The sequence below is a fragment of the Lynx canadensis genome, chromosome A1 (assembly GCF_007474595.2).
Source record: "Lynx canadensis isolate LIC74 chromosome A1, mLynCan4.pri.v2, whole genome shotgun sequence".
NCBI lineage: Eukaryota > Metazoa > Chordata > Mammalia > Carnivora > Felidae > Lynx > Lynx canadensis.
In genome coordinates, this window is record NC_044303.2 from 176,045,766 (window position 1) to 176,189,944 (window position 144,179).

General features: G+C 42.1%; 2 protein-coding genes and 1 long non-coding RNA gene across 7 annotated transcripts; 1 reads left to right on the top strand and 2 right to left on the bottom strand.

The window, feature by feature from the left end:
• Window positions 1–4,900: 4,900 nt before the first annotated feature.
• CA1H5orf47 (chromosome A1 C5orf47 homolog) lies at window positions 4,901–19,829 on the bottom strand. Of its 3 annotated transcripts, XM_030327392.1 has the most exons (5): window positions 19,496–19,829; window positions 11,398–11,483; window positions 10,062–10,161; window positions 8,166–8,204; window positions 4,901–5,564 (listed from the first exon to the last, which is right to left on the bottom strand). In XM_030327392.1, the coding sequence occupies exons 1-4, from the start codon at window positions 19,770–19,772 to the stop codon at window positions 8,185–8,187; spliced, it is 483 nt and encodes a 160-aa protein (XP_030183252.1). In that variant the 5' UTR covers window positions 19,773–19,829; the 3' UTR covers window positions 4,901–5,564; window positions 8,166–8,184. The 3 variants fall into 3 exon arrangements, 1 of the variants encoding a protein (XP_030183252.1); XR_003971200.1 differs by lacking the exons at window positions 11,398–11,483; window positions 19,496–19,829 and having other exon boundaries at window positions 10,013–10,148; XR_003971201.1 differs by lacking the exons at window positions 8,166–8,204; window positions 11,398–11,483; window positions 19,496–19,829 and having other exon boundaries at window positions 10,013–10,148.
• LOC115521902 lies at window positions 19,770–28,691 on the top strand. Its single transcript, XR_004343943.1, has 4 exons — window positions 19,770–19,834; window positions 25,692–25,884; window positions 27,108–27,284; window positions 28,365–28,691. It is a non-coding gene; the product is annotated as an uncharacterized LOC115521902 (long non-coding RNA).
• Window positions 28,692–38,807: 10,116 nt separating this feature from the next.
• On the bottom strand, window positions 38,808–105,012 carry CPEB4 (cytoplasmic polyadenylation element binding protein 4). Of its 3 annotated transcripts, XM_030327418.2 has the most exons (10): window positions 102,455–105,012; window positions 83,424–83,505; window positions 64,815–64,865; window positions 54,935–54,958; window positions 53,041–53,214; window positions 49,805–49,894; window positions 49,314–49,432; window positions 47,294–47,408; window positions 45,759–45,940; window positions 38,808–43,261 (listed from the first exon to the last, which is right to left on the bottom strand). In XM_030327418.2, exons 1-10 carry the CDS (start codon window positions 103,577–103,579, stop codon window positions 43,034–43,036), a joined length of 2,190 nt encoding a protein of 729 aa, XP_030183278.1. In that variant the 5' UTR covers window positions 103,580–105,012; the 3' UTR covers window positions 38,808–43,033. The 3 variants fall into 3 exon arrangements, with proteins under 3 accessions (XP_030183278.1, XP_030183287.1, XP_030183296.1); XM_030327427.2 differs by lacking the exon at window positions 54,935–54,958; XM_030327436.1 differs by lacking the exons at window positions 54,935–54,958; window positions 64,815–64,865 and having other exon boundaries at window positions 102,455–105,011.
• Between the last annotated feature and the right edge of the window lie 39,167 nt (window positions 105,013–144,179).

The window sequence follows — 144,179 nt, forward strand, 5'->3', positions numbered from 1 at the left end:
AATAGTACTTGAAGGTAGACCAAATAATTTAAGATGTATACTGAAAACCCTAAAGAGACCACTAAATTTTTTTTAAGGAAGTAATAAAGTATAAGCTGTGGTAGGCAGACTTCTAAGATGGCCCCTAATGATATCTTCTTCTGATAATCACTTCTTCATGTAATCACTTCTCCTTGAATATGGGAGGAACCTAGAGACGTGCTTCAAACTAATTTGTCAAAATATAATTTGACAAAAGAGATGGAATATCACTTGTGTGACTAGGCTATAAAAGACCAGACTTCCACATTGTTACAGACTCTCACTGTTTTGGAGAGACCCAAATAGCAAGAAACTGAAGGTGGCCATAAGCCAAGGGCTAGCAAGAAACTTAAGGTTGCCAATAACGAATGAGTAAACTTGAAAGTATATCTTTCTCCAGTTGATACTTCAGATAAGAACAGAGACACTTAGCTGATACTTTGAAGCACTGGGAGAGACCATGAAGCAAAGGGTTCAGTTCAGCTGTGTCTATATTCCTGACCCCTAGAAACTGTGAGATAATAAATGTGTGTGGTTTTAAGCCACTAAGTTTTGGGCTAATTTGCTATGTAGCAATAGGTAACTAACGCTTAAACTAATAATTTAGATTCAATGGAGTAATAAAAAATACCCAACATAGAAGAAAACAGAAAAAGAGAACCAAAAGAGACAGAATCAATAGAAAATAGCTACCTGGGTGACAGACTTGAATCCAACCATATCAATAACTGTATTTACTGTAGTCTAAACACACCAATTAGAAGACAAAACTTACCAAATTGGATTTTAAAAACTATAGGCTTTCTACAAGAAATAGACCTTAAATATAAGCATAGACATGTTAGAAGTAATAGCATGGAGAAGGATATACCAGGCAAGTGCCTACCAAAAGAAGACTAGCATAGCTATGTTAATATCAAAGTAGACTTCAGAACAAGGATTATTACCAAGAATATAAAGAGACATTACCTAATGATAAAGTTGTCAATTTCTCCTTTACCATAGGTCAAACCATTCTAAATGTGTATACACCTAATCACATTGCATGAGAACAGCATTACCTTGATACTAAAACAAGACAAAAATTACAAAAAAAAAGGAAAACTATAAACCAATATCCTTCATGAATATAAAGGCAAAAATCTTCAACAGAATAATAACAAGTCAATTCCGATAATACATTAAAAATGTATATATTACATCACAACCAAGCAGGGTTTATTTCAGGAATGCAAGGCTTGCTCAGAGTTTTATAATCAACCAATGTAATTCACTTTATTAGAGCTTCATGCACTTCTCCCAAGCCCCACCTCCTCCTTAAATCCTGGAAACCACTGATCTGTTCTTATTTTCTATAATTTTCCCATTTCAAGGATGGTACATAAATGGAACAATACAGTATGTAACCTTTTGTGATTGGCCTTTTTTTTACTCAGCACAATTCTCTGGAGACTCATTCAGGTTGTTGTGCATATCAATAGTTTGCTTCTTTTCATTGCTGAGTAGTATTCCATGGTATGGAGACACCAGTTTGTTTAATTATTCATCCACTGAAGGGCATCTGAGTTGTTTTCAATTCTTGGCTCTTATAAATAAAGATGCTATAAGTATCATGTATTTTTATTTGATGAAATCAGACCAATCCAGTTTGAACCCTTTGCTTAATTCTGTGTCATTAAGACTTTCTCCTATGTTTTCTTCTAAACATTTTATGGTTTTACATTTTATATTTACATGTATGATCCATTTTGATTATTTTTTTACATAAGGTGTAAGGTTTGGGTACAGGTTCATATTTTTGCACATGAATATCCAATGGTTTCAGCACTATTTATTGAAAAGACTGCTTTTCTTCACTGAATTGCCTTTGTACTTTTTCTTTATAAAATATCGAGACTTATGCTTCTGGGAAAATAGATATACTTTTCCCTATTCCTGCCACTAAAACCTTGGATATTATATATATAACCTTGGATATTATATATATAACAAACATAAGAAGACTCTGAAAGGTGTGAAGAAGAAGACAGATCAGCTAAGAACCTGAGTACCCAAGAAGCCAACAACCTGGAAATGCCAATGGGCACAAACAAAAAATTCCCAATAAAAGCCTGCTCCACCTGAAAAAAAACAGCCTAGAAAGACAGAAAATTTTAATAACTTCTCTTCTCCAGCCAAACACCACAGAAAAAAAAAACTGGATCCCAAATAACACCCATGGCAGCAAAGGCTGAGTGGAGACTTCAGACTTCCACCTTTCCCCTGAATTGAAATGCCCCCTCATAACCCAATGGGGTTATGTCAGAAAAGGCCAAGTAGGGAGCCAGAATTTTTAACCCCACTGGCAAGTAATGAGGCTTCTCTTTCTTCCCACACTCCCTTACTCCCCCCTTTCCATTGTTGACACAGTGTCAATGGACATCACATGAGCAGCAGGAAGGCAGGAAAAAGAAAACAGAGAAAAGAAGAAACAGAAAACATAAAATAAAATAGAAGGGTTAAACCCTCATATATCAAGAACTACCTTAAATATAAATGGTATGCGGTGCCTGGATGGCTCAGTCGGTTGAGTATCCAACACATGATTTCTGCTCAGGTCATGATCCCAGGGTCGTGGAATCTGCACTGAGTGAGGAATCTGCTTAAGATTTTTTTTTTTCTCTCTCTCCCTCTGCCTCTCCCCTGCTGTCTCTCTCTCTCTCAAATTAAAAAAAAAAAATTAAAAAATATAAATGGTATAAATATATCAATTAAAAGACAGAGATTGGCTGAGTGGGTTAAAAAACATGACCCAACTATATGCTGTGTATAAACATTTCAAATATAATGAAGGATATAGGCAAGTTGAAAGTCAAAGGCTAGAAAAAGATGTATTAATTAAAACAAGGCAGAAGTAATTATATTAAGATCCTATAAAGTAGACTTAAGAGTAAAGAAAATTACCAGACACAGGGAGGAACATTAATTATATAATGATAAAGGGTCAATTCACAAAGAACACAGAGCAATACTAAATATGTTTGCACCAAGTAATATACAAAATATGTAAAGAAAAACTGATAGAACATAAAGCATAGACAAATACACAATTAAATAAAAAATGAAAATGCGACATACAAAACCCTGTGGGACATAGTTAAAGCCGTGCTGAGAGGAAAAATTATGACACTAAATGCATACATTAGAAAAGGGGAAATGTCTCAAATCAGTAATCTAAGCCCCCAATTTAAGAATCTACAAAAAATAAAAAATAAGCCCAAAGCAGGCATAGGAAAAAAATAATTGAAATTAAAGAAATTGATCAAGTTCCTGGGCAGCCAGTGATGACAGGTGGGGGACACCAACTGGTCATGATTCTGTCTACTTAGTTGGTCAGTGTCTCTTCAGCAGTGGATACTTTCTCATGAGCACTGGCAAGTGATACAAAAAATTCACACTTTGTGCCCCTTCCCGTATGTCCATCCATATGCCTCTGTATCAGATCTTTTTGTCTCCAATATTCCAGTCCTTCCTACCATGCCCCAGATCAGATGACCAGGTCATCGATAGATTCATATGGATTCTCGCCTTGAACCACCCCACCTATCACACAAAGTGGATAACCATTTGTGCAGCTCACAACTCTGCCCTTTTCCCTTTCCAGTATCTTTCAGGGCCACTCTGGAACATGGCTATAGTACTAACACCCACAATGGAAAAATCCATTCGTAAACCAAAGCTCAGACTTTTCCTCCTCTTTTATCTGGTTGTATGGGACCGCTTATATGGCCACAGGTGCAAGCAGAGGGAAGGGAACTAGTACAACTGATGTCGGTGACATGAGGATTGGACTATCTGCTCACACAGCCTGCTGCCTGTGCTGTCTGGCCCCACTTAGGAACTTTCTGCTGGGAAGTCTTCCTTCGCAGATGTGCTATTTCCATTTCGTGAGTCTGCTGCTGGTTTTTGTTTGTTTGTTTTTGTTTTTTGCCTCATGGCCAAGCGATTTGTTTCTACCAAAGCCTCAAACATGTTAAAGCTATCTCTCAAATGGCATTTAATTTTATGCTGTGGACAGTATGACCTTGATTTATAATTCCACTATGGGGCCCCTTGGGTTGGCTTTTCATAAGCTTCATACTACATCTTTTCCCACTAATGATATCTCCAACACCAAAGGGTCTTCCAAATCATATAATTCAAGGAGCAGGACTGCTTATTTCCGGGGCTGGACCTACTGCAAAGCCCTTTCCTGAACTGGGTCCCACTCAAAGTTGGCAACCTTCTGTGTCAGCTAATAGATGGGCCTGGTCAATATTTCTAGGTGAGGAACGTACTGCCTTTAGAACCAAAGAGGTCTACCACGCACGTGCTTCAATTTTTGTGGCAAGAAATTCAGGATGGATGTGGAATTTTTTTTTTTTATGTTTATTTATTTTTGAGAGAGAAAGAGGCAGAGAGACAGAGAGAGACACAGAGCACAGTGGGGGAGGGGCAGAGAGAGAGGGAGACAGAGAATCCGGAAGCAGCTTCCGGGCTCTGTCTGAGCTGTCAGCACAGAGGCCAACGCAGGGCTTGAAAGCACGAACTGCAAGGATCATGACCTGAGCCAAAGTCAGACCTTAACCAACTGAGTCATCCAGGAGCCCCATATGGGATTTTTTTGTCTTGTTTTGTTTTGTTTTGTTTGTTTTTATCACAGGCAAACTCTTTTTGTCTTTTCCTCCTAAGTTTTCAGTTCCACATAGGCCTTTAAAACAATGCAGGGAAAGAGACTGCATCAACAAAAAGCAGATAAAATGATCTACGTAACAGCTGATTACTACTTAATACTGAGTAGAAAATAATGGTTCTTCACGGAGAAACATTTCTGAATTATTTTCAGAATTCTAAATCTCTCACTTATTGACTGAAAAAAAATAATGAATGTATCTGTTAGTTAGGGGCCTGAAAAGGAGAAGAATGTTTCTTATCCTAAAATACTCCATATTACAATTTAGAATTTGCATAAATTTTCTAACTTTCCTTAGGATGAAAAGATGGCTTAAATAACCATTAGTTTTAACACCAAAAATAATTGTCACTATGTAAATTGTAGGTTTTTATCATAAGACAATTGGGAAATTTAGAAAAAGAAAGCCAGAAACAATTTAAATGAATCGAAGTTTAATTTAAAGCAGTTATATCATAATAAGGGATGAATAAAGTGGTGGTTTGCAGACACATTCATTAAAGGGAAACATTGGTAAATATAAATGCCTGCAATTGTATTGCTATGTCAATTTAAATTTTATGTATAAGATTAATTTAAAAGAATACAGAATAAGTACTAATTCACCCTTGAAAAACACTTGCATAACGCTTGTGTGCATACAACCATATTTAATTAATTTGTAAACAAATACTATTAATTTATAAAGAAGGTAGTTTTTCTATTCAAATATTAAAGTCCCAATACCAACAAAACACACCAAAATTAACATAAAATTATGATTCAATTTAAAGTTCCATCTTTAAACTCTTCACAATCTTCTTTGGTAAACGGATCCAAAGATAGGTTAATCCTAAATAAAAGATGACAAAAGTGATTCTTGTTACTATAAAACGGTTAATAGTCACTAAAATATTTTAACTTTTCTAACATTGCAAAGCAACAGTCAGCCATTCTCTGTATTCACTGTTTTGGTAACTTTTACTTCCAGATTTTTCTTCTCCATTCCAGCACCGGCCAATAATACTGACGACTTCAACAGCCCCATTTACAGAAACTGTGTCACAAAAACTGTGTCACAAAGGCCTTAATCTCCAGGCCACTTCAAGGCACTCACAAGCCAGGGTACTGCTTGGGCAATGTCATCATTTGGCACTTGTGCCTTACTTCTAGGAACTCTGACATTGTTCCTAGCTGACTTATTTCTACACTCCTACTTTTTGTACCCCTACATTCTCACTGAACAAGGCCATTGCCCTCCTTTGGACTGCCAAGCCCCTGGTCTCCTGCAAGCTTCATCCGTATCCCCCTCCACCCCACCATCACTTCTCATTACTCCTGATTAAGCACCCAGAATCACTCTTTGAAACTGAGAATTGCTCTTCATCCTAGACATCACCGACATTCTGTTCTCCTCCTCTCCTCTCCTCCCATCCTCACACTGAGGTTTTCATGCACATCCACTGCCAGAACTACCTACGACCTTCACGCACCATAGACTGCACACTAGCCTCAGTATGAAACTTCAAGCTGCTCGCTTGGAATTTCTACCTGAACACCTCACTATCACCTAAAATTCAACATGCCAAAATGAAACTCAGTAGCTTCACAAAATGGGTCCTTTCTCTTGACTTCCTTCTTTCTTATCTCCTCATTCTCAGAATTCAAGATGATCTCTCTTATCTCCTATGGCCAATCCTTTGTCTCCTCTCCACAAACTCTGCCACTCCCATTTAAGTGCATTTCACTCACTTGGACTGCTGTTAGAATCCTTGGATTTTCATTTCCTATCTTGCCTCCATTCCAAACCTTTCCACATTAGTAACATCAGATCTGAGGTAAATGCAGATCTGATCAATCCACTGCTCTAAAATGTTCTATACTGGTGATGTTTGAGGTATTTGCATAGTCTTTTATTAAGTTTCCACAAAATATTTATTAATTACAAAAGGAAACATAAATTTCCTGAATTTGATCATTGTTGGGTGGCTTTATGAAAGATATCTTTGTTCTTAGGATATACACACTAAAGTATTAAGGGGTAATATTTTATTTATTTTTTTTAATGTTTATTTTGAGAGAGAGAGAAAGAGCATGAGCAGGGGCGGGGCAGAGAGAGAGAGAGAGAGAGGCTGAGAGAGAATCCCTAGCAGGCTTCATGCTATCAGTGCAGAGCCCAACATGGGGCTCGATTCCACGAACCATGAGATCGCGACCTGAGCCAAAATCAACAGTCAGACACTTAACCAACTAAGCCAGGTACCCCAAGGGGTAATATTTTAAACACACATACATACACACAGACAAAGAGAGAAAGTGCCTAAGAATGAACCTGCAAATGTGACAAAATGTTAAAAATCAGTGAAGTTAGGTAAAGGTTATGCTGGAGTTCTTTGAATTTTTCTTGCAAACTTCCTGTACTTTTGAAATCATTTAGAATAAAGGGTTAAGAAAATGTTTCATGTTGCTTTACTGTCTACTTAACTGAGTACAAATCCTTGGTCCAGTGCTCACATAGGACCCTTTGAAATACAGTTTCAGTGGACTTTTATACCTTCCCTCACAAGGACTCCATAAACGAGCTTTGATCAAACTACATATTCCTGGACATTTTCTTGGACTCCATGAACTTGCTCACGTCCATGTCTAAAATATATTTCCCTCCCCCACCTTCCCATGTACAAAAGTCTGATTTCTTTTTTCCAACACCCATCTTACTTTTCTAGTACTTTCCAAACCCCATTAAACTGGTGTCATCTCTCCCTAGAAATTTAATGAGCCCAGGTAATTAGCAAACCAAGACACAACTGAAATAAATGGAGGAGAGATGATGCGTTCGATTTAAAACATGTAATATTTTAAAATAACTGTAGAATAGCCTGAAGAAATTCAGAGGTCAAAGGCAGAAGAGAGATTTAGGGGTCATACATCAAGAAAGAGTAACTGAAGCTATAAAATGGGTAAATTATTTCAGAATAAATATGTAAAGAGAGAGTCGACCCAACAACTACTCCTAGGGTAGCGTTGGATATCAAGTGGTAACAGAAGGGACAAATTAAAAAATACACAGAAAATACAGTCAGAAAGGCAGAAAGTGAACCATGTCATAGCTCCCAGGACACTAAAAAAGAAAGACTGAAAGTAGCAGTGAGATAATATTAAATGTGAAAAGTTCAAAGAGAAAATAGAACTAAGAGATATTAACAAACAGAAACACACAAAAAAAAACAAAAACCGTGGACCATGGAAAGAGTAGTTACAATAGCACTGTTAAGACAGGGCCAAATGAAGCTTGTTAAATTTCAACAAATATTTAATGAGGCCTTACTGGGTTTAAGGAAGGAAACAGGTTGGAAGTAGCAATGGGTATACACTAAAAGTTGGAGAAGTGAAGATACAAAAGGGGAGGAAACAAAGTCTATACTTTATAATTATCATATAAATGAATTCTTACCAGAAGATGATAAGAAGATTCATCTTGTGTAATCTGAGTCTACGAACAACATAAAATATATGGGGAAATTCAACTTGGCCTCTAGTCCTGGTTTTCCCATTAATAAATACATATTAGGAAATAAGAGTCATAATACATTTCTAAATGTATTTCTATTAGTTTTTGTAATCTGGTTTAAAATTATAATACAAAATAATGAACTACAAGGATACTTGTTTATAACAGGCTATTTCTGGAAAAGCATAGCATATTACTTTAAATTACTAAATAATTCTTACAAGATTACTTGATGTTTAGTAGAAGCCCTCTTACTGAGGCACAAGAGACTGACAAGATCAAGGTTATGGCCAGAGCAAAATTAGATGTAATCTAATATGTTTATTAAAGTAACTGGATCTGGATTAACACTTGGAACAATGTCCAGGTTTCTTGCACATTGTTCTGCCTATTCAAACATCTTTTTCTCCCAATAAATCACGGACTACTTTTTCTCCCTAATCCCCCCATCTGCCTCATTCTTCTCCTTAATTGAACAAATAAAACCGAGTATCACTAATCTGAACATTGTTTATATGCCACTATAGCAAACAACTTATGCTATTATTGACGCAATATTACACTAACAGTCATGAGTTTCCAGTGTAACATTGCTTACAAAATGGCATTCTGTCCTAATTATTATCTTATGAAAATATTCTTCACAAAATTAAATTCTGCAGATTTACTGACTGTCAAAATTGAAGTTGTCATCGAGTGACTGTAGTAAGAGCCTACAGAAGCATTCAGCATGGTAACATGTGTATTAGGACAAGCATGTGAAGGAAAGGAAACAACTATTATGATTTATCAATTGATGTGGCATTATCAGTTACATAAATTGTATCCAACTTAATTGTTTGAGAATCCAGAATTTCCAGTGACTTTAATAAATATACTAGATCACATCTAATTTTTCTCTGGCCACAATATCAACTCATTCTTTTTTTAATATGAAATTTATTGTCAAATTGGTTTCCATACAACACCAGCGCTCATCCCAACAGGTGCCCTCCTCAATGCCCGTCACCCACCCTCCTTTCCCTCCCACCCCCCATCAACCCTCAGTTTATTCTCAGTTTTTAAGAGTCTCTTATGGTTTGCCTCCTTGTTGATGGAGCTTTAGAACATAGTTTAATTTATGAGTTTTTTCCCAGGAATGAAATAATGACATCAAGGCCATAATTCAAGAGCAGTTTTGTCAAAAGCATTAAATTATACTGCAGCATCCATGGAAAGGAAGTGACTATAAGAAGTGACACAGGATGTGTAATTTTATATTGCAGTTAAAATGTTTGTCTTCGTCAATATGGATGAGTTTTGTAATCTCTATTAAAAAGCTGCCATTAGGGGCGCCTGGGTGGCTCAGTCGGTTAAGCCTCCGACTTCAGCTCAGGTCAGGATCTCACGGTCCGTGAGTTTGAGCCCCGCGTCGGGCTCTGGGCTGATGGCTCAGAGCCTGGAGCCTGCTTCCGATTCTGTGTCTCCCTCTCTCTCTGCCCCTCCCCCGTTCATGCTCTGTCTCTCTCTGTCTCAAAAATAAATAAACGTTAAAAAAAAAATTTTTTTTAAAGCTGCCATTAAATCACAAGCAAGTGTGGTCCTTTCGCTCAGTAAATTCTCATCAACATTTACCTTCTGCTCTTCTCTACTCACACCTACATCGGCGGTCTAGTCTATAACTCAGTGCTTTAACATTGTTTGTGCTTTTTAATTACGATGAATAGTTGTAGCCTCATTTCTACAGTTCTGCACACCACATGTGACAATTAGGAAAACTACTAGACTAATGTGACCCAAGGGTGACTAACCTGTTAGGAAAGCCAGTCTTCTTTCATACAATCAACTGTGTTAACTTGCTTTCACTGGATAGTTGTTGGTATTTCAGCCTGAGTCTGTATTTTTCATTTTCTTCAAGCATTCTAGAAATGACTTTGTATACTTTATTCCATATGCGAACCTTAAAAATATAAACACAGTTAAGGAACACCGAGCAGAAAGGTGGAAATACATTTTGACAGAGGCAACTGGCAGTGACTGAACCGTGTTGTACCTCAACTGAAACCACGCTAAGGCAATTCTAGCACTTACAGACCTAAAACTTAAATGTGACGGTTTTCCCATGATCAGTGATCTCTTCTGCTAATTTCCTAGCATTTCCTCTCTGTACTATTTAAATGAGCTACCCTGGATGAAGGCAATGCCTATAAGGTCCTATCTAAATGGTTCTAACACATTCAATTTTGTTTTCAACAGTTATGAAAATACTGAATTTCTATTCCACTGGGAAATTACTCGATTTTTAATGGGCAAGTGTTTTACATCTCATCTAGTAATAGCTTCATACACTGGATTATTAGGATTAATGAAAAATATACATAAAGCACGTACCCCAATGTCTGGCATATTGTAGTTACAAGTAAATATTGGCTATTGCTCTGTTCTCTTCACCCAAGAGGAACTGATTCTTGGAGGAAATATTTCTTAGTATAGTGGGAAGATCAGGTGCACACTCAAATGACATTTGGGGTTAGTCACCTTGAATGCTGTTTTACACTATACATGGATTATAACTCATATAAACTCAAAGCTCAGAAACAATACAATTTGACGTGTCATTATCAACTAACGATTTCTTTAAGCTGAAGTGCTTAAGATCCATGGTGGAAAACAAAGATTCGTAGAGCTACTGATCTCGAATATGTTGAAAACACTCAAGTTGCCATGACATTTGGACAACCAGAGGTGAAAATGGTTCAGCAGTAAAGGTTCATCCTCGTTAGCTTTTCTTCTAGGAAGTAAATGTATGTCCCTTGTCTTTAAAAGAGCAATATGTCATTAATACAGATACATTATTCTTTTCTGCGAAATCCATGATTTTCTCCTTATATTACACTACCTATCAGAGTTTGTTATATTCTGTGGAACATATATTTTTATGCTTTGAAAAATCTCCCATTATGTTTTGATTAAAATGTGTTCATATCTTCAAACACTGGAAGGACTGTTCTCTATAGTTAATAAATATTTCCAAACCCAGTTCTATTTCTGCTAAATTAATTCTATTTTCTCATTTCAGTAAATTAAATTTTCAAAAGATGGAACTGTTTTTACTGTTGAATATCTTCACACATTTGTATTTAGAGAAGTTAATCTAAAATTCAAATATTGCTCATTCTCCTTTATAATAATATACCTTTTTCTTTTTCATCATTACTTTCGAAGCTTCATTCAAAGGTATAGGGAAATCAAACTGTTTAGCTAAATTCTTCTGGGTTAAACCTAAGTTTAAAAAGAGAGAGTGAAAGGTAAAATATCAAGGCCAGTGCATATTTTAAAGGATTCACTATCCTGAGAACAAAGACAATTATAAATGTCTCCTGAGCTCTCTTTGGGGATTTTTACACTCATTGGTGTATTTCTGATCACAAGATGCTACCAGTTTACCAACTAGCTAATACTATGCTGGGGGAGAAAACCAAGAAAACTAGAGACAAACTCCCTTAGAAATGTCTAGAAATCCCTTAGAAATCTCCTTTCTTTTTTGATTTGAAAGGTGAGTCCCAAAAAAATCAGCAATAGAATAAACAAATACCAGAGGCCACATCTTAACCCAATGCATCTCCAAACTCTCCTTTCTTCTCCGTTCAACTCCAGACACACATTATGCTTTCAACTATTCAAAATGCCTGTGGTTCTTCAAATGTTTTGCTCTTATCCTTCCTAGCCTTTGCACATGCTGTTCTATCTGGCTAAAACACTCTGTGTGCATGCATGTGTACACACACACACACACACACACACACACCTGCCAGGCAAATTTCTACCTGCTCTTCAAGACTCAGCTCACACCGTCACCTCCTCTCTACAGTCCCCTGAACAGCACTGGCTCTAGGACTGCTTAGGTCAGAGCACTTAGCACACTTTTATTTTATTTTTTTTTAATGTTTTTATTTATTTTGGAGACAGAGAGAGACAGAGTATGAGCAGGGGAGGGGCAGAGAGAGAGGGAGACACAGAATCCGAAGCAGGCTCCAGGCTCTGAGCTGTCAGCACAGAGCCCAACTTGGGGCTCGAATCCACGGACCGTGAGATCATGACCTGAGCCGAAGTCGGACGCTTAACCGACTGAGCCATCCAGGTGCCCCTTTAGCACACTTTTATATCACATGTTTATAATGTGTTTCCTCCACTAGGCTGTGACCTCCCAGAGGGTAATAACTATGTGGGTCTTAGTCATCTTTCTAGCCACACTACCAGACACACAGTAGGTACTAATAAAGGTTTGTCAGGAATGAATAAGCTTCCTCTCTCTACTCACCAGACCATGCTGCCTTCCCAAATATTAACTGTGAGAAGAAAACCCAAGGACTTGTGTGTCCAAAGACAAAATCATAAAACACTAAGCATGTGTTCCCTGAAAGCCTTTATATTCCCCTACCCAAACACTTACCCACCTTATTCCTACCCTGCCATCACCACTCTATACCTGGCTTTCTTCCACTCATTCAATATTTAGCTTTCCAGGAACCTTCTCTGATTTCACAAAGCACCCTATATGCTCAGTAATCATAACGTTTACCATGTTGTTTTATTCTTTATTAGAGATCCAATATCTAATACCATACACATTAGAAATGCAGTAAGCATTCCATTTGTTAGCGAATTAGAGTATGTTCTAAAATGGCATTGCCCAATTTCTTAGAAGCACACCACGAATTCCGTGTGGGGCACACACACAGCACTAAAGAACATTGACTCACACAGTGAGAAACTCATTCTCTCCCATTCTTTTTCATTCTGATTACATCAAGGAGAAAGTTTGGAAGTAGTATGTCATTAAGACTTCCCTGAGACCTGCTCCTCTCTCTTTATGACCACAGACCACCTTTATTAGACAAGCTATTTGGCTAGAATTTAATAATATTGTTGTTCCTTTATTAGATTGCTTTTAATTAATTTCTATCTGTGGCAAATGGTACAGGCTTGCCGCTGAGGTAATGATGTAACGTGTTCTAAAATGAAAATTTAGTCGAGAGGGGAAAATGCACATATTAAGTAAATATATTAAGCAAATGATAGTACAGATGAAATGCAGATAGGGCATAGGAAAAGAACTCAAGTCTGGGAAATCTCTGTTCTTCATTTACCCATATGGACCCTTGTCCCTTAAATGCCTCAGCCTTTGGAATACTATACTTGCATCATTCCAAATGTTTTCCATTTGTAAGCCTTTCCTAACCTACACATTACTCCCCGGGGTCAGGATAGGAGCCATCAAGTCGACCTGTAATTATCGGGGATCTAAAACGTGTCAAGGAGTATAGGGGATGCGAAAAAGAGAAAGGACGAAATCATTCCTTCTGTTTTGCATACTTCACTGAAGGTAGCTCCAGTACATACCAAAGGCTTTGTCCCAACTCGTGTTTCCAAGCTTCCTCTAGCCTTCTTTCTGCACAGTTTCTATCCACTCAAAATATGCTTCTAGTTCTTCCCTCATCACTCTCCATCATGGATCCAATCCCAGGGTTATGCTCACACATTTTTCCCACATAGAATTCCTTCCTAGCTCAGCAACATGTGGGACTCTCGTGGAGTTTCTGCCACTGTGAAGTCTTCCCTAATTCTCTCATCCTCAAATTACTCACCACTCTGAAAGCATTTACTTGTACCTCCACAATAGTATTTGTCATCCCCTGTGATATATCAATTATGAATACATCTCCCAAGTTCTGTGAGAACCAACTTATCAGTCTTGCCTGAAATGTTAGAAGAGTTTCCTGATTTGCCTGTCCCTGGATTTCTAAACTCCACTGCATCTTACAAACAGCCGAAGATAAATTTGCTTATCTTCCAGAAGTGTAACTGTCTCTGATAGCTTCACTCCACCACTCAAAAATCTTCAGTGACTATAAAATGATTGTCTCCAAGGCATTCCACAATATGGTCCAAAACTTGCTTTTCATTCACTCTATAAATATTTAGTCCATTCTCACTATATACCACTCACTGGAATAACCACCCCCTTCCCTTCAAGCCATCTCTGTTCAGTAAGCCAACATTCACTGGTCATTTATTCCATATCAAACACTGGGCTGGGCCCTATGCATACATTACATACTGCATTTAGTCGTTATAGTGACTTATTAAGGTAGGAACTATTATCCCCATTTTACACATAAGGAAACTGAGGATCAGAGTGGTTAACTAACTTGGCCAATATCGCACTGCTAATAAATGACAGAGCCAAGATTATGTCTTTCTGACTTCAAAGCCAATACCCTTGATAATTTCTACCATCCCACTAGGAATTTCTCCATTCATGTCCCTTGATTTCCTGCCTTTATGCCTCTCCTTTCCCTAAACTATCAAAGCCTTTTGATGGGGTCCATCTTACAGCATTCATGTCTACTAGCTTATATTCACATTATTCATTTAGAAGTTCCTTACGAGCGGAATATTTGTCTGATCCATCTATGTCACGAGCACCTAATCTAGTGTCCACAGTGGGGGACACGTTCACGTTGTTGAACAAATAATTCAGCTGGTTCCCCAAGAAGAGCTAGGCATAAGCATTTAATAAATGTCCCTGTAATATTAATATTAAATCCACCCAAAACTGAGTAAAACTTAAGCACTTTCTGGCTTGGTTTAAATATAAATCTATGCCAGGACCTCTCTCCCTTAACTCTATTCCTGGTCGCCCAAGCACAGCAGGGGGGGCTCTGAAGTTAAGGGCTCCATCCTCTGCCCAGCTGCCTAGCACAGAAACTTCAGAGTTGGCATGAACCCTTCCTTCTCCATCTTTCCGTCAGTCATTGGTCCTGTGTGCCAGCTCCATTGCTCTGCCTTAGGTCAGGCCTTTCATCTCTGTACTGGACCACTGTGCCCCCTACCAGGGCTGTAGACTCCAGTGTCTCCCAGCCAACCCCATCGTAGTTCTCCTTCTTCCAGATCTGATCCTGTCACCCCTGCCACAAAGGAGCAGCAAAAATCCCAAAAGAGAAGCCAACTAGAGGAAAGACGGACACCTTAGGTCTGCACAGGGTAAAGTTACAACAGCGCAACTCTGCTTTCATAATCCTGCCTACCCAGTTACTTCTAACCGACATAGGTGGGGATCTCCAGCACGAATTCATGTATCCCCTCCCTTCTCCCCACCAGCTTCTTCACCTGCTTTCAGTGTTCTTCACTTCCAATCCACTACCTTGCTGAGGGACTATTATTTGTCCTCGCCATTTGTGGCCCTAAAGCAATACAGGCTTTCTATTGAATCCATTGTATTTGTCCTGGCTTCCTGCCAAAGCTGTAGAGCTCCCCACCACCACCACCACCATACTCTTTCCTCTTCTTAGAACAGGACTTTCATTTGTTTCTATTATTCAAAGAAGCTGGAAACCCAGGGCTAAAATGTTTTATACTACCCCTGGATTTTTTAATCCCCAGCAGAGGGGCCAGGAAAAAAACCACCCAAAAACAAAAACCTGAGTGCCTTTTAACACTGAGGCCATCAGACGGGCTTGAAGTCCAAAATAATGACCCTGCTTAGGTATCTCTGAAGGCTTCCCACCACAGCTCATTCTCAGGAGTCAAATTATACAGAGTACCATTTTATACATCTAAATTATCAAAGCAAATTTAATCTGGAAGGATACCACACAAATATAGATTATAGAATATAGATTACAGAATATACAGAATATAGATTATTCAACTTGGGCTTCAGTCTTGCCTACCTCCAATTCAATCTCCCTTATATAGATAGCAATGGCCTAAATTAATCCAACCTTATCACTTCTCTTGTTCAAAACCTTTCAGTTTAGGATTTCAGAGTCACTGAAGACAATGGGGAAGGCGTGGTAACTGACTTCCCAAAATTTCACCCCAAACGACTTCACCTTTTGAAAATTCTGCATAAAACCACGCCCTCAGCATTACTTGAAGACACAGAACACTGAAACTGCAAAATAACTGGAAGTAAAATAAGAAAAATCATTGAATCGCAGAGCTATGATCCCATGTGCTCCCCCCCACCCCCACCCCAAGCAGGGCTTTGCAGCCAACAGGGAAGCCAAAGGAAGGACACTAGAAAAAGTGCCTGCAGGAGAGCTGGAGCAACAGAAAGACTGAATCCACCCTAAATCTGAAAACACTAAGACAAAACCCTATGGATCATAGCACAAATTACAGGGAAGGGAGTTCAATGGTCAATTTAAAGGCCTAGACACCACATAAAGTACTAAACATGCCATTTAATGGGACTGACTCAATTTAAAAGGGCAAGCATGATTTAAAGGGACAGTCTTTCAATTGCATGGCTTCTGGGGGAGAAAAAGAACAAAAAGGAAGGATCATAAATTAGGTCACAAAGAAAACATCGGTAGTACCCATAAAGTTGGAGACCTTACACACACTCTGACTACAGTGCAATAAAACTAGAGTTTACTAATAGAAACAAAAAGAAAAGTCCTGAAAATTAAAATTTTTTTAAACTTTAACTCCACAGTGAGAAGGGTAATACAAACTGAAATTACAGAATGAAAAAAAAATAGTGACACTGAAAATACTACGTATTAGAATCTATGGGATATATAATAGTTATTAAAGGAAAATTCATTGCACTAAGTATTTTTATCAATAAAAAGAATAAAAATAAATGAATGAAATGTCCTGCTGAAAATAAGTATAAAAAGAACACAGTAAACCAAAAGAAAGCATGTTTCATCTTTATTATCTATCTTCATTTTTTAATGAGGAAGAGACCAGAAAAACAAGATGTCTCATTAATAAATCAAAATCCTGGTTTTTTTTTAATTAACAAAATAGACAAGACACTGGCTAACTTGCTCAAGAAAAAGGGAGAAAGCACGTACATACAGAAAAAAAAAATGACAATTTGGAAATAAGCACTGAAACACGAGAAATTTAAAAAAATTTTTTTTTAACATTTACTTATTTTTGAGACAGAGAGAGACAGAGCATGAACGGGGAAGGGTCAGAGAGAGAGAGACACACACAGAATCTGAAACAAGCTCCAGGCTCTGAGCTATCAGCACAGAGCCCAACGTGGGGCTTGAACTCATGAACCGCGAGATCATGACCTGAGCCGAAGTTGGACGCTTAACCAACTGAGCCACCCAGGTGCCCCAGGAAATTTTTTAAAAATCATAAAATACCACTTGCGCACCTCTATGCAAACAGATTTGGAAACGATGAAATAGATAATTTCCTAGGGAAATACAGATTACCATTAGACTTAGAAAGCTTGAAGAGAGCAATATCCATACAAGGTATAAAGAAAGTTAAGGAATTATCCCACAAAAAGCACTAGACCCAGATGGTTTCACAGAAGAACTCTACCAAACCTTCAAACACCAGGTAGTCCCACTGTTCTATAAATTATTCCAGAGCATAGAAAAGCAGGAAAAGTTTACTTTCATTCCTTTTATGAAGTAAGTATAACTCTGATACCTAAACCAGATGAAAACATACAAAGAAAGAAAAACCACAGATCCCTATCTGTCACAAATACCAATGCCAAAACCTAAACAAATTCTTAGCAGAGTCCAACACTACTTTAAGAGAATGACACATCATAACCAAGTAGGCTTTATTTCAGGAATGCAAGGTTGGTTCAATACTAGGAAATCCATTTATATCACATGCCATACTAATAAATCTAAGGATAAAATATATTTATCTCCATAGATCTGAGAAAGCCTTTGACAAAAATTCAACACCCATTTATGATAAAAACACTGAAAAAATAAAAGTTGAAGAATACTTTTTAATATTTTAAATATAAATGCCTTGGTCCTCAAGCCAGTACCTTATATAATGGGCAACACTAGAGACATTTCCCCTAAGGTCGGGAATAAGGCAAGGATACCCCACAATCTCCACTACTATTCAACATTGTACTCGAGGTATTAGCTGATGTATGCAGTATTATGCGTGCAGTAAGATAAAAACAGGCGATATTTTGATACATGGCAGGCATAAGAATGGGTAAAAAAGAAGTGAAATGATCTCACTTACAAATAATACCATAGTATACCTGAACAGTGACAAAACTTATTCTAATAATAAAAGAATGCAGTGAAGTGCTAGGACCTAAAATTAACACACCAACAGGCTAAGTGAAAGAAGACAATCAGGAAAGCTCATATACTGTATGACACAATTTACACGAGATGTCCAGAAAAAGCAAATCTATGCAGATAGAAAGTTTAGCACTTGCTTAGGGCTGGCGTTACGGGTAGGGGAGGCCAGTAAAAGGGAACAGTGAGTGTCAATGGATACAGGGTACGGTGCTAATAGGTACAGGGTTCTTTGGAGGGCAATAGAAATGTTCCAAAATTGAGTGTGGTGATGGTCGTACAACTCTGAAAAGCACTGAATTGTGCACTTTAAATAGGCGAGTCGAATGAACTGTGAATATCTCAATAAACTTTCCAAAAAAAAAAAAAAGCACATGTAGAGAGATGAGCCCTCAAAAGAGAGGCAGGACTTTTCCAGAAGGAACTGCTCTCTATCTTAACTGCGGTGGTGAGTTACTAAAGAATTTAACCTTGTCAACCGCCTCAAAATGTATATAAATCAATCCTAAATAAAGGTGATTTTTGAAAGATCAAGAAGTTTCCTATATACAAACAACAAGCATTTAGAGGACTTTACGGAAGAGGAACAGACGAGAAGGCCACACACCTAGAATAAATTTAAGAGGATATACGCAAAACCCATGGAAACGTTTCAAATGGAAAACATTCCCGAAGGACACCGAAGCAGATGGAAGAAATGTTTTCAGAGAGGAAGTGACTCAACAGGGTAAAGATGTCAGTTCTGCTCAAGCGAATTTGTAAATTCATTGAGCTCTAGGAAGCACCCCGACGCCCCCCTCATTCTGGGGGACCCCGGCGGCTCCCTCCGGTGCCCTTCCCTGTCGGTCGGGCTGACCTCACATGACCGACGTGTGCCCCTGGGCGCCCTCTCCGCCGCACGCGTGACGCCGGGCACGCGAGGGACCCGTCTTTCTGCCCCCCGTGCCGGCAGCCAGACTGACGGGAGGCGGAGCCTGGCCGCCGCCGGCCCCACTGCCCCACCCCGCACCAAGGCCGCGGGCCGCTGGCCGCGGCGGGGCGGGAGGGCTGACAGGACGCTGAGTGAAGGCCGAGGCCGGAGGCGCCCCACCGCCCTGAGACGGCGGCCCAGCGGACGCGGGGGCCGACTCCCAGACCGGCCCCCGACGGGCGGCGCGCCCCGCTCCCGCACGCCCGCCGCCCCCTAGGCGCCACCTGCTCGCGCCGCAGCCTGGGGACCGCTCCGCGCGCTCGACGCCGGCGCCGGTGGGGAGGCCGCGGGAGCCCGGGGGCCGGGGGCCAGCTCCGCGCCGGCCCGGGCCGCCGCCCGCGGCTCCTCGGGGCTGCAGCCAGCCCCGCGCCCGGTGCTCCCGCGGCCCCGAGCCCGGCGGCGGCCCAGCTGCAAGACGCCGCCGCACCGGTGCGAGCCGAAGCGCGTCACGTAGACGAAGCGCGCCAGGTCCCGCTCCTGCTCCCTGCCGGCCGCCGCCATGGCCGCCTTGGTCGCGCAACCGCCGTGGAGCTTCCTCAGCGACCGGCGGAGCTCGACGTCCAGTGAGCGGGCACGTCGGAGGACTAGGGCGGGGGGGGGGGGGGAAGGGGGGGGGGAGGGGGGCGGGCACCGGGGCGGGGCGGGGGCTGAGGGGCGAGCGCTGGAGCGGGATCGCGGGGCAGGCCGTGGGCAGGGGATGTGCGTGAGGAAGGAGGGACGCCCGCCCGGTGATCACTCGGGAGACCACCCTTTAGAGGGCGGGGGACCCGGAAGGGTTTCTTTGCGGGGATGGTGGACCACTCCGCTGGAGAGTGGTGTTGAGGTTTGGGGACCAGATCACTCGGGGGTGGGGAGCAGACCGTGGGGGCACAGCCCTCTGAAGAAATGAGCTGAACCAAGAAGAGGATGGGGGAAAGGAAGCAGGACACCGGGGCTCCCTTTCCCGTGGCTGAGGGTGAGAAAGGTTTCCGAGTGATGAGCTGACCCTGGACTTGACCGATCTGGAGTGTCAGTCAATGAAGTTGGGGGCCTGGGGGGAGGGGAGGGGAAACGGCACCCTTTACTGCCACAGGGTTCCGGTGAGACCTTGGCATGGCATATGTTGTGCTGGGCCAAGGGCCTGAGGTAGGCGGCTTACGCATGCCGACTTGAGGCCCATCGTGGTTCTGCTGCTCCCCAGCTGGATTACCTGGAGGCTACTTTCCCTCTAAAAACCTCGTTTCCCCAGATGTAAACTCCACATGACTGGGTTGTTAAATCAAAATAAGGCATTTTAAGCATCTGGCACATAGAGATAGTTCCCTTAGACTTAGACTTAACATTTCACATTTATTGAGTACATATCCTATGAAGTGCCCATGGTAATATCTTTACATTTATACTTTACAAATGGTTTTCCCATAGACCACCCTTTTAAATCCATGCAGCATTTTATAGCAGAGGAACTAAAGCTCCAAAATGAGTGACTTCCCCCAAAGTAATAGGCAGAGACATATTTTTCTTAAAATGAATCTTTTTAATTGAATTATAAATACGTGCAGAAAAGTGCACTGATCATCAGTATCCAGATGGATGAATTTTCACACACTAAATATATCCATGTAATAGCCACCCACGTTCAGAAATGGTGCAATGCAGAAGCACCTCATGTCCTCACCCAGACCCAATCCCTTTCCCTTCTTTCCCAATTCAAACCGCATCAATTAGGTTTGCCCATTGTGTTTGACTTCCTTCACTCAAGTTGTGTTTGTGAGATACAAGGTATGGCACGAGTTTGTACATCATTTGACTACACCGCCATTTATTCATCGGTTCCACTGTTGGTGAACATTTGGTTGTTTCCTGTTTGAGGCCATTATGAATAGTGCTGCAAGGAACATTAAAATATATCTTTTGTTGAACATATATCACAAGGGGTATACTTTATTGCTTAGGGTATTCATAGGTTCAGCTTTAGTAACTACTGACAAACAGGTATTTAAGTGGTTGTACAAATTTTCACTTCCACCAGCAAAGCATGAGAATTCCAGTTGCTCCACATGTTCACTTTGCATTGTCAGTGTTTTTCATTTTAGCCATTCTGATGGGTATGTGTATTAGGGCTTTCCAGAGAAAGAGAACCAATAATGATGTGAGTGTATATGTGTGTGGAGGGACAGAGAGAGAAAGGTTTTAAGGAATTGGGTTACATAAGAATGTAGGCTGGCAAATCCAAAATCTTCAGGAATGGCCAGCAGCCTGGAGACCCAGGGAAAAGTTGATGCTTGTAGTTCAGGGCTGAGGACCAACTGCTGGCAGAATTTTCCCTTCTTCAAGAGAGGTCATTAGTTTTCTATGAAGGCCTTCAACTGTTTGGATGAGATCCATCCACACTATGGAGGATAATCGGCTGTCCTCAAAGTCTACCCCTCTAAATGTTAATTTCATCAAAAAATACTTTTGCAGAAACACCTATGACAATGTTTGACCAAATATCGGGGTACTGTGGCCTAGCCAACAGGACATATGAAATTAACCAACACAGTGTGATATTGCTTTCTTGTAATTTGCACGTCCCTGATTACTTAGGAAGTTAAGCTCATTGGCTATTTGGATACCATCTTTTGTGTTTAAATCTCTTGTCTATTTCTATATGGGATTTTCATCTGGTTCTCAGTCGTTAAGAGGACTTTTTAAAAATATGTTCTGTATATTAGTTATTTGTTAGTCATATGTATTGTAATTTTTTTCTCACCTTGTGACTCACCTTTTTATGCTGTCTACGAACTCATAATAAATAAAAGTTTTTAACTTTAGTCCAATATATCCGTATTTTTCTTTAGAATTATACTTTTTGTGTTTGATTTAATAGATCTTTGTCTATCCCAAGAAGTTCTTGGCTATCTTTTAGAAGCTTTATTGTTTACACTTCACATTTAAATATTCAATCCACCTGGAATTGATTTTTAGGAATAGTATAATATAGAGATTTAAGAATCATTATTTGTTTATATGGATATCCAGTTCATTTTGGCTAAAACCTCCAGTATAAGGTGGATACAAATGATAGTGAACATCCTTGTCTTATTTCTGCCCTCAAGGTAAGTTTCAATGTTTTATTATTAGGTATAATAATAATTAAGTACTCTAGTCACTATAAATTTTTTTTTAATCATGGTATTTGTCAGATTAAGGAAGTTCCCTTCTATTTTCAGTTTAGTTTGGTGTTAAATTTTATCCAATACTTTGACTATAATCTATTGAGATGGTTATATAATTTTACTCCCTTTGTCTGTAAATGTGATGAATTGCATTGATTGAATTATAATGTTAAACCAACCCTCTATTCAGGGATAAATCCTACTTGCTTGTGGCATATTATCATTTTATATGATTGATACACTTCTAAATTTTATTTTTCAATGTTTTCTTTAGACTTTCCACTTCTGTGTTCATGACAGAGAATGACTTAAAACTTCTTTCTTACGTATTTGGTAGAATTCATTGATGAAGACACCTAGGCATGAAGTTTTCTTTGTAAGAAGGTCTTTAGTAGTTACAGAATTATTCAGATTTTCTGTTTCTTTTTGGGTCCATTTAGTAAACTGTGTTCTAGGATTTGTTCAGTCTGTATTTTAAAGCTTAATAGCAAAAAATGTTCAAATATTCTTTTATTATCTTCTTAATGTCTCTAGGAGCATTGCAAGATCCTCCTTTTCATTCCTAATATTGATAATTTTTGCACTATTTTTTCTGATTTGGTCTCAACAGTAGACCATCAGTTTTATTAATCTATTACAAGAATTAATTTTTGGCTTTGCCAATTCCCTCTGTTGTTCTTTAATTCTTTCTATAACATCCTGTGATGGATACTTAAATCGTTGATATTAAGCCTTTTTTTTTTTTTGTAATGCAGGCACATAAAGCGATACATTTTCCTCTGAGCATAGCTTTAGCTGCATGCCATAAGTTTTGTATTTCGTATTTCTGTTATTCCATTCAAAATATTTTAATTGTAGTTTCTTAGACATATGGGTTGCTTATAAGTATATTGTTTCATTTCCAAACATTTGAGAGCTTTTCAGTCTTTTTGTTATTTATTTTTAACTTAGTTCCATTGTAGTCAGTGACTATACTCTGAATGATTTCATTCCTTTGAAATTTTCTGAAACTTGTGTTAGAATGCAGCCTGTGGTCTACTTTTGGGAACTACCTTGTGCAGTTGAAAAGTATGTGTATTCTGTAGTTGTTGGGGCTAGTGTTCTGTATATGCAAATGCGATCAAATTTATGAAGTGTCTTATCTAGGTTTCTTTTTTTTAATATTTATTTACTTTAGAGAGAGAGAGTGCACACGGGCACACACACAAGCAGGGGAGGAGCAGGGAGAGAGGGAGACACAGAATCCGAAGCAGGCTCCAGGCTCCGAGCTGTCAGCACAGAGCCTGACATAGGGCTCAAACCCATAAACTGTGAGATCGTGACCTGAGTGGAAGTCAGATGTTTAACTGAGTGAGCCACCCAGGAGCCCCTTATCTAGGTTTCTTAATGTATCCTTGTTGATTTCTTTTTATGTGTTTTGTACTATCAGTTAAATAAGGTCAGACTGTTCTATAAGTTGCTGACAGAGGTGTGCTGAAAATCATCCTCTATAGCTCTGAATTTTTTCTTCTCTTAGTTTTGTCAGTATTTGCTTTGTAGGTCTTTAACTGCTGTTAGATGCCTACACATTTACAATTGTTATATCTTCTGGTAATTTGACCCTTTGATTTTTATGAAGTGTTAGCTCTAATGATGCTTCTTGGAATATATTCTGGTGGTTATTGTTTCATGGTATATCTCCATTATTTTACTTCCAACCTTTTTTCCTTATAATGTCTGTTGTAAACAGCATATAGATTTTTTTTTTTGGTAATTCTACAATGTATTTTAAACATCATGAGACATTAATATTATTATTGTTTTATACAGTCAGTATTCATTTTGACTTACCAAATTTTGATAAATCTACCTTCTCTGTTGTGTTTTCATTCATTCCCACATACCTGTTTTTCCAAATGGGATTATTTTCTCTCTACCTGAAGAACAACTTTAACATTTTACGTTAGTGTGGTTGTACTGGTGATGAATTCACTTAGTCCTTTTTGTAACTACTTTTAAAGAATGTTTTTGCTGAATATCAAATTCAAGCTCGCCTGCTATTCTTTCAGCACTTTGAAGAAATTCTATTGTCTTGTCATTGCTATTTCTTTTGAGAAGTCAACTGTCAGTCAGATTACTGCCCCTTTAAAAGTGATGCAATTTTTCAGGGCGCCTGGGTGGCTCAGTCAGTTAAGCAATCCGACTTCAGCTCAGGTCATGATCTCATGGTTCATGAGTTCGAGCCCTGTGTCAGGCTCTTTGGTGACAGCTCAGAGCCTGGAACCTGCTTCAGATTCTGTGTCTCCCTCTCTCTCTGTCCCTCCCCTGCTTGTGCTCTGTCTCTGTCTCTCAAAACTACACATTGAAAAAAAAAAAAAAAGTGATGCAATTTTCCCCTCTGCCTCTTTTTCAGATTCTCTTTTTGTCTTTGCTTTTCAGCACTTTTATCACGAAATAGTCGACTGAGTATGGTGTTCTTGTATCTATCCAGCTTGGACTTCATAGTGCTTCTTGAATGTGTGATTTGCTATCATTTATCCGCTTTGGTAGATTCTAAGCTATTATTTCTCCAGCTGTTGCTTCTGCTTCATTCTTTCCCTTTTTTTCTGAGACTCCGCTACACATATTAAGTCTTCTTATACCCTGTTCCGTATATTTCTTTTGCTCTTTCCGTCCTTGTTTCCGTCGTCGCTTCCATCTGGTTATTTTCTGTAGACCAGTCCACTAGTCCACTTTCCACGAATTCACTAACCTGCCATCAAGTTCTAAATTTCAGTTACGTTTTTCAGTTCTGGAATGAAATGGAAACTGAGTTTTCTGCCTCTGAATTTCTTCAGAATATTTTCTAGAACGTATTGATCAGAGTGGTTTCCCATCCCATTAGGATCCGTGCAACCACTTTTTTTCTTTCTTGTTTTTTGGTTACTTGATTTTTGAATCCTGGTGTTCTGGGGGATTTGTGCATGCCAGATAATGTATAATTAAAACTATAGATTATTTGAGAGTCTGGATAATATTTATCTTTATTTCTGGCAGACAGGTAGGGTAGGGGAGTTTGAATTGATTTATAGCTTCGCTTGAGTCTTTGTAAAGGTCGGTGTATATCTTGTTCAGTCTTGCTCCTTAGAATGTAGTTCCTCAGATGTCCCAATGTAAAGCCTGGGGCATTTACTAGGCCCTCCTTGGGTGACCTTGAACGCTAGGCTGCCACTCATAACCTGGGCAGCATCTGGGGAGGGGGGAGAATTATGGTGGAGAGTCCTCTTGGTGCTTCTCTAGTGTTTGATTGTCTTCTTGGCAGGAGAGACGCTGGACCTGACACCAGCTAGTGCCCCCACGGCCACCACAGGGGTGGGGCAGAGGCCGGGACCAGAGAAGACCAGCTTCCACGCCTCACCAGCGTATTCACTCTCACTGGGCCCACCCTGTGCTCCACTGGCAGTCGGTGGGGACGGCCTCTGACGGGACTACCAGCAGGATGTCAAGAGAGCCAGGTGGGTGAAAGCAGTTCCCAAAGCCAGAACCTTCTCAGGGTTCAGATCTCATCCCAAAGGACCCTCCTGAGAGTAGGCCCCCGGGGTCCCTCTCTCCAAAGCAGCCTCTGTGCCCAAGTCCCTTCCTCACCCAATGTCTTTCCCACGGGCTGCGAGGTTCTTTCTAATGGAGCGGCTTACCCCGCAAGCCACTTGTCACCCCACAGGCCCTCCAGTTGCTACATGAAAGCAAGGACCCTGACCCTTTTGTTCCCACAGCCTGTCCCCAGGCACTTAACGCAGTGCCTGACACACACGTTCCACACTCCCCTGTTGTATTTATGAAGAAATGACGAAATGAGTGCTAGACTGCATTAGAAAAGGCCAAAAAGAGAAAGAAGTTGCTCAGCTAACTTCGTCCACCAGGTGGCAGTCACAGCTCCCATATAAAAGAGGATCGCCCCTTTCAAGGAGAAACCACTCAGTTTTTATTTTTGCCAAGGAGTTAGGAGCCTGAATTCAAACCACGACTCTTTCCTTTGGCTTTTCGAAAGTAACACTTGGAGAAGGTGCGTTCCCAACCCATATGTCCTGTGGGGCGAGTGGTCCTGGCTGCCTGCGCAGGGGGCAGGCTGGGGTAGTGCTGCATAGAAAGACCAGGGGCAATTGGATAAGAAGGCATCTCAGCCCACAAAAGAGATATTTGCTCCTCCGTCGCCCCTCATCAGACAGCTGCAGGAGCTGAAAGAAAAACCAACGGATGCATATTCCTAGCCATGAATTTCATTTGGCCAGTCGTAGGCCTGGGGACATATGGTTCCCCCCCCCCCCCCAGGAGGCAGCCGCTGACGACTGTCGGATAAGGGCCTTCCCACCTCATCCGTGCTGAAGTGCTGTTCCTTCACCCTCCACTGGCTCTGACGAGTACTGCCCGCAGCTTCTGCCTCGTTCCTGGGAATGTACAGGGTGGGGGACCTGGACCGGTCCTTGCCGCTGAGCCCTAACTTCCAAAGAGCTAACCTCAGGGACTCCTTGAGAAAGAAAGCGGCCCAGGCCAATTCCATGTCAGGGGGTAGGAAGCAGGGGGGACGGTAGGTTTTTTAACAGGAAGAAATTGTGATATATTTTAAAATGCTTACATTAAACAAATAAAGCTTTCACCCTCAAAATACAACTTAGAATTATGTGTTTCCCAAGGAATTATAGGGGTCCCTCTTTAAGACTGGATCCTTTATGTGTTACAGGCAGAGGACGAGGTAATGGTACCGGAGTTTAAAGGCGTGTGACGGTTCAATTCTATTCTCATACCTGTCAGCAGATTTCTGCGGCCTTTGTTTCACCTGAGATAAGGTCTACCCGCTCCCTTTTTTTGGCCCTTTGTGAATGAGAGAACCACGGGATGGGACGCAGCTCAACACTGAGTAAGTTGGGATTGAATGGATGGGAGGACCCCGCCCTGTGGGGAATGCAGAGAAACTTCACTAAACCTGGTGGCAGGGAAATCAAGTATTCCCTCCCTCCGCTGCTGCCTACACCACCAAATCAACACCCATTTCACACATACACATGCACACACACATGCTTTGGCCCCTGGTTTTTAAGCCCCATCTCTAAGATTAATTAAATTGTCTGTGTCATTCATCTATCTCATCTTCTTTCCGGAAAACCCCTCCGCATTAAACTAATGCTTAATCCGAATTAGAGCCCATCCAAGGCATCTAAGCGCCGCTCGTTACTTGCTAAAGCAGGATCTCTCTTGCCCTTTCAAACAAGCAAAGGATTTCAATGAGACCTCCCAGGACAGGGAGGGGAACGGGGTAAGAATTTCCCTTTGTAAGCGATATGCTCCTTTTGAAGCTTCTGTGTGTCTAGGTAGGATTAGAACTGCCTCGTTTCCTCCTGGTTCCCCGAAGGTTTCGCTTTTGCAGAAGCGTGCCAAGGGAATGGGATTAGTACTGCTTGGTAAATTGTGTTTCCTCCAAAATTAGCACAGCATGGACCCGAGTCGTTCTCACGTATCCCTCACTCCAACCTCTAGCCCTCCCGTGCCCACCTCTCTCCATTCTGCCATCACTCTGGCCCATGCCGCTGTCATCTACCAACATCCACCGTCCTCACTCACAGACACCCCTGCCATCCCTTCCTAAATTGTTCTTCTGCTCCCACTCTAGCTCCCCTCTAGTCTCCACACCATCACCAGAGTAATCCCAACTCAGTTCCCACCCTTGCCCTGCAGCTCCTTTTCAGCAGCTCTGCGTCTGATTTAAAACAAAACCCAAAGCCTCTGCCCCGGCTAACAGAGCCCTGCTTTATCTGGCCCTTTGGCCTCTCTGAGCTCATGCCACGACCTCTTCTTCCCCTTGTTGCTGTGTCCAGCCACACTGCTCTTCCTTAAGTATGTCAAGCTTGGTCTTGCCTCAGGACTCTTGCATGTGCTGTTCCCTCTGCCCAGAATACCTTTCCCTTATATGTCACCTTGGCTTGTTTTTCTCCTTATTCAGGTCTCGGCTTAAATCTCGCCTAGAGATGCCTTCTCGAACCTCCCAGTTCAAGTAGCTCCACTTCTCGTCTCCACCAAGTTACCCGGTTTTATTTTCCTCGTGACTCTCAGAACATTTTCCTGTTAATATATGTGTTTGTTGATTATCTGATTTCTGCTTCTGAATGTAAATGCCTACAGGACAGAGACTTCGCCCCCACAATATCCCCAAGAGCCCAGAACAGTGCAAACACTTGGATGAATGATTGACTGAACAAGGAAACCCCTCAATATAATTCTCCTTTGCAGATTTCCACCTTTGGCTAATAGAGGGCAAGTTCAAAATTCAGATGAGTGGCTCTGTGCATAATAATGCTTTATCTTCGTAAGGCACTGTCTCCTGAGAATCTCCCAGCAACTCCCCATGTTGGGAACAGGCATCGCATCTTGCCAGGGCTCAGAAGTTGAAATGACTCACCCAGACCTCTCTCTCTTACACACACAGGTGAGGTCTCAAATCCAGGTCTTTGTTTACAGGACGTAAACGCCAAGAGGACAGAGACTTTGCCTGTCTCGTCCCCACAGTATCCTCAGGATACATAATATCCTCAGCAGGTATTTGCTGGAGAAATGAGGGATACATGAATGAGCAAACTCCTGGGTGGAAGTCTCTCTGTGAGACGGAGGCACAGTCTAAAACAAAGCCGATTCCGACCTTTCACCCCATCTGGCTGCACTGCTCTCCGTATCCAGAGGACGCCCCTCCCCTCTTGGCCCCTGGATCCTGGGTCTGAGAAGCTTCCAGCTCAGGAGGTGTGCGCACCACCCCTCCCAGCCACTATGCTCGCCCTGTCCTTGGGACCCCAAGGTTTAAAAATTCAAGGCTTGGGGGCGCCTGGGTAACTAAGTCGGTTAGGCATCTGACTTCAGCGCAGGTCATGATCACACAGTTTGTGAGTTCGAGCCCCGCACAGGGCTCTCTGCTGTCAGGGCGGAGCCCGCTTGGGATCCTCTGTCCTCTTCTCTCTCTGCCCCTCCCCCACTGGTTCTCTCCTCTCTCTCTCTCTCTCTCAAAATAAATAAACTTAAAAAATTTTTCAAGGTTTTCATGAGGCCAAAGTTCTTGCTTCTCCGCATGGCCTGCGATGCAGCAGTTCGGAGAAGCAGTTCTGAGAGCTTATTAGAAAGACAAGAGTTTCAGGCCCCCAGGAGTGCTGAATCAGAGCCTGCATTTGAACGATATCCCTAGCTGAACTTGGTGCCCATTAGCACTGCAGGGCTCGGAGCTACCTTTATCTGGCATTCCGATCTCTATTTTGCTTGTGAAATACCTGAGCCTTGGGGCCCCATCAGCTCTCAGGCCCTCCTTCTGAAGCACAGATCCTTTGGCGGCTGTTTTGAGAGCAGGTCTAGGAAAGAGAACTAATATCCAAATCCCGTGAGTCACTCATTCAGTAAACATTTATTAAGCACTTACGCTGTGTAAGGCACATGACTGCTCCTGAGGACACAAGCACGGGTAAGACAATATCTCCCCCGCCCCAGAAAACCGGGTAAACAAATGATGTATAATGCTAATTACACATTGTAAGAAATACTAGTCTGAAGGTGTGCTTCTGATAACAAAGTGTGATGGGTGGGGAGGCGGGACGGGGAGACTTGAGAAGGAGCGATTCAGGAAGTCCTCTTGGAGGTGATGTCTAAGTGAAGTCCTGCAGGGTGGAGGGGTTGCATTGAAGTCTGAGGTCGGGGAGAGCAACGGGGTAGGCAGATACTTTCTCACTGAGGAGGCAATTGGTAGGAAGACCCTGCCCCAGAAGAAGGGGCTTGCATCGGAGGAGGGCCGCAGTGTGGCTGGAGTGCACAGTGGAGAGAGGTGGGGGTGGGAGCTGGGGCCAGATCCCATAAGGCCTATGGGCTTGAGAAAACAAAAGCAGTTTTTTGTTTTTTTTAACATTTATTTGTTATTGAGAGACAGAGTGTGAGCAGGAGAGGGGCAGAGAGAGAAGGAGACACAGAATCCGAAGCAGGCTCCAGGCTCCGAGCTGTCAGCACAGAGCCCGACGCGGGGCTCGAACTCACAGACTGCGAGAACGTGACCTGAGCCGAAGTCGGACGCTTAACCGACTGAGCCAGCCAGGCGCCCCGAGAAAACACAAGCAGTTTTATCTCCAGGGCCGTGGGATGCTGTGGGAGGGTTTGGCAAGGCAAGGGCAGAGCCAGATTTCTGTTTGACCCCAGCTAACAGGGTGGGGTGGGTGTTGGGGGGAAGGAATTGTAGCAGGTGGAGGCAGTAGCAGGGAGGGTGACCGCAAGGAGGCAACGCTGAGGGGGGGCAGGGGACCGGGCGTTCCCCTGACTTGGTTCTCACCACAGCCCTGGAGACCGGTGTTCTTGTCCCCTCCGTACAGAGATAGCAAGTGTAGTGTCTCAGAGAGGGGAAGGGACTTCCCCAAGGTATTGGCAGGCCACCATGGCCAGATCTGGCACAATAATGGTGATGATAATGACAGTCTCCAAAGTTTATTGTTTAAATGCTGCTTTTTTTACGATTGCCTCATTGAAGACTTAACCTCCGCCCCGAAGATGGGGATTTCATTTTTTTACCCCTTCTGACTGGTGAGACAAACAATATTCAGAGCTGAACTAAAGTGGGCAAATTCACTCACCCAGAGGTGGCAAAGGGACAGAAATCCTGGGGTCTCACCCTAGAACTATGTCCCCTGTCTCTGGGGTATGAGCCTGACTTCTAAATCCAAGTCACCTCTAGTACCCAACACCACGCCTGGGGCCACCTTTGCCTACGTTTTGCCGTTTATAAGGGCAAAGGGGAAATAGCAGAGGAAGGAAAAATCGTATTTGCTGGAAGGCAGCATGACGGAGCTGTCAGCTGGCAGACTCCAGGCCTAATCTCCAGCTCCTCCCCTTCTTTTCCTGCTGATTTCCCTAAAGTGAAAGATTCTTGGCTCATCTAAAACTCTCCAGAACACCAGGGTTCCAGGGCACAGTCCCTGGGAGTTTGTGTTCAAATCGGTAGCAGAGTCCTGACCCTCTGTGCAGGGTATGGTTCCCCACCATGGGAGGAATCCCGTTCCCAACGTGGAAAAGAGACAGCAAGAACAGGGCTCAGCAGCGGCACTTGGCCTGGAGTCGCCACACTTTCCCCGTCACCATGGCAACCCTTGCCGGCTGGATGGGACAGAATGCTGAGAATACGCAGAAGGGAAATGATGTAGGACAGCGGCAGCAAGAGGGTTCCTGCCTGACACAGGCACAGCCACCCTGCCACCCTGTCCTGCCCCCAACCCAGCACAGGCACCAGCACTTTCTAAGTGCACAGAGAGTAATAATAAGAACAGCAGTCGTTCGGATGCTAATAATGATTAACACGTACTGAGGGCACTAACTGCCGGACGGAAACAGATCAAGGCGCCCAGAGACCCCACGTCTGAAGGTCGTGGAGCTGTGCTCTCCGTATTAACTCAAAGGGGGAAATGATATAAAATAAATACACCGAAATCCAGGAAAGATTCCAATTTTCTGCCATCGTGGGCAACTACTTGCCATCATTGCAAAATGTCCCCGACCCGGACGAGAGAGGAAATGGTGTGGACGGCTGTGGCCCCAGCTGTTTGCAGCGTGTGTGGAGGTAGGGGCTACTGACCTCTGACACAAAATTGTATTTCTTAACTGAATTCCACTGCCCGCCTCTTCCAATTCTTCCCACTCTCCCTACTATCCACCTTCACCCACCCTCGTTCCCCCCGCCCCGGACCCGCCCCGGGACACCCCTTGGGGAGGACTGCTGATTCTGACTTAAGTAGGACACTTTAGGGGACTAAATCTGAGTCCCCATTTGCATCCTTTCCAGTTTTAGAGTGTCGAGTTTGCTCTTTGTTAGGTTTGAATTCTTTGGGGGGCAAAGAAAAAGGAAGTTGCTGATGACTGTATTTGGCTGTGGCCTTAATGTCTCCCTCAGAAGGGTGTTGCTGCAAATCTATGTTCAAACATTCTAAGTTGGTTCTTCTAGGCTCTCTAGCATCACATCTGTTCAGAAACAGCTGTTCAGGCTGCAGCAATGATCAAAGCTGTGTATTCCAGAGCTCCAGTGCTCTAAAAATGGCAAACACTTCTCTTTCTCTTTATATACATATATACATATATATATACATATATGTACATGTACATATATAAATACGTACATATACGCATATACATATACATATATGTATATATGTATATAATACATATTATATATGTCATATTATATATGTCATATATATAATATATGGGTATATATAATATATATGATATATATGTATATATGTGTATATATATGTATATAATCAAGAATATATATTCTCTGCAGAAATCTATTTTAATGATTCTGACATCTCAGTCCAGAAGCAAAATATTCATGTGCCATTTTAAAATTCACCAGGAAAATTCGTCAGTAAGAAGGCCTCTCCCTGCTCTTTTGGATTTCAGAGCAATTTTTTTTTTTTAAGTTTTTATTTTGAGACAGAGAGAAAAAGAGAGGGGGGAGGGGCAGGGAGAGGGGAAAGAGAGAGTCCCAAGCAGGCTCCACACTGTCAGCGCAGAGTCCGATGCACGGGACTTGAACTCATAAACCGTGAGGTCATGACCTGAACGGAAATCGGATGCTTAACTGACTGAGCCACCCAGGTGCCCCAGGACCATTTTTTTTAAGTTTGTTTATTTGAGAGAGAGAGAGTTTCTGTGCACCCACGCGCAAGCGGGGGATGGACAGAGAGAACCCCACGCGGGCTCCGTGGTGGCCGTGCAGAGCCTGACACAGGACTCAAACTCACCGTGAGATCAGGCCCTTAGCCGAAATCAAGAAACACCTAACCAACTGAGCCTCCCAGGCGCCCTGGATTTCATGATTATTTGGAGGAGATTACAAAGACTTTGCAGTCTCAAGAATGAGATGCGTGAGGGGAGGCTTGATTTGTATGATCTCTATATAGAACATGTTCAATTATAGTTCTATAGGAAGAAATAAAACCCTTTCTCCTGGGTGAGAGTTTCTTTGAATCTAAAAAAATACATCAGATGTATAGAGGTATATAATATGTATGCAAATCTGTCAGTCTGTCTGCCTGCCTACCTGCTTATCCATTCACCCATTTGTCCATCCATACACCCACCCATCTGCCCATCCATCCGTCTAGCTAACTAGATGTCCTTTCTTGACACCCATGTGATTTGGTCGGTCGGGTTTCTCCTTGGCTTTCTCAATTTAGGAGATGACGTAACTACAACCAAAAATAGCTATCACAGCATTGTTAAAGACATCCTTGTCAGAGACAATCAAGGGCAATGATTTTGCAATGGATTTGTAAAATGGTATTCTTTCAGTATCATTTCTTTTTAATTTTTAATGTTTATTTTTTGAGAGAGAGCGAGCATGAGCGGGGGAGGGGCAGAGAGAGAGAGGGAGACACAGAATCTGAAGCAGGTTCCAGGCTCGAGCTGTCCGCACAGAGCCCGACGTGGGGCTCAAACTCACAGGCTGTGCGATCATGACCTGAGCCAAAGTTGGACGCTTAACCGATTGAGCCACCCAGGCGCCCCGCAGTATCACTTCTTGGTGAAATTTTAATGCAATTCCTCTTTGATTGGTTGGAAACTTAAAAGGGGGGTGAGGTCAAACAGGACCTGGGCGTCTGTGTGCCTGGGTTGGAATCCTGGCTTTGCAGACTGGTTAACCTTTCCGAACATTAGCCACACGAACAGTACCTACCTCGTGGCGTTGTGGGAGGTTGAAAAGAGGAAATGCCTATAGCAAGCGGGATGCCTGGCATCTGGTAGGCACACCATCCATGCTAGTTGATGGGGGAGCGTTAGGCAAGCTGAGGGGCCGCACCCCCCCCCCACTCCCACCCCCAACCAGGTGGGATGTGTGCTATTCCTTGGGCACTCCTGGCTGCCCAAGAATGAAGGAAAGGGGAAAAACAAATGGTTAACTGATAGAGATCATAGTCCCGCAGGACCTCAGTCTCCATCACCCCTCCACAGTGATGTGGGAAACGAAGGCAGAAGGAAATGGCGGATAGAACTAAATTTCCTTATAACTGGCCACCGCCCATTGACAAATACTTGAGGCTAGCAGAGTAAAACGTCCAGGAACTCCTTACTGTCTTAATGCTTTGCTGGAAAAGAAAAACAACCTTAGCCTGACAGTAGCCAGGCCTCCAGTATCCTGGGAGTCTTCTTTAATATATGAAAATCTCACTGGAAACTTCCCCTGGACTTTACCTCCCCCCAACCCCTTAGTATATACCCAGTCTCTCCTCGTGGTCCCTGGGGCAGCTCTTCCTGCCCACGGGTCCCGTCCCCGTGCTTCAGTAAAATCACCTTCTTTTGCACCAAAGACGTCTTCAAGAATTCTTCCTTGGTCTTTGGCTCCAGAACCCCACTTTCACTCCCAAAAAAAAAAAAAAAAAAAAACAAAAAAAAAACCTCATCACTAGCTGTTGTAATTGTTATTCTTACTCGAGAACTGTTCATGATTCTGGAACTGGGGGGTTCATGGTGCTGGAGGAAAGGGTCTTCCTTTGGTCTTTGTTTCCCGCCCCAAACTGATCGGTCTTTCACTGGTGGTTCAGTCAAAAAGAAAAGGTATGCATTAAGAAGTCTGTAGCTCCTCCAAGTGAATAGAAATGACACTTCAACTCCCTTGTCCTTACTCCTGGAGAAGTCTGCCAAGTCTGGTCACTGAACCAAAGACACACACTTAGGGAAGCCAGTAGATAGACAAGAATCGTAGAGATCGCCCAGACCCAATCAAAACTCCCATTCTCGCCTGCAACTTTTGTTTTGTCTCCCTGTCTCGATACTTTCAAACATGATACCTTGCGCCCAGATTAGTTTTAAGAACGTAGCTTCTGTTTTAAAAGCAAATACCAATTGGAAGAAAAAAAAAAAAAACCCGTCCATTACCATCCCCGTGGCAGTGAGGTTTACGGGGAAAGAACGTGGGATTTGGTAGATGGGGCTTGAATCCAGCCTTTACCTCATATGGGTTGTGTAACCTTGCAGGACACCCAACTTCTCCTGGAGATAGTTCTGTCTCCTGTTCAGTAGCTCCCAGGGCAGGGGTGGGGGGGGGCGGGGAAGGGAGGGTGCTGACTATGCTCATGTATGTAAGTGCCTAACATACCAAGGTAGTCAGCAATTACGGGTTGCCTCTTCCAGAATCAAACCATTCCCTCACTGCCGAGTCAGGCGAGCTGAGTCACCTGAGAGATGAGGCCATTCTACACCCCTACCCCCCAACCCTATAGCAGGTCTTTGGAATCAAATCTTCAATAGCCGGCTAAACACACAAGGGGCCGCTTCCCTTTTCCCTCAACTATGAGAGGTGAATTCTGCCTCCATGCATTCAGATAAGGCGGCTCAGGTCTGTACTGGACCCCGCCTAAGACCTTTTATGCAGTTTCACACGTTTATTACACCCAGTTCTCATCCTAACTCACTCCAGAACACGTTTTGAATGTCCTGCCGCCTGTGGCGGGTTCTGCAGCGGGGTGGGAGGGTCATTCCTGGGGATGTTTGGTCCTTTTCTCTCTCGTGGTGTTGGCGGGGGGGGGGGGGGGGGGTTGGGAGACGAGTGGAAAATAATCTCTTTAAATGGTGACATTTGCTTAATCATGTTGACATTTTTATGGTATCAAAGCCCTGCTTACTGAAATAGAACTCCAATGAAAAGGATAAAGAAAGCTCGGGCTTAGATTTGGACACCGCTGTTCATTTTTAACTTCCTTGAGACACACGGCTCTTTTCCAACTCTGGTCACCGCACTGAATCACAGTAAGACACTTTTTTTTTTTTTTCTCTCCTTTTCCAGCCAGTCAACAATGACACCCAATTTGACTAGGAAAAAAGATTCCAACTTAAAATATTCTGACAAGGTTCAGGCATGCCAAAAACACAATGTTCTTTAATAAGAGACTGAATTGGTACTGCAGAAGAGTTCATAGTAGGGCACGAATGTTCATTTTCTGAATTCTTAGAGTTTATTCAAAGCCTGCGGTCCCGGCTCTCAGAGCACTGGCAGGGGGTGCGGGGGACATTTGCGAGGGAAAATTTTCAAAGTTGGGAAATGACATGAATTATCAGGAAGACAGCATGTCACGAAGGGCAGATTCAAACCACAAGATGCTTGTCTGAAGCAGCACTTGCCGTGGCACGCATGAGCAGTAAGGGCCGCTCTGAGCCAGGGAGAGGCACGATCAACAATCGCTTCCTAAGGTGATGATCCATTCTGCAAAGAAACTTCTCTCTTCTGGAACTGGGAGTAGAGGGAGGGGAATTAAGAAGCTAAACCGGAAACGGTGCAGGGGTTAGAAGCTAGGCAATGACTTCAAAGCCCCGTAAAGTTAACGTGGACAATGGTTACCAGCCTTGGGAATAACTAAGGAGGGACAGGACCAAGAGACCTTCTAGAACAAAAAACGGTAAGGTTCTTTGACTTCCTGATACTAGTACACATACTAAAATGGAGAGCAACAGATCCCAAGTATGTCCCATGGGGCCCTGTGTTATCTGTAAACAGAGACCGTAGGCAAAGAAATTTGGTGGTGGGGGGAGGCACTTTTAAACAAAGTAAAATGGGTTTCTTCATTGTCCAACCTCTCAAAGCCTCAGCAAGCTAATTGCACGATTTGATTTTCCACGAAACAGGGTGCCTTATTTTCTATGTTTATTTAATGACCGAACTTCACATTTTTTTTTTGTCTGTTTCTTATAGAAAGGATTACCTTACTGTTTTGAAGATCCCGATTTGGGAAATAAATCTGGAGTTCCTTGTTTATTTTTCTGCCATTACATACTTCAGAAAAGAATTACTCTTTTGTATCATTGACATCTCCACAGTTCCTTAATTTCTAAAATCGGGAATTTACTTTCCCATGACTTTTGATCAGACTTTAAGGGAGTATTTATCCAACTTTAAGAAAGAAATCCATAAAAAAATCATTTTCCTTTTGAACTGGGTGTGGATACAAAGCCATTACCAAAAGAGGTTATGAAACAACTTGATTGTTAAGGATGGTGAAGAATGGGGTAGAGAACTTTCCTTTTTGGGTGAATTTGGGTGAACTACCAGTGAATAAGAAAATGCAGCCCAAATAGCCTCTCACACGCTACAGATTCACCGTTCTGTGACTTAAAACACCCACGTGTTGCGCCTACATATTATTTTCAGATTTAATTGTTATATCACTTACAGTTGATGTGCACTTGCCTAACATAAATATTTCTAAAAAAAAAAAAAACAAAACAAAAACAAAAATAAAACAAAAACCAAAAAAAACCCCGGAATCTACTTAGGTCTTTTTTTTTTTTTTTTTGCCCCTACTTTAAGTGCCTAAACCAACCCAGAACGCCCAGGGATGTTGTCAAGTGGCAACCAAACGCCACCCACATCTCCAATGTCCCCTGGGGCTTCCTGAGGGGCCCTTCACTGAACTGGGAACATAAGTTTTCCCGCTATTGTCAGCCAAAGCTTGAGTGACCCGGTATTCCCGGGGGATATCTAAGCGCTGCTCAGCCCTTCAGGCTAAGGCCCCTCAGGCTCCCCTACAGCTGGAAGAGCTACAGGTTGGAAAGACAAGTTAGATGCAAAAGACCTCTACAGTCCATTTGTCTCAGGACGAGAACGGCTTCTTCTCGTCTTAAGACTACTATCCTCGAGGTGAGAAAGAACAGAAATTAAATTTGACAAAACAGAACGGTCTCCGTGTTACGCTTCATGCCATAATAAGTCCTGAAGTTAAAAGTTTGAAGATGTGGTGTCAAATGTAAACACGAATACACTGTGGTGCTCGGTAGTCCACGTGATTAACGAATCGAGTCAGAGATCCTACTTTCAATTCACATGCTACAGAGATTATTATCCCAGAGGCCATATCCTGTGACGTTAGGATCCAGGGAAAAACTAGGGGTTTGAAAGTCCAGACTTATTAACCAAGATCCTCTTGTACAGTGGCCAAAAATCAAGGCTCTTCATTAACAAAGACCACAAATCAAACCCCCCACATATTGACCTTTCCTTACTTTTATTGGACATCAGCCTTCAGCAGGTGACCGAATGCTCGAATCCCGGCCGAGGCCTCCCATACACATGGGAGGCTATTTAAAAAAAAAAAAAAAAAAAAAGAAAGAAAGAAAAGAAAAGGAAAGGGAAAAAAAAAAAGGACTCTGCAGGGCAACGTGTTCACTAATAGTACAGATCAAAGACAACAACCCACAGATATTTACAAACTTACACAAGCGATGCATACTTGCGACTGGTCCCTATACGGCTGGACATCTTTTCATATCAGTATGTTCTGCCTTGGCCCGAGATATACACCTAACATTTTTTAAAGGTTTCATTCCTGATCATGGAAGCATAACCTACTCATGTTGCAAATAAATAAGTATATTAAAAAGAAAGCTGAGTTAAAAGTTTTATTCATTCAACATCTCACATTACAAATATTTAAAAATTATATGCATACTGGTATAAATAGTCATTTGCAAACTATTTAATAACATTAATTTTCCACTAGCACTTCAACAAATGAACTCTTTTAAAAAAGGAACTGTGTTATATAACTTAAGAGTAGAACATACAAAAATAGGAACTTAACGTGAAAATGACTTTAATAAAAAATGAATTACCCTTATTTAAAATGCTATAATAAATACTACAACCTCCCCATACACAGTAAAAACTATATGGAAATTCAGCCAAGTAGTACAATTAACTGACATACTTAAATAACTTTTCCTTCTGATAATATGAGCAATACACTGGAAAAAAAAAAAAAAACATTAGGGATTAGTAAAAACTAGACACCCACTTGCTAAAAGTTTCACTTCCAAAAAATATAACAAAAATCTGATGAAAATTATAAAAACTAATTATACTTTAAATTTTAAAAATATAAAAAATAAAACAGTTGAATACAATATTGTCCCAATTCTTACAATGCTATCAATCACAGTAGCTTTAAAATAAGATAATAAAATAAAGCAAATGACCAAAACCTCTTTTATTCCATTTTTAAAAATAATCTCAAATTTACATTAGTAGAAAGATTGATTTCTGATTCTTTTCTTTAGAAACACCAGCAAGAAAGAGGATTACTCTTAACAGTAGAAAATGACATTTTTAAATGTCTGCAATTAAAAACAAAGAATTACACTGCAAAGATCTTTCAAAAGTTTGAAATAAGTATTGCACATAACTTGAAGTTAACTTGCCACAATTCATCACATTCAAGTTTTAAATCACCTTTTAACAGAAGATTCAACTCTTCAAAACAAAAGGGGTGAATTATCAAGTCTTTCCAACAGCACTCTCATAAAATGCTAAATTCGTTCACTGCAAGTTTTATTTTGCATTCTGCAGAGGTCTGTGTATGGAGAAGTATATATATTATACCAAAGCGTGGGGACCAGAAGGGGAAGGGAGAGAGGGTTCCTTTACATAGAAAATAATCAGAAACACTTTATTTTACATTGCAAAAATAACCATGTAATTACTCTGTAACTACATTGTAAGTACATGGCTGGTGCCATGCTAGTGTGCTAGAACTACATGCTTGGTAAATTGAAGTGATACCCTAAAATCTGTAAACTAATTCCATGTTAATTATGTTTTGAGTTACATGGTAACTCCCAACTACAATCCCGTGTAATCTGAAGGACATGTAATCAATAACGTTCAGAGTAATAGATAATAATTGTTTATGCCCTGTAAATTGAAGTGTAACCAAATAATCTGTAAACACGCTTGTCACACAATCACAAGTAAATATTAGTAGAATAACAATTTCTTACATTAGTCATGCATACTAACATTACACACCTGTCCCACGGCAGGCTATTTTTTTTTTCTTTATATATAATTAAAAGAGCAGACATCTCTGAATCAAACACTTAACATCAATTTATTAATATTAAAAATGGCTAAACATTCACCAAGAATGTCTGCGTTGTGAATAATTTTAAAAACTTAGTAAGAAGCTGTAGACAATTTTGTTATTTTAAATTTCTACCCTATGCTTATGCGTTTAATTTTTTGTCTTTTTAGGAACTACCGTGTTATCTGTCATTTTCATGCGAATTTTTTTTCATTAATTTGTGACTTTACATAGACTATTTCTTAAATTATAGGTACACCAATAGCTGGTGCTGGGGAAGGATGTTTAAGCAACATGCTTTCTCTTCTCTGCAGACTCTAAAATAGCATTGCCAGTGCACAACATTCATAATTTAAAATGTATGCAGAGCACTGAAATGTATAAAAAGCAGAATATAAGAAAATAAAATTTATTAAAATTATTTATATTAAAAAATGAAGTATATGAAGATCTCTCAGTAATAAAAGTACAAAAAGCTACTCTTTGCAATATGAAAAATTGAGGTATTGCATAAAGAGATATCCCGTCAGTGAAAAGTGTGCCTAAAAATGTTCACTGTTGGAAAAACAAGATATACAAAAGTAGTGCATAACAAATATACATTATGTGCATGACAAAATAAGTTAGCTACAAAAACACTGTACCGAAATTCAGCAGGTCATGTACAAAGGGAAAAATTATTATTCAAAGCTAGTTCTCAAACAGTGTTATTTCTTGTTAACTCATCACACCTGTTTACTGAGTAGGAACAGTACAATAGCACACCCCAAGCCACCTACAAGCATCGAAAAGAATAAAAAGAGGCAAATGAACGTTTCGGTTAGAATTATGTAGTTCAGGAGAAAAGAAAAAAAAGTCCCTGACCAGCTACACAAGAGCACCCTCCATTCGCATGACTGCTTTCCGTATTTGCAGGGAATTCTTTAAAAGCAGCTCCCTTTCTGTGTCTGACCATTAGACAGCATATGCCTCCATTTTGACCTTTGGAACTTAACAGGTATGCAGTTCGTTAAAGCCTGTGTTAAAAATAAAGGACTGCTTTTCCTAACGATAATCAGCAGGGGTCATCAGCCAGGTGGTTCCACCGTAGTGCTGGGGCAAGTCTTTGGTTTTGAAGGATCCAAGACGGTACTGTTAGGTAGCACAACTAGCAGGATTTTTTTTTAATGTTTTGCACACCGGTAATAATCCTTTTGGTGGTGGGTAGGGCATTTGATAAGAGAATGTCAATTAAAATAAAAGTCACTTCCATGACCAGGGCTTCAAGAGACTATTTTAAATTTACCCCTGAAGCGTACTGTTCAACACATAATAACGCCTTTCGAAGCTAGAATTTTATGTATAATAAAGCATGCATTACTTGATGAAGTTGGCACTTCAAACACTGACTATGTCCCATGCTAAGTTCTGAAACGGTAATGTTATTTTTATTTTATAGGAAGAGTAAGATAAACATACGTACCTTTGCACAGATTTACACAGTTACTTAGTTCAACAGTGCAAAACACTCTGCAACTACTTAACTTTTTTTTTTTTTTAACTTTTTTTTTTTCCGTTGTCTATGTTACAACTAAATTACAGGATACCCAAAGCAACTTTAAATCTAAAAGTAAGCCAATCAGCAGCCAATTTGTATATTGGTTTTGTTTCCCAGTTTTGGCTACAACTGTACTGTTAACACAAAATCAAAACTGATGTCCTTGAGGTATCTCTAGATCCGTTCTGTTCTGTTTTGTTTTTTAACGTCAAAATGGAGAGCAAAGGCTGACACCTGATGAGTGTTTACTAAATTAGGATATAGAGTTTATATATAACATCAAAAATAAAATTTATACATTTGTTCTTCGGGGGGGAGGAAATGCTAGTTTTCCCACCAGTTGTCATTAATTCTAGCTTTGGTAGGTTTCCTGGGGCCATGACCAGACGAGGAAGTTTAAAAATAAATAAGTGCACTCCCCTCAGTAGTACATTTACCCAATTTTTACATTCTAAAGGTTTTTAAATGGTTGAAAAGAAAATAAACCTAGCTCTGCCTACTTTACTTTTTTTTTTTTTTTTTCTGCTGTGGTAGTAACTCGGAGGCGTCATGAAATTCTACTCGGCCTCGAAACCCTTAACAATTTGTTCTAATGCTGCTTCGATCTTGCTCATGCATTTGTGTTTGCTTTAACATGCTCTTTCCTGTTAATAATTGTTAACTTCCTCCACTGCTGTAAATGAATAAAACGGTGCGGGGGGGGGGGGAGGATGGCAAAAAAGAGAGGCAAAAAAGAAAGAAAGGAAAAGGCAAAAGCACTTCTCGGGGGGGGAAAAACTGTGTCAGGACAGACTGATAGTGTTACTGTTGCATGGTTAATTTTAATAAAAGTATTCTTATATGTTATATTATTAACAATAATTTAATTAAAAACCCAAAATACTCTATTGTTTCATTTCTCTTTTAATATTTCTCTTTCTCCTCTAAGAAAATGTTACAGGAAGTTTTGGATCCTCTTGGTCTCCAGCAAAACAAGAGAATAAAACTTCCGTGCAACACGATGGCAATACGAAAAAGGAGTTCGTACGTACTGTTTTCAGTGACACGAGAATCTACAAAACGCCTATATTATAGGTCATTCTTTTTGTTACACTATTGTTAAGTTACGGGCTGCTACAAAAGGACATGCCAGCGTGAAGAGGTCGAGGAAGGGGTCAGAATTAACAGAAGAGTGCACTTATTCTGAGGCCTGAAAATCAGCACTGTAGTTACCCTTTAGTTCCAGCGGAATGAAATATGTCGCGGACGGTCACCGCCTTCCTTCACCAGGGGCTTGTGGAACTCCCTGCCAGCACGAGAATGAATAGCAGCCCAGCAATATTCACAGTAATACTGCAGACAGGTAACGTTAGCACAGAAAAATGGAGCAAATTTTCCACCACAACGGGCCCCCTGACATTCATCACACAGCTGATCATCCAAGACATATGGCTTAACTTCCACCTGCAATCGAAAATAAAAGGAAGGCGTTTACACTTTTCAGTGAATGGTCCAGGCACCTCTTACTGTGGTGCGTGCACTTCCAACCTCTGTCTGAATCAATCTGTGCCGGGGTGCCCCGAAACAAGGGTCAGTAGCTCTTTTCCTGAAATTAAGGCAGTCCAGTCCATCTTTAAGGACCTGGTGAGGCTTTGGTACTCATCATTTTACATTTCTGTCTTATTAAAGAAACACTTTTCAAAGGAAAAACAATTCCGCCAGAAATAAAAAAGGGAAGCCAACTGTTTAGAACATTACGAGATTAAACCCACAGGAGCATTTTTATAGACACAAACCATCGCTTTAATTAGTGGATCTGGATTTTTGTCATATGTGGAATTGTAATTTGGACAAAACCGACGAAGGGCTTCCCAGTTCCACAAAATAGCACTTCAATATTCACATCAGAGGGAAGATGCCTGACTTCTGTGTCATAAGCGTCTAAGTTGTAATAAAGGCTGGGTCACGGTTTCTATTTACAGTGTGCACGTCGTGGGTTATAATCACCCAGACTCGGAACTCTGAGCAAACAAGACGCGGCCATAGTACTCACAGTCTAAAACCTCGCCTTATTCTCTGTCAGTAAGAATGGTTTACTTCAGTCTAAAAGTCAGAGGTGAATTTCTAAAACTGGGTCTGTTCCAGTGTTCAATAGGCCAACCTGTCATTTGAGTCTCTCAAGCATTAAAAATAACCTGGCTGTTAATTCACCAGTGAGAAAAGAGTTGGTTATTTTTAGTCGTAGAGAGACTCAGGGTTAAAATTCCCTTATACCAGGCCATCACTACCACCGGTGCCATGCAGTTGTGACAAGGAATCCTGACAAAGGTTAGCCATGAACAAAAGAAGATGAGTGACAGGAAGACGGGAAGAGCAGACAAACCAGAGCATTAGCCTTCTGGCCCCGAGGCCACTCCGTGACATCTATGGAGCTGCAAGAACGCTGGTCAAAGGGCTTGATTGCAGAGGAATACAAATGAAGTGTGCATTTCCAATGACCAACCTTACACCTCTGACACCTTTGCCGGGATGAAGCGGCGAGACAGGAGACACTGCTTGGTCAGACGTAGCTATTTTTTCAGTGAACTAAAAGCATGTGGGCTTGTTCACTTACACTGCAACGTGTCTTGCCCTCTCCCTCCGTGTTTATGTTAGAATCTAGACCTTTCTTTTCATACAGTCACAGCATGACAGCCACTATAACCTTGTATTTCATACCGACACTGTAGCAGCGTAGACATGAAATGAAACATAAGCAGTAAGTGTCAACCACCATCGCCTTGATAGTTTCTACATAATGAATTGAGAACAGCACGAGACAATTAATCAGGAAGGACTTTTCGGAGCACAACGCCTCAGAGTGTTGATATCTAAGTCAGTCCTAATGAAAGTGCCAGTCTCCCATGAAATAAGGAGCTAACACCAGAATCTAAATCAACACACTGCTTCTTTCATCAGGAGGGTCTTTCTAGGGGGAGAAAAAAAACCCCAAAAAACCCCAAGTCAGCTGAACTAATCAACACCACGCTTCCCAATGTAGCGGATTCACAATCTGGTGTAATGGTGTAAACTCCTATCTCACCACAAGCCAGTAACCATTTGCTTCTGGCAGTCAGCTCACAGGCCACACTTTGAGCAGTGTCAGTATAAGATACAGTTATATCTATCAGAACATCAACTCCTCAGGAGATGTTCCCGAGAAGAACATCAACTACTTGTCCTAGGTGCTAAAACATCTGGTGAATGCATGAATCACAAAACTAAGAAATAAATCTGTGAATGCAAAGAAATAAGACGGATAACGGAGCACAGAGCTTCGAATGCAGTAGCTTAGAAAACAGAGGAGAGCGCTCTCTCCGAGGTTTTCTCCAGCTTTTTAACTCAGAAGACAAACCAACAAAGAGGAATTTAAAGTACTGAAGATAATGCTAATTACTGCCTAATTTCAGGTGGTAGAATACACTAAAAATAAAAAGATTATGATTTCTTTCACTTAATCTGTTTCAATGAAATATTTCTAACGCAGTCCTACAAGGGAATTTATTCAGTCATTTGTTACATAGCACACTGGAAAATAGGGCTTACGAGATAGTCATGATGTCTCGGGATTAAAAAAAAAGGTCAGGGGATCTCAAGGGCATTGATGTTTGTACTTGATATAATGATATTTACTGAATGACTAACTGAATAAGTGAATGGATGGAGGTGATAGCTTAGGAGATTAAATCAACCACAGTAAATTGATGCAGGGCTCTGATTAGGCTACTCAAGAAACTAAGAGACAGAAAAAATTCATAGGAACCCTTAGATGCATTAAAGAATATACACCTAACTGGTCCTACAGGCATAACTGTCAGCTGCCAATTTTATTGCCATATTAAAATTCCCCCATTCCAATCTTGGTAATGACACACCGAGAGGGCCATTTCCAGAACTTTCCAGAATGTAATCTAGGACTTACCCGTTTATCTATCTCTCCATGCTGCAGCTGAACAAAGCGGGCACTGATAGCAGCTATGTAACTCTGTTGATTAGAGAATGCGACTCGCCCAGCTCCTTTAGGGTATTTCAGCTCAGGGTCGGTATCAATCCCCGCATAGCACACACCTCCATACAGACGATCCATTATCATGGCAAGCTCCACTAAATAAGAAAGGAACAAAGCCGGCATTTGAAATCAGGAAAACCCATCTCGCTCACCAAAGGTGTCATCAAAAGCAGTTCATATGTATTCTGAGCTCACGTCCTTATGATAATTATTAAATCAATCTTTAATCTTTTAAATAAGGGCAGGGGCTCTGCTGGGTTTTGTTGTTTTTTTTTTTTTTTTGTTGTTTTTTTTTTTTTTTTACGTACGGTCTCTTTTAATCTTCACAACAACCCTATGAAGTAGGTAGTGATTTCCTGGGGAAATTGAGCCACCGAGTGGACGCTCAATCTGTCCAAGGTCACAGATGGTAAGTGATAGTGCTGGGCCGGTCATCTTGGTCTGTCCGCTCTCTACCATGTTGCCACCATGGCTTTACAAGTAATAATGTATTGCTTAATATAATCAGGTGAACGCTAGCAAATTGATTGTATGAAGGTCGTTCTAGAATATCTCCATGAAAGCCTTGTTACCTTTCCCTACAGTCTAGTTTTCCACCAATTGTTTATATAAAAACTTGAAATAATGAACGTATGGTGTTCTCCATGAGATGTTTAAATTTTGAAACTGCATTCTCCTTCGTTTTTATCTTATCTCATTTATACTATTAAACCTCAAATTACTTGAAGTCAGGGACGAAATTTCTCCTGTAGGTCCTACTTTTAAAGACATGATGCACTGCTGAAAACCCTCCCATGTTTCAGAGCTCAGTAAAAGCCAGTGGACAACTGGGGGCTTGGGAAATAAACCCTGAACATCTCGACATCTAGTCTACCCTTGAAGGGCTCTTCCAGATGATGACAAGAGTGATGCTCACTAACACCACACGGAGCCCTTGGCCCTGCTCATCACACTCAATCCTCAAAACTATCAAAACTCTATACGAAGCAGATACACTTATTACTCCTTTGGACTGATGAGGACATTGAAAATAATTTGTCCAACGTCACTCAACTACTAACTGGGAGCAGGGCACATGAATTCAAAGCCAGATACTTTGATTCTAGAATTCTCTTGGACATTAACTCAAATGCTTACGGAGAATTTTTCCTAAGATATCTTTATAAGGGGAGCGCCTGGGTGGCTCAGTGAGTTGAGCGGCCGATTTCTGATTTCAGCTCAGGTCATGATCTCACCATTCACGAGTTAAGAGCCCTGCATCAGGCTCTGTGCTGACCACGTGGAGCCTGCTTGGGATTCTGTCTTCCTTTCTCTCTGCCCCACCCTCGCATGCATGCTCACTCTCACTCTCTCAAAAATAAATAAACATTAAAAAAAAAACAAAAACTTTATAAGGTTATTTCTTATGCTAAAGAATAAAGGGGGTATTTTTGTTTGTTTAATCATACCAGCTCGTAATGGTCGAGGAACACCACCAACAAATATAGTTTTTCGTGGATCAAGAGGCTGTGAACCATCCATCACAAAGTCACTGTCACTGAGATTCCAAGGCCGAATCTGCACCTAGGGAACAGACAAACCAAAATGTCTCATTCTTAATGCTGACAATTTATGGAGAAATAAGTTTAAAATTACTGCAGAGTATCTGAAGAGCAACAATAATCCACATCATTATAGATCAATAAGGCTGTAAAATTAGAAGACTTACAAATAGCATAGCCCAACCCTTCATTACATTTTTAAGAGTAAACCAAGTGATTTTTTTAAGTGAACCAATGTTAAGTGAACCAAGTGAACCAAGATGGAAAGTTCAGTTTCATTACCTATTATAAACTAAATCACTAATACTTCAATTATCAGTAATTAGCTGTTTTTCACATTATTTGGGCTTCCATCCCACCCGATCCCCCCAAATCTACATAATGTCAGTTAGCATGGTATTTGAGGTTAATCAGACTACAGTGCTAATGGGGCGCCTGGGTGGCTCAATCGGTTAAGCGTCCGACTTCGGCTCAGGTCATGATCTCACGATCTGTGAGTTTGAACCCCACGTCGGGCTCTGTGCTGACAGCTCAGAGCCTGGAGCCTGCTTTGGATTCTGTGTCTCCCTCTCTCTCTGCCCCTCCCCTGCTCATGCACTCTCTCTCTCTCTCTCTCTCTCTCTCTCTGTCAAAAATAAATAAACATTAAAAAGAAAAAAATCAATTAAAAAAAAAAAAAGAATACAGTGCTAATAAGTAAACTATGATTGTGTGCCCAATCCCACAAATGCAAACTACTCCTAATACTAACAAACCTGTTGCATTATTTCAAAAAGCATTTCAAAGTAAAAACATTAATATTTGCACATAGCAATGGGTCCACTGCTTCAGCCAACCAAGAATCATGTATCTCATCCTAATTGTTTGCATTTATTTATTGTTACAAATGCCCATACCAAAGGCTATGGGTAGGTTCATAGTGGGGTATTCCCAATATGCCCATCAACAAAGTCCTAGGCCAGAGGTCCAAATTCAAATACTGTGAAGACTATGGGGGAACATAAACAAGTCAAGTATAAAGAGTCTAGGCCATGGGAACTCTGGGAAGAGTGTTCCTGACCTAGACAACCCCGAGGGAAGCTCCACTAATTACTGCTTGAGCAGTATGAACCCACAGGCACCTCCATTCTGAACTGCACCCCGTTACTAGATCAACCTGAGTGATAATCAGTTGTTGATTTGCCAGATTTGTCAAAACAGGACAGTTGCTACTATTCTTAAAGACCAAACTTTTTGATAAAAAAAATTTTTTTTTCAAAAAGAAAAAACCAGGGGCGCCTGGGTGGCTCAGTCGGTTAAGCATCCGACTTCGGCTCAGGTTGTGATCTCACAGTTTGTTGAATTCGAGCCCCGCATCGGGCTCTGTGCGGACAGCTCAGAGCCTGGAGCCTGCTTCAGATTCTGTGTCTCCTCTCTCTCTGCCCCTCCTCTGCTTGTGCTCTGACTCTCTCTGTCTCTCAAAAATAAATAAACGTTAAAAAAAAATTAAAACGGAAAAAAAAAAAGCCATGTATGTACCTTTCTCTATATACATAATTCATTTTACTTTGGGAGAATACCTTGTGCAAAAAGTTAAGGACATTTATTGGGTAAAATTTTGATCAAAGAGAAGAAGGAGATAGACAAATACGTATTTGTGATTTTTGAGTTCTATTACTCAGAGGAAATTCAGCTACTTTATCAAACGTATTATCGAGTAAAGTCTTTCAATGGTAAGGATTTACCAATATTTTAATTAACCAAAAAATCCAATGTCAAAAGAATGTGCACGAATAATACAGAATGTCAATGTTAGGAGGTTGACAGCAACAACATTCTACTTACAAACTTATCCATTAGCAAACACATCAAGATGTCTGTGGGTTTTCAAACCAAGCAGAGATGGAGGCAAAAACAAGAAGCTATTTTCATGTTAGACAACACTCACTGGCTTATCTTTGATAGTGGGACTGGACACACACAGGTAGAGCTTTCCATCTTCTTCAATGCATGCATCAATCAGAGCCTGAACAGAGCTTTCATCTTGAAAAAGCAGGAATGCATAGCCTGATAAAAAGGGGAAAAGAGGCTTATTTGTTTCCCTTCTTTTTTTTTATATAATTCTTCAACAGAAAGGAAATATAAACTGAAACTAAGGAAGAGAAAAAGATTAAAAAAAAAATTAATAAACTTAAATATTCCTACCTGAAGTCTGATAGTATCAACATTAAAGTTCAGTTTGATATCTTGAAACATACTTTGGAGTAAAATTAAATTTGAATAGAAAGTATACACTAGGTAGAAATTTTAAAGATGTATTTGGGAAAATATAAGTTTAACAATGGAAAATTTTATAGCAAAGATGAACATTTATGAAAAGGCTAAACATTAAACAATGTAAGGATACACTGTACAAGTATATTAAATTTGGAGAATTACCTTTAGGAGGAAAATAGGATTTGCTCTCTGCTTTATGAGGCCAATCCACAATCAAAGGGCCAAAGCGACGAAAACTAGCTGTGATCTCATCTAAAGAACAACAAAGCAAAACAAAACAGTAAATTTAAATATTTTTATAATCATTTTGGGGAAGTAGTTTAGAAAAAAGTTTCAAATCTACTCTTTACAAGAACAGTACAAAGAACTCCTACACCTCCTTCATCTAGATTCCCCAACTGTTAGTATTTTACACATTTCTTGCCCTTCTTTCTACCTGTATGTATGCATGAAATCAACCTATCTACCTACCTACCTACTTACCTATCATTTTTTTTTCTGACATTGCGCTCTATAACCCCAAAATACAACCGCTGGCACCTGCTCAAAACAAGGCCATCTCCCCATCTACCACCATGTGACCCTCCCAATCAGGAAATCGATATTCATACACTATTACTACCCAATTCACAGACTCCACCCAAATTTCGACTATCCCAGTAGTATCTCCTTTTCCCTTTCTGATCCAGAATCCTATCCAGGACACGTGATATATTTAGATGTCCTGTCCCTAGGGTATCAGTATTCTCCAGTCTTGGAACAGCTTCTCATTCTTTGCTATCTTTTATAGCTTTGGCAGTCTTAAAAGGATGGAGGACATTCATTCTGTAGGATGACTCTCAGCCCGTACCATTTCCTCATGACCAGACTCCTGAGTAGACTCTAGGAAAATAAATTTCCAAAGAAGTTCTGGAAACAGTAGGTAAGCGTGTATAGATAAGACCCAGGAGGAGAGCAGGTCAGAGGAAAAGAAGAGATGGGAGATGTGCTCAAATTCCAAGCTGGTAGAACTGTTTTTCTCTCCTCCAGATTGTGAAACAGTACAGTCTGCTCTCCTCTTGATGCCCGTTTCTGCAGTACCATTTAGCTCACGTAAGAGAGACTGGTAAATAGAGGAAGGAAATCAGTATAACCTAGAAGTTTTACTGGCTCACAAGTGATTTTTCCTGGGCACGGTGAGCTAGCATAGTGGGAGGAGAACTATAACCTTCCTCAGGAAAAGAAAAAGCCCCTAGCTTGTCGGATATGCTGGCAGGAGCCCTCCCTCTCTCTTGTAAGAAAATTACAAATGAGCACAGCGACCAGGGCTCTCTCGCTGGAGAGGTATACTCTCAACCTTGCAGGGCTCTTTTCTCTGGAGTGTTTGCACCTCCTCGGGTGCTGAGGTCCAGTTACATCTGCACTGCCTCCAAGCTTGCAAGCCAGCGTTTCTGCTCTAGTGGTTTCGTGCATTTTCAGTATTCCTTGAGGTAACCTCCAACCATGCTGACCTACTTGCCTACATTGTCCAAGTTATCTCCGGACATTACTTTCCTTTTTGCTGGTGCTTCCGAATGAACTTTGGGTACAAAGTTCAATAGGTTCGAAATTAGCTGCTTCTAACCCTATTTCCCCAGAGACCCTATAATTGTTGAGGTACCATTCCACATAGCACAATATTCTCCAGGACGGCATATTTCATGTTATAGAAATAACTTATCAATATGCTTGGTCTTAAGGATAATGCAAGACGACTACCATAATTCCCATTAATTTGGCTCAGTTTAAACCATCTCCTTTGCCAGGTTAGTTATATTTACCTGTGCTTCTAAGAGTTTTAGAAACTGCACATTTAAGATGGCTCAGTAATTTTCCAAAAAAATACAGGCTATCTAGGCCAGGAAGGAGTTTATCCCAGGCAAGGTCAGGTAAAATTCAGTCGTCTCTCTCTTTCTGTATGTAAGCATGTAATTCACTCATTAAACACCATCTGGGCTATAAAGACTTTAAAAGGTTAAAACACAAAACAAAACAAAAAACCACCTAGAATCTACGGTACTAGGGAAAATGAGGATTCCAGGCAGAGAAAAGAGAAGGCTGCACTTCGGAGCTTACTTAGAGAGGCCAATTTTGTGACCACGTGGTGAGCCCAAGATGAACACTTTGGAAAGCTGTGCCCTCTGACGACAGGATGGAGACTGATCCAGTCTCACCTGAAATCCCAACACAGCTTCACAGATTAAACGAAACAAACGAAACAAAAGAGAACTGTGTTTATTTCAGTCCTTGGCTTTTTGAAACCTTTTTGTCTCAACCTTCCAAAAGATTGATCATCTTCAGGAAAATGAAGTGACTCAATACATTTAATCTCAGCCTAATGGGAAGCCATTAAATCTTATTATTAGACTTGACAGATTTTTAGAGAAAACTATTCTCCGTAACATTAATTGGTTTATTTCCATTTCCAATTCGGGAAACCAAGACAAAAGAGATTAGGACAAACAACAACGCCACCACCACCACCAAGGATATATGGTTGCTCTATGGTCTGCACCTTGGGTCTTCACTAGGTCATTTAGACCCACAGAGGAATAAAATATTACTGAACAATTAGTCCTCTAAATCTCTGCATGGCTGGCTCCTAATTCAGGTCTCAGCTCAAATATCACTTCCCTAAAGAGGATTTCCTTAACCACCGAATCTAAGAAGATATCACCGTATCACAAAATAGCACAGTATCACACTATTTTCTTTTCAACACTTACTCTCTGATACTTTCTTACATGGTTGCACACTATTTTATCTGCCTTTCTCCACTAGAACTGAAACTCTATGCAAACAAGGACTTTCTATCTTGGTTATGCTATAAACAAGCCTAAGAACAGTGCATGGCATTTTAAAAGCCTGTAAATATTTGACAAGTGAAAAAATACTCCTTGAATGATAAAACCCTGAAGATTCCCTTTCTTGCGGTCCTCCTTCAGGCTTTATTTTTCAAAAGTTCACACTTAATCTAAGATTTTAAATGTTCAATTAACCACATTTATGGGGCACTCATTAAAGGTAGGAAACAAATAGGAAAACACATAGTGGAATTTGGCCAAGGCAGCCCGCACGGACGAAAACGCAGCAAGCACTGTTTGCCCACAACAGACTCCTTGAGCCGGTTTTCCAATGTTTACTTTTTCATCTAGCACAATCACTTGCTTCAGCTGGTTGCCAAAGTCCTGTTCCCCTTCCTCCGTAAACTACTCTCACTTGCCAGGATAGAGAGATAGAACAAAAGAATCATCCAAATCAAAACGGAGTACCTGGAGTCAGATAAGATTGTTAGTATAATAACAGCCACCACCATCTATGAGTTACCTACTATGTGCCACAGTAGGCACCGTGCAGTTAACCGTTCTTTGTAAATATACCTTCATCGATGTCAGGAGGTAATCCGCCCACGAACACCTTGCGAGAGTATCGTTCCACTCTCTCTCCATTCTGGTGAGTGAAGCAGTGAGGTGAACCCAGGCCACTATGAAGAGGTTGATCCCCACGGCCATCATCCAAGAATCCATCTTCCATTGGAAACAGTGAAGACTGACCTGGAATAGAAAGCAGGAAAAAAAGAAAACGCTAACAGCAAATGTTCCTTGCCACCGATTACCTTACCCAAGAAACCAGGAAAAGGGCAGATTCAACAAAACTGCTGCTTTTATTTTTCTCACTAGATAACAAATCGCTTAGATAGGCTCTTGAATTCCCATCGCTTTCAAGTCTCAATGGAGTCAGAGAGAAAAGCACACGGTTAAACAGAAGACTGCTCAACTAGCCCCCTGGGATCCAGAAACTTCAGGGAGGTGAACTAGAAGTATAGTAGGAGGGAGCACTCTCTTTTGGAAGCAGCTGGCAGTAGATAGCACTGCCTTGGCAGGGCCCCATGGTCACGGGCAACCTAGACATGTATACCAAGTATTAAGTTTGACTAGCAGATGCTAGATCACTTGAATTTTTCAAAAACACAGAATGACGTAGCCTGCACGACCTCCTCTAAGACTGTCCTTAAAATGCACAAGTCCATTCTTAAAGTGAGCACTCACCTTAGTTTACCTGAGTGGGTTCTAATCAAAACCCATTTAATGCTGCTCTCCAACCTCACTGTCTAGTCTTACAGAATTTAAGATTCTTAGGCATGCTAACGATCTATTTTCTTTCAGTTTGAGTAAGGACCAGTTGCCACCGGTGCCAGCTAATTCTAAAAACTAGGCATTACGTGTGCGGTTTGAAAATCCTATGATACAGAAAATATAAGCGGAAGAGACCAGAGACGCCCAAGCGGTTCACATTATTCCCCTGTGTACTTGACCGCAAAATATGAACGTTGCAAATCATAAGCGAAAACACAGAGCTACAAATAACTGTAGAATCTCTCGAGCGCTGTTTTGGGACTTTCCGGGCTGCCAATTTCCTTGCAGGTACTACCTGAGGAGTTTGTTCACAGATCCTACAGAAATGTAGCGGTCAGTGCTCTTCCTCCACTGAAACATTCCAATGTCCCTTTGTTGCCACACTTGCCTTCCTCTCGACCTTCCTGACTGAACGCAAATAATAACAGTGTACTCGCTATGAATTTATCCCATAAAACTATAGCTCAAGGGCTATGTAATGAAGATAAAAAATGACTTTGGAGGTTATTTCCTATATGGTCTTTAAAAGTCACTTCCATTTCAGAGTTGAGCTATCTGACTATCCACCTTGCTTGTAAAAAGGCAAAGCTATCACAGGCGTCAAAAATAAGGTTTATTCAGGTACCTCTAGGAAATGGTTCTTTTAAATTCTCTAAAATTTCTCGAGTTTTTTCCTCCAGTGTTGGAAATGTATAGGATTTGTCATTTGTGTAGCTAATCTCATTCAGTATTATGCTGAAATTAGTAGAGAAAAGTAGACATAAGGTATTCAAGTATAACAGAGCTTCCAATATGATCAGGTGCTTTGAGACTAGTCACCCCATATTTTCCTTTTTAAAGATCCTTAAGTTTCTTCTCCTAAGAAATTCCTTTCAGCAAGGAAAAAAGCAAAATAAATCTTCTGATACAAAGAAGTTGAGTTTATAATTCGGGGACATTATTGATTCAAATCCAAATCCTACCATGCTGACTCCTTCAAATTAGAAAGTCTATAATGTTGACTATGACACATAATGTACGGATCAAAGCTACGGTGCGTTCCCCCGCCCCCCTTCCCCACAAGGGTTAGAAATTGAGTGAACTTGGGTCCTCTCCAAATACAACTGGTACATTCAAAAGTTAGAAACAATAATGTTACCTCTCCTTCGCCCATATGTCCTTGCTGCATGTCAAATGAGAAAAAAAACAAAAAACAAAAACAACCTTTCAAACATTGTCAAAATAATCAACTGTGATTTCAACTACCAGCTTTTGAAACTGAAAAAAGTTGGCTATGCTCCGCATTTCCTAGTAAATGTCTCAAAAACAAGGAATTTGGATGGTGAGAGGTCAATTTAATACACCCTTCTGACTTGTTTTTAAGTTCTTCGAGAACACTGTAAAGCTGTATTGAATTTTACTTGTGGTAAGAGAAGTTTTTGGCTATAACTGTCACCCAGGATCCAAACTAGGTAACATGGAACACGATCTAAACCGACTCCTACCATACTGATCTTACATTGTCCCAGAATTCCCTGCTAACTAGCAATTCAGCAAATATGTCGATATTTAATTCAAGACTTTTTCACCACTACAGGATAAATAGCAATTTTACACGATGGCTTGATTAATCCCTCATAAAGAAAATCGTAACAAATGAAATCTTTAGGCAATGTATAAACTTCCTTTTAGCCAAAGGAAGTTTCTTGTCTCTTGTCAAATTTCCCACCATGTCCCAAACGCTGAAAAGTAAAAGGTCTGGCATTTTATTGCCAAGTAGTTACGGCTAAGAGAAGCATACAATATACTGATACGTATGTCCTTGAATATCAGGAAAAGGGCAGTACAAACTTTCAATCAAGAAGCTTTTGAGAAAATGGCTCCCCTGAAACCAAGTGGCACTTAAAAGCCCGGCTTGCCCAAACACCTGAAACCAATTCAACGAACATTGCTTGAATGCCTGATCTGGCTGGGCACCAGAGACAAAGCACACGGCCCTGACTACACAGAACTAGCAAACGTAAATGCCAGACAGCCGCAGAAGCAAATAATGATAATACAGCATGCCTACTGCAGTGGTAGTTATGTGTTAGGTGCAACAGAAACAGAGGAGGAAAGCAACTGGCTCCGATTAAAGAGTCAGGGAGAGGGGGTGTGGCATTGGAGCAGGAGATGGGATGGCATGTGAGACCTTAAGGAACAAACAGAGGAAGGGCACTGCAGGCCTAGCAATGCAGCAAATAGGAGCGCTGTCATGGTCAGGAAAAGGTGCCTAGAACAGAAGGACATGGAACGAGTGAGGACCTGGCTGCAGAGGAGTGTTCAAACAGGAAGTCGGGGTCGATTTTTGAGTTAGAAGGTGGAGTCGTACCTTGAAGAAGTCATTATACAAACTGGTCGGGGTTTTAGTTCTTAGCCCACTAAATAAATGCTTAAGATGTTTAATTCAGTTATAAGGGAGTTGTAACTTAGAAGCACTGTGTGGGTATTTTCCAAAGTGAGACCGTCTCATACAAAATACAGGTTCTCCCACTAGTAGGTAACATTGGATTTCACCAAAATACTTGAACAAATGGATTAAAACCACATAAAATCTCCCTCAACTAGGTTTTCACTTTGGTAGGTCTTAAATTTGGGGTGAGGGGAGGTATTTTCTCAGTTAACTTGACACAGGTTGCAAAGACAAAGATATAAAAACAGGTGCTTGTTTAAGAACATTCTAGTCCTATAACTACTTCAATGACAAGGGAGTTTGGGAAAATGAATGATTTGAAAATCTCGGTTCCGTCAAACTTAAAAAGTTGACTGATGCTACTCAGATTTCTAAGAAAACAAATATTTGAAAAGAGTAGACTTTTAAAAGCTATAAAATTAACATAAAGCTCTCATAGCTTCCACTTATCAAAAATAAATACAGTTTCAGGAACAGTAAATGCTATAGATTAAAGGCAAAAATAAAATCTCAAAAATCTTTAAATGTATACTTCCAAACTTTGATCTTATACCACAAAATTTAGCTGGTCAATACACAAGAATTCATGGTTAAATTCTGAAAACTATTCAGAAATGCTTTCCCACACTGAGAAAAATAAGGGATAGGCACACAACGCTTACAACCACAAAAACTGTCAAATGAGGTAGGGAAATTAATATAAATTAGTGCCAAAAGATAAAAACAATGATATTCTAGAACAGAGAAGAGAAGAATGTTTATTTCCACTTATTATTGCGCTGTTAATTATACATTATTTTTAATGCAGGTTTTGACATGACAAAATAAAGTACACAGATCATTAAGTACAGAGTCCAATGAATTTTCCAGAACATGAATACACCTATGTAACCAGAACCCAGATATTAACAGAGTAGTAAATGGTGCCACTTCATCCTACATAGGAAAGATGTAATAAGCATCTTTTTCCCAACTATTTCAAATTATACTTGGCTTAAGATTATGATGATGGAATACTTGAAACACAGGTCTGCACCACTTTATTGAGGAAAATGTCAGATTTGAAATCTCATGATCATCAAATGTTACATATTATTTCATGTTTCTCAAACATCCAAGGAAGTGGTGGGTAAAAAAAAAAAAAAAAAAAAAAAAAATCACTTAAATATGTATAAAGAAATCTACACTTTGGAAAATTCTAGCTAAGTTGGCTGAAATAAACTCTGCCCAGATTCTTCCTTTAATTTTCAAAGGGTACACTGTTAAAGATATTTGTAAAATGCATGCTATTATTACACACAAATCTTCTAGTCCCCATATGATTTAAAATGACTACTATTTATATGTTTACCTACTTTTATTATAATTTCTTAGTTTTCACTTATAAAGTCCTCAATAATTTCATGTTCAGTATTAAGATGATTCAAGAATGCTCTAAATGGACTGGAAACATTGTAGCTATAAATTATTTTTTAATGTTTTATTTATTTATTTATTTATTTATTTATTTATTTTGAACGTTTATTTATTTTTGGGACAGAGAGAGACAGAGCATGAACGGGGGAGGGGCAGAGAGAGAGGGAGACACAGAATCGGAAACAGGCTCCAGGCTCTGAGCTATCAGCCCAGAGCCCGACGCGGGGCTCGAACTCACGGACCGCGAGATCGTGACCTGGCTGAAGTCGGACGCTTAACCGGCTGCGCTTAACCGCTTAACCCAGGCACCACTGTTTTATTTATTTTTAAGACAGAGAGAGACAGAGCATGAGTGGGGATGGGGCAGAGAGAGAGGGAGACACAGAATCCCAAGCAGGCTCCAGGCTCTGAGCTGTCAGCACAGAGCCCGACCCGGGGCTCAAACTCATGAACCGCGAGATCCTGAAGAGCCAAAGTCGGATGCTTAACTGACTGAACAACCCAGGTGCCCCATAGCTATCAATTTTTATGATTTCTAGATGCCTGCTGTTATTAGATCTATTGATAAATCCTTTCTCTCCAAAATGTCTCCACAGGATTGCTTACAAATGCCCTACATTCATCATTAAATTCCCTCTAGTAACATTCCAGTACTCTGGGATGCTAGATTTGCAAAGAAGGTAGAGATAGACTTTTCAGATCTTTTTTCTATATATCATTATAAAAATGAAAATATTGGGGCGCCTGGGTGGCTCAGTCGGTTAAGCGTCCGACTTCAGCTCAGGTCACGATCTCGCGGTCCGTGGGTTCAAGCCCCGCGTCGGGCTCTGGGCTGATGGCTCAGAGCCTGGAGCCTGCTTCCGATTCTGTGTCTCCCTCTCTCTCTGCCCCTCCCCCGTTCATGCTCTGTCTCTCTCTGTCTCAAAAATAAATAAACATTAAAAAAAAAAATTTTTTTTTAAATGAAAATATTATTTGTTTCTTATAAAGTATCTTTTTCTCATTGTTTCTCATTTGTCAAACGTTTCTCGTTTCTTGTCAAAAAGAAACAAGTATCCATAACAGTGAAACAATCTTAAGAAGTAAATACCTAGCATGTAGCCATTTTAAGAGTGGCAAATATTCATGTGCTGGTATCTAAAGCTCTCTCAGAGAGTTTCCATGAGTTGCCTATGTGTGTACTGTATGGTTCATAACGTGTAAATTTAAAAAATAAAGAAAATACAAATAGGTATGTGGGAATTTGCATAAATCTTTTTTCTAAAAACCACAGGAACCTTCAGGGAGAAAAACTGGCATGGGGAAAGAAAGAAGGATTTCACTTCTTGTTTTATCCTTTTCTGTATTATTTACATTAATCAACTACATTACTATACTCGCTCACAGATCGTTTTTGGTTTTCTTCTTGGTACTGACATTAAAAACAAACAAATGATATATTAAAGAAAAGCAACTTTGTAAAGAAGAGGTTTTAGGCCATGAGGGATAAGCGATTACTACGTGTTAGGAGGCAATGAAAGACTGCTCACACTCCGCCAACTCTGGCCTACCTCAGGCCTTTGGTCTACAACTCTCACCGCCCCCGAGCTGAGAAAACAGATAGCAATTCTGTTTGGAAAAACAAGGGGAGAGGGATCAGAATAAGAGATGTTATCGAACAACAGATTTTTCCAATAGGACTAAAATAAAAAGTATGTAGGGGAATTAGTCAAATTAGTAGTCATTTAAAAAGATATAAATCAAAGGCTGGAAGCTAAAAGAATGAAGATGGTAGAACCAAAAAGCAGGCAATCATCATAAAGACTGGGGCCTACAATTCAACAAAGAGGCAAAGAATCATCTTAAATAATTTTATAAATCTACCCCTAATGTAATGGACGCAGTGTCCCAAATTTTAAATCTACGTTTCACAGTTAGAATCTCCTATGTCATGTTGGCTTGTGTTTACGCTAACTTGTTGGTATGATATTCAAAGATACGGATAAGATGAGACAAATATATTATGTGTGAAGAGCTATTCTAGAGAAGGGCAGAGAATGTGACTCTCGTTTCTCTATGTCCCCAACCCTCAGTTTTTTATAAAAATGGAGAGCTGATTAGAGAATAACAAAAGATAGCCTATGTATATATCATGACCACATAGTCAGATGTTCAGTAAATAGTAATTTTCTCCCTCCACAAAAGTAAACTCATGTGTCTATATTCTGAGGTTGGTCTTCAATAATTACTCTCGGCTTTTCATTACTATTCTAAGGCTAACAACCGCAGAGCACTTTGGAGTTTACAATGTTTTCATATTATCTTTTTCAGGAAGGCATCTCTCAACATGCTCCTTATTCTAGCAACTAGAACCATATTATATACATTTTCAGTAAGTGACTATAATCTACTTTTCTCCTGGGTAAATTATACCCTCTCTCTTTTCATAGATTTCTGTGTATGTCGCCACCCCCCCACCCCACCCCACTGCCCTGCAACCCTTAAGCAAACAATCTTCCTCCTCTCATTCCAAAGAACTATAATTAAGAGTTGTTGTTCTATGCTAACCTTTAAAAGATCTCTTACGAATCTCCTATCTGGGACAAACAAATATTTCAATGGATGCTTCCAAGTAAAAGACATCCACAGAGAAAAGGAAATACATACATGAATCTGTTAAAACCTAATATATTTCGCTGTTATTCTATAACTTTCCCTGCCAGAAGTTCTATTTTTGAAGCAGTTAATCCTATGGGCTGAAGCAGCGGAATGGGAGGTTGGGAAAAAAAAGTGCCAAGCTCAGGGGCGCCTGGGTGGCTCAGTCGGTTAAGCAGCTGACTTCAGCTCAAGTCATGACCTCACAGTTCAGGAGTTCAAGCCCCGTCATCAGGCTCTGCGCTCTCAGCCTTGCCTGAACTCTCTTTCTCTCTCAAAAATAAATAAATACGCATTTAAAAAAAAAAAAAAAAGTACCAAGCACATAACCACTTTTATACAGAGGTGGTGGTAGTTGTATGTTAGTCTTCTCAAGCAAAATAAATTCTCAAGATGGGTAAAGGGAAAATTAATCTTTTAATCTGATGTCTGTCTCAAAGCTACACCAAGGAATCTGAGGAACCGGAGGATAGTCTGGCCCAAGCTCCTTTCTGACTTGGCTGAGAAACTGAGTCAGTTTCAGGCTTGCTTTTCATAACCATGAAATGGAGGTTCTAACTATATTCCTATTACATAAAACTTATTTGGAAAAGGTATCTGTTCTGGGATGAATTGTGTCCCCTTCTCAAAATTCCTATGCTAAAGTCCTAACCTCCAGGACCTCAGAATGGGACTATATTTGACAACAGGATCTTTACAGAGGTACTTAAGGTTAAATGAGGTCATTGAGGTAGGCCCGAATCCAAAATGACTGATGTCCTTATAAGAAGAAATTAGGACACCATTCATGCACAGAGGCAAAATCATGTGAACACAGAGAGAAGACAGCCATCTAGCCAAGGAGAGAGGCCTCAGAAGAAATCAACCCTCCTGGCACTTTGATCTTGAACTTCTAGCCTCCAAGACTGGAAGCTGGAGTTTATTTCTTCCGAGGAAAAAAATGACTGTTTAAACCACCAGTCTGTGGTACTTGTTAAGGCGGCTCTAGCAAATGAATACAGCATCCAGAAAGTAGCTACGAAGTTTGGGGGTTTTATACACTTAAAACCCAAGGATTTCCCCTGTGAATGTCCCTTAAAAAAAAAAATCTCTACAACTGATAACGGCAATAAATTGAATAATTCCCCAGAATGTGCACTACAACATTCTTAGCATAGTTATCAATTATTATCTGTTGAATTATACTTGCAGTGTCTTTTAAAAGTCATGAGTGGTGTATGAAGGTCACTGCATAGTATGAAAACTGATGATTGAGCATGGCCAAGGGGGAAAAAAGTAATTTGATCTACCAGATGAGTAAGCCCTTTTTATCTCTGTACATGCAAATCCCAACACTACTCCAATATAAACTCAATATAAACTGTTGAAGCTGGTAGACCACTCTGAACATCCTGAATCTTTTTTTCTTTTTATTTATTGAGGATTTAAACCCTACTTTTTTCCAAAAAAACCTTGGAGGTTGCTTGAAAATTTCAAAACAAATTGTACGATAAAAAATCATAGTCGAAATTCAGAGGTTCATGGGAGAAAGAGTAAACAATTCTTACACATTTTTATCCGAACAAAAGAGAAATGTCTTTCCACTCAACAGTGGCTTGGAAGAAAAAAACTCTGAAACACTGAAGGTTACACAAAGTCGAATAGCTACATAACCACTTTTACAAAGGTTTTAAAACATGAACAGATGATTTATGGTGGGCAGGGAAGGAAAGCTCCTATAGTTCCTTAAAGTCTTAAACTTAATAATGAATATATAGCAGCACAATGAACTAGGCTGTTATCTTCAGTGTTCAGAAAAGACTGCAAGGACATAAGACAGGAAGGGACTGTAATTCAAAATGAATACAGTAAGTTTCATGTTATCTATTTTAATTTTGCTTAATGTTGATTCATTTTTCAGAAAGAGAGAGAGCATGAGAAGTGGGGGGAGGGCAGAGAGAGAGGGAGACACAGAATCCAAAGCAGGCTCCAGGCTCCGAACGGTCAGCACAGAGCCTGACACAGGGCTCGATCCCACAGACCGCAAGATCACGACCTGAGCCGAAGTCGGATTGCTTAACCGACTGAGCCACCCAGGCGCCCCTCTGTTAATAATCAGACAAAGAAAGCATGTTCAACTACAGACAATTCTTAGACTCCTCTTAATCCCTTGTTTTTTCCTTACAAATTTTTAGCATCTATTCCTAACCATTCTAATTATTTTAATTTGACTGTGTGCCATGTATTATGCTAAGTGGTTTACATGCATTTCATCTTCATCTCAATTCTGTGAAATGGGTAGTATTTGTGAGTTTATATTCATTAAGTACAATTAATGCTTTACACTAGATTTCCAAAACATGAGCTAAATTGACAGCAAAGTTACTAAAAACTCAACACATGAATAAGAGTAATTTATCTATAGAAGCAATCCACCATAGAAGATGCTTCATAAATCTGACTGAAGAGAACAGGCAATGCCCCCATCTAATCAAGGTGACTGAAAACTGCCTCAACATCCCTCCGTCCCCACCTTGTTTCAATTCCAGGATTTTAAAGTAATCTGCTATAATCTGGACTTTGCTACCGGGGAGAAAATGACCCTGTCAGCCAACTCCAGCATCCGGTCAACCTAGTTTTATTCCGTATTAAAAATGTATAAATTGGCATCTGGTCCTAGTTGGCTGGTGATTAAAAACTGACACTCGATCAAATCTGACAAAATCAAGTTCTAGGACCCTCTGAGATGAACACTAGATCTGAGACTACGGTAGTCATAACCCCACTCTGCGATCCTGCTTAAGGAACCAGTAAGTTCTCCCTCTTTGACATCTCTTTGTTCTTTATCTTCCTACCTTTCAGTTTGAGACCATATTAACCTCAGCCAGTATATCTAATAAACAAAATTTCCATGAATGTAACAGCAAAAACCACAGAGTCTATGGACCAGTAAAATGTCAGAATATAATTATTTGGGGGAGAAAGTTACCCTTATTTTTCTTTGCCAAGTAGGGGTCACAAAAACTAATCTATTCATTAAAAAAAAGGATATTAATGGCAGGGGGGAGGAGGAAATATATTAGACTCTAAAAATTTTTAAGGGAATTTAGCTTTAAAGAAAACCCATGAGAGAGTCTCGCCTCAACAAAGATGGACCCCAGAGGCAAATGATCTAATTTAGCAACTGCATGAGGAAAGTGAGAGAGACAAAGAAGACTTGGCCACTTTGCCTAAGATCACACATCAATATCTCAAATCTTGGGTTCACTGCCATTTCCAGCACACAGACTCTGGAACTCGTTCCACAAGAAAAGCTAAGATCCTGCTGTAATGGTAACCCCTTATATTATTCCCCCTTATCTCGATGTCATTATCACCACTGGGTTTGGTTTTCGGTCTACACACATTTACGCTGAAGTATTATATTTTGACATTATTTCTGGTAGCTGTAGCATGAAGAGTCTGATAATAAGTGAGGCTTTTATAAACTGTACAGTCTCCAGAGGATCTGACGCATCCATCGCAATTCTCACCAATCAAATTTCTTTTCACTTTTCCTGACTCAACAATCCTATGTCCTTCAGAATACTGATTTCAAACATAAAAGCAGATTCAGTCACAAAAATAATTTGTAATCCTCCATTCATGATATACCATGGACAAGGAGTACAAGGTGGTGTGTTGGTTTTCTGCTTGCTTGCTTGGTTTGATTTCGTTTTTGGAATGATGAGAATATGGCTATTTAGTCAGGGAATACTTCTTCAAGATGGTGGGACTTAAACTTTGGCAGATAGAAGGCATTGTGAACACACAAATTTAAGATCCCTATTCAATAGTGGATGAGTAGAAAAGAAGTAAATATGTCTTTTGAATTCTACCCAATTAAACGATAGTAGAACAAAACATACACTTTTTGATTCTTTAATTCCTTCTACGAGTAGATGCCCCTTCCTGGTGAAATTTAGTCTGTTTCAGCAAATGCGCATAAAAGAGAACTTGATAGTACAATGGGGTAATATTTAGAACCAGAAAGGAGAATTTACCAAAGGCACTGTAAAGGCCAATAAAACTTCATCCTTCTTGTTCTCATTAGACAGCCAACAGTGAATGACCTTGTCCTTCACAATGTCAAGCCCTGTGGTCTCAGGCTGCTTTTTCTGGTTTCAGATCTCTGATTACCCTCCTTTTCCCCTGGAACATTTTTCTAACTACATGGAAATGGTTTTTATGTTGACATTTCAAAGGTCACTCTACAGAATCTAAGGGTAGATTAAACCGTTCTTTATGTATCAGTATGTGATTCTCATTTATCCTGTCACCAATTTCAAGACAGAGAATCAGTTGGTTCTCAAAGTTTAAAAAGTTCCTGCCACAATCAGGAGGAAACATAATTATTCATTATACAGCTAATAGATTAATAGCAACTTGCAATTATGATTACAGAACAAACTAATGTCATTTTTTCCACCGGTCAAAGCATACCTACTATATTTTCTCATCTAGGACTAACTTGGTTCAGTTCTGTGAACTCCACTAGGGTAAATCAATTATCACTTACCATTAATAAGCAGAGAGCTATCGGATCCTGGATATGAATAGTTTAGACGACCTGAAGGTAAAAGAAGGCCGTTACTAAATTTATTTTTTTCATAGATGGTTTAAACGTATTTGTAACAAAGCTGAATTAATAGCTTTAATAGGTAAGGTATTTTTAAAAAGCTTTATTATGGGATAAAACTTTGCTGTGCTAATGAACACAATGAGTCAGAGGACATGTCAATCAGCATGTTCACAAACATCCAAAAAGGGCAAGTTTGAAAGTGGGAAAATAAAATATCCCTCATATTTAAGTATTTGCTCTCTAATTTCCAAATTCCCACACAAAGTAATTTCCTTTATAACATTATGTTCTAACACAAACTCATCATGATAGTTTTTTTGCTCCATAAGTGTGAAAGTTTTCAGGTGTGCAGTTTTTTTGTGCTTTTTTAAAAGTACGTAAGTAGCAGGAAGATTTCTCTATATAATTCATAACAAAAGCCCAGGCTTATAACTACATGTACAGACACACTAATAGGTTTAAATTCTCATTTGGGAGGAAATGCACAGAAGGTAAGCAAAACATATCACTGTACTTACATGTGACAGAAAATATCAAAGCCCAGAGCACAATGCCCAGAGCACAATAGGTGCTCAATAAATGCCGGGTTGGTTTACTTCTGATTTTGAGGTGATTCAAAATCTAGTTTTGAACCTACAGTGGACACCCAAGATGTCCATCAAAAGAGAAGTTGTGTTGGCACTAAAATTTTTGGAAGCCACAGCATCTTCTAAATTGGTAGCCACAAATAAAGGGAGGGAAACAGCAGTGGGGTGGATCTCTCCATTTATAAGGAATTACATTTCTGTTTTGGAGGAGTTTCTAAATATCTACACCACATAGTACCATGTACTACTTCTGGGTACACACCATACCCCTAGTTCTACGCTGTAAATTATAAACATTATCGGGGCAACAGTTTTAAGTCTCCATATTCTACACGTTCATCTGCACCCGCCTTCCTAAGAATGGTGGAAAACCCTCTACAAGTCTAAAGAACGAATAGGAGAACGTGACTGTTAATTATCTACCATGGTCAGCACTTTGTAAATCGGGGAATAGTGTGAGAATTTAAAACTGACTCCTAACTACAGACATTTCATTAGGAAATAGCACACTAAACTCTAATCCCACAGAATCACAGCAGACTCTCCGAAGGTATGGAAAAGTGGGTAAGCAGAGGTTCTCGCACGCCTTAAGGCTGAGGCAAGCCTTCCAACATGCCAGGAGGCCCTATCTAGCTCCAGGAAACACTATGGGAACCAGAGCTAATATGTGGTCCTATCGTTCCACCAGCCATATATTCACAACTCCTCAGAAAGGAACTTTAGGCCTCATCTATCTTTCGATTTCTCAAATTCTGCTTCTTTGAAATAGTCTCCAAAGAAACGACCTCATGCCATGAAAAAAGAAAAGTGTGCTCTATTGCTAATAGCTTTAGTTAACCCATGTCCAAAACTTGGGAGTCTAATATGAAGCAAAATCTGAACTTCGTAATTTTCCTATACTTTAAGGCCAAATACAAGGATTATTATTAAGTTGTTAATTATTTCACTTAAATTTCAGTTTGCTCCTAGTTAGACTGAAGCTAGGGATGGAAATAGGAAAGGAGGAGGTAAAAGTTAATTCTGATATTCAACTTCTTCATGAAAGTTGGCTCAATTATTTAACGCTAATATACACAGCCAAGTATCCAAGTCGGGCGAATTCCATCTAAACTGCTTTTAACTATAAGCCTGGATTGTATGATCTGTCACAAGCATTTTTTTTCTTTTTTTTTTTAAAGCAGAGAGTGGTGATGCTGGAAAAAGAACATGACCTTAACTGTTAAAAAAGTTAGGAGCGGGTGAGTAGTGTTTCTGAATCAGTTAACTCAAAGTAGCAGCTGATTTTCTGTAACGGAACACATGTATAAATTTTATTGCTGCAAAAACCCTCTAGTAAATAAGAGAACTATGATACATACCATTTTCATTTACCATTTCATTTTTTAAGTTGATGTAAGTCAACACAGAAACAAAAGTATTTAACTATATTAATCGAAGTTAAAAGGAAATGTTTTACTTCTAAGAAGATATTCTATTTTTTTTTTTTTAATGCTAACATTCCAGGTGAAACCAGAACTGTTCCATATAAACTAAATGCCTCTTATCTGATGCCGAGAAGGGATAATCAACAATGAGAAACCAAAAAAGACAAATGACCAAACTGGCTGGCCCAGTTTACACAAACCAAGTTCCACCTTATCAGAAACTCACCTTTTGGGTATCTCTTTTAAGGAGAGAGAGATAAGAAGAATATTTCAACTTGACAGGCACAAAAATGTCCTTAACTCAGTTCCCAGAGTTTGCCTCAACGCACAGCTTCTGAGGAGATCCTACCCTTTACCGCCAAGGTAGGTGACCTTTGACACCTTTCCTGCTCTTCCGACTTCTGAATGCAGTAACTCTACCCTTCAGCTGAGACAATAGGGCACTGAAGAATCAACAGCCAAGTTCATAGTTTAACTCTGAAAGTGATACTTGTTTTTAATTTTCTAACTTGGTCTTGTGATATGAGTCCTGTCAAGCTGGAATCAATTTTGGCCTCCAGGTAACAAATACACCTGTGACGTTTTGTTAACCAATCAGTAATGTTTTCTACTTCAATTCAGAAAATATACGCAATGATATTTTTTTTCAAAAAACTTTTTTTAAAACTTCATAATGCTTCCTTAACCTGACTGCCCTACCCTTCTGTAAATTCTTTCTACAATTAAAATATCTAGAGTCATCCATTGATGACATCCATTATGGATGACACGTATCACTTCCTTTCTGGAAATCTTCCATAAACTCTCATTTTAAGTGCCATGGGACATTCAAGTCTTCCATAAGCCTTTTCATTCTCCTTGTACACCCTTCATTTCTGTGCTAATATTCCCTCTGTTCCACGGATGCCAATTTTTACAGACATTTCTGCGGTTTCTATTCCACAGCTAGATCACTGACAATCCCTTCTTTTGTCTGACAGTACTCTCTTCCTTTGTTCCCAGGGGAGGGGATTTTTCAAATCTTTTCTTTTTTTTCTCTCTTCAGATTCACCCTTTTCCAGTGCAACCTTCCCCAAAAGGCAACCCCCTTTCTAGATTAACTCACTAAGTTTTATTTCTAACTATGTTGCAACAGCCAACCTTGTTAGGTAATCATCTAAATTTCTTTTTTTTATCTCTTTATCATAATAGCCCCCTTTAAGAATTAGACTTTTACCTAGGTACCTTGAGTTTCCTGTTTGAGTACCAGGTAAGCATTCAATGAGTTCATTCCACTGAAATTAAAATACCAGCATTTTACAAATGAATAAAGTGAAGTAGAACAAAAATAAATGAGCTATCTGAATATGAATATAATCCAGTGTTTGTGGGTTTTGTTTGGTTGGTTTTTTGATAACTCATCTATCTATAAATATAACCCAGGTTTTGGCACATTTAGAATTGAATTTCTCAAGGGAGAAGGAGGACACTGGGATTTCAGGCAAAGTGAACCTACTGGATAAAATTCAATCTTGGAAGGCTCTTAGTATTGATTATGTTATGAATATATAGAAATACTGCCTGGCTAGCCATCCTAATCTTAAGAGGGATTATGACAGAAAAATAGTAGTCCCTGGAGACCAGCTGGGGCATTTGGAGCCAGGAGCCCGGCATACATCATGCAGAAGGCAGAGACTATATTTGGTGCTATGACTCAACCTAGCCAAATACAGGCAACTGATACAGTGTGAGACTCTGGGGAACTACACTACCAAATTCTACAGCTCGGAAAAGATCTGTACCCCAGCTAGCCAATTTTATGCCAGGCATTTGCAAGTTGCAGAACCAATATTTACCAACCAGAATAAGAACAGCTGATGGGGGGGTGGGGGGGGCAGAAGTACCCAAAAGAACACTATGTACTATTATACTAAGACGAAAACTAAAGTAACCTCGTCAATGAGATGAAAGGAGGAAGGACTAGAAGGAGATACTCTGATACATTAGAGTATATATATGTATGCATTACTTTCAAAATTAGAGAAAAAGTTATTTTCTAAAACATTACCCAGATATTACTGCTACTGATGATTCGGCAGGAAATAATAAATGCTACTATTTCAAACACAGAAATATGCATATACAAACACCGAAAAATGTCAAATGTTCTATAGTGCTATTCGATTTCATGCCACAACCTTCTTTTTCAGTCATGCCAGCATTGTCAGTGACGTGTGTAGGCTAAGGAATGATAATACGGGATAACTGCAAGGTTGCCCAAAATACAGCCATGCAGTCCTATATAAAGTAACGAGTGATGTAAAAGTCTAAGTTTTTTTGATTGACTCACCCTACAAAAACCTGGATACTCCGAGGAAAAGAGAAGGGTTTTCAGTGGACACCATTAAAATTTTCTAACAGGAAAAGGATAAGTATATAGGCTTAGGCCCATTCCTAAGGCAGAGTAAAGATTTATACACAGTACCTACATACATAAACATACATATACACTTGTTGTTTCACTGCAGTGTCCCTGCTAATTTTCCTTAGCTCACATTTAAGCAAGTCAAAGCTATACTGCCACCAATGAGTTTTTAAAGGAGGTGTTGTTGCTCTACCTGCCTTTCTACATCTGCGGTTTTTACCAACACTGCCTGAGACTTGCAGCAAGATGGCGCTGTGGGGACCTAGACAACACAGAGCGAGGCTCAAAGAGATGTACAAAAAATTCAGTTTCTGAATACCAAATTTATACTTAGATGCAGAACACATATCAATAAGAACTACTGTAAAATGTGTTCAATATGTTCTATCACTTAATCGTGTAATTATTTTTACTAATGCATTCCACTGACCTTATTCTACCCCCTAACCTATCTGTGATACCACCAGCCTCCAGTAAAGATGTTTCCATGCGAAATCACAAAGGAGGAACTGGCTGGGACTGACATCAGTTGGAGAATCTTGCCCCTCACCCATCCAAAGAGACATTTAAATCACACACAGACACACTTCACGCTAAACAAAACCCTTCTCTGAGAAAGAGCTGGCTTTCACTTTAAAAGCCAGGGCTTATTAAAAATTCTTGACTTCTCTTGCCTATCTCCCCAGGTTCATCTTTCCACACTGCCATTTCCCTTCCCACATTAGCTAGTCCAGAACTACTGGCCCATTAACTTTTACTTCCGGGTTCCACCCTCTGTCTGGAATGCCCTCCTCTCTCTACTCCCAATGTCTCACCACTCAAGCCACCACCCTTCTGCCCAGGTAGCTTCTCACCTATGGGAAGTCCTCCCTGCCTGCCCAAACCACTGGCTCTCTGGTTCAGACAACCTCATGCACTCCATACAAACACCCTTTACACGATATTTGAATTACCTATCTCTAAACTCCCTCTTTCTCTAAGGCAACAAAATCTTTCAGGACACATTTGGAGGTCTTGCCTCCCAGAGCTTCGAGCAAAGATGCTCCATAAATAGCTGAAGCAAATGAAGCAAAGCCAGCAATTGGTGGTCTCTCTGCCCCGGAACATGCAGTAGAAAGGGTAGAGAGGCAGACCAATTCCCGTCTTGTGAGCTAGGTCGAATTACGTAGCTTTTATGAGCCTCGGTAAAACAAGTATTTCCATTTACTTTGCAAGGCTGTTGTTGAGAAATTCATGACACAATTTTTGCAGAATGCTCAGAAAAGTCCCTGGTACAGAAGAGGTGCTCTATTAACATTAAATCTTTTCCCCTCTGAGACCACAAGCCAGAGATAACCAACAATCTTCCACTTATGAAAGAAAGAGGAAGGATTTGTTTTAGCCAAATAAGATCCAAACTGAAAACTTGGAGAAGGGAGTGGCCATCTGGGGGATTTTTCAGCTTCAGAGAGATGAGAGCTTGCTGGTGTTCTTGGTTACAAACGGATGTGATTCTTTGGGGGAGCGAAGGGGGAAAAACATCAAACTCCTTACCTTTATAATAGCCAGATTGGCAAAGTAGCAGAAGTGTTTTAGGAAATGAAAATTGAAAATTCAACTGAAAAATGTTCCTTATAAAAAAAACCAAGGACGTCTTCCTTTTGTACCAATGCCTCAAATTTATTTTTCAATCGTGGTAAGAGATTGTAATAGTGGCCAAACAATAACATTTATCCGTAAGACAGGGAAAGTCAAGGGGTAAGTTTCCATAGACTATAGAAGGTTTCCCATAAAAAAGAAGGATGGCTTTGACTGGAACTCAGGGCAGGTACAAAGTTGCAAGACCTAACAAAAAGCATCTAAGAATTTCAGGCAGAAGGGGATGTCTAGAGAGAAACTAGCAAACAGCTGACCCAATTAAGGAATTCAAAAGATTTCCTACTGCCAGTAAACCAACAACGAGCCGGCAAGCAGGAAGGCTATTTTTATCCCTGCCAGAGGCCTTCTGACTCTGGATGCTACATTTAGAGGACAGAGCAACAAGATAACTTGCCTTAAGAGGATGTTATGATAACCAGTGATTAATCGCAATTTTTAAAGCTTAAAAAAACTAGGCATAGTTTTTGTCCAAATTTGAATGAACAAAAGCCAGTTTGAAAAACAAAAACAAAAAGATAATATAATGGAAAGAAAAGTGGAAAAACAGACCAACGGGTAGTAAAGTTTTAAGTAATCCAGAAAAAAGCCAAGGCAGTAAATTGAAATTCTCCTACCTTGGCAAAAGTTTGATTAAGAAAGGCATGTGTTACAAGAGACACATTTTAAAAGAACCAGCGGATAAACAATTAGCGATCTGACCCCAAGGTACAAATGATTTTGAGACACGGCTCTCTGTAGTGACATGAACATAAAAGATCAAGACAAACTTATGAAATCTCTAGATGCCAGAAGCCAAGTTGCTTGCAAATGATTGAGAACTTTAGAGAAGAGTGATAAACTGCTCCTGAAACTGATTACTGAAGTCCAACCCCCAAAAAGCAATCGGCAGAGTCATTAACTGGCTTTCTGCATACATACCTATCCTCAACTCTAATCACTTATTTTTTTAAAAAAATTTTTTTAACGTTTATTTTTGAGACAGAGAGAGACACAGCATGAACGGGGGAGGGATAGAGAGAGAGAGAGACACAGAGTCAGAAGCAAGCTCCAGGCTCTGAGCCATCAGCCCAGAGCCCGACGCGGGGCTCGAACTCGCGGACCACGAGATCGAGGCCTGAGCCGAAGTCGGACGCTTAACCGACTGAGCCACCCAGGCGCCCCATCTAATCACTTATTTAATATAAAGTCTGATGACTTTATTGAACCTTAATGAAGAATGCACTTGAATTTCACACCTGATGTAATTTCACCTTTTGTGGTTTCTCAGAAGGCCCAGTTTTTATTTTCTTCTATCGATATTTAAGGCACTGAGGCTTCCTCTGCCTTACTAGCCTTCAAAACTAAATAATAAGCAAGCTATTATTCCAAGATATCTGCTAATTATTTGAAGGATAAGATGCATGAGGCCAGGAGTCTTTGCTTTTATTCCCTGATATATCCCAACGGCCTAAAATAGTGCCTGGCACATGGCTGTTTCTTGATATGTATTTGTTGTATGAATGGCCTCCCACAGCTTTAGATTTTATATCCAAAGTGGTTCACAAAGTGAGTGAAGATGACCGTGGGGCAAGACAGCGGTGTATTTGAATCACTTGGAGAATACGCATGCTTCAGTCTCATGACAGACCTGGTGAATCAGAATCAGGGAAAATAAGCCACCTTGGAAACGTTCCCTCAGTGATCCTATTTTGACCTCTACCCTCAATAATGTAACCTTCAGTAAGAAACCAGCAGATTTGAGATCTGAATCTTTTACAGTACATTATGATAAAATGCAGATCTTCAATTCTGACCCAGTGTCCTAAGTAAAAATTAAGAAACGTTAACGCCTATTCTCTGTCTAAAGCATACTAAAAAAAAAAAAAGAAGAAGAAGAAAAAAAAAAACGTTCAGGCTCTTTTTATGTTTTCCTCTTAAATGCCACATAATAAACACCCAAGCTACTAAACCAGGAACCAGGAGCTCTGTGTTCCTTTCTAGGTACCAGTTAGTTGAGTGATGAGTGACTTTTCCAGAAGCTGTTGTGTCTCTCTGAACTTCAACTTCTTCAACTGTAAAATGGAGATCACAAAACTCACATAAAAGGTTATGGTAAGGATTTAAGTTACATAAATCCCAGAAGGGGCACAGAGTGAAAGTCAGAGAAACAGTATCAGAAGGATGAGCTCTTCCACTTGGAAGTGGTTGTTAACACTGCTTCCTACACAGAATGTCCAGGTCTATCTCAAAAAAGAAAACCGTAGACTGGCATCAAATGTGTCCTCTGATCTACTACTACCTGGTGCATAGAGTGTGCTCAAATATTTGTGGAACTGGAATATAAGCAGGAGCTCAAACCGTGGGCCTTAAAGAAGGCTGTCTCCCCCTGCTATCGGGGGCTGCCATGCTACCCAACCCCAGAGTGCGTGTGCCCCTTGTCGCAGGGCTCCCCCGGACCCTAGCATTGCACCAGACGTAGTCTAAACAGCCCACGCTCCTAGCCCTGCCTCGTAGGGCAAAAAGATGGTTGTAGACGTCAGAGACAAAGTCCCAAAGTGCTATTTTGGTGGAGCTAATAATCTAGGGTAAGGCAAGTTCAGCTCCTCATTCCTCTATGTCTCCATCCTCACCATCTCCTCTATTAAATTCCTCCTTACGCTACACTCTTTTTGGTAACGGGGTACATTCCAATGGCAGTTTAAAGAAGAACAATTAGGGGCACCTGGGTGGCTCAGTCAGTTAAGCGGCCGACTTCAGCTCAGGTCATGATCTCGCGGTTTGTGAGTTCGAGCCCCGCGTCGGGCTCTGCGCTGACAGCTCGGAGCCTGGAGCCTGCTTCGGATTCTGTGTCTCCCTCTCTCTCTGCCCCTCCCCTGCTCACACACTGTCTCTGTCTCTCTCAAAAATAAACATTAAAAAAATATTAAAAAAAAAAAGTTTCGGAGAGCCTCCCCACCACACTAACAAATGAGACCCCCAACCCCCGCTCCCATGAATACTACCGGTAAAACAACAACAAACCACCTTAATAATAGAAGGCTACTATGAATTTAGCAACACCTTGAAATGTATTTTAATTACATTACATCAGCATCCACATGCTTCTGAAAGACAATCCTGCATATGTAAATGATATATCTATCACCTAACTGGAATGCTTAGTCCTAATGGGTTCATAGGGGCCCCATCAAATAATTCTCATGGTTCAAGAGGCCCATGGTCCACAAATTGAGAACAAAAACATTCCATGACGCCAAGTTTAAACAAAGGCTTCCTAAACATAATATTTTTAGGCCTATCTCAAAAAGAAAAGATGCAGTCTAAAAACAAAGCCTTCATTCAGCTGACTACATTTATTTGATTCCTGGTATACCCTTTCTACAACTAATCAGTATAAAATACTGCCACGCCCAAACCCACACGAAACCCATTCGCTACTTTTCGTCATTAAACTACAAAACTCTGCAATTTTGTCACTTAGGAACACCATGTCAGAGAGACTTTGTGGAATTGCTAACAGTAGTTTAAAGGTCATGGTGTTCAATCCTTCCATTCCCAGGGGAGGAAACCAAAATCTAGAGAGAAGTGATGGACCGAAGGCCTTATTACTGCTAATGGCAGAGCCAGGTTGGAGCACGATCCTAAATGCTTCTCTTTTCACTCCTCACAATTTGGGAAAGTCGGTTAGAAGGTAACAACCACTGATCGTTTACAATAAAGAGATGGAGTGGCTAATTTAAATACCCGTATTTAATGAACCATACTAGGCATTTATTATTTGGAATATTAGGGCCAGTAGAAGTTAGATTTTTTTGTTTTAAGTTCTTTATACTTCAATTAATCACGACTGCTCTTCAGAATTGAGATTTGCACTTATTGTGGGTTTCTTGAGAATGAAAAAAGGGTCCTCTAATTGGTTGATTCCTCCTTCTCTTTCCCGATGTATAGCAACTGGCATCAGCCCAACTGGATTCCAAAGAGATTATGGAACTGCTTTCCCTTCAGAGTTCCACTAACGTTCTTAATTGACTGGTTACCAGGTAATACCCAGAATAAAACAAAGCCTTGCTTTTAGACCAGAGCGCACTGGCGTGGGACTGAATTCAGAATCAGTCAATTAGACAAAATAATGAAGCCCAGAGGCAGCCTGGCCATCTCAATACCTGATTCAAAGAGTAGTAACTAGTTCAAAATTAGTTAAAAAGTACTCCTTTTGCAAACTTTTAGCGCTGAACAACAGACTCTCTCTTGTGAGAGTTTTCTCTCTTTTCCATCTTGTAACTTTAGTAATGAGGATAGTGGCAACGTGAGGGGGAAAAAATAAGGAGCTGTGGGGTAGAGAAATTCAGCGTACCGGGTATATATATATAGGTGCTAAATGAATCACCTGCATACACTAGTCATGTGGAAATTCCATGCCTATCAAGGAAGAAATAATTTTGTGGCACAACTGTGCAACTGATCTGTCCTTCCTGTCACTGAACTGAACGCAAAGAGAATCTTGGATATTTTTATGACAGCTCCAAGTTGGCAAATAACATATTCAAGGATTATAGATCACAGGGTCAAGGAAAAGTCTTAAGATCTTTGCAGACTGCTCCCTATTGTATTACCCCATTATCAAAAGACTCTTCGTTATGTAGCTATTAGTATTCAGGGCTGGTTTACTACCTGTCACGAAATAAGAGAGCAAGTCCCCTCTCCAGAGAATTTTAGAATATAGAAGGGAGACCAAAAGTACTAAGTGACACTACCAAAAGGTGCACATATACTATTATTTATTTGGATGCAGGCATGAACAAAATGGATCTCTATAAATATTCTGGACTTCCTTCTACTATTTTTCTAGTGTAGGAAGCTCCCTAATACGTAACGCTGGCAAACTGTTGACAAAGTCTGAAGACTTTACTGCTTAAATATCGTTCTGATTACATTTCTGAACGAAAAAATAATATTATTGCCTGTCCATAAGGCAATACCTATACTTACTAAGTTGTACACAACACTGAAAGGGTAAAACAGTGCAGAAAAGCACTTGTTAATTTGCTACCTGACTGCTGCCTTTCTTTCCCAAGTTACTATTTTCTTGTTATTTCTAAGTGTTAACTGTCAACGTGTAGTTGATTCCATCACCAGTCCCTGCTCTGAACGTACATCCAACAAAATTAAGCCACAACAGCCATAAAATATGGGAGCCTTAACACAATTGTAAAGGGCGGGGGGAAAGGTGACGAAGTTAAAACCTTCTTTTAAAGAAATGTTTCGGATCTTTAACCTTCTATAAACAGTTCACTCTCACCCCCCCCCACCCCCCGTGCCCCTTTACCCTCACCTCTCACGCAGGTAAAATCAGGAGTTTAACAATGTTTTAAGAGGATCACTGAATTTTCATGGACTCAAAATAAGATTCCTTGTGCTCCATGCTCAGGATTAAGAGGACGGCTTAAGTAATTCTGGACCCACATCATGGATGACATAAGACAAACTCCCCCTTTGTGACAACTGCTTACACGATTTTCAGAACAAATAAAAACAAAAGTCAATATTCTATCACAAATGTGTGGAGGGTGCAGGGCAAAGAATCTACTTACCACGACATGTTATGTTAATAAACTGGGCAGAGGAGGGTCTGGACACAGCGCAAGGAGTGTTTACTATGGACAGAGCGGGTTTCAGTTCAGAGGCTAAAGGTCCAATGCTCTGTTCATACACATCACATTTTGTTCTCCCAGCCATCCCCACCACCCCCCCCCCCCGAAAACAAAATAAATAAACAAAACCAAAAACAAAAGCAATCCCCAATCTGAAAAAGTGAAGCCGTGCTGGTCAAAATCCACACCTTTGTAAGCTCTGCCTACACAGTGCTTGAGGAATCCATCAGATCCTGACCGGTGGTAAACCAGAGAGCGGACAGTGGTTTACAATTAAGAATATACCCTGCGTCGGTGATACAAAGGAAATCACGCCCCGCTACTTTGTCCTCTCCTGGCTCACAAAAGAAGTTACCTCAACACAGAAGCCCAGGTCCCATCCTGCGGCACCGCTAAGCCAAGCAAAAGAGAAGGAGTGTTGAGGATGTTCCATTTCAGCGGTCATAAAAGGGAGAGAGCGAAAGGAGAGGAAACCGCTTCGTTTCATTTCTAAACAGCCACACACACAGTTCACTGCAGTCGAGTTTAAATTGTATTTTTTGCTATGTACTTAACTCTATTACTCACGAAGCTTCTAGAAGCAAGACCACGTTCTTCTCTCTGGAGGCCTTAGCCACTCCCCTGCCATGCTGCTCTGAGTTAACTTGGTATCACCCAAACAGAGCAAGAAGGAACCAGCCGAGTTCAGGAAGGATCCCGCCCGACTTTCAGAGCAGCTGCCTGGTGGACTCTGAATCTTCAAGACGGTAATATTTAAAGATGCCCCCAATTCACCAGAAGACATCTGACGCCAAGTAACAGTCATTTACTTGGAAGGTGAAATTTGATTAAGAATCACGAGCAAAATTAGCTGGTTTGCACTATCCGTTTCTTCTTTTACGGTACTTTGTATCACGCTCTGTTAAATCTCCCTTAAAGGAAAACGTTCATCTTGTCCTTTACAAAAGCAATGGAGGCGTGGGGTGCAGAATTGCCACAGGCAAACTGATTCAACTGGGATAAAGGTTAAATACTACAAGAAATGATATCCCCTCACTACCATTTGAAATAAATCATTTTAACATTACAGCAGCGGAACTTCTTTTAGTCAGAGCTCCTTTCTTTTTTTATAATTTTACTCACTCCAAAATTCAATTTTATAACAATGATATTAAATGTAGTCCTATTTTCAACAACTCTCATAAAAAGTTCTTGGAGCTATCTCAAGTATACATAAAGTCACTCTGCAGTATATGTTCTAAAACATCTGTATCAGTTTGCAACATCTGTTCTTTAAACTACGGAATTAGATGGCTGCAATTTGGAATATAGGATTATTAAAAGAATTGGGTATCAAAGAAAAATGTAAGGCTTCCTGGCTCTTTTTTATGGTATCTATTTTTAAGTAGCACTAACTTTATCCTCCCCCCTACTGTAAGGAATTTAAATTATCCCAAAGGTCATTCTCTTACAGCGACATAAAAAACTTATGCAAAATAAATGAAACAGGCTTTGTGTACTCAACTTTCAACAGAGTTTCATGATTTTCTTCTAGAGAGATCATTATAAATTCTTTTGCTTAGCAACAAAGAAATGAGGCACAGATGGAATCATCACTTGCCTACTCATTTAAGCATTTGTTTCAAACAAATCCACAGCAATGAAAAATAGTGGGGGGGAAGGGCCCCCAGATTTAATGTGTAATAAAGAAAGAAAAACGTATATCAAAAATATTTTAAAACACAAGGTCACAATACCTTTGGCAGCCGGGAATTGAATACATCGCGTTTTTGGAGTAGATCCAGCTCTCAAAATAAATTCTTATTAAATGAATGCATGAAGCAAGTGTGGCAGTAATGTCTAAGTGTGTAACATACTCCCACTACTTACTCTACATATGCAATAGATTTCTTGGGCACCACGGGATATGTAAAAAAAATGGCACTTGAAACAACTTGCACTTCTGAATGCAATCCTTATTGCTTACATTCAAGTCAAGTATTTAAGATGCCTGAAACTCACTGGGTGGATACTTTTAGTCCCTCTTCCAAAAATGAAAGCAAGATACATTCTGTAACAATATAAAGACAAGAAGATTCCAATTTCACAATATTCTGAGGAAAAAATAGGATGATATTCTGACTCATAATTTAGTTAGTTGATACCTGAAGAACAACTATAATGTTTTGATAATTTACAGATTTGCCTTTATTCTCGCAATAATTTTGCTGTCTCATTTGGCTTTCTAGTGAAATGAAGCAAACTATATACTAAGTTGCTTCCATATACAGGATTTAAAATACTCAGCCACTATTATGAAACTGTGGATTGTTTTACTCCATCTGACATCTGATAATTTTCAAGTACTATTTCTCTCTTTATTCCAGTGCGGCCTCCCTCTGCTTCCTCTCCCTAACAGCTACTTTTTGGTTTACATCTATACTCTTTCATTCCCTTCCCAGACAGAAAAGGAAAAAAAAAAAAAAAAAAAAAAAAAAAAAAAAAAGGCTCCTTAATCATCAGAGGTCTTTCCTACCATACACTGAATATAATACCATTTTGTGAATCTTTTATTTCACTGTGTCCAGCCCATGCTTCAGAAGGCTGAAAACAGATGTGCTCGCATGTGGTTTTAATATATTTCACGCTACTCCATTTCTAAACAGTAAGTACCAATTTCACAGGCAAGAAAAAACACAAATAACAGTAAGATAGAATATCCCCCCAAATGATCAGCTGACCACCTACAACAGTAAAAGATTCTTCTGTCCAGGTGAAGAAAATACTTGATAAGCCTAATAATTCTGTGGCAATGAGCAACCTGCCACTGGCAGATCAAAATTCAAAATCTGTCAATGGCTCACGCTCTTAGCTTACGAGACTGGGTGTGCAGTAAAGAAAATGAAATCGGTCTCTGGGGAAAGGCTTCTACGGACTATTACCGGCATTGGTTATGGAGAATGCAATATATAATTTCGTGGATAAAAATAACATACAGACATGCCAGCTGATCAGAGAAAGGACATGGAGATAAGGTAGAGGCAAGACCCTTTTCCTCCCAAAGAGCTAATCCTCTGTCCATGAAGAAAATGACAGTAGCCTTAATATTCTTGGAGAAACTACTTCAACTGTAAACAAAACTAATATAAATTATGAAAGGAAGGCCAGGTACTCCTTTTGCACATTTGTTAAAAATGTTAAAAAAATTTTAAAAAGATGAAAGGTTTTCAACAAGCCAGTTGGAATCAACAACATGTTCATAAAGATACTCAAAAGCTATATTTGAAGGTTCCTAGGCCTATTAAGCATTTTGTCTGTTGACTGCAAAATTAAGTTTTAAACCACACTACATTAAAGGAGATTTTTTTTTCCCAAAAGGAAAAGCAAAATTTCGTTTCCTAAGTGGTTTTTTTTAAATTTAGATGAATAATACAGCCATATCAATCCATCCAACTTCTAGGTCTTATATCAACTTTAAACACATTCAACAATCACATTTCTATAAGGAACTGCAAACGAAGGATTAAAAATAAGTGAAGTCATTCATAATATATTTTATGAAATTATTTTTAAGATAAAATAAACCCAAATATAAAATTTGCTTCCATATGGTGGGCTCTTTTTAATTCTCAAATTCTTTTCATTGAATTCTCATACTTTTTTTTCTGAGAGGCATATTATTTTCTACTAGTCTCACAGAATCAATGCCCATATTCTGTTTTCTCCATAAAGTAGCAGAGCAACCGGAGGGGTTCTTTATTTTCAAAATGGATTGGCAGGTTTTATATATTTACTTTAAAAGGATAATATGTTGTTGTGGTTTTTTTTTTTTTAAGATATTCAACTTCTGTTATCACCTTTAAAAAAAAATCTCACAATAGAATCACTGTTAAAATCAAGCACAGCTTTCCTAGTAGCTATCTAAACCAAGGGAGCTTGACAAGAAGTAAAGTATTTCCTCGAGCCAAACTACATTTCGGTGGTAACAGACTACACTAATATAAAGTTCATCATCTTGGTTTAAAAAAAATCAAGCTGGGGCACCTGGGGGGCTCAGTCAGTTACGTATCTGACTTTGGCTCAGGTCATGAGTTCGAGCCCCATGTAGGGCTCTGTGTTGTCACTTCAGAGCCTGGAGCTTGCGTCGGATTCTAGGTCTCCCTCTCTCTCTCTGCCCCTCCCCCACTGACGCTCTGTCTCTCTCAAGAAATGAATAAACGTTAAAAGAAATTTTTTTTTAAATACAAAAAATCAAGCATAACTATACTCTGACATTTTGGGACAAAGAACTCATGTATGAATTCTTTACTACTCTTTAAAGGAAAAAAGGGACAAAGTTCACTTAATATACTTAAGTCACTTTGGCACTTAAGCTTAAGTTCGAGCTAAGTTTCTCATTTGATAGGCTTGAAAATAGACTTAACAGATATTTAGTAATAATCTATACCATTTATTGAGTAACTTTCAAGGCTGGGCAGTGTGCTGGATCTCATGGATATGTCATAGCATTCAATCCTCCCAACCACCATAAACCATAGCAACAGAATGGCAATTTAAATCCAGATCCGACCCCAAAACCGATGGTCTTTCCGCTTTGCCGCACTTCCTTTTATAAATCACTATTTTTACAAAACCTTTATGTTTCCAGACCAGGCCGATCAGATTTGATGTTTTCTGTCATCGGACTTAATTTTTCGTTATCCCTACAGAATCAGCTTAAAGAAACTTGATTTGGGTAAAAGTTGGTAGGAAGAAATTGAAAGGGGAATATAGAATAAAAGCAGAACTTTATACGATGATTCAGCACACTAGAAGAAATAGAAATAAACCTGAGAGATATTCTGGCTGTATCTGATAAATCAAAGAAATGCTACTGTTAATCCTATTAGAATAACTCTATTCTAAGAGTGTGCAAACTCTTATTTCTAACCTAAGTACTAGTTAGGGCTTGCTTCTTAGAAGTATCACGTAATAAACTGCTTACATCTGCTACCGTTTGGAAACTGTGTTTTCTCTGAAATGCGCTTATCATGAATAAATAAAATAAAATATCATGAAATAAAAAGAAACAGGCACTTATCATGAAAAATGAGTTCTGATTATTTATTATTCTTTGGATCAAGTACATAAGAGGCTCTCCCCCGCCCCAAAAAAAGAAAGTTGCTGAAGGAATCGAATACATTAAGAATAAACAAATGTCCTTTACCATCAGCTACTTTTTCTGTACTTAGCTTTTAATTTTTGGATAATTGCAGATTCACAGCAGGTTGCAAAACACAGTACAGAGAGATCCCATGTACCCTTTATCCGGCATCCTCAAGTGGTGACACCTTACATAAGTAGAGTACAAACCAGGAAACTGCCGTTGGTACAATCTACAGACCATATTCACATTTCTCCTTTAGCTTATACTTTTAATTTAAGAGTGTGTAGTTTTTCTGGTGCTAGAAAGGGCCTTAGACTCTCCTCACTCTTCTGATGAGAAAACAGATACGTCAAAGAGGCTGACCCCAAGTCAGAGTGCTAAGAAATGGCAAAAATAAATTCTGAACAAGAGATCATCTTTCCTCAGAAACAGACTGTGTATCTGGGTTAGAGTCACCCGTCAGAATTATATGGGGAATTCAGTAAAGATCTTCAAAAATATTCTTAATTATGGTAAAATTATCTCAACAGCTGGATGCATACTTTTTTCACATATTATTTTTCATCTCCCCAGACCTCAAAAAGCTCTCCTGAAAAAAATGTACCATTGTTCGTCTGCTGAAAAAATACTTAAAAGTTTGACTGCAGCAGTAATATAATCAACCAAACTCAAAGGAAAACCAGGCCGGGCTGGTCACCACTTAAAGCAACAGGCTGTCTTGCCACCTTTGACCCTAGTGCAAAGCTGCGTCTGGCACAAAGTAGGATCATAAACACTGAACAAATGAATGGATGAATGAGTGAACGAACAGGTAAGTGGGATGACCAAATGTATCCAACGTTCCAAATTTCTTTAAAAAAAACAAGCAAACAAACAAAAAACCCAACCCTGCTTTCCAGTAAACTGACATTTATGTGCAGAAAAATATCTTATTTTGTGGGGTAGTTTTCACAAAATCAGAGCTGGAAGGGCCGTTAGAGAATACCCAGTCTGGTAATTCTCAGTCCTGGTTGCCGGTGAGCATCACGTGAGACACTGAAAAGTTGACATGCCAAGTCCCATCCCATACGTGGAATGGAGTCCAGGCATCTATATTTTATTTTTAAAGCTTACCCATTATATGTGCCTTACTTTAACAGTGAGGCTAAGCCTCTTACTGTAAAGATGAGAAATTAAGGCCTAGGCAAAAGAAAATGTACGATCCAAAATAACAGAGCCAGTCAGCAATAGAATTGAGACCAGAATGCAGAAAGAACACTATTTTTTCCTAACATAATCCATAAAAACTATTTCAATAATAAAACTTCATTTTAACTTGGAAACTACTGGCCGTTTTTAAAAATGTGAAACTAGACCAAAACCTCTATCAGCATTTGGACTCTGACTAGTGTCCAGTCACTATCAAGAGCAGAGACACATAGAGGTTTGAGACACTGAGCACTTTTTGCCTCAGATGTAAAAAAAAAAAAAAAAAAAAAAAAATGAAGTGTATGGTTCGTGTCTCCCATTAAATTAGAACTCTTGTAGCTCTCTTAATTGGTACTGGGAAGGGCCCACAGTGGACGCCCACCAAATACGTTTGATTTTTTCACAAGAGAGGTCCATGTATAAAGTTGATGGAACTGACTACATACAAAATATGCACCCATAATATTTGCCGTATTGCTCACGAGATTACATAGATAATACAAATGTTTAACTATTCACTAAAACCAAATAGTTAGATTTTTTAAATTACCTTTAATGGAATCATTTTCAGCTCTCATAATGTCAATGAGGGAACTCTCCAGCGAGTGCATGTCAAATGTCCTGGGGCGATCCTGCAAATACAAACAGCCACAAACCACTTTTAAAATAGTTTTTAATTATAAAAGGAGACAATAAGCTGCATCCAATGGGACACAGATCAAAAAGGGGCAATTTTACTCCCTCTATGTGTAAGGTACATTATTACTACATTTTATTTTTAACACTTCCAAAATATCAAAAGCACAAAAGTACCCAGGGTTCAGCAGAGAGTGATTTGATTTCTAGTAATTTCAATAAAAGCTTTACTTTTACTAAGAAAGCAAAGGCAACTAAAACCTGTTTCCATATAGTCAACAACATGAAACAAATGCAAAAATAAAATTCATAACCTGTCTGCCACTTAAGATTGCAGTAAGGTGGCAAAACTTGACAAACTTGTTTCAGCACTTTAGGCTCCGAGCTGCATTCAGTAGAGATTGCTACCAAATAGCCATATGCTTGTAACCCAAAGTTTGGAAATCGTTATCCAATAGTCTTTTGACCACTAAGTGGCAAAGCAGTCTTGATATTGCTGCCATAATTTTAAAGGGAAGACAGGGGGTCAACACTGTTGGTCTAAACCCTGGCTTAACCAAATGCATTTCAAGAGTGGGTGAGAAATCTGAAAATACACAACGAACCAACCGCTCTGGCATTCTTCTGGAGGAAAAGTACTAGAGATAACTAAGATTAAGTTTAGCCTGACAAGTGACGAGTAGGAGATGAAAATATTTTAAAATTAAACTCGGAAAGGAAGCAGTAATACAGGTTTCGGAACCACCCGAAGAATAAACAGGTGCACATACAGAGACAACTGCCAAACGTCTTAAAGAAAAGGGGCTTCCAAAGGAATTTGACAAGCGGGAGTCTATAACCTTCCCTTCAGCTTTATTTTCTCTTACGTTACTTTTTAACGCAAAGCTTTGGCTTTTTAAAAAAGGTTCCCCTGATTTTATTCCCCACCCCTTTCTTTCAATTTGTGGAATCTCACTTTTCCTCTTTCCTAGCAAACTTCTAGAACCCTAAGACTGATAGAGCACGTTCTCCACTGGAGAGCATTTTTTGATCAACTTGGCATTTCTCTTCCGTCCTTCTGTAACACCACCTGTCCTATTTCCCTGAAATAGGGATCACTTCTGACCACACTCCACCATGTAGATATTCAGAATGTTCTCTGAATGAATTGTTATAGGATACCAATTTCTTTTTTTTTTTTAATGTTTATTTAGAGAGAAAGATACAGCCCTGACACCAATTTCTTTACCTCTGCAACTTGAGGAGCTCAAGAACAGTTATATTTGGATATAATCCAATATTTAAAACAGAGTATTACAGGGTTTTTGTTGGGGGTAGAGAGGATGAAGCTGGGGATGGGAAGCAGAAGCCTTAACATGCTGTTCTGCTCTGACCTGGTACAACTCCCTCCAGAATATCTTTCTCACTTTTCTTCCCGATTCTTTCCTCATCATCTTCACCTTCTCAATATGGTCTACAGAGAAGCAGGAGGACACGTGGCCAGAATTAGAATTTCTAAAGAGTAGTGTTCACAAAAAGGGAGACAACTGCTCTGTTTTTTTATCCTTCCTCATCTCAAGCACTGAATCAAAGCAAAACTCTTGAATTAAATCAAAACTGCCTATTCTTTTGGAAGCTAGGTGGATTTGAGGCATAACTTGAGAAAGAAGTTAAAACAAAATTCCACTGTCTTATTCTACAGTTGCTGGATTTGTCCCCTGTTCCGAAATCTGCGAACCACACCAATAACTAGGCCATCCACTGTCTCTACTACCTCCGATACAAAACCAGTGTTGGAGGCAAGAATTCTCGGTGTCTGATAACTTGCCTATGTCGTCAGTTTCTCAAGGTCAGGAAGTATGTCTTACATCAAATGTTCCCAATGGGTACAACTCCAAAGGGTGGCGGTGTGCCAAGATATTCATTGCCTAAGCTCACAGGACTGATGTAGCAGGAACTCCCTAACAGATGATTTCTGTTTCAATATTACGTTTTCTATATATGTCATGATATGAAACAGGTTGAGAAGCTTTGCCCTACATTTCTGTATCACTGTGCCTCACCCAGGATCTGAAAGGTAGAAAGCACAAGCGTTTGCTGAAGCAATGAATAAATAAATGCCTTCAAGTAATTTTTAAATATTTAAAATATTTCTTTCCTCCTATTTCCTTAAGGTTTGTTCTTACATTTTCCCTTTCCTGCCTTAGAGTTGTAGGTTTTCTTTTGCCAAAATAGCTGTCCTGGGTGGTGGGGTAGAGGATACTCAGCCTGGTTGTTTTTTTTTTTTTTCTTTTTTAATGCAACTAAAGCAGTAAGCAACCTTGTGAATTTCCAGAACTTGCACTTTGCCAATCACTGAATAACAAGATCACTGAAGAGAAGCAGTTTGTTTTGGTTTATGACAGTTGTTTCCATTAAATAAAGAAGCTTCCTGCATCCGACTTCAGCCCAGGTCATGAACTCATGGTTCATGAGTTAGAGCCCCACATCGGGCTCTGTGCTCCAAGTTTGGAGCCTGGAGCCTGCTTTGATTTCTGTGTCTCCCTCTCTCTCTGCCCTCCCCTGCTCAAGCTCTGTCTCTCTCTCAAAAATAAACAAACACTTAAAAAAAGAAAGAAAGAAACTTCCTTTTGGGGCACCTGGGTGGCTTAGTCCGTTAAACATCTGACTTTGGCTCTGGTCATGATCTCACAGCTTAGGAGTTTGAGCCCCACATTGGGCTCTCTGCTGTCAGTGCATAGCCTGATTCAGATCCTCTGTCTCCCTCTCTCTGCCACTCCCCTGCTTGGCCCCCTCTCTCTCTCAAAAATAAATAAACATTTAAAAAAATATTTTAAAAATTATTTAAAAAAACAAAAAATAAGCTTCCTTTTAACCTGTAAGTTTCTAACTGTGGTACTGAAATTTACCAAAGCCACTTCATTACCTCCTCCCCCAGCATAGTGCCTGAAACATAAAGATTTTTGCTAATATAACCATTGACTTGTAACTGGTGGAACATATTAAAATTAAAATCCTAAATGAAATTTTTAAATTTTCAGTAATGCTTTATGGGATTAAAAACAAACAAACCCTCTATCCTTTTCACACTCATACTAACTTTCATTTCTCACGATTTAATACAAGATTAACAAATAAATGCCAATATACAAACTCTGATCAATTGGTATTGATTCTCAGATGCGATGTGTTGAGAAAGATTTTCAGGCTCTGTGTGGATTCAAGAGGGAATGGTGTCTGGACAGACTGCTGATGATTTAAGTGCAAGGTACAGACCCAATGGCACAAGTACCACATTCTTGCCAAACACCTAATATGTATTCCTTCCCACAGTCCAGCCTTATTACAATTATTATAAATGACTACATCCGTATAACATTTTATTTCTTATGATGCCTTGGCAATTCAAAGAGTTCAAAAGCCACACATTTTGTCCAGTAAACATTCTGTTCTCAGAGAGGGTCTAAAGTTTATCCTTCTTGATTTACTCCCTCTCACTGGTCTTTCCCATCGATTTTTAACCTCTAATTAAAATAAAAACAAAATCTAACATTTAGGGGCGCCTGGGTGGCTCAGTCAGTTAAGTGTCCAACTTCAGCTCAGGTCATGATCCCATGGTTCGTGGGTTCGAATCCCGCATCAGGCTCTGTGCTGATGGCGCAGAGCCTGGAGCCTGCTTCAGATTCTGTGTATCCCCCTCGCTCTGCCCCTCCCTCACTTGTACTCTCTCTCAAAAATAAATAGTTAAAATATTAAAAAAAAAAAAAAACTAAAATTTAAGTGAGCCACTAGGAAATAGGTGGAGAAGTAGACACAAATAAATAAACCCAAGGAACAAGAACACAAACGATGTTGGTTTTCCTACACAATAACCAAAGTGTCAAAATAAGAGGGCTTTGACTTCCCTATTTCATTCTTTGACTTTGCCTTTTTTTGATTGCTAATTGGGCCAAATATCATAATCGCTTATCTATTTTCTAGGATCCATTTCCCAGAAAGTAAACTATAAAATAAAAAACTTGCTAAGTGATAGCTCTCCTAGATTGAACTTGAGCTGATAACCAAAATATGAACATCAGCATAAATCAGTGGAATGAACATTAGACACTAGGAAGCCCCAACTCCTCCACTGGTGGGTCATGTGAGTTTGGGCACGTTCATCTTTCATACCTTTTTGCTGATCTGAAAAAGGAAAACATTTGATTAGATCTATAATGACCTCTTCCTAGCTCCAAAATATATTTGTATTCCAGCTTTCTGATGTCCTTAGTTTGTGGTCTCCCAAGATTTAGTTTAATTATATTGATGACTATTGGCAGGAAGCAAAAATGTAATTGAGAATGACTAATGAAAGCTCATCATTTTGTGCCCACGAAAAGGTGAGAGTCAATCACAGGTTAATAAGAAACGAAGCCTTAAAAGTCTTAGCAGGACAGTCATTACATTTTCTTATGCTATACATAATGGAAAATAAGCTTTTTAAATAAAAAAAAATTTACTGAAAACAATTTGTTGAAGGGGATGTGCTGATTTCAGGTGAAAGGGCAAAGACTCTATAAAACAAAAAACACCAGAAACCATATTTGCTTCAACATACCATCATCACCTGTTTCTCTTGGCAGCCTAAAGGGAGAAAAGGCAGAAAAACAGAACTATCTTTTACTGAACACCTACTAAGTTCCTGACATTATTTTAAGTACTTTATTTAAAAAAAAAATTTTTTTTAACGTTTATTTATTTTTGAGACAGACAGAGACAGAGCATGAACAGGGGAGGGGCAGAGAGAGAAGGAGACACAGAATCTGAAACAGGCTCCAGGCTCTGAGCTGTCAGCACAGAGCCCGACGCGGGGCTCGAACTCACGGACCGTGAGATCATGACCTGAGCCAAAGTCAGACGCTTAACCGACCGAGCCACCCAGGCGCCCCTTAAGTACTTTATTAATACTGTCTTAATTAATCCTCAAACCTCCTTCTAAGTTAGATGGCATTATTCCTGTTTTCATGATAAAAACTAAGACTAAGGAAAATTCTGTTTACTGCACAGACAGGTTACTGCATAGTTCAGCAGCTTAGTCAGGATTCAAGCCTAAATCGCCCTCCAGAGCAGGCAGTAATTCCTTGGGTAAGCAATCAAAGGACCACACTAATTAAGACATACATTTACACAGGGGTGCCAGGGTGGCTCAGTTACGCGTTCGACTTCGGCTCAGTTCATGATCTCACGGTTCGTGAGTTCGAGCCCCACATCGGGCTCTGTGCTGACAGCTCAGAGCCAGGAGCCTGCTTCACATTCTGTGTCTCCCTCACTCTCTTCCCCTCCCCTCTCAAAAAAATAAACATTAAGAAAAAAAATGTTAATAAAAATAAAACAAAAGACATACATTGGTATAAATGAGATACTCTGCTGTAAAGGTCCAGGGAGCAGGAATGTGCTGGCAAGTGCCCAACCAATTGTAGGCACTGGAATATTTCTCAATAAAGAAAGAAAGAAAGAATAAAATGTGTAAGAGTATGTATAAGGATAATATAGGATTATGTCAGAGGTACCAAGAAGATACGAAAAGAAGCCTCATCTTCCTTCTTTCTGTCAAGGTGGCAAATAGATATGGTGCACAAATTAAACACCTACCACAAATGCCACTCTAGGCTTTCTACTGCCAACCACAGAAGTGGTAGTAACAGTAGTAATAATACCACTAACATTAGTAGCTAACACTTATCACACTCTAATGCTTTATATGTATGATCTTCTTTATTCCTCACAAAAATCCTATACAGTTAGGTATGTTCCGTAATTACCCCTTTTCACAGACGAAGAAATGGAAACTTAGAGTGATTAAATAACTGTATCAACGCGAGGTAAGTGGAGGGGCAGAATTTGAACCCAGGCCTTCTGACTCTAGAACATGTGAGCTTAATCCTGAATGAAGATAGAAGAGTACCAATTATTTTCAAGGTTCAGCAAAGCAAACCTGACTACGACACTTAGACCTCATTTTATTTTGTAATCCTAATTGTTATATGTAACATATAGAGTTGCAGGTCAGTAACTGGTTGGTTTCAGTTTCTGTCATCTGTACCTCACAGAACCATTTCTAATGGGAAAAAACCATACAGGCTAATATGAAAATCCAAGTTGATAAAAAATAATGTTCTGGTAAAACAAATTAGTACTTCAAACAGCAGGACACGTCCTTTTAACTTACACCTGAGTGATCCTGACTGCCATGGCAAAATAGGAAGCCTTACATCAGCAAATATCTGATGACATGGCTTTTCAGAACATTCCAGGAGTAGCCAAAAGAAACACATGAACCTGTCGGTCTATTGACACAGGAAGAACAACTAGACTGCAGTTATACCACAAACCAAAATCATCATTCATGGCTTTTTTTTTTTTTCAACATCCAGATGGATATTCTAAAACTTGAGAGCGTATGAGAGACGGTGATTCTCAAGCTCGAGAGTCTATCAGAATCATCTGGAGATCTTGTCAAAACATAGATTAGGAGGTCTACCCACAAAAGTATCTCATTCAGTAGGCCTGGGTAGGATCCACGAATTCACGTTTCTAGTAAATTTCTAAGTGAAGCCAGGGACCACACTTTGAGTGGCACTGAGTTAAGCAATTACATTCAACAGGTTAACTTCTTTAGATACTTGGGGTTGTGTTTGTGAGTTACATCCTGGCTGACTGGCCACGATACAGTCCAGCTTAAATAGTCTACATCACCCATTTTAAGGTTTCTGCATAAAGCGAAGGGATTGCTCTCAGAACCCAAAACAAAGCCCTCTCCAAGCCCCGAGACGCCTAACTTGGAAAAAGATTACAATCAAGTTCAATTTCAACAATTCAACCACCATGACCACTCTACTACTGGTTCTTGTCTGTTTATACTTGGGTTAGCATGTTTTTGCATTACTAGACTGGATCTAACACACAAAAAGTACTTAACTGAATACAGCCACATTATTAAGAACCAAAGCCAAAAGTCAGCTACTACTCCCTTCGCTCACTCTCTCCCTGCAAAGACAGACAGCACTGTGATCACCACTTCCCAGACAACTATGTATCTCTATCAGCCAATGGAAGTTTCTCTTTCTGGCTTAAACTTTCCCTAGTGAAGAAGGGAAAAGAAAATATTTTGGTTTGAAAGGAAAGTCTATGCCAGGATGTCGGCTGCCAAGATAAATAGGAAGTCTGAGATGCCAGTACAGTCCATAATTAATCAAAGGTACTACGGGAGTTTTAATCCAAGATTTGCCAAGATGTGAATGTTCTTCTTGGGTTAAATATGTAAGCCCACAGGCATCAAAAAAGACTACCTAAGTCAACTTTCATGAGTCCACTTCCAGATGACCCTCAAATCCCTGTGCAGAAACGAGTCCCTTTTGCCCATCCCCCCTAACATGCCACCATTCCACATGATGCTGACAAAGTTCCATCACAGCCATCCCCCCAGTGGACTGTGAGCACCACTCATCTACACAGCCACAGATACGCTGCACATGTGCAGAGTAGAAGCCCTTCATTATTGTCACCACCATTATTAAAGTGGCCAACACGTTCCTCCTGGTTCAGTGCTGTGCATCTTATGTGAGTTATGTATGATATACATACATTGGTTCCTCACAACCATCACATAAAGTGCATACAATTATCATCCCCATTTTAGGTAAATGATGCTATAAGAAGTTAACTAATCGCTCTCCCAGTCACACGGTAAGTGGTAGAGTCTGACGTCAGAGAAGCTTAGAAAAGTGGTCTGTTTAAGTAAGCCTCATCGTGACCTAGAAATTTCAATGTGTAAACGCCCAGCAAGTATGAAGTCCTTTGCTATATACAGGGCCTGAATGCAGAGAACAAGTGTCAGAGGTTAAAGTCAAAGAGGTAATTATCTGCAGGAGAAGAAACCACACTCAGGATCATCTCATATTTCTTCACGTGTTTCCTCTTCCATCAGTACTTTCTCATTATGACAGCTTAATAACTAAGGCAGAATCTTAAAAGACCAGAGGCTACCAAATGCTCCCTATAAAAAACTATAACTAAATGAATGAATGTCGTTGGTGTTTTACTCTGATTGGATCAATAGCTCCATTTGCTCCCATGTGAACTGATGAATCAGATCTCTCCAGAAAGCCTTTGAGAAGAAAATTTTATTCCACCTTCACTAAATAAACCACACTCATTTTGAGCATTAGAGATCCTTGAAATGGTAAACACTTCTTGTCACCACTTAACTGAATTTACAAAACAAGCTGGCTGCCTTTCCAGACTTGATTAGTCATTCCTGGGTCAACAGACCCCTTCTTTTTGTTGACTATTTGTTCATTCTCACCTTGCCTGGCAGAGAGAAATAATTAAAGTCTATTCTAAGACCTGAGTTTATTATTTTTTTAATATAATTTATGGACAAATTGGTTTCCATACAACACCCAGTGTTCATCCCAACAAGTGCCCTCCCCAAAGCCCATCACCCACTTTCCCCTCTCCCCCCGCCCCCCATCAACCCTCAGTTTGATCTCAGTATCCAAGGGTCTCTTACGGTTTGCCTCCCTCCCTCTCTGTAACTTCTTTTTCCCCTTTCCCTCCCCCATGGTCTTCTGTTAAGTTTCTCAGGATCCACATAAGAGTGAAAACATATGGTATCTGTCTTTCTCTGCCTGACTTATTTCACTTAGCGTAATACCCTCCAGCTCCATCCGCGTTGCTGCAAATGGCCAGATTTCATTCTTTCTCATTGCCAGGTAGTATTCCATTGTATATATAAACCACATCTTCTTTATCCATTCGTCAGTTGATGGACATTTAGGCTGTTTCCATAGTTTGGCTATCGTTGAGAGTGCTGCTATAAACATTGGGGTACAAGTGCCCCTATGCATCAGCACTCCTGTATCCCTTGGGTAAATGCCCAGCAATGCTATTTTTTAAATTTTTGAGGAACCTCCACACTGTTTTCCAGAACGGCTGCTCCGGTCTGCATTCCCATCAACAGTGCAAGAGGGTTCCCGTTTCTCCACATCCTCACCAGCATCTACAGTCTCCTGATTTTGTTCATTTTAGCCACTCTGACCGGCATGAGGTGGTATTTCAGTGTGGTTTTGATTTGTATTTCCCTGATAAGGAGTGACACTGAGTATCGTTTCATGTGTCTGCTGGCCATCTGGATGTCTTCTTTGGAAAAATTCTCAGACCTGAGTTTAAATGACCACTTACTAGACAAGTGATCTTGATGCCACAGCATCTGTGAACCTTGGTTTCATCAGCAAAATGAAGATAATAAATCGCGGTGAGGAAAAAGATAAGGTATCTGAACAGATTGTGCAAAATGCCCGGTCGTTAGTAGATCTATTCAATAAACAGTCTTTCTGCCCCTTCTCTCTCTAGTGAAATAGCAAAAGAGCCTGAAAGTAATATACTAAATTAGGAACTGTTATATCTGAATAATTCAGCTGCTGTGCTATTTCCTGTAGCGCATTTTCATAGGAAACTGAAATGGAAAAAAATATTTCTTCTACTTAATAAACTACTCAGGGCAAGAAGTCACTAGCTTAAGGAAAATAGGTAAATACTACTAAAACTCAACACTAAGGAATGAAGTCATTTAGCCCCTTCTGGCCCTTCCTCTGCCTTTGGAAGCTTACTGCCTATCAGAGTTCCTCTGTTCCATGTCTGCTGGGCCGGATCAGGTTCTAAGTCAGCAAGGAAAATGGTCACCCAAATGCACAATCTTTATTCCTAAACTGAGGCCCGTGTCCTATAACCCACGACATCTTTTTTGGGAACCTTGAGAGCAATGTCAAAAAGCAGCCTGTGCCCAGTGTCAGCCTTTCTGGGCCCTCACAATTCCCACCCCCATATCCTTAGCTCCCCAGAATTTCCTGAGCATAAGGTACTTCTGGCCCAGACTGTACACTTCAAGAAGTCTGCTTGCCGTGGTCATGTACTCCCAGTGCATGGACCATTGAAAGTATCAGACATTTGCAAGAGGTGAAAAAATCTGATGCAGTCCAACAAAAGCCCCAAATCGCTCAATTCTTCTTAAAAAACAAAAACAGACAAACAAAAATACACCCCAAAAGCTCCCAGTCGTGTCCTGTTCTCTCTCCTTTCAGAGATCCTTCTCACAAGTCCACAGAAGCCTGAACCTGGGGAAAGAATAAGGTGGATAGAAGAAAACTAGACCATCCTCTCCCAAATTTTCGGTCATCAATTGATACGTTTTGGCATTTTTGTTGGATCTCTCCTTTTTTTTTTCCTGATAGCCAAGTGACTACCAACACCCTTCTCTGCCCAGAGGGAGGAAATGAAGCCAGCAGTGATTTCCTTAGAGATTAGCACCAGCTTGAGTGGTGAAACAAGCTGAGCAGGTGCAACAGAATGTGGGCCTTGCTTCAGTTTCTCACTATCTTTTCTTTTCTTTTTTTTTTTAAGTTTATTTATTTTTGACAGAGAGAGAGGCAGAGAATGAGCAGGGGAGAGGCAGAGAGAGATGGAGACACAGACTCCAAAGCAGGCTCCAGGCTCCGAGCTGTCAGCACAGAGCCTGACGCGGGGCTTGAACCCACAGACCGCGAGATCATGACCTGAGCTGAAGTCAGATGCTCAACCAACTGAGCCACCCAGGCGCCCCTCTCACTATCTTGGCTTAAAAATACCCATGAAATATTGTTGTTGTTGTTGTTGTTGTTGCTGCTGCTGTTGTGGTGGGGAGGGGTGGGGGAACAAAATCCTAATCTTTTAGAGACACATACTAAAGCATTTACAGTTAAAATGATACACTATCTGGAAACTGCTTTAAAATAACATGAAAAGTGGGGCGCCTGGATGGCTCAGTCGGTTAAGCATCAACTTCGGCTCAGGTCATGATCTCACAGTTTGTGAGTTCGAGCCCCGCATCGGGCTCTGTGCTGACAGTTCAGAGCCCAGAGCCTGCTTCAGATTCTGTGTCTCCCTCTCTCTCTGCCCTTCCCCCACTCACACTCTGTCTCTCTCTCTCTCTCTCTCTCAAAAATAAATAAATACATACATAACATTAATTAAAAATAAAATAAAATAACATGAAAATAACATAAGAAGATACAGGAGACTGTCGAGTTGATCATTGTTAAAGCCCGATGACATGTACATGGGGCTCTGTTATACTATTTTGTCTACTATTGAATATGCTTAATTTTTTTTCCTAATAAAAAATTTAAAAGTCATGAGGGAAAACATTTTGCCAAAATAGAGACCAAAAAAAGTCAATAATTTTTTTAGCAGTGTTCAAGAAAGTGAGAACATCATCTAGCTTTGAATTCCACTATCATTTAAGTACGGTGACTTTCTTTTTAAAAATTATAGTTTGGGGCACCTGGGTGGCTCAGTCGGTTAAGCGGCCGACTTCGCCTCAAGTCATGATCTCGCGGTCCATGAGTTCGAGCCCCGCGTCGGGCTCTGTGCTGACAGCTCAGAGCCCGGAGCCTGTTTCAGATTCTGTGTCTCCCTCTCTCTGACCCTCCCCCGTTCATGCTCTGTCTCTGTCTGTCTCAAAAATAAATAAACGTTAAAAAAAAAAAAATTATAGTTTGGGTTATGAAAGTCTTCTTTAAAATTAAGGTCAAATTACCAGACACAAGTTATACAATGGTTTTCATATTTTAAGAAGACATGCTAATTGCAAGATTTTGAATCAATATTTCTTTTTTTTTTTTAATTTATTTTAATGTTTATTTATTTTTGAGACAGAGAGAGACAGAGCACGAATGGGGGAGGGTCAGAGAGAGGGAGACACAGAATCTGAAACGGGCTCCGGGCTCTGAGCTGTCAGCACAGAGCCCGACGCGGGGCTCGAACTCACGGACCGCGAGATCATGACCTGAGCCGAAGTCGGCCGCCCAACCGACTGAGCCACCCAGGCGCCCCATTGAATCAATATTTCTATGTGATCACCTGTCAAAGCAAATGAGAAAATGAAGGATCAGGAAGGTTGAGTAGCTTGCCCTAGGTCATACAGTAAGTGACAGAGGCATATGTGGAACCCAGCTCTGACTTCCATACTATAATTAGGAGCTTTTTCTGAATAGCAACATTCTTATGTTGACTTTTATTTTAAAGGTTTTTACAGATGTAAAATAACAACAGCTATTTTACTGATGAGCACTCAGATGAGTTCCTCAAAAACACCTGGAAGAACTACTATTAAAAGTATGTTACATAATATTTAAATATAAATATGGCTTTAAAATGTATAATACTGAGGGATTAACTATAATGTAGTTTAGATCTATAAAAAAAAATGATTGGGATATTTCTGGTAAATGTTCAGCAAACAGAAATTGCCCAATCTAAATACTCTAAAATATGAAAAGTACTGGCATGGCTTAAGACTTTGAACTTTTATTAATTCAGTTTGCAAACATGAGAGAGGACCTGTAAGTGGCTGATGGAGTTTTCTCCTTTACGTGTCATAAGGCCTGAATTCTGTTAACCATAGGTTAAAGTTTGCCATTTTGCCACAGAACTTAAATAAGCACATGTTGCACCCAAGCATATATTTATAAATGTGACCATTAATAAAATATTTGAAAATACCATTAACACATTGCTTTTGTTATAGCTAAAGGTGGATCTCTTAATTTGCCTTAAAGTTCAAAACAGCTCATGGAGGGGTGCCTGGGTGGCTCAGTCGGTTAAGCGTCCAACTTCAGCTCAGGTCATGATCTCCTGGTTCTTGAGTTAGAGCCCTGCGTTGGGCTTTGTGATGACAGCTCAGAGCCTGGAGCTTGCTTCAGATTCAGTGTCTCTGTCTCTCTCTGCCCCTCCCTCTCTCTCTCTCTCTCTTTCTCTCTCTCTCACTTCTCTCTCTCTCTCTCTCTCTCTCTCTCTCTCTCTCAAATAAACATTAAAAAAAATTAAAACAGCTCATGGATTAAAATGACCTGAAACTATCAATTGCCAATTTTATTTATAATGAGATAAAAAAAAAAAAGTATGTTTAGTATCATTCAGGGACTAGCACAGATCAGAAATAAATTATAAATCAAACCAAAACAACTTTTATGAGACATCTAGTCTTGCCCCTGGTCAATAACATAGGAAGTGCTCATTAAATATGTGCTAAATAAATTAAAATATACAAAACAAAACTGAATTCCAGAATAAATGCTAAAATATACCCAATTCAAATCCCTGGTACCTTTTCCTATCTCTTACCAAAAAAATCACAAATTCTCCTTTGAAACAGTCTCCTTTAATGTATACAAAGGCAATGAAATGTTCTAAATTGCTCAAAATAACTACAGGTAAAATTTTTCAAAGTACTGAAAGATACAGTCTGCCAATCCTAATGAAATTTTAAGCGTATACACAATTATAAAACTTCTCAAGAAAATTGATAATTCTGCTAAACGTTTTATCTGTCCTGGATTGCATCTAGCTCATGCAAAAGGAGTAAAACGTAAATAAAATATATAGCATGAGAGAGGCGGTACAAAGGACTGTTAAAAATCTTTCGTAGATACCATAATTGTAAGTAATTTCATTGTTTTGCTAAGAACCAGAGCCTGTGCTTCACTCTACTTCGTGTTTTTTTGGCGTCATAAAATCGGCTTTCTCGATAATTTTTCAAGTTTCACCTTCAAAAACTGATTAAAAAGAGGACTGTACCTTTATCTTTCTAGCTACTAAGAATTTTCTGAAACCCTGAAAGTGGAACCCCTTCTGTTTCAATAATATAAAATGTGATGAGAACCTATACTAATTTTGAAGTTAAAAAATTACACATCGCTATCAATTTATCACGGTGAAAACATACTTTAATTTCTGCAAGAGCAATTTTCTCTGAACAATTAAATATAAAATGAGTCTGTCAGGAAATATTAAAATGAATGCTCATGTTATGGGCTCCCTGCCTTAATTCTATACATTATCTTATCTGTGCTGGGACCAAAAACTGAAGTACAATGTAGTGTTGAAAATATGTGATAATGGATCTTCAAGCTTATTTTCCTTACAGCAAGATAAAGTTCTTAAAAAAATAAACACGGGCTGTTAAATTTAAACTAGGCATATGTTAACTTTAAGACTACTTTTCCATTCTTTCTCATGAACACCAACAAGAATTATTCTCAAAAGTGTAAACCCACGAACTAAGAGCATCTTTCTAGTTGCAGCTAGCAACAACCAAGTTCATGAGGCTTGCTATAAACAGGTTTTTCCTGAAAGACATAGAACACTGTGTTGATCACACTCCATGGCTTCTGTGAAGACAACAACAAAAAATAATAATAAAAAAAACCACTCTACCCTGCCCAAGTTTTGATTCCATCAGAAAAGCAATTAAACCTAGTTGAAAGGTTTTCTACAAAAAGACACAAAATTGTATCTGGTAGGCTTTTTCCAAAGTTGTTCCAATATCTCAATTCTGCTGGAGCCAAAACAATCCAACCCATACTTTATAGTTTAAAAAATGAATTTTCCTTCTTCTAATATGAAGAAATACAAAGTAATAGAAAATGTTTCCTATACAAAGATTCCCTCCCAGGACGCTATTAAAAAACCAAAACTGTAATGAGGTTGCACTTAGACAACTGCAATAATTCACCATGACTTTCAGAAGTGAAGCAATGTAGTAACTTTCTGTTTTCAAATATAAGATGCCATATATCATTTTAAGGATCAATAAACTTACAACACAAGCAGAGTTATTAAAGTGACATGAGTTATTTGCCTGGTTAAGACAAATCCATGGTGACTGTGTCTTAAGTAAAAGCAAATGGGCTCTAAATCCCAAAATGTCTCCCTATCAAGTATTAGGATGGTCTTTAGGAAAGATTTTGCCCACCCCCCCGCCTTTTTATTAATTAATTAATTAATTTATTTATTTATTTATTGTCTATTTGCTGGTATTTAGCTAATGGAGGTGTGAGTATAACTGAGCTGCAGATAAGAGAGTATCAGAATATATACTACACAATTCTCCTTTACTTCCCTGTAAGGACAGAAAATAGGCACCTCTCCAAAGAAGTGCTGTATTCAAATATAATTATTGGCAAGTGCCCCAATATATTATTTGGTTTGGACATTGAAATTCCAGGATGTGTTTGGCAGGACAAGGAATTTTTTTTTTTTTTCCTCCTTAATGTAAGAGTCAAATCATGCCTTTAATCACATGAATATGGACCTTGTTTCTTCATTTTAAAATCGGGACAATAAAACCAAACCTCATAGGATTGAGAAGTCCTATGCCAGTGCCTGACATATAGTACATACTAAAAATAAACAAAAAAAAATTGACTTGAATATTATGTAAGCTTAACATTTTAAAGTTGAGAAGTATATTCTATTATTTTATATTATTTTCCACTTTCAAAACTTACATCTTTTGATTAGCATGTACCAACCATTCAAACTATAAAATTTTTCCTCTCATCTTACTTGCTTCTAGGAGGCATTCTCCCCCAAAACCTGTATTATGTTTATGTCAAGAGGCACTGTAGTATACTGGTTAAAAGCCAAATCTTGTGTCTGAAAAGTAATAATAATTTCTACCCCATAGGATTGTTGAGTGAATTAAATGAGTTAATATATGTAAAACTGAATACCATAAGCATGTTAGCTATTATTATATTAATTATACAATATATATAATTATATTAGGTATATATAATTATATACATTAGTGGTATCTGAAAACAGGATTTGAGGCATGTCATTTGAGTTCGTATTAATTAAAGCTTTAAACTAAGCAAAAACAAAACAAAAAACTAGAAAAAGACCTTATTTTTTGTAATACAAAAAATATTCACAAAATACAATGCCTTGTATAACTAAATATCAGTTATTTAGAGGATTATTCACATATTTGAAATCTCTGTTCTTGCTCCGCAAACATGGATAAAAGAGAATGTTAAGGCTGGACAAAAAAAACTAACTGAAGACGTTATCCTCAATTTCAATTCACTGTACGTACTCAAACCTGCACTAAACAAATGTGAAAAACATTCTGATTTATTTCAAGTTAAAACAAACATTGCCTGGTGTTAGTTACGTATCAGGTGAATTCTTTCCTTTCAATGTAACAATACCATGCTGGCCTTTGATTGAATACTAACATTATAATGTGGCCATGTAAGCTGGATCCTGTAACTTCTGTGGTGCGTTTCCAGATCTCTACACAACACGTTAGGAATTCTTGACAATAGCCATTGAAACTGAATTACTAATATCTATAAAATTTCTTTCCTAAAATTAATAGCTTTTAGGGTAATAAATTAAAAAATGGCAGCGGTTAGGAAAGAGTGTGGTTGTGGTCGCAGCAATTGCAACTTCACAGTAGCTCACTTCAGGATCATAAGGAACTTAGGCATCACCTCCATCATCCCCCACATTTTATGGAGAAACCGAGGTCCCCAAATGCTATGATATTGATAGGGCCAAGACCATAACCTAGGTCTCCAGGCTCCCAGTCAAATAAGTGTTTCTTTGAGTTTTTCATATTAAATTTAACCAAGTAATCCATACCAACTCAAAATGGCATTTTTTCTTTTTTGCCAAAAACCAATTCAAAAGAGTAATTGTTAAAATACACACACACACACACACACACACACACACACACACACACACACACACAGAACTACATTCATTTAAGTAAGCACTACAGTAGTCAGTTTACTAACTTCGTGTGATTTTTTTTCAAAACCCAATTAAGATTTTTTTAAAATCCCTTGTTTCTATTGTGACTTTCAAATCACCACCACACTTGCTCTTGGCTCCCTGAACCCCACTCCCTTTCCTAAAAATGGTGGGGACGGTGAGCAGTAATCAACAATCTACTTTCTAATCCTACCATATTTGAGCCAAGTATATTGACTCATCCTTTTTCCCATCCTCAGCATAATAGACAACAATCCTAAGGGAAGAGTTAGTTTCCTAGTTAGTTAGTTTTAGGATCAATCTTAGTCTATTCTATTATCATTTCATATACACCTCCAACTTAACCGAAAGATTTCACGTTAAACACATTCCATTAGCCCCCCCAAAATACTAATAATGTGCATATATATAGTTTATTCATTTTCTGAATTTTTTATTTTTCCCAAAGCAAATCTTTATCAAAAATCAGTAAACTGAGAACAGAAAATAAAGCATGAGGTCACATAAGTTCATTCTGTCATTGTATAGTAGTAAAATAAAGTGTATTCAGTTCTGAACCAATCTTAATCAGTTGAAATGTACAGAATGCCATCTCAGATCTAAAAATTAGCAACATACGAATAATTCATAAAAGTCACCTTTGCACTACATTTTCTTTAAATTTATGTTCCAAAGAGTACTAAAAGCAACTTTTTTAAAAACAGACTTTTTACCTAACCACTAACACAAGATAACTGCTCTTCAGTTTTGAGTAAAGAATCCTTTATAAAAGCAAAAGCCAACAGCTTTTTGATACTTAGGCAAAAAAAAAAAAAAAAAAAAAGTTTAAAACTCTAAAATAAACTTAATGGAATATTTTAAGATACATCCTAACTGTTACACCTGAATCCTTCAGGGAAGGGACATTTAATTCCTTGGAATGACATAGGATTCTCTTAGCAAACTTCCCCTCCCACTAAGCAAATGATTAATCAAAACAGATAATTCTGCTTGTGCTGACATCATATTTGGGGACATTGCAACTATTTTGTAATCTGCTTTAGCCCTTGCAGAAAACGTCTCCACAATAACCCTCTATCTGTGGTGCATGCATGTGTATATACACACACACAATGTACATACACACATATGTACATACACAGGTATACAGTCATGTATTTTAATCCTTGTTTTTTTAACCTAGAATTGGCACTCGAATCAGCTGTGTGCTTTTGCACAAGTTATATCTTTCTGATACTCAATTTTTTCCTCTGCAAAATGGGGATAACAATAGAACTTACCTTGTGGGGTCATTGTGAGGCCTGACCCAGTGTTAGCTTATCATCCCATATAAATTTCCTAAACACATATAAACAATCATACCCCCGAAGTGTACAAACTCAGTGGGGCATCTGATGCTCAATTAACTACGAAATTCCCTTTATGTCGTATCTGTCAACCAGACCGGCTGCTCATTAATTCAAAAACATCAAACAATGTGACTCTTACAGAGTAAAGATACACTGGTGGCCAGAAAGACAAGTGATCTTTGCCTGGATCTATTTTTAGGAACGGTTTATCTACACCCCTAGTGTTAACACTGGAAAATAAACAAATGGATGAAAGGCATCATGAAAGAGTCACTCTGAGATCAACAGTTTCATGGTATTTGAAAATAAATGGGGATGAAGAAAACATTTAGATCATTTCTGTACCAGTCCTTACTGAACAGGGCAGGCCGGAATTTGCAAAGAGGTTTAAGAGGAATTGCTGAATTGATGAATTCAGACTGTTCACACTGCAAGGTTCAGAGAGGTTCCAGGTTTAAAATGTAACCAGGGAGAAAACTATAATTCAATAGTTGGTTTTCACTGAATCACTACCCTACACTACAGTGGAGGAAAAACATGAATTCTGTCATCTAGTTACTTCATGTGGGCAGAAAATGATCATCAGTTTCCACAGTGAAATATACTTGTATCTATACATTATTTATTCCCACCTAAAAAAGTAGGGAAAAAACCAACCCTGCTAATCCTGTCAGGCTAGAAAGGTATTACAGTTAATAATTCTGACATCATTAGCTATCTGGTATTCATAAGTACGCCAATTCATACTATTATCTATGGGGGAGATTACAATTAGAAATTTCCCAAAGAAACCGCTGAATATTTTGTTCCAAATTATACTCCTGTCCTGCCAAAATAACGTCTGGTAATTAACTCATTTTCTCAGAAGAGTTCTGATATGCGCATGAACAATTCAAACTCTCTTTAGTTAAACAGATACTACACCATGCAATTTCCTTATTCATCTTAATCTATAAATGGAACATAATCTTACCGGAAAAGGAAAAATGTTGTCAGCCCTGTTCAAGCTATCTTCCATCCAGGATTTAGGAGCAAAGGCAGAGCTGGGGCGAGCGTACTTCTGCAGCTGAATATGATTGCTTGCAAAATTTTTCTTCAAAGGCGAGATGGAGTTCAGGGGCGTTATTCCTCCATTCAGCCCTCTGCGGTGATCTCGGCCTTGGGAACCTCCCCAGCCACCATATCCACCACCTCCCGGGCTCCACGAAGAAGATGGTGTAGGAGAGGGGCTCTGGTAGCTGCTCCACGGAGAGGGGGGTTTGTTAAGATTATTCGCCAAATGAGGCAGCTGGTTAAAAGCAGCATTTCTATGTGTGAAAGGCGGGGGATGGGGACTGGCGGGAGACCTCCTCTGCTGCTGATGCTGGCTGTGATGATGCTGGAAATGAGGGTGATGAGGGTGGTGCTGTGACAGAGGCCCGATCTGAGGGGAGAAGCTGCCTCCAAAGCCAGGGCTGACGTGGTGGGGGAAATTCTGAAACAACAGAGCACCGTTATTGGCCGAAGCAGCCGGGACCCCTCCCTGGTGAAAGAAACTTGCATCTTCATTGATGATTGTAGAGGAAGAAGGTGCTATCGCTGCCGACCAGTTACTGAAACCAGTAAGAGACGATGCACTAGACGTCAAGGGTTGGGTCGAAGTCCCCAGCCCCGTGGCTTCTTGATAATCAAACCCTGTCAACACTGGCGATTCGATTCTTATTTTCTCCTTCCCGTTGCCGTTTTCCGAAGAATTGTCCCCTTGATTTTCTTCCGACTTGGTCTTCTCGGTTTCAGGCAGTATTCCAGCTTCCTGACCTGGACTGGGGGAGAGCTGCTGCTTTTCTAAAGGGTCTTGCTGTTCCTGTGGCTGACTTTTTGCTTTTTCTGACCCCAGTATCTCATCCTGAATGTTATGGGTAGCTGGAGCGGGAAAGAGCCAAGCTGACCCCGCACTGCTGCCATTGGCAGCTGTGTTATTATTTATAAAAGCAGCAGGGCTGGGGGTGGCATTTTGGTGATGGTGTGGAGGCTGCAGATGTGGATGGAATCTGACTGGAAAAGCAGATTTATTCCCAGTATTGCTTTGCACTAGCACTCCAAACCCGTAATCCCCCATTTATCACTTTTAGGATCAGAATCTTATGATAAAAAAGGGCAACCCGATGTCCCGCGTCTTTGCGTCCTCCACCCGAAATTTAAGTTGTCTGTTTGCAGTGTCTTATTTATATAGCTAGCTCAAAGATCGCAGCTTATCACTCGAAATAGTTCTGATTTGGAATTCTGGTCTCTGAAAGAAAAAAAAAACTAAAAAAAAAAAAAAAGTCTCTTAACACATGGACATGAATCCGACTGGGCTTGTTTCTAGGAGGGAATAAAAACGAAGAGGGCAAAACTCAAGTCTTTGGTTAGTAAAATAGGCGCTTTCTTTTTCCAAAGGAAAATGTACATGAATGACAAAAACACAGCTTCTCAAGCATCTATGGATGTAGAAGAATAAGCCTTGCGCGGAGTAAAAATATATATATATATAATTTAACAATCACATATGGTCTTCCTCAGCAGTTTAGATTCACTCACATAAAAATTAGAATAGGGCTAAGAGGAGAATACGTTCTTTTCTTGGCAGCTTGGTTAAAAAAAATCAGGAATAATTTAAGAACATTATATATTATATATTTATATATATAGATTATATTAGGTTATCTGGGGCGGGAGGTGAATTCCTGGTTGCGGGAGAGGAAATCAGCATTGACTAATGGAAAGATGATCGCAGGGAGGTCTCTGCTGTTCCCGGTCCTGTTTCTGCTCTTTCACGGGGCGCAGTTTTGGCCTCGGGGGCTGTTCCTGAGGCTCTGGGTGCAGATCTTGCTGCGGTCGCTGTTCCTGGGCTCCCCCCCGGCCTCCTCTCCCCCATGAAAGGGGTTGGAAACACCCGTTTCTCCCTCTTGGGGGGATCGCGATCAGCAAGGATTAGCGAGACTCGACGACAGGGAGCTGGCGGCCCGGGGGTGCGGGGACCAACGGGGCGACCTGGAAGGTCCTGCAGTTTCGGCCTCTTCCCCTCTCTGCGGCTCCGGGGTTTTTTTCCCTCATGGGACCCAGGGGCGGTTTGTTCAGTTCTCTCAGTTCGATTCTCCGCAGGGGGGGGGGGGGGGGGGGGGGGGGGGGGGGGGGGCAGGGAGAGGAAAAAAAGGGAAAACCCACTAGTGTAGTTATTCTAAAAGAAAAGGGCCTCCCCCCTTTGTGCTCTCTCTTCTTTCCCTCAGATTAAAAAAAAAAATCTATAATTTAGAAGGCTTTTGTTTCTCCTCACGGTTGCTGGGCCGTCGTCGCCGCCGCCGCCGTCACTTTGCCCCGGTCCCGCAGTCCCCGCTGTCGTTGTTGCGGACTCCGCCTGGCTCTTCTTTTGCTCTCCTTCTTCCTCCCCTTCCTCCTCTGCTGTCGCCGATGCCGCCGCCGCCGCCGCCGCCGCCACCGCCTCCCGGTGTCCGGGTCCCGCAGCCGCGGCTGAGTCCTTCTCCTCAGGACCGAGCCGAGTGAAATGACAACCAGCTGGAAAGACCGAGAGACACTTCCGGTTCGAAGAGGGAGGGGTGGGGTACCGAGGGCACTCCGCCCACCTGTCGAAATACCAATCAGCTGTTAGAATTTAGACGAGGCCACGCCCCCCGGCTCCGGTCCCCTCCCAGGAAGGTCGAAAGCTTACCTCGAGAGACGCCCCTTCCGTCTGCGCCTCGCCCAGTGAGGCCTGGCGACTGGAACCCGCTCCCCCACCCAGAGTGAGCGCAGCAGGTTGCCATCTTTAGTGTGGGCACAGGACTCCTTCGCTGTTAATCTCCCCTCCCCTCTCTTTGCAGGAGTTGCATGTAGGGACGCACGGAAGAGAACGGATCCCTCGAGCACTAAGAAAAAGAGCCAGGGTCTTGCGGATCCGAGTGGCGACCGGTAAAACCAAGGATGAACGGGAGGCCTGCCCACAGTAAAGGTGGGTCCCCGGGCATCACGTGCTTTGGCCCGAGCTCCGCCCCAGAGGGATCTGGAAGGGGAGGCGGGTCTCCCCAGCCTCTGTGCCGAGCCTGGAACTGCGTACGTCCTTGTCCTGCCTGTTGACCTCACGCGGGACTCTCCCTTCACCTTCCATTCCACCACCCCCACTCCCCAGCGTGGCTTAGCTGGGAGACTTGGTGCAGTCTATCAGGCACAAAGATACAGCTGCTGTAAACGTACGTGGTTGAGACCTCTTCGTCCTATTCTAGTCCGCTCTCCACACCGTACCAGAGAGACATTTCGAACACGAAAATCTTACGGTCTCCCTCATCTGTTCAGATCTTTCTATGAAAAAGGCCAAACTCCTTGTCTGGTATTCAAGGCCTTTCCGCTCTGTGGGCGGTTGTATCTTAACACCTCATCTCCGAACAAATGCCCCACACCAAGCTGCTCCAAACACCCTCCCGGTGCCTTTTAACATGCCCTTTTCTTTATTCTCCACTTGGTAAACTCTTGTTTTCATCTTAGGAATCAGTTCAAACGCTACCAGCTCTGCCTCCTGAATTCTCTTAACGAGCATCCATGGCCCATTAGTCCTGTGTGTCTCATGCTCGTTTATCCCATTATTGTAATGGCTGCTTATGTCTGCCAGACCTGGGCTCATTGAGGAGAGGACCTTGTGGATAGGAGACATGGGTGAATGAATGGTGAAGAAATGAATCAACAAACCAACTACAGTGGACGCTATCTGGAATGACAGCCCCCTTACCAAGTCTGAATTAATTCATTCCTTTTGCTGTTTGGAGTTCATGCCTCTCAAACTCTTATCATTTGGGTGATTCATTAGCTGCTCCAGCGTTGGTCTTGTTCATCTTTGTACATTCCCACTTACGACCGCCATCGGGGACTAGGGTAATGCCTCACTCTAAAGATGATGAATAAGTGTTACCCTTTAGTAGGAAATGAGAAATGAAAAATGAAGAGAAGGAATCACAGTAGAGCCAGAGTAGGGAAAAAAAAGCGGTCAAAAACTTTTAGGAAGAAGCTCATGAACACAGGTGGCTTCCATTTCATATCTGTTAGCCTTCCCTGAATGGTCCTACCTTCTTCTTCTGCCGCAGTTCCTCCATCCTCCAACACTTCCATGTAGAACGCCTGTTTAGAGCCTGAAGCAGTGATTTTTATTCTCTTTCCTTCTATCATGACCATGAGTCTTACCTCTGCAATTCTATTTGGAGTTCTTTGGGCATAGGGATTGGGTCTTAGTCTGCTGTTTGTTCCCCACGACGGGACATACCTTGAGTCTTGCCGGTTCGGTTCCACCAGAGTGTCCAAGGTGTCATTTCCTCCAGAATGGTTGCCCTGACTGCTCCTCTCTCTAACATCTTGTAGACTCCTCTCTTTAAATTACTGCTAGTTGTCAGTGGGTTCATTTCTTAAGGGCAAAGGTTTTATCTGGTTATCTTTGTGCCCCTAGTGGCCAGCGTAGGGTCCGGCACAGAGCAGACTCAGAACACGTTTGTTAAGTGAATGAATGAATGTTCAGTACCCAGTAGATGGTTGAGTCTTTTGGAGCTACCAATTCTCCGTGGCTAAAATGGCAGCCATGACTTGGGGGAAAAGGACTGTCTTTGGAGCCCAACAGTGTAATTTGAATCCCACCTCTACTTCTACTTCCTGGTTGTACAACCCTGGGCTTTACCTCTATGAGCCCCCACTTCCTTATAGACCAAATATGAATGATGTTTTCCTCTCTCACTAGGTTAGTAAATTACACGAGCTACATGTGAAGTGCTGGGCTGAGTTTTTTTTAAAATATCAGTTCCTTATTAACATATTAAGTGCAGAGAACTTGTACTTCACAAGTGTCTTTTGCCTAGAAGCAGCTGTGAGCATGACAGGATCCAGGAACCCGTGTTGCTTTATACGGGGGAGGAGGCAGACCTGAGCCACAGTCAGGGTGCTGCTAGGTCAGCCTGTTCTTTTAAGACTAAATCAAGTATGGGCAGTAGGTTTAGGCTGGACTGGAGCTAATTGTCACTATAGACACCAGGCTCCTGGTTAGGGAGGAGAAGCTTGGGAGAAGGAAGAGGGAAACAATTCTCTTGGATCATTTGTCTACTCAGAAACCCAGGATACCCACCCCAGGGCTGCCCTCCTTAAAAACATTCTGGCCTCGGAAACTGGCCTAGGTAACCATGACAACAATTCAGCAGCTCCATTTAGGATCTCCAAAGGGATCTACAGTTGTAGATGAGTGCTGGCTTGAACGCTGTGCTGGCAGAAGAGAGCCCCTCCATGAAGCATGCTCCCTGGGAACCTTTCCGTTTGCAGAGAAAGCAAGCTCTGCACAAACATTAAGGTGCTACCGGATAAAAACAAACAAAGCGAAACAAATAAACCTCCCTCCCTGTCCAGAAAGGAGCTGACACACCTTCAGAGAACTTGTAGCGTAGTGAATGCCTGTACCTTGCTGGCTGTTGCCCAGCCCCCTCTGGGGTTTGAGGTCAACCACACCCCAAACCCAAGCCTCCCAGGAAGCATGACCCTAATATCTCCTTCACCGGCCTCTTTTAAAGCTTGGCAGGTGATATAAATCTCACCCCTTAATCACCCAGAGTGAACTCTGCCCCACTCCCAATTCTGATGTCCTCCACCACTGCCCTTGAAGCATCCGTCAGCCTTCCCAACAGCACACACCCCACTCCCCAGGGGCCTGTCTGGTGACTTTAGTAACCAGCGCCACCACCCAAGGCCACTCATGTTGTGCACTGTGCAATTCCATAAGGCGCCACGGACTATTATGGGAATGCCACCCCCTGGAGTTATACAACGTGGCGGCCCTGCTTCAGTTCATCTGAGTAAAACGCAGAGGCACCTTGTGAAAAGATGACACCCATACAAAAAAGTACCTAGGTACTACTGTAAATTATATGAGCACATTCTTATTGCATGCAGAAACATTCAAAGCAGTTGATCCATTGAGAGTTTAGAGTTGGTGGCCCAGGAGCTTTCTGTGATGGAATTGAAGGACACGGTGTCCTTGATATTGTTGAGTAGTGAGCTGTAGTGAGAAGGCAAGTCTGGGCAGGTTCATGGTCCCGTCCCCTAAGAGATTAATACCCAGCTACTTTGCCTAGCTCTGTTAATAAGCCTTCTAATGTAGTGGTAGAATATATATTTTACTGGAACTAAGAAAATATAAGAGTAGTATATTCAGAGGCAGGTCCTGTGAAGGTACAGGAAGAGAGAAGAGTGGAATTACTTTTGGAATATCTTCTCGTCCACAAGCATCTGGAAGCTTACTCCCAGAAGGCAAGCTAGACAGAAAAAAAACCAAGTCCCGAAAGTAGGTTATATTAAACCCCGCCTCCGATCTCCACCCCGTTTTGATATTGAAAAGTGTACATGTTTCCTTAAAAAAAAACCACTGTTTTGTTTCGTTTTGTTTTATCGTTAATTGCTGGGTTATATTTTCCCTTTTTGTTTGTTGTTTTACAATCTGCACGAACCCTCTGCGTCTTAAACACTGTTTTCTCCCTGCTTTCTCATTCAAGGTTATTATCATTAACATAGAGTCCATATTAACAAGCCATTTTGGTGGGGGTGGTGAAGTCAGTTCCTCCAATGCTCTGTTACTGCCTAAATGGCTTGGAAAGGTCCTGGACACAGACATGCTTCACTTGAAATTGCCTTCTCCTGGCAAAGATGTAGGTGAGCAGGAACAGGGGGTTGACCTTCCAAACTGTGACATGCATCACATGGGATGACTGTTGTGGCCTCGGCCACCTATGTGGATGGGCTGCCGACCTAGATCACCCCTTGCTGTTTTGATTGGACACACTTCACTTCCCTGCACCAAACCCTGGCCTTACTGCTGAACAGCTGCCATCTCATACCCTGTGGATAGGCCGGAGGATTTTCACCTGTGAGACTAGAAAAAGAATAGCTTTTTGGAGCTTGCAGGGAAGACGTAGGGCCCAGAGGTCAGACCCAAATTCTAGCCCCAGCATAGCCATAAATTCATAGGCACTGGTTCAATCTGATGATTTCCTTTCAGCCGGAATTTTTACTACCGAAAGGGTTTCACTTTGGAACTCTTAACCAATAAAGGTTCAAAGAAAGGCATTATAAAAAAAAAAAAAAATTGCTAAATTCTTTACTAAGTAACTAACTTCTTTTATATCCAAGTTTCCTGGTCCCCTATTCCTGGAGTATATATATTCCTAAAGAACAGTTATGAGTTGATTCATAAGCATCCAGCCTCACACTTTAGTGTGCACTGGGCCTCTTAGCAGCCTGTCAAATGCAGATTTCTAGGCCCCATCCCCCCCAGGATATTCTGATTAAATTTTCTCATACTGCTTTCTCATAAATTTTAAAGTACAAGAGATTCTCTCAAAATTATGTAAGAGCACAGAAAAAAAACAAAATCACAATGGCCCAAGCAAAAACAACTTCCTTTCTCACATAAAAGGGATTTGAGAGAATCAATTGAGGGCTGGTGGGGTGGTTTCAGGAAGTCATCAGAAGCTGGGTTCTTTCTATCCCATTCCTTCCCTCCCTAAAATGTAACTTCTGCCTATGATCCAAGATAGTTGATCAAGCTCCAGCCATCACATCTGTATTTTAGACTGAAGGAAGGAGGGAAAAGATGAAGAAGATATGGCCCTTCTGTTTGAGGAAACTTTTTGAAAGACCTACACATCACTTCCGTTTTCCTTCCCCCGGCAGGAACTTGGCCATCTGCAATTTGGGCAAAAGAGGTTGGGAAGTATGGTCTTTATTTCACGCTCAGGTGACTCGTTAAAAAGTGACACTCTATCACCAGTGAAGAATAGGGGAGGTGAATACTGATGGATGAGGCACTTTGGCCTAGAGAAGTTCAGTGTCGTACCTGAATTGTGTACTCGAGTCAGTGCCCTCATTCTGCAGTTGAGGAAACAGGTCCAGGGAAGGGCCGTATCTAAAATCAGTTATTTTGCTCAGATAGTTTGACCCAGAACTCTTCCTCTTCCCAGTGGTCCTCAAATTTAGCGTGCTTCAGAATTACCTGGAGGACTGGTTAAAACTAGAATTTCTGATTGAATAGGTACGGGGTAGGGCCAAGAATTTGCACGTCTAACAAGTTTTCAAGTGATGCCAGTGCTGCTGGTTTGCTAGAACATGCTGTGAGGACTAGTGATCCATTGAACGTCCCCACTGGGCCTTCAATTCACTGTGACCAGCCTTAGTCCACCTCCCATTTTCTCTGGTTTGCTAAATGGTGCCATGATTCATTCTCTCGGTTGGCTAAGCCAAACATAGGAGTCATCCTAAACTCCTCCTCTCTCCTCCTCCATCCTCTTAGAGTTGGACCCCAGGTTTTCTTCATTTCCTCTCTTCAGCATTTCCTCCTTCCCTCCATCTCCTACTTTGGTTCAAGTCTGCTCAGGTCTCACCTGGATTTTTTTGCAGATGCTATCTTCAGGCTTAATACCTGGCTTTGCTCACTGAGTCTTTCTAAATGGGGAGTCTAATTGCTCCATTGTTTAAACACTTTCAGTGGCTTTGTGTATTTTTCAAACCTCAAGGATTTTCATTCCAGCCTCACAATTTTTGCCATATGGGGGTAGCTCCTGCATTTAATAGGTTTCCTTAAGTTGGCCTACCTTCTAAAAAAAACTTAAAAACTTGTTCAAGGTAATGTGATTTACCACTCAAAAGGAACAACAATTATCATTCACTAGAACCTAAAAGTATGTTGTGACATATAAATATTGAAAACAAAATAATGGTGTGAATTTCTCCTAGATCCCAGATTACAAATCAAAGGCCCTAATTTCGAGGGCTTCTTCCTCCGTGTTAAAAAGGAAGATTAATAAGGTTAGAAAGGTGCTAAAGGCTTACTAGCCCAATCTTGAAAGGTCTTCTTTACATAATTAGAGGGACTGAAAGAGAATGGAAAGGGAACTCAGTTTCTCACTGTGCGACTTAGGAGTACACACTGCATTGTCTGGGTACCACGTGCAGCCATCTCGTGGACCCCACTAGAAAAGGACCCACTGTCTGAAAAGCACTGCCAGACTCCTTAACATGGCATCCCATGCACCTCACCAACCAGATGATGGTTCAGCATCATTTTGTGCAGCTCCCCCAGAACCTTGTTCCAACCATCTTGAAAAACTTGAGGTTCCATGAACCTGCCATCAGTCACAAATACCATTTGCTACAAGCCACAGAATGCATGAGTAAGAATGACCTAACCAATAAGAGGTTATTTTTCTCACACATCAAGGAGTCTAGAGGTGGGCGGTTGCTGGTGGGAGGTGACTGGTCAGTGATGTCAGAGCTCTGGGTTGGAATCTCTAGATGTTCTTGGCCTTTCTTTCAGGGTCTTAAGATGTCTGCCACAGACCTAGTCATTGTACTGTGACTTTCAGAGGCAAGAAACTAAGGGCTTCAAAGAGTTGAGTTTCTGGTCATGAGGTTTCTTCTGATCAAGGAGAGTAGGTCTTTCCCAGGGGCCTTCAGCATACTTCCTTTTACATCTTTTTGGTCAGACCTAGGTCATATGCCATGATCTAGAGCAAACCTGGGCCCACCTTTCCTGAGACCAAAGAACTCCCAACATGAAACGGAAAACAAAATCGGAATTCTGCTAGCAAAGGTAAAGGGAGGGTCTTTGGAGAAGTCAAAAAATGTCTCCCAAGCTCATCACACAACGTCCTTAAGGCCTTTCCATGTGTGTCTGTTTGCCAACAACACTTGCTTTGCTTGCCAGGGGAACTCCTACTCAAGCACCCTTGTTGGCCTCCTCTGACCGCCCAGCAAAGGTGGTGTCTTCTCCTAAGTTGGCAGAGACGCTTGGCCATGTAATTGACTATTATGTAAATGACTTTTTAGATCCCAGTCACTAGAGCTGCTCCTCTGGGTCAGGCACTCTTTTCTCTTTTGTATCCTCAGGGCCTGACATTATGCCAGCACACAGTAGGCCTTTAATGAGTGTGTGATGAATTAAGGTTGAATTTTTTCATTTTTTTTTTCCTGACACACAAGCCACGAGTAAATCCAAAGTCATACATGTTAGGTTGGATTTAACAACGAACACACTTTGGAAGATTTTATAAAGAGTACTCTAGATTTTATCGTTGCTCTTTTGTGTTGCTTTATGAAAAATACGGCCATCTCCTATTAGTATACACCAAGTTTATATTGGGATAACACTTCTACGATGCTGAAGATCTTTCTGGCGAATCAGTCGCTGTAAATCCTGGAGAGTGGTTTTATAAACTTAGTAAACCACTTCAATCTTGTGTAAAGCACATTATACAGGGTAATAGCTTCGTTGGGCCAAGTAAGTTTAGGTACAGTTCCACGATTGCATTAAGCTAGCCTGTATTGATATACCCTCAATGTTAAATAGCTTCTTAATGAGGTGAATTGCCTTGAAGCCATTGGATAGTGCACACACACACACATATGAATACGTGTAAAGTCATCACCACCCCCAAAACAACTACAGAGGCAGTAATTATATAATATTAATGATCAATATACAGTTGGATGTACCCATTTCTAAGGTAGCTAAGTTGATTCTCAGTAATGGGTTTCTAGAAATGACCCGGTCCCCACAAAAGCACCTTCAGGTTCAACAGCCCATGTAAAATATAATAAATGCATAAATAATTTAGCAAGAGATATAGGTAGCATTATGGCCACACTTCTGTGTGGCTGTTATTTAAGAGCCTGGCAGCTTGGCAGTTAGAAACCACAATGTCCAGGGTGCTGTAATTCACCATTTGCTCAGAGTTAAAATGAGGCAGAGGAGAGCTCCAGGCCCCTCGCTCATTTTTCATTTAGAGGCGTTTTTTTTTTAATCCATTCGGCCATTTAAGTTCTAAAAATAGAAAAAGGGAAAAGAAATAAACATGATTCAAATTTAGGAATTTAGAGGCTGCTTGGAGCCCTCATTAGGCAGGGTCTGGGATGCATTTTCTAAGCAACGTTCTACGAACTTGCAAGTGCATGGTGCGAGTTTAAACATTCATTTCATTGTGCTTGTGTTTCTTTTTAATCCCTGGATGGTGGTTTACGAGGCAGAGTTTTTCGAATTCTAATCTTTTTATATGCTCAAGCACATAATTTTTGCTGTATTATTATATTACCTTTTCTATTATTCACCCAATGTTATTTGTAAATGGACTCAATTTTTTAGAACTTAGCTAAATAAGTTGAAAAGGAAAATGTTGTGGACCAATATAAATAGAAAAAGCAACGTCATGTCATAAACAGATGCTGTCATTTACTTTTTCCTAACACACTCTGAGATAAACATGTATGGACTCAAACACAAGTCTAGTAATTCAGGGTTTATGCTGAAAGCATCTCAAAGGACTGTCGGTGGCACTTTTAGGGAAGCACTGACTTACTGGTTAGGAACGCACACCTTTTAAATGGGATTGGTCTCAATCCCATTTGCCAGAGTGCCATTTGCCATTTGCTGGATGACTCATGAGCAGGTCTGCTTGTCTTTCTGAGCCTCAGTGTCTGCATCTGGAAAACAGGGATAAAAATTGTTAAGCAGTTAGTTGCGAGTATAATATGAGGCAATGCATGTAAAGCTCCTGTCCGAGCTCCCCACCTAGAGCAAATGTCCACGAAATGTCAGCTATGATTATTACTCACTTGTGATTGGGGAGATGTGGGTGATTACAGAGCACCAACCGCCAACAAACTCAGTTCAGAACAAATAAAATACATATACAAATAAAATAGTTTATGATGTGACTTCGTGGTAGGCTCTGGGGACACGCAGATGATTCTCAAATTGATGGTTATAAAGAGCTCATGACAGCAGGTGTATAGGAAGTGCAGTGAGAGGTATGTGCTCAAATCATTTTGGCAGACCAGAGAAGAACATGATGAAACTCAGCATCACGAAAAAAAATCCATACATCAGGCCTTTGCTGATGGGTTACGGGGACATATGTCAGTACTGGAAGGTACCAAGTAAATTGGATTTCTGCTGGAAAACAGAAGATGCATGAAATTCAAACGTACATACAGCAATGGAGACATATCATCATTTACTTCTGGGCTTGAGTGACATGAATGAATTGGTGAATATCATTTTCAAAACCAAATAATGGTCAAGCAACATATAAATGGAATTTTGATTTTCTTTCCTTCCATTGAGGTCACAGACAGGTGGTTCACGGATACTTTAGATTGGGCTTGCAGAGTAATTTACCTTTTTTTTAAGTTATTACTTGCTATCATGTAGAAATTATGCAATTTCATAAGAAAACCAAGACTTGTATTTTTTTTTTTAATGGAAGATGTGGCCATCTGCATTCCTACATATGGCAATTTGGGGCTGGAGTTAAGTAGTTGCTACTCTTGTAAGATGGGGCGTTTGCTCTCTAGTTCGCCATGGTCCCAATCCATCCAGCTGATAATGCTGACTAAGGAGTCAGGCAAGTGGGACCCTGCCTTTGGCCCCATGCCTTAGAGGCACCACTCTGTCCCCTCTCCAAAGGTGCCCTTCTTCATGCAGCCAGAAGTTCATTGAGCCAAGGGATGCCTGCACTACCTCTTATAAACCATACTACTGGAGCCGAGGGACCCTGGAACTCCCTGCCCGTATGACCTGTGCCGGCTTCCAGAGCCTGTAGAGACCTCTTTGTCAGTTAGTTCTTCCAAAGGTGAATGGCACACATACCCTGGGCCTAAGGAACGGCAAGAGAAAGCTAGGGTGTTTTGGTGAGGAGGGAAAGGAATGAAACTTGAATGTGCAGGCCAAGGTGCCCATCCATTTGCACAAAGTCCTTTTCTGTGTGAGCTCAAGTCAGGCATGGGAAGAGTAGAAGAGTGGATGGTCTGTTGCAGTGTGTGTGTGTGTGTGTGTGTGTGTGTGTGTGTGTGTGCACGTGTGTGTGTTATCTTGGGCTAGGGACCAGTTCTCTCCGTAACATCATCTTTAGGTAAGGAAGTCTGAGGAGTCCGAGAATTCTAACTTTGAACTTGGCCTTACAGGTCATTGTAAAGGTGTATTTGTCAATGTAGGAGACTACCCGATACTTCAGTTTATTAATTCTATTTATAACTTGTAAGTATTTCGACATATGGTGGATGGACTTCCATTTATACTCTTTCCCTGGGCCTGCAAATGTTAGTAAATATTAATAGTGGGCCAGCAGGTGGATTTCACTTCTTTCTCTTTGCTGCCTGACCCCCATTAGTACTTGAGTTTGTGGCTCCCACTAAACTGTGAGCTTCATGAGGGGGGCATCCAGCCACGCCGCCCCTCGCCATGTATCCAATTAATGTTGAATGAGTGACTAGGTAATCTGAGAGCAAATATTTCAGGTTAGCCCTTTTGGAACTACTTTCTTCTGTCATCTATGTACACACATCGCAATTATTTAAAGTTTTCTCCTTAGAAATATGATTAACCTCTAGACTTTTTTTTTAATTTTTTTTAATGTTTATTTATTTTTGAGACAGAGAGAGACAGAGCATGAACGAGGGAGGGTCAGAGAGAGAGAGGGAGACACAGAATCCGAAGCAGGCTCCAGGCTCCGAGCTGTCAGCACAGAGCCCGACGCGGTGCTCGAACTCACGGACTGTGAGATCATGACCTGAGCTGAAGTCGGCCGCTTAACTGACTGAGCCACCCAGGCGCCCCCTCTAGACTTTTTTTTTTTTTTTTGTGATTTCTATTTTTCTGATTTAAAATGAATTTATATGCATGGCAAAATAATCCAAAAGGTTTAAACAAGCACAAAGAACCTCATGCATTGCCCTAACTCCGTGGACGCCACCATTATTCACATTCTGATATCTTTATTTCCAGTCTTTTTTTCATCCATTTCTTTTCATAGTTGAGACCCTGCCCAGAGATTGATGACAGTAAGCTGCCACACTCCAACTATTTGAGCCATGTTTCTGCTGCTGTTTGTCATCCCTGTGATGCATTTCAAAAGATAAATTGCCTAAGAAACTTCTCGATTTCACGGAGAAATATCGAAGTGAGGAGTGTTATGAACACTTTCCAGAGAGGTGAATGACCAGGTTCTAAATTTGTGTGTGGGGGAGAGTTCATGATATATTCTACTTACCGATCGTTCATCATTTTTATCAACATCATGATCACCATCGAGGGTCAACTATTAGCCATCTAATTGTTTACAGCCTTTTTCCGTGGTGCTCTGTCTGAAAAATGCTGCCTACGCTTGGCCTGTTCCATTTCGAAGGTGACAGACCGCACTGTGTACATGCACGTGGTTCAGTCAGCAGTCCGCACACATGCATCAGGTGACGCACCCTTGAGATTCCAAGACTATGCAGGCCAAGAGGGGAGAGATGACTAGATTCCAAATTGCAGTAAGCATGACAAGCCAGTAAAATAAGGGTGCCATGGGGACACGGAAGAGAAGCTGCCTTACTCAGCCTGGGCTCCAGGGAGGGCTTCCAAGAAGAGGCGAAATTTGAGCGCTGTCTGGAAAGCTGAGCTAGGGGTTGGCAGGTGTGGAAAGGAATCGGGTGTCGGGGTGAGGCCCCTCAAGGGTGTGGCTGGTGAAGAGGAGAGCACCTAACCCACATTCATTGACAACTGTGTGCTATGTATTGAAGGGCCATGCTGGATCCTCAGAAGATAGAGATGGACAGATGAATGACTGACTGACTATATGAACAGACCTTTGGGTGACATCCCACCTAATAGAACATTTCAGATCTACATCCTGATAATGAAGCCTAAGTCCGAGGCATTCTAGAATATCCCTAATAAAAGTAATTTAAAACACCCTCTACACTCTGGCAGTGCCTGTCAAAAATGTACATAGCCCATGACCCAGAAATTCTATTTCTTGGTTTCTGCTGTAAAGAAAAAACCTGTTCAAATAACTTGCTTGTGTAAAAGGGTATACATCACAGCACTCTTCGTAAAAATAAAAAAAAAAAAAATGGGATCAACCAAAATGTGCAGAGATGAATGGTTGTCAAAACTAGGCTATATCTATCCCATGGAACTGTATGGAAAGTTAGGGTTAGTAGATTTATATACATACACACAGTAAAAGCTCCAAGACAGCCGAAGGGGGGTGGGAGGGAAGTCAAGCAACATACATACAATATATCATTTGTGTAAAAAAGTGACTTTTACATTGTGCGGGCACAAAAATATCATGTTTCCTATAGTTACAGAGATACACAAGTTTTTATTAGTTCAATAGAGACACATTTCATATAAACACTCAGATAACAAATTAAATGCTTTACCAGAGGACGGTTGTTGAATCGCAAACCGTGGCTACCTGTGAGGGAGGCAGAGATTGGAGGAGAGTACAAAGAGCCTGTATTCTGTGAATGAGTTCTGCAATTAAAAACTAATTACAGCAATGAAAATGTTCTAACTTTCGTGATAAATCAGTACCACCTATCTGGGAATAAATTGAGCAACGTGAAACAAGACACTAAAATGTTCCTGGCCTGTGAGTGAGTCATTTTCCTTTTAGAAATCCATCCAAAGGAAGTAACCACAGAGAGCTGCAAAGATTTTCATATAAAGATATTCAGTGCAGGGGTTCCTGGTGTGGCTCAGTCGATTAAGCGATTAAGCATCTGACTTCGGCTTAGGTTGTGATCTCAAGGTTCATGAGTTCGAGCCCCATGTCGGGTTCTCTGCTGTCAGCACAGAGCCCGCTTCAGATCCTCTGCCTCCCTCTCTCTCTGCCCCTCCCCTGCGCACGCTCTCTCTCTTTCAAAAATAAACATGAAAAAAAAAAGATGTTCAGTGCAGTATTATTTATCATAGTGGGGGGAAAAAGGAATCGTCTGAATCATCTGAAGTGTTCAATTAAATGGGTAAAACTTAAGTGGTAAGTTTTCATATGGAATGTTGGGTAGCCATCAAAACTTGGTTGCAGAAGAATTTTTATGGACTTGTAAAAATGTTAACAAAGTACTATGAAATCAGAATATAAAAATGTGAAGATAGTATGATCCCTAATATAATACAAGCACAAAGGCACATAGACAAAGCCCATGAGGGTGGGGTACAGGACCCAGGAGAGCAATTTGACTGGGTCTCATGTTCACTTAAGGTCTCAAATTTAGCCTTTTGACACAATCTCTCTCTTTCTCTTAATGTTTATTTATTTATTCTTGAGAGAGAGAGAGAGAGAGAGAGAGAGAGAGAGTACAAGTGGGAGAGGGGCAGAGAGATAGAGGGAGACACAGAATCCAGAGCAGACTCCAGGCTCCAAGCTGTCAGCACAGAGCCCGACCCAGGGTTCGAACCCACAAACTGTGACATCATGACCTGAGCTGAAGTCATACGCACAACCAACTCAGCCATCCAGGCTGAGTCCTCGACATGATCTTTAAATGCCGTTTTATAAATAATCACAGGGATACTCTGAATAGTTCCACTTACTCACAGATATACTGTTGCCATTTAATAATCATGTGACTCTGTTTGTTGCATGTAAACATTTAAAATACAGCATAATTTTCCCCCACCCTGCTATACAGTATTGCTTCACAAATAGAGGAAGCCCCGACTGCTCACTCACTGAGAGGGCCTGTTCTGCCACGGGCACACAGGGGCAGAAGGAAACACCCCAAATAGGACTGTGCACTCTTGGTGGTGGGATTATAGACTTTTTAATAGATAGTTTTCCCCTTTTCCTAAATTTTCTATACTGAACGTGTTGTATTTCTTTCATAATTTAAAAGTAGCTCTAAAAATAGAGTAAAAATTAAAACAAAAACCAAAAAACAAACAAACAAAAAAAAACGGAAGAGGAAATGTCCTTCTCTAAAACACAAAAGCAGCTCCTGGTTCTAGAATGTGCCACATCAGGATGTCCCCAGCCGGAGACCGAGGCCGACTGGCACCAGGGCTGGACAGAAAGAATGCAGCTGGACCCTGCTTCAGTACGTCACTGAAAGGCCAGCGGTGACTTCTGCCCCCACCCCTCCCGACACTGCGCTTCTGTGTGAGGCCAGAGCAATTCTGCAGGCCACGGGGGCAAGACAATTGTGGTTCAAAGCAGGACCTGACAGTTGGAGGGGGTGGGGAGATAATCCAGGCTCCTGATAAACTGGGCGAACCTGCAGCCCTAGTTCCGTGGCTCTAAATCAGGGTGCGTGGGAGCCAGGAGGAGCTGCTCATTTGCAGGAACAAATGGGATACTCAGGTCGGGCTGATAAATAAATCCCTTTATCAGGGGACTTCAGAATAGGATTTATTTGCATGACAGACAAACAGCACCTCGGATGGCAGGCACAATAGGGTGAGAGAAGACACGAATCACTAGATTAGAGTGGAATCTCTTATTAATGGATTTGGGCCCTATTCTTGACAGGTTCAGGGTGTGTGTGTGTGTGTGTGTGCGCGCGCGTGTGTGTTTTATAGCCAACAAAAGTGAATGCTCCTTCCCACCACCCTCCACCCTTGTGCTCCACGATTTCCTTTTTCTCCCCCACTAACAAAGCGGGCGTAACTGGTTCTATCAGCAGAACCAGCACACTGGCGTTCAGGGTTTCCCCTCGTGAGGAAATCGCTCCTGCCTCCTTGCAGGAGACACGCACTGGTAGGTCAGGGAGCAAACAGAGTATCTAGTGGCGAGCAGCTGGGGCCGGGAGCCAGCACCCTCATTAGAGAAAGCTGCTGCTATTTCTAGCCTGCCTCTCTTCAGTGAAAGCAGGTCATTACAAACACAGCGCGTTTTTGCATATTAACCAAATTAAAATAATAATATGTTCTCTCCTTTCATGTGCTGTACTGATAAATCCCAATTTATGAATGAAACATGCTGATTAGTTAGTTAAAAAATAATTAGTCCCAGAATGTGTTTCTGAGTCGGAGACTTAATGAATGCACACAAATACGTTTTCCCAAGTCCTCAGCACATTAGTCTTTTAAAGCAAAATATTCATAAGACGCGTTCATGAGAGACACATGATGAAGTAGCCTGATTTTATTTTTCTTCCTTTCTCACTGCATGGGGGTAAAATTTGGACGTTATTTGGTGCCTTTCAGGCTGGGTCACTTTAGAGATATGGATCCAAGCAATGGCGGTTATACTCAATTGGGTTTTGACGTTCAGAGTGCCGAGAGAAAAGGTCTCAGCCCAGAAGCTCCTTCTTGTCCTGGAGAGGACCTTCGAATTCTGTTATGGAGCCTTCATTTCTGGGGTCCAAAGGTTAATTACACAAAGACTGGGGCAGCTGAGAATCAGGGGCTAGCATCCCCAAGACCAGGGTGCGGTCAATTAGATTTTCATCATGTTCCTACATCTGGGAAAACCAGTACTGGGTTTTGGACAAAATCTAGGTATTTGGGCCACTGAGAATCAGGGGGTTCCAGACACTCCAAGGACAGAGGAGCAAAAGGATGACCACCAAGCTAAGGGCCTTTAACCTGAAGACCAGCTGACCATTTCTAACCTGGGAGGCTGTGCACAGCACAACTGTACCTTCCTGGGGCATTAAATTCTACGGCTTGTACTGCATTATCTATTGTAAAAAACCACGCTTGAAAATTCCTTATCTTGCCCAACAGATGTATGTCATAAATAAGATGGTTTAGTTTCCGTTGTTGGACCAGACCGCTGTTTCTTCGATCGAACCTCCTGCGAACTACAGGCTTGCATTTAGGAACTTTGTTTTGGACTCTCTTTCCTGCGTCTCTGCCTTGACCTTTCCTTCGGCCCGCAGTTCGCCCTCTTGAAGTCTGTCTGTCTAATGAACATGCCCTCACAACTCAACTCAAGCATACTCTCCTCTATGAGGCTCTCTCTTAGCCCGCCACGAGTTGATATTCCCTCAGTTCTGTGTAAAGGCTGGGATCTGTTCTGATGCGTTGGGCAACCATTCAGACTTGTCTGTCTGCGCCAGTTGTAAGATATCTTGAAACTCCTCTCGATCCCTCCTCCCCACTCTGTGGTCCCACAGCACTCTGCAGGTATCTCCGTCTTTGTTGTCCCGGGTTTTCTTTGGTGGTTTTTCCTTTTCTGCTTCCCTACCTGACTGTGAGTCAAGAGAGGACAGGTTTGACTATCATTCATCTCTGTAGCTAGCCCAGGGCTGGCCACTAGAAGGTATCAATAATGGAGAGAGGGAGGGGACAAGGAGGGAGGAAGATGGGTAGAAGACGAGAAACATGGGGGGAAAGGGAGCTGGTGTATTTTGGGCCCATGTGCTGATCACCATGAGGAAGTGGCCGCAGGCTATAAAGCTGTCTTTATAGACACCTCCCCCAGCCATCTGCCCCCAAAACTCTGGCACAAGAAATCTCTGCCTTTCCTAGAAAAATTTCAGCTCCTATGCAAATGGTATATAAGTGTTGAGTATTATCTGCATTTTGCATTTGGAAAGAAAAAAAATCTCTTGCCCTGGCCTGTGTCTGTTTTATTGTCCGGCCCTTTGAGGCTCTGGTCTGTGAGTGTCTGTGCCAGTGTGTGTGGCTGAGAATGGGCGCTTTATGTGCAAAGGAAGCAAGGCTTTTTTTGGCCGGTTCTCTGAACCCAGCTGCCAGTCACAGGGCTGGCTGCCTCAATCCGCATCAAGGAAGTCTCGGTCTGTATTTGAGTCCTGTGCTAAGGAAGCCGCTGCCTTTCAGGGCAGTCCTCTAGGACATCCCTCGAATCGGGAGTGCCCTGGGCCATGGAAGGCTCGCAGCCCAAGTGCCAGGCAGCACAGAGGAAGGGTACAGAGCCCTTATGTGCCTTTCTCTTCGGGAAGCTCCATGCTGCCGTGAAAAGGAATCGGGCTGACAGTGCAAATCTGCCTGCAAATCTTCCGCTGGGCGATCTCAGGCAGGCTTTTCGACCTCTCTATGCCTCAAGTTTCCTCATCAGTAACATGGGGAGAACAGAATTGCCACCTTGATAGAGTTGCTGTGACGAATTGACACAACGCACCTGATCACGTTTTGTGAACGGAAAGGTTAAATGCATGTGTCGGTTTGTTAACAGGAGATCAAAGTGGGGGTTTTAGCAGAGGCACCAAGGTGCGACAGCGGCTACATTTCACGGGCGGGGACAGCCAAGCGAAGCCTGCACAAAAGAAAAACCCAAAAACCAGTTGCACACTTCTCCAAGCTCTTCACCACTTTGGAGGAGAGAACTGGGTTGGGCTGTTGAAATGTGGGGAAGAGTTTGTGAAAACTTCTTCGGAAAAGGAGTTTGTGCTTCGGCCTTAGCCCTTAGGCCATCGGGGACTCTCAGAGAGCTTGTGTCATGTGCCCTGCCGTGGGGGGTGGGGGGCCCGGGTCTGGCGCATGCTCTTGGAAGTGACCGTGGCTGATGGCAGCAGAGGAGGGGAAGTAGGGATATGACCCTAGGTGGCAGGTGAGAGGTTGTAATCATAGGTGGTCACAGCAGGGACGTCTCCAGAAAATCTAAATGTCAACCTAAAACATCTGTCACACTCAGAGAGTGCAAAGCCAGCCTTCGACAATACACACAACTGAGAACTTTTCTATCCCCCTTACCTTCTTGGAGGATCCAGAAAACAGGCTCGCAAGCTCACGGAGGAGCAGAAATGCTGGCGGTAGGCCCTATCAGGAAGAGGAGAGGAGACAGAGGTAATGAATGGAGGCAGTGTCCCTGAATTAGGATGATCACTAGACCTTCTATGACCTAACAGTGATTAGGAAACTCATGGGCCTGACCATATTCTCATTCTGGTGCAAGGAATAGATTGCACACAATGAGTAGGTATAAAGGGAAATGATAGGCCAAAAATAAGAAGTTGTTTTATAGGAATCTTGCTTGTTCGATGTATTGGATACATTATTATCACTTATCCAGCACGAACCATGTGCTAAGCGCTGTGCAAAGCACTTTATATTCTCAAATAACCCACGGATGTAGGAGCTGTTCCCATGTTCATTTTGCAAAGGAGGGAACTGAGGTTCAGAAAAGTCGGATAACCTGCCATAGGTTGCAGGATGGGTGGGAAGGAGCCGGGATTGGGAGTCAGGTCGTCAGGCTCTAGAGTTGCCCTACCCCCTCCCACCTCCGTGTCTCAGTAGGCAGATCAGACAAGGTATTTGGTGAAGGGCTAAAGTTGTCCTTCATGCCTCCAAGTGCACTCAGCTAAAAATACTTCAAGAGCGCACAGGAATTCTCAGCAATCCCTTTGGGGAGGGACTCTAAGGAGACATGCTGTTTTGGTTAGAATGACTTGGTTTTAAATATCAAGACTCACTCAGGCTAGCTTAAGGCCAACAGGGAACATGACCGGGAAGACACAGGGATGTAGTCCCATCGCCTGTCGGGACTCTCTCTGCCTCCTTCCCTCTCCTTTCTCTTTCTTACTCCTCCTCTTTTTCCCTCTGCACATTCCACAGTCCATTTTGCAGAATGTGGCTGCCTCCGATCCCAAGTTAGGGGCAGGCTCCTCAGTGCCAGCTCTGCAGAGGCTGAATCCTGATGAGAAGTGTGGAGACAGTTTATATACAGTGAATATACACTGAGTACCTACTACGTGCCAGCCATTACCTTAGACATTTGGGATGTAGCAGTGAACAAAACAGGGGAGAAAAATCAAATCAAAACAACCCCCGGGGGTGGGGGGCGGGCGTCCCCTCCAGTGAGATTCTGATTGGTCTCTTTAGGGTCAGCTGACCTCTTCCCCTGGTCCAGTCAAACATGCCCGGGGGCGGGATCACAGAGTAGAGGCTGGTGGCTGGAAGCCCAGCCAGCAGACTGAGCTAGGTGTGGAATCCAAAGCTGTCAATCCCTGAAGCCATCCCAGCCAGAAGATTTCAACCCACAGTTGAGCTAGTTCTAGCAAAGTTTCGGCCCTTCATAGTGGCTGCTCCCCTCTGTTAGGTCCCACTGGCAGCCTCTCTCGGGAGGGTCCCCACCTCATCAGCCTCGTCCCTGGTCTCTTTCATGCCAGGTTTGACACACATTGTCCTTTATCCCACCCTTTTGTGTCGGACGAAGCCAGATCTTATTTCCCCGTTGCTTTTTGTTCGTCTCTCCTCCCCGAGTGAATGCCTTTCAGGGGGGAAATGGGGCGGTTTTGCCCTGCCCTGGTGCAGGCATCGAGCGGAGGCAGAGCAGGAAATGGGAGCCCACCCAGAGAAGAAACTATATACTGGGGCTCTTGTCCCCCCTACGGTCCCTTCTGAGCCACTGACACTGCTTTGTACAGCTGGGCCTGGCTGTGGGGACCTTGTCAAAGTGTCCTCATCCTTCACTGTCCTGCAGGAGGGAATTACGGCGACCTTGACAGTTGGAGTCCTCCCCTGCTTCCTGTTTGATGGTCACTGTGATCAGCTTCGGTCCTGCCAGCTGCTGCTTTCCAATTGGCCGGGTTCTGGGCCTCCCACCTCCCTACCATGGGTACAGCCATTTTCTTTCTTTCCTTTTTGTATGTCAGCCATGTCAGCCATGTCAGTCTTTCTTTCCTTTTGGTATGCACGTAGTAACAACCCAACACCCTGACGGCAACTGTCAATGCGTTCGTTACATCCCTCCTCCAACTCTGTTCCCCCCACGTAATCTCCACAGAGACGGTGGGCTGGAGCCAGGCTCTGGGGTCACACAGACCTGCAAGGTTGCCTATTCTAGGGTTGCCCTGAAGACGAAATGAGATAATGTACAAAATTCGAATAAGCACGTGTGCTATTAAGCATGTTCACACATCTTACTGATTTAATCATAGCACCTCCAAGAGGTAGGTACCATTATTCTACGGATTTTATGCACAGGGAGGCTGAGCCATCAACAGGGGCCTGACGTAACTGGCTCCAGGGTAGGAGCTAGGATAAGGATGAGGCAGGAAATGGGTAGAGAAATCATGTCTGTTCACTGTGTCAGTCCCACGCTCAGCCACACGGCCTGAAGTGCCTGGCACCCAGCAGGAGTTCGAAACAACGTGAATTGCATTTCTCCATGCTGCAGATCTATGACAACAAGGCTACAGAGCAGAATGGATGTTTGGGACAATGTCTGTGTGAACCATTAGGGAGTAAAAGCAAGCCGATGATACGACCAAGTAAGGTTGAACAGCACCTACTGTGCGTCAGGGGCTCTCCTGAGGACTTGGCGTGTGTCATTGCAAATTAGTCGTGAGAAGCACCACATACGGTAGGTGAATACACCCCCGTGGTTTGTGTGAGTTCTGTCCCCTTAGACGTCTGAGATTCCTGATCTCACACGAGGGCCGAAAACCACTTTTTCTTAGAACTGGCAGGAAAGACTCTTGTGAGTGGCCCAAACTGAACAGCAAACAGGATGTGCAAAGATTTGGAAGGACAACCTTGTCATGGCCAAATTTCCAGCCTTATTTTCCACCGGTCCAGAAAAATATATGCACAGAGTAAAGCAGTATCCAGGCCGAGAACCTGGAGGTGTCAGTCAGGGACTGGCAGGAAACAGATGGCACACTTAAATTAGTGATTCGAGAAGAGTTTAATAAAGGAGCTATTTACAAAGATGTGGGGAAACCACAGGGGTAGTGCAGTTCCCTGGGGCCAGTAATAGCTGAGTGCTGTCACCTCCCCTAGGCCTGAAGGGAGAGGGGACAGAGCGGTGACCTGAACTGTGCCGAAAGGCCCACCCTGCAGGAGCTGTGGCTTTTGGTAGAGGGACCCAGCCAACCCACAGTGACCCAGCAAGGCGGAGGCAGGGGACTAAATCCTGCAGCCTTGCTCTCCTCCCTCCTTCCCATTGCCCGCTCAGGCTCCCCATTGTTTGAGCCCAACCAGGAACCAGAGGGCAAGGAGGGTGGTCCAAAGATTCAATCCACCCAGATAAGCCTCCCCAGGGCACAGAGCAGAGTGGAAGAGGTGGGAGCGTGGGACTGGATGGGCAAAGGGAAGATTTCTGGAACACTGCGTCTCAACTATAACCACAGAGGCCATTGACTCCCTGGGACATTTCCAGGCAAAGAGAAGTTTGGGACCTCCATGGTGGTGGCCCGTTTCTGGGTTTGTGGAGTGGGATGGTGGGTGCACGTGCTTGGCAGGCTTGTGCTGGCCAAGCCAGGAGCCTGACGTCACCCTCTGTCCCTTACACCTTGGATGGGGTCTCTTCACCAACTCGAATCGAATGGGGTAGTGAATCTCATTTTTCTTTATGGCTACACTCTTCAAAGCCAGAAATAGCCAAAGGGGACTTTGCAAGCCCAGGAGTGTCTCTGACTGCAAACGCAGTCATGTCCTTTAACATGGGCATCAGTTTTACTTCTATGATTTCGTTTCTGATATTTGTGTGTCCGTCCCATTGTCTAAGATATAAACCCCACAATGGCATGTTTTATTCATCCCCACACGCCCAGAACTTGACACGAGGCTGACATTCTGTAGGATCGCAATAAATATTCGTTAAATCTTTATGTCCTGTAGTCCTCGGCAGATTCCAATTTAACCAGCATTTATTAAGGCCCTACTACTCTTCGAGGGCTGTGTCAGGTCATTTTCATATCGCTTCTCTAATTTAATATTCCCCACAGCCCGAGTTTCTTATCTCCATTTTTACAAATGAGGAAACTGAGGCTCAAAGAGATGAAAGAGACAGAGCCTGGATTTGAACAGAGTTCTGCTTCCCTGGCCTAATGCTCTTTCCTTTCCTGCTCAGATGGTGTCCCTTGATTGGTCACCGGACAGTTACTTCATGCATATGCATGAGCTCACTGCATGAATGAGCCCAGTGGAGCCCCTGTGTATGTGTGTGCTTTGCGAAGCTCTGAAAGATACCGATGGTGCTGGCCCGCACACAATGTTTGCCCCAGTTTGATGGCTGTAGCCAACAAAAGTGCTCCTGGATATCCTCCCCAACAAGTCTACCTTACACCTGTCCTGCAGTGTGAGCGTGAGATCAGGTCGGATGGGGGCTGCCCCTACACTTGGCTTTTGAATGCAGGAGCCCAGCTCTCTAGTACATAGCTTGCTCCCATTGATTCAAAACACACATATTTCTGAGTTTCCTCTGTTGAACATCGAAAACCGAAAACTGTCAGGAGCTTACCCTTTGGTTGTTCTGGAGCCGCTAAAATTCGAATCGGCCAATAAAATTCACCTGTCTCAGAAGAGTCCCCAGTATGCCCCCATTTACCAGGAAGAGAACAAAAGTTAAAAGCTGGTCCTTATGCATATCCCATGTGCCCTGAATTTGCATATAGGTCTCTCCATGTTCATAACGGCCCTAAAGGTGGGAACTGTTTTTAGTCATATTTTCCAGGTGGTGGGCCCGAAGCTTTAGGGTGGTGGGGCCCTTGTCGAAAGTCACACAGTTAGGAAGTGGCAGAACCAGGACTCCGGGCAGACTTGGACTTTTGGCTCTTGCCAAAAGACGGGAGCAGCCCGAGGGAGCTTTCTCCAGCTTCTAAGCCCGCTGGCCTCAATCACAGGTAGGATCACCTCGATTCCTTCTCATTACCTTCTGCCCTATTTTACTGAGGATTCAGGGCAGATTCAGATCTGGCCTAGAAAAACATCATCCTGACCCCTCAGAGAAAGAAAGAGAGGAATGTGTTTCCAGGCTGTTCTATAGAACCTAAGGCACTTTCATGACAAGACTTTCTCCTTTCTGCTAATCCTCGGGACCCTTTGTCTTCCCCTTCCTACGGCCCTGTCACAGCCTGCCTCGTTTCTGCCCTGTCTCCCCCTCTAGGCAGAGGGCTCTTCCAGAGTGGAGTCTGTGGTCCATTCGGAGCCTCCCGTCACACCCAAAGTCTCAGTGTCCATCGATACGTACGAGTACCCATTGTATGCCAAGTTCCCTATCAGACACTTTCATAGCTGTGACCGTGCTTCTATTTTGTGGCCACCCGTGCGGAGCACATTGGAGGATTAGCCCATTTTACAGATGGGGATGCTGAGGCCAGAGAGGTGAAAGAACTTGCCTGACGTCACAGAGCTAGTCAGTCAAGGACATTTGAGCCCTGGCCTGTTATGCCCCACTACTGGTGATCTTTCTGCAACATCACAGCTGCTGAGCGAGTGCTCAGTGGATGTTGGTTGAATGACAAAGGAAGGAAGGGAGGGAGGAGGAGAAGGAGGAATATTGAAAACAGTTCAAAGACAGCAAAATAAAAGAGAAACAATAGACTATTGCAAAGCAGTAAATTGGTGGAACATGGAAGAGAAGGATCTAGGGTCTAACTTCCTTTCTTCTAAGGTCGTGAAAAGAAAGGCATACACTCACGATCAGAGAAAGAAACATGGGAGCAGCTGGAATTTTAGCTTCAGATGGATCTTTCACCAGGCTTCCTGGGGGTATGAGAAGGCTCAGTCACAACATCAGGACGCACTACAAGGCACGTGTGCTCTATGTTGAAACGGTAATATTCTTTCCAATGAACTTGAGCAATTCGTATATATACAGTTTACATATATGTATATGCACAGAGCAGCTAGAGAAGCCACCACCGTTGGAGTTAAATGACCGAGGTTCAATTTCTAGGTCTGTCCTTCCCTAGCTGCCCAGCCTTAGGTAGACCCTCTTGTGTCTATCAACCCCAGTTTTCTCCTCTGTAACATATGCCTCACAAGAGTCCTCATTTCACAGGGGGTTAGTACATCTAAGTAAAATAGGAAATATAAGCCCCTACCAGGGATTTAGTTAAACGTTTCCCACATTGTTGTATCTAATTAACTCATTTTGTTTATTTAAAACCAAATTTTTTTTGAACATTTGTTTGTTTTTTGAGAGAGGGAGGGAGCATGAGTGGGGGAAGGGCAGAGAGAGAAGGAGACCGGGGCCCCGATGCAGGGCTTGAACCCATGAACCGTGAGATCATGACCTGAGCTGAAGTCGGATGCTTAACCGACTGGGCCACCCAGAAGCCCGTAACTGATTCATTTTAAATGAGGAAAAGGAAAGTAGCCTCCTCTGCTAGCAGCTCCCACACCGTGCCTGGGATAGCACATGAGGCAGTTCAGGGCAGTAGGGGTTTCCACGGGGTCTGGAGCCAGATTATCGGCGTCTAAACCTGGCTTTGCCATCGCGAAGCTGGGTGACCTGGGGCCACTTACTTAACCTCCTTTGGCCTCAGTTTTCTCACCTGTAAAGTGGGCATGACCATAGGACTTGCCTCCTAGAGTTCTTAAGAAGAGTATGGTCCCTTGGAATCCTGCCTAGCACATAGCAAGTATTCAGAAAATGTCCATTATTACAGTATTAGCATCATCATTTTTAGGTTCTGAGTGTTTTTGTTAGGACTGCATTTCAGTTGTTGCATCCTCTCCTTCACCCGCCCGCCGCCCTGCATCCCCACTGCTGAGCTGGGGGACCCAGATCTGCAAGGCAGAGAGGCATGACTTAGGCGAGGAGAGAGCCTCGTCGTCTTTCGATGATGTCAGGAGGGTTCCTTATCAATAATTGAACAGTTTTTCCAGGAACCCAATCTAGAGAGTGCAGTGCCCTGGCTGCAGCAGGGCCTGGCTGGCTGGGGCCCCCGGAAGCCTCTGGGCACAGTGGGGATTGTGATCTGCCTGCTCTGTGGGCAGAGGGTTCTGCTTGCTTGCTGGATGGGCTCCTGCCGCAGGGTGAGACTTGAGACCCGGGCCTCACTGCAGGGCCTTCACACTGCCCCCCAGGTCTTGCCCCCGCGGTCCTGTTCCAGCAGCCCCCAAACAGATGGCCCTGTTCTTCACCTGGTATCCTCAAGGGACCCCAGAGCCTGCAAGTCATTCTGAACACTGACCCCCACCACTGCTCACTTTCAAGTCACCCACAGGCCCTGATGACTTTGTTTTTAAATATAACCCAAATCCGCTCGCTTCCTCCCTCCATTTTCGTCTCCACCACCCTGGTCCAGGCCTGCTGGGGCCCCCACAGAAGCATCTTCCTGGCTTCCCTCACCCCCACGTGCAACCCCACCCCCAGCCCCAGGGTGTGTACACACACACACACACACACACACACGCACACACGCACACACAGCAACTGAGAGTAATCTTTCTACGATGCAAATTAGGGTCCCGTCACCTCCGTGCCTAAAACGCTTTCACACTTCTGTGATGCTCTCAGGACAATATCAGCCCTCCACATGCACTCAAGGCCTGTGGCTAACCTCTGTCCAACCTCACCGGAAGCTCTTCATCCATGACCTTCCCCCCACCCCTCCCGCGTATCAGTCCCTGTCACAAAGACTTCACACCTCCAGGCCCTCACCCCTCTTGCTCTGTCTTCTGTGTCTGCCTCCTACTTATCACGCAGTTCTCAGATAACTACCTCCTCAGAGAAGCCTCTCCTGACCCTCCTGATCGAAATCGGTGACCCCACACCCCCACCCGCCTTCCCTCCACGGCCCCTGAATGTTTCCACCGTGAGACTCACCTCGACCAGAATGATTTGGTCAACCTATCGGCTTCCTTATTTATAGTCCGTCTCCCCCACTAGAAGGAGAGCCCGCATGGACACGGACGCTGTCCGTCTTACTCACAGCTGTCTCCTTAGGACTTCAACGGCTCTGGTGCCCAGCAGGTAGGCAGTAAATATTTATTAAATGGATGGCGGTAAGCGTCCGACTTCAGCCAGGTCACGATCTCGCGGTCTGTGAGTTCGAGCCCCGCGTCAGGCTCTGGGCTGATGGCTCAGAGCCTGGAGCCTGTTTCCCATTCTGTGTCTCCCTCTCTCTCTGCCCCTCCCCCGTTCATGCTCTGTCTCTCTCTGTCCCAAAAATAAATAAAAGCGTTGAAAAAAAAAATTAAAAAAAAAAATGGATGGCGGGAGGCTGGGAGGGTGTGGAGTGTTGTGGAGCGAGCACTGGACTTGGAATCTCGAGTCCTAGGTCTGAGTACCAGCTCTGTGACCTGCTCCGTGTGTGTGTGCTTAAACCCCTCATTATACCTCTGAAGCTGCAGCTGGAGTCAGGAGACCTGGGGTCTAGCTGGGGCCCTACCACTTGCCGACCGTGCGACCTTGGGCCGCTTACCTTATCTCTCTGGGCCTCCTTTCCCTTCGCGGTCAAATGGGGATTGTACTGTCTACTTCACAGGAGACTTGTCAGTGGAGTGTATGAATGGAATGTATGGAGCCGGAGTTTGGAATCCATGCATGAAGACAAAGTCTGGCACATCGTGGGGGCAAAGAGGGGGAACCTAGGGCCTGCCAGATCCTGGCTTTCTGCACATAGCAGGGCAGATACATCCTGTGTTCGCACCACGGAAGCCACAGCCAGAAAAGCAAACAGCAACTATCCAGCCCAAAGCCTTTTAGATGGTAACCCACTTCAAAGGCGCCAAGCCAAAGAAACCACCCCCAAAGTATGTGTTGCCTCCCTTTAAGGAGGGGGAGATCCTTCTGGACTTCATCGAGTTTCCCTTTTGGAAGGGGCTGCTAGGGAGCTCAGAGACACCTTGGAGCCTCGACCACAGGTTTTTCTCCTGCAGTGTGAGTGTCCGTTATGCAAACTGGATATAACCCAGTGGATAATTCATGGTATACAATTGGCTCCCCAGAGTCCCCTGGGGAACCAAAGGGGCCATTAGGTGAAAGGCTTTGAAGTTGTAACATTTGCTTTGAGACTTTATCATAACACTGGCTGGAAAAGAGGATAAAGGAGATAAAAAAAAACATCTGTAAGATGTTTAGTACTAAAGTCAGAGCTGGTGGCCATTAGGGGGGTGGCACTTAATCTGATAGCACTAAATCTACTGACATTTCGATTTTACAGCTATGAACTCCCAGCTACAGAACACCTTTACTGCTGGGACCCCCGTAGGAAGAATTCTTTTTATTATTGTGACTCTCGAGATCTCTAGTCCAAAGCCCCCTCCTCCCCCTTTTCTTGTTTTTGCTCACATTGCAACAATTTATTTCAAAACCGTGACCCGGAACTCATGGCTGCGTGGGGGTTAAAGGCAGAAAGGGCCATCAATGCTTAGCATGCATGTTTCCACCTGCTTGCCAGGATGTTGCCTTTTTTTTTTTTCTTTTTCTTATCTGTGAATGACATCCTGCCTCCATCAGATGTAGCCTGGCTATCTCTCACTCCTAAAACTGACCTAGATTAAAAAGAAGCCCCTGGTTGGAAAAGAGGAGGAAACTTGCATAATGTCACTGCCTACCAGGTCCCTCCAAATACCCGACCGTATTTGAGGAGGGTAGGACTTATTCCACCCCACTTTTGTAGAGAAAAACAGCCTCAGTGCCATTCAGTAACTTACCAAAGGAATAGAGCCAGAAAGCGGCCACGCTGGATTGGAACCTTGATCTCCACAACTCTAAAGACTGCAATCCTCCACTGTCTGGAATCTTTTCGCAGGTTTCCGCTACTTCTTTAGGAGCCCGAAGCAAGTTTGAGCTTGCCAAGTTTGCATTTGTTTGCAGACTGGGCTCCTGAGTTGTGATTTACTTTTCAGTGTTCATTCTTCATTTTGCAAGCAGCCTGCTCCAGACCTCTGATTTCTCTTAGTTGGTCAGACTTCTCATCTGTAACCCAACCCACGATCCTAGCAGAATCCAGTCAAAATAAGTGATCTGCTCTCGGGGCGGCTTGAATATTTCATGGTGGCCTGGATGGAGGTGGAGGACAGATCATTCTGCTCTGGGGGCAGGCGAGGCAGCTGATGGGTCAGCCGCAGGCACCAGATGTCCAGCGGCTGGGATAGATGACCCGTCAGACGAGGCCAGCAGACGACGATGCTTCAGGTTAAGCATCTTGCTAAGGATAGGGCTGCGTGTTTGTAAGAGGTCATGTTTTTAAATGCCTGATTTAGGTGGTCCCTTGACCCTGGACTTGGAGGACAAGTTGGTTTTAGCATTGCTATAACCCTTATGGCCTTATAGCAGCCCTGGAATGATCTTCTAAGAAACACACACGTACCTACCCCCCAGAAGAGGCTGGTGGAGCCCCCAATCCGCAGGTGGGTGAATTTGCTGCCCACAGAATTTAAATGACATGCTCTAGCTTACCCTGGAGATAATAGCAATTCTGGGATCTGATCCTGACTCTCTCTGTCTCCACCTAAGAGAAGTGACCAGTTATTGGAAAGGTCTTGGGACATAGAGAGAGAGGGGAAACCTAGGTTCTCTTGCCATGTCTTCCACTCACTGCCAGTGACCAGATCACGTTCCCCTTCGGAGCTGCAGTTTCCATTCCGAAGAGCTCTTGGGATCGACGATGTTATCGCCAACATGACTTTTCCTCCCAGCAGCAAATTAGGTGGGGGCTATGGCAGGGAAGGCAGGGAGGTGGACCAGAGGGATGAGAAGGCCATTCTAATTCTGTGCCTGAGATCTCCCACTCAGAGACCATGGTCATCAGTCGTGGGTGGAGAAATGAACTGCAGACCAGGAACCTGATTGTATGTCAGCTGTGTTTTAAGAGTTCAAATGAGGAGGGGCGCCTGGGTGGCTCAGTCGGTTAAGCATCCAACTTCGGCTCAGGTCGTGACCTCGCAGTCCGCGAGTTCGAGCCCCGCGTCGGGCTCTGTGCTGACAGCTCAGACCCTGGAGCCTGCTTCTGCTTCTGTATCTCCCTCTCTCTGACCCTCCCCCGTTCATGCTCTGTCTCTCTCTGTCTCAAAAATAATAAATAAACATTAAAAAAAGAAAAGAGGGGCGCCTGGGTGGCGCAGTCGGTTAAGCGTCCGACTTCAGCCAGGTCACGATCTCGCGGTCCGTGAGTTCGAGCCCCGCGTCAGGCTCTGGGCTGATGGCTCAGAGCCTGGAGCTTGTTTCCGATTCTGTGTCTCCCTCTCTCTCTGCCCCTCCCCCGTTCATCCTCTGTCTCTCTCTGTCCCAAAAATAAATAAAAAACGTTGAAAAAAAAAAAATTAAAAAAAAAAAAAAAAGAAAAGAGTTCAAATGAGTTCAAAGGTGGGAGGTGCTTCGGGTTAGAATGCCAGCTCTCCACTCCTCACTCACCCAGAGATGATTTATCGAGTGCCTACTGTATGCCAGGCACTGAGCTAGGTCCTGGGGACCCGAGATGAACAAGGCAGACACATCCCTTACCTTTTGGGGCCTACATTCTAGTCAGGGAGGGGAGTGCTATCCCTACAAAAGGGAAGCTTAAGGAGTCACCAGGGTTCTTCAGGAAACAGAACAGGATGGAATGGAGGGACCAGTAGGAGGCATGTCCAGCAGAGAGGTGACTGCGAGTGACCTCAGAGCTGGACCTGAGGATGAGATGGAACCAGCTGGGAGGAGAGGGTCAGACAAGGCTACGTGCCCAAGTTCGGACGCCTTCAGCTAAAAGTAACAGAACACCCCAACGCAAGGTGGCTTAACTGATAAGAACTTTTCTGCCCTCCCTGAGCCTGTTTGTTCTTCTTGCATCATCTCCTGGGTCCCGTGAGGATCCGCAGGGGCAATGTGCAGGAGCCTTCTAGCCCACCACTCGGTATTTTAGGAGGTGCCCAATGATGCCCTCCTTTCTCTCTTGCAACTGGGGAAAGACTCGAACATAGTTCCCCAGGGATAGAAAGGGCCTTTGGTTCCAAACTCCTTCCAAACCCACTGGGGCTCAGGAAACCCCATCTTGCATTTTGCCTTTGAGTCACCAGTCCCTAGAAGCGGACCTACTCTGGACGGTAGCTTGGTCCCACCCACCATGCGGCCCAACGCGCTCGCTATTTCAGTCACAGTCACTAAGTGCTCCCATCCAAACCTCTTGAGGCTACAAGGTACCAAACGTTTTGAATTAATTGGCTTCTATTTTCCTTCCCGTGCATGTGCCTCGGTGCCTTTTTAGGGCAAGATTGACTAGAGGAATCCTTCCTGAATTCTGGAAGCCCTGATTCAAACTTGGAGTTAATTATCTCTAATATGCTGTGCAATTCCCTCTGCACCTTTTATGACATGGAGTGGAGGCACAATTTATCCAAGTCTATCACTTGAGGCTTTTTAAATTTTTTTGCTGAAGGAAAGTTATGGTGTGTGCCTTATAAAAGTATCCACTCCATCCATCATTGCGTGTTCACGAGATGTTTATTGATATTGAGGACACGCCTCTGTGCCAAGCACTGCACTGGGTCCCTCATAATTCAGGTTAACTTCTCCCAAATCTGTCAGGTCAGTAGTCTTATCTCCATTTGGCAGAGAAAACAACAAAACAATAACAACAACAATAACAACAACAACAACGACAAAGTTCAGGCTGAAGAGAAGGTTGGAGAAAAAAAACAGAATGAAGAGAAGGTTGGCATTTTTCATTCTCACCCCTACTTTCTCGAATGCGTGTTTACCAGGAGCTGTGGACCTCCGTGGAGAGCAGTTCCCAATGGATTTCACTAACACGGTTTCTTCCTTTGCTCCCTTGGCCCAAGATTGGGTCCCAGCCTCCCTTTGTTGCCTCACCATCCCTGGTTTGTCCCCTAACTTTCTCGGCACCTCTCTACGTGGTCCCTCCCCACAGATCGCTTCATCAGAGCCATGAGCAGTGAGTGGCCTTTCCTCCAGGACCCTCGCCGATCCACCTGTGCAAGAGCATACAGCTGGCAACAAGATGGCGGCTCTGAGACTCCACATTCTCTGTCCACTGTCGCTGTCACGCTGTCCTCCTGCCCCTGTTATCCTGAGAACTTGTTTGTTTGTTTGTTTGTTTTTCGAGGAAAAGAAAAAGAGCGCCTCCTTGAATCTTTGAATGTCTCTGCAGTTTTTATAGGAAATTTGGAAGGAAGTGGACCTTTTTTAGAATCCAGTGAGAGGCTGTGCGTTTCACGTCCAAAATTCTATTCCAATTGGCCCAATTGAAATCAATCACCCGGTTCCTTTGAGACTCTTGTCCTACTGGAGATGCAAAGATGGTTGTGGGGAGCCATGTCAATTAAGTTTCCTAGGGCTGCCATTACATAATATACACCCCGGGGGCTTAAAACAACAGATATTTATTCTCTCCCAGCTCTGGAGGCCAGGAGTCTGAAGCCACAGTGTCAGCAAGGCTGTGTTCCCTCTGAGACTCTGGGTAGGATCCTTCCTTGCCTCTTCCTAGCTTAGGGTGCTGGCGGGAATCTCTGCCCTTCCTTGGCTTGTCACTGCCTCGCTCTAGCTCTGCCTCTGTCCTCCTCACCTGGCGTTCACCCTGCATGTCTGTGTGTCTCCTCTTCCTGTAGGGCACCGCGTCCTAGCACATTAAGGCCCTCCCTACTCCAGCTTGACCACAACGAATGACGCTGTCAACAGCCCTATTTCCAAATAAGGTCTCTTTCCAAGGTACCAAGGGTCAGGACATCAATGTGGCTTTTTGAGGGATGCAATTTAACAATAGCAGAGCTATCACGGAAGTCCCACCGAAGGGGATCCCACACGGAGACTGACTTAGCAAAAGTGATTTCAGAAAAGAAAAAATCAAGAGTTACAGTAAACACTGAAGGGCAACCTTTCCTTCCTTCCTTCTTTCCTTTCTTCCTTCTTTCCTTCCTTCCTCCCTCCCTCCCTCCCTCCTTTTTTCTTTTCTTTTCTTTCTTTCTTTCTTTCTTCTTTCTTTCGTTCTTTCTCTCGCTCTTTCTTTCTTTCTTTTCTTTCTCTCGCTCTTTCTTTCTTTCTTTTCTTTCTCTCGCTCTTTCTTTCTTTTCTTTCTTTCCTTCATTCTTTCCTTCATTCTTTCTTTCTTTCTTTCTTTTCTTTCTCTCGCTCTTTCTTTCTTTCTTTCTTTTCTTTCTTTTCTTTCTTTCTTTCTTTCTTTCTTTCTTTCTTTCTTTCTTGACTGTAGGCAATGTTTCTGCACATCAGCTCACATCAGTTCATGCTCCCATTCGGACTCACAAGGATGTCAGTGGCGGGGACTTAGAGAAGTACATGGTGGGGTGAATCATCATTCTCATAGACCTAACAGCATCCGCATGTGCGTTCAAGGTGTACGTATGTGTGCAGTGACTGGGGGATGTGGCAGACTTAAAAAATATCCCCTTGTTTTATCTTTCAGAGTAATATTTACTGATCTGTGCCAGTCTGTGCAATATGCAAGAGCAAGAATGCCAGGGTGGAGGGACAAGAGAAGGTTGGGGCAAGTGGGGAAGGGTCTGGACAAAGAGAGGCTTTGGAGAGGCATTTGACAAACCGCAAGAATCAGCACTTCCCCCTCCCTCTCTCCCTCTCTTCCCCTCCCCCTTCTCCTCCCCCCCCTTCTTTCCTTCCTTCCTTCCTTCCTTCCTTCCTTCCAAGAAGACTATTGATCTGTTTTATGGTCAGTGATTCCCACATAAACGAATAAATAAATGATTTAATCAATTGGTCAATCAATCAATCCCGAATAAATATTTATTAAGCACCTATTACGTATCCTATTCTGTTGCGGACGATTTAAAAGGATATGCAAGTAAGGCATGGTGCACACGAAGATGACTGCTAACTTTTGCCTCTTCTCCCATAAACAGTGGAGTCTATTTAGAATCTGGACGGGCCTGTGGCTTGCTTCGATCAATAGAATTCAGCAGAAGTGAGCTGTGTGACTCCGGAGGCTGGGCCTTAGGACATCTGCAATTTCTGCTTTCACACCTCTGGCACACAGAGATGGAGAGCCCTGGAGACAGAGGTCACGTATCAGCTCCCTCTTTCCTTAGCAGGAAATAGTCCTGGGCAGTGGCTAGGTTCAAATCCACTGCCCTCTGTTTTTTATTCTCGGAACGTCTGAAGCCTGGGTGATCATTCCAATAAGCACGGTTGGTCACATCTCTACCTAAGACCCTTCACGGCATCCCCGTTCATCCAGGAGAAATCTACGGGCCTCATGACTTGCTCCTTACTCCTCCAGCTTCCCCCCTCCCCGCCCTCCATAACATTTCCCTGTGAGTTCCGGGAATATACAGGTGCTACCATGCACCCGCACCGTATTCTTACCTATTTCCGGCCTTTGCTCCCATGCCTCCTTTGGCCTGCTCACCCTTCTCCTCTTCTCTGCTCAGCCAATTGTGCCAAGGTTCAATTGTCACTTCCTCCAGAAGCTTTCCCATCTCAAGGTGCTGATCCTCCCGTAGCTGAGAACACCCCCTGTTTACTGCTGAAGCCGCCCTGATCAGATTCCATTGTAATGGCCTGTTTATGTGTCTGGCTCTCCCACCGGACGGACGGAGAATTCCCTGAGTATTTGTGTCCTCCGAGCTGGCACAGAGCTGAGCTAGGGCTTTTCCCATGCATTACCTCATTTCTTAGCTACACTATTATCATCAGCATTTTTATTATCGGTGTGACTTCTCCTTTTGTAACAGCGTGCTCCTGGGGCAACACTGTCCCCCCAGTTCCATAGATGTACTTCGGAAAAAGCAAACAAACAGTATTTCAGAATTGAAAAGCAAAATAAAGAAATAGGCCCAAGGTGTATATACAACTTCCTCTGGTAGTGGCTTAAGTGAGAGGACAATTAGTCCCCAGGTAGTGTTTACAACGAAAACAAGTCCCAGAGGACATATAGGGACCCTGAGGAGTAGGACATTGCACAGGAACCTCAGGGAGTTTCAGTGGAAACCAGCTTCTAGGAGGTAAAGCAGCTTGGCTTTAGTCCCTACCACCTTGATTTCAGACCCCCTTGCCCAAACTGCTTGCAGCCTGGGGGTCCACTCCCGTGGCATACCCCTGGGGGTGGGGGTGCCCCATGCCTCCGTCCTGGGGTAGTGTCTCAGCCTACAGAGCAAGGACTGTAGAGAAGTCCGACAGCGTCCCAGTGCAGGCGGTCCCACGGGAAAGCTCAGATTTCCCTCCATAAGCTCCCACTGTCCCATCCCTGCCCGGCCCCGAGGACTCTTGGCTGCAGATTTGGGAGGTGGGGGTGAGGATAAATGCTATTGGATCCCCCACCCTCAGCATTGCAGGCTTTGGTCCCCGGCGGGTGTTGGGGGGGCAGGCCTGGGTGGGGGGAACGTGCAAAACGCCAACTGGGACAAGTCCGGTGATACAAATAGGCGAACCGGGTCAGGGGTAAGGTGGTAAGGAATGGTGGGGAATGAAAAAACTTAGACCACTCAGCTCCTACCCATACTCGCCATGAGGGGATGTTGGGTCTGTGGCAAGAGCCTGTCATGTTTCTTCAGAGGCACCTAGAAGTTGAAATTTTAACGTGACGTTTCCCCATATTAAATATGGAACATGAGTTTACAAAAACTTAAAAGATCTCTTACCAAGTAAAGCATAGGAGCACAGGTGTCCAGCTAGTGGTCTCTCTTCTACTGATGTGTTGTGTTCCAAATTATAATCCATATCTGAATGTTTGCCACTGCGGAACGTCACAGAATCAATCTTTTATGCCTCCCCAGTTCTGGGTCATTGATAAATTCATAGGTGGAATGAGGCGATGGAAAGATTTGGAGAGTCCGAAGAAAGTGCGTTTGAATCTCAGAGCCGCTGTTTCCTAGGTATGTGCTGTTCCCTGAGCTTCACTTTTCACATCTGTAAAATGGGGACAATTGTGACAGACGCTGTTGGTTACCAGCAAGTAGCCATCCCCTAACCCACCCCCAGCCCCGGTGTGTTCTTGCAAATAGAGAATAATTTTGTTCAGGCACTGGAGGAGCACAGTGAACTCAGGGAGACGAGCTGTGTTAGCTTAAGTCTTTGTCAGACTCTACCCCACTTTGCCCAGGATTTGCCTGGGGACACGCATGAGACCCAGGTTTGGGCAATGAATTCAGAAGGGAAGTCTGCTGAGGACGTTCCTGAGGTACGTTTTCCTCCCTGCTGAAGGAGAAAGTGTTAAGGAGCAAAGACCCCCTTTCTGCCCTCGCCTTGTCCTTTCGGTTCGGGACACTGCAAGGTGAGTATGATGTGAGGTGCTTACAGCCAGGGCAGCCATTTTAGGACCACGAGGGAAAGGGCAAGAGAATCCCAGAAATGCTGCTCCACAGTCCTGGCCATATGGAGTCTGCTTCCAGACGTCTCATTAAGAAATAGTAAATGCCGGGGCGCCTGGGTGGCGCAGTCGGTTAAGCGTCCGACTTCAGCCAGGTCACGATCTCGCGGTCCGGGAGTTCGAGCCCCGCGTCGGGCTCCGGGCTGATGGCTCGGAGCCTGGAGCCTGTTTCCGGTTCTGCGTCTCCCTCTCTCTCTGCCCCTCCCCCGTTCATGCTCTGTCTCTCTCTGTCCCAAAAATAAATAAACGTTGAAAAAAAAAAAAAATTAAAAAAAAAAAAAAAAGAAATAGTAAATGTCCTTATGGTGTAAGCTATTCTTTCTCAAACTTGAGTATGCATCAGGATCACCTGAAGGGCATATGAAAACACAGATTGCTGGCCCTACTCCCCGAGTTTCTGATTCAGTAGGTCTAGAACAGGCCCAAGAATGGGCGTTTCTGACAAGTTCCTGTGATAGTGGTGATGCTGGCGAACCACATTTTGAGAACCATTCTTTAAGCCACTGTTAGCTGCCCATCCTAGTACTTGCTGATGAAAACCCCCAACGGATCGAATGACACTTGAGAGAGGCATTTGGCCATTCATGGAGATACCATATGTATCCAGCTGGTAGGCCTTAGTTTCTCTCATTCTCTTTCCTTTTTATCTCCAGGCGTTATCCTACCGCTCCAACCTGACACAGGTCCAGCTTGAACTGAGAGTCTGCAATATGCCAAGGATGTAATTTCTCGAAATAACGTCCCTTATGCTAACAGCAAAGACAATGACATTTCCACTACATAACTTCTTCTTTTTTTTTTTTTTTAAGTTTACGTATTTATTTTGAGAGACAGAGAGACAGCATGCGTGAGGGAGGGGCGGAGGCTGAGAGAGACTCCCAAGCAGGCTCCATGCTGTCAGTGCAGAGCCGAAGGTGGGAGGTGAACTCACCAACCGTGAGATCATGACCTGAGCCAAAATCGAGAGTATGACTCAACCTACTGAGCCAACCAGGCACTCTTCCACTAATGGAAGTTTGAATGGAAACCCTCACCTCCAGCGTGTGTGACAAACCTCCACGAAAAGCGCGTGATGGGACTGGCTTCTACCTTCAGGATAAAACGTCAGTTTGAACCAAATATAATCTGTTGGGACATAGCTCTGATTTTGCCGTGTAAGGACTCGTGATCACGAATTTCCCTGTACAGGTCTTCTCAGAAGCCTCCCACGTGGTGACCTTGGCCCTCTCTCATTTACTAGATTCCCATGCTTCATGCTCAGAAACCAGTGCAAACTATTTACCATTATCTCCCAGCTGAGACAATCTCCTCAGAGCACCCTTCCCCAGACCTGCCTGCCGTCCCCCTGGAACCATGCTTTTTCTCCTCTTTTTCCCTTTTCACAGACATCTCCATTCCTGCTTCCTATGTGCCCTTTTCTTATTCGCTAAGCCCCCCACGTTTGCCTTTTTCACACTGTGCTGGCCTTTTCTGCCCAGTTGGAAGGGACTCAGGGGAGGCAGTATGAATCAGTAGGAACAGTCTGGAAAAACCACCCTTAGAAAGCACCCCGCCCTGCTCCCAGTCTAGCTCTGGCCCTCCCTGGGTGGAGTCAGCAGGTCAAGGGGCCTTCCGTAGAAGCCAGTCTGTAAAACTTGAATGCCTGTATCCATCACCTGGGGATCTTGCTAAAGTGCTGATTCTGTCTGGAGGGAGGAAGCGCTGACATTCTGCAGGTACCATAGATGTTGCTGGTCCACAGACGACACTTGGCGTAGCAGAATTCCACATGCTAACTGCCAAATAAGGCAGCCGCTAGTTGGTAAGTGGTTGCTGAGCTCCTGAAATGCGGTTAGAGCCAGCTGAGACGTGCTGGCAAAGCGGAACAGCACAACAATGGCAAATTTCTCATAAATACCTTTTTATAATTGATCGCAAAATTTAAATTCCGCATGTGGCTCGCATCTGTGACTCATGTTGCATTTCTACTAGAGATCACTGTTCTAGATCATGCTCCGTACTTGGGGACCAGGGATGTCGTGCTCAAAAGGCTAAGAGCCCATTTCTGGAGACTGCATAGACTCCTTCCCCAGGTCTGTCCTCCCAAAGGCTGAGCAAGCTGCCCTTATGCAAACCCTGAAGGCCAGGGCAGGCCGAAGTGCAGCTGTTGGTGGGGAGACGGAGCGGATGATGGGATTAGGACACCAGGCTGGAGAACCCTCAGGCGTTCGCCTATACAAGGCCCATCTCAGTACAGGACAGAGAACAAGGCTGGGGTTAGGGGCCGCTTGGAACCAGCCTTCCTATGTCACCAGAGTTAGTCACAAAATCTGGAGGCGTCTGCAATCCCTAATTTCATCTTGGCCTTCCAGATTGCTAGGCACATATACTTGTCAAGGTATGTGGATAGAACATATTTTATTTAACAGTTTGTTAGCTTGATTTATAACTTCTAATATTTAGACATACGATATGTGGGCCCCTATTTGGGCTCTGGCCCTGGGCAAGTGAGATAATTACCATACAGCTTTGTGAGGGACCATTAGTTCAGTGGGGAGAAGTTAAACCTATTTATTTTTCCATGGCAGAAAGGCAGGAAGCATATTCCGGGCATCCAGCTATTGGGTCAGGGACGCTGGTGAGCAACACAGCCAACCAGCTTTGCCTCTCTCCACCGGCTCACATTTGCAACCATTGAGCATCTGGTGGCTTCCTTAGGGTAAGCGGAAGATTGATTAAATACTGTGAGGGCCCAGGCTGGGCCCTCCTTCTTTTGAGATGCCCGCCAACAGCATCACACATAAGACACAGGAATGCTTGGGACGCCTGGGTGGCTCAGTCGGTTAAGCATCTGACTTTGGCTCAGGTCATGATCTCGCAGTTCATAAGTTCGAGCCCCACGTCGGGCTCGCGGCTGTTGGCTCAGAGCCTGGAGCCTGCTTCGGATTCTGTGTGTGTGTGTGTGTGTGTGTGTGTGTCTCAAAATTAAATACATAAGCATTAAAAAAAAAAAAAAGACAAGAATGCTTGGATTTGAATGCAGGTGATCCCCTCTGGTTCTAAGTTTCCCCATCAGTATAATGGGCTTGATGATAATAATCAAGAGGAGGGCTCATAGGAAGATGAATCGAGATACTATTTATAAAGGACCTAAAACCATGCCCGGCTCAGCCTAAGTGTTCTACAAACGCCTGTTCTTACCGATGCCATTTACAGCTGGGACATCAAAAGTGCAGAGAAGTGAGGTAGTCTTGCTTGAGGACAACACCTAGTTTAGCGACAGAGCTGAGGTCCAAACCCAGCTTGCCTTCATTCCAAAGCCCGTGCTCTTTCCTGCTATCACGTGCCTCTCACACGTGAGTATTTCTCAACCACAGAGATAAATTTGTCTCCTCTTTCATGTGGGGTGCGTTCCCCGAGCTGGAGAGAGAAGGCTAAAAATACCGCCGGGTGTAAATCTGATCCAGTAAGAAGGGGTGAGCTGTGGTTGGGTCGGGTCTGGAAGGAAAGCCCCCTCTCCCTGCTCCCCTGTGATGTTTCGAAGGACTTTGGTCTGAAAACGCACCCGAGCCTGTGATGAGCTTCTGAAACCAGCGCTGGGGTGACAGAGCAGGAGGCCTGGCCAAGGCCCTGCGTCCTCTTCCGTCGCTTCTCCCGTCGCCTCTTTTGGGCTCTCTCCCTGTGCTGGACATGTGCCTTATCCAGCCAAGCCAGTGCCTTCTTCAGGAGCCCATGCACACGCCCGGGGGCAGATCTGCCCCAGACTGTCTTGCTCAAAGGTCCCCGTCAAAGCGGCCCCCGCCCCCTCCCCGCACTGGCCCACTCACTCTCTAGCACCGTGCCCCTTCGTGGTCTGTACAGCACTCAGCTCAAGCCGCCCATTTCTGTGTTAATCTGCCCCTCTAGCACGTGAGCCCAAAGATAGCAGGCACGGCGTCATTTTCGCCCACTGCTGTCTCGGGAGCCTGCAATATGTCTGATGCCTCTTCATCTTCAGAAATATTTTT

Excerpts from the sequence above, each read along its gene's own strand:
- CA1H5orf47 (XM_030327392.1), bottom strand. The coding sequence starts at position 19,772 with ATGGCGGCGGCCGGCAGGGAGCAGGAGCGGGACCTGGCGCGCTTCGTC. Across the intron at positions 11,484-19,495 it reads CCAGGCTGCGGCGCGAGCAG|GTTTAACCCAGAAGAATTTA; the intron begins GTGGCGCCTAGG and ends TTTTAAACTTAG. Across the intron at positions 10,162-11,397 it reads TAATGATGAAAAAGAAAAAG|GTTCGCATATGGAATAAAGT; the intron begins GTATATTATTAT and ends TATATTTTTAAG.
- CPEB4 (XM_030327418.2), bottom strand. The coding sequence starts at position 103,579 with ATGGGGGATTACGGGTTTGGAGTGCTAGTGCAAAGCAATACTGGGAAT. Across the intron at positions 53,215-54,934 it reads GACATATGGGCGAAGGAGAG|GTCAGTCTTCACTGTTTCCA; the intron begins GTAACATTATTG and ends TTTCTATTCCAG. Across the intron at positions 45,941-47,293 it reads TCCTCGACCATTACGAGCTG|TGGAGCTTGCCATGATAATG; the intron begins GTATGATTAAAC and ends TTTCTTATTTAG.